This window comes from Mus musculus, chromosome 2, assembly GCF_000001635.26.
Source record: "Mus musculus strain C57BL/6J chromosome 2, GRCm38.p6 C57BL/6J".
Taxonomy (NCBI): Eukaryota; Metazoa; Chordata; class Mammalia; order Rodentia; family Muridae; genus Mus; species Mus musculus.
Window position 1 is genome coordinate 23,294,748 of NC_000068.7, and position 144,179 is coordinate 23,438,926.

Here is a 144,179-nt window from a genome sequence, read left to right on the forward strand (position 1 = left end):
TAAAGACCTCTTTCATCTTCATAAGATTGAATTTAAGGTCATTTCCTCGTGTTTCAATGAGATTATCCACTGCTTGCTACAGTAGGAAAGATGTGCTCTAAAGGTGTTACTGCCCTAGCTTCTGTTGACTGTATTCCTTTTCTTTCATTAATCATTTTATTCCTTTACATTTCAAATGATATAACCCTTCTCTGTGTCCCCTCCATAAAGCCCCATCCCATCCATGCTCTTCCCCCTCCACTTTGCCTCTGCGAGGCTGCTCCTGCACCCATTCACCCACTCCCACCTCACCACTCTAGCATCCCCCTACCCTGGGGCATCAAGATCTCATAGGACCAAGAGCCTCCCCTCCCATTGATGCCAGATAAGTCCATCCTCTGTTACATATGTATCTGGAGCCATGGATCCCTCCATGTATACTCTTTGGTTGGTGTTTTAGTCTCTGGGAGCTCTGGGTGATCCAGTGAGTTGATATTGTTCTTCCAATGGGGATGCAATCCTCTTCAGCTCCTTCACTCCTTCCCCTAGCTCTTCCACTGGGGTCTCTGAGCTCAGTCCAACAGTTGGCTGTGAGTATCTGCATCTGTATTACTCGGGTACTTGTAGAATCTCTCAGCGAACAGCCATATCAAGCCCCTGTCAGCAAGTGCTTATTGACATCAGCAATAGTGTCTGAGTTAGGTGTCTGCAGATGGGATGGATCCCTAAGTGAGCTGTCTCTAGATGGCATTTCCTTCAGACTTTGTTCTTTTTTTTTTTTTGGCCCTGTCTTTGCTTTGGACAGGAACAATTCTGGATTAAAATTTTTGAAGTGGGTGGGTGGCCCCATCCCTCATCTGCTGACTGTGCCTATATACTGGAGGTGGTCTCTATAGGTTCCATCTCCCCTTTGCTGGGTATTTGGGCTAAAGTCATCCCTGTTGGGTCCCTGGAGCCTCTCACTTCCCTGCAGTCTGAGATATTCTAGTAGCTACCCCCCCAGTTCCCCATCCTCAAACCGATTCATATTTCTATTCAACTTTCTAACTTTCTCTACTTCTCTCCTATCCCTTTCCAGACATGAACCTGTCCCCCTTTTTACCTCCCCCTACTCTCTTCCTCATAGGTCCCTTCATCCCTCTACCTCCTGTGTTTATTTGTATTCCTTTATTATAGGATTAAAGAATTGACATGTTGCCTTCCAGTCTGAGCAGCACTGGGGTAGCTAGGGCGCACAGTCGGCTGACTACCGCCAGCTACCCACAACACCCGCCAAGCGATCTTAAGACTTCTGGTGAGTGGAACACAGCATCTGCTCCAATCCAATCGAGTGGGACCTAAGACTGCATTAGTTAGGAAAGCAGAAAACCCAGTCTGAGTAGGGGCACAAGCCCCTTCCGGTCCGAGCAGCACCAGGGTAGCTAGGGCGCAGAGTCGGCTGACTACCGCCAGATACCCACAACACCTGCCAAGCGATCTTAGGACTTCTGGTGAGTGGAACACAGCATCTGCTCCAATCCAATCGAGTGGGACCTAAGACTGCATTAGTTAGGAAAGCAGAAAACCCGGTCTGAGTAGGGGCACAAGCCCCTTCCGGTCTGAGCAGCACCGGGGTAGCTAGGGCGCAGAGTCGGCTTACTACCGCCAGCTACCCACAACACCCACCAAGCGATCTTAAGACTTCTGGTGAGTGGAACACAGCATCTGCTCCAATCCAATCACGCGGGACTTGAGACTGCATTTGTCAGGGAAGCAGAAAACCCGGTCTGAGTAGGGGCACAAGCCCCTTCTGGTCCGAGCAGCACCGGGGTAGCTAGAGCACAGAATCGGCTGACAACCGCCAGCTACCCACAACACCCGCCAAGTGATCTTGAGACTTCTGGTGAGTGGAACACATCATCTGCTCCAATCCAATCGTGCAGGACTTGAGACTGCATTTGTCAGGGAAGCAGAAAACCTGGTCTGAGTAGGGGCACAAGCCCCTTCTGGTCCGAGCAGCACCGGGGTAGCTAGGGTGCAGAGTCAACTGACTACTGCCAGATACCCACAAAACCAGTCACGTGATCTTAAGAATTCTGAGGATTGGGATCTGCCCAGTGCAGGAGCACTTTGCCTGAGCATTGGCAGCAGACATCACTGTTCCAGGACCCTGCCGAGTGTATCCTGCACAGCTCCAGAGAATACCAGATGGCAAAAGGCAAACGTAAGAATCCTACTAACAGAAATCAAGACCACTCACCATCATCAGAACGCAGCACTCCCACCCCACCGAGTCCTGGGCACCCAGAGAACCAAAAAGCTAGACACGGATTTAAAAGCATATCTCATGATGATGGTAGAGGACATCAAGAAGAACTTTAATAACTCACTTAAAGAAATGCAGGAGAACACTGCTAAAGAGTTACAAGTCCTTAAAGAAAAGCAGGAAAACACAACCAAACAGGTAGAAGTCCTTATAGAAAAACAGGAGAACACATCCAAACAGGTGATGGAAATGAACAAAACCATACTAGACCTACAAAGGGAAGTAGACACAATAAAGAAAACCCAAAGTGAGGCAACTCTGGAGATAGAAATCCTAAGAAAGAAATCTGGAACCATAGATGCGAGCATCAGTAACAGAATACAAGAGATGGAAGAGAGAATCTCAGGTGCAGAAGATTCCATAGAGAATATCAGTACAACAATCAAAGATAATACAAAACGCAAAAAGATCCTAACTCAAAACATCCAGGAAATCCAGGACACAATGAGAAGACCAAACCTACGGATAATAAGAGTTGATGAGAATGAAGAATTTCAACTTAAAGGGCCAGCAAATATATTCAACAAAATTATAGAAGAAAACTTCCCAAACCTAAAGAATGACATTCCCATGAACATACAAGAAGCCTACAGAACTCCAAATAGACTGGACCAGAAAAGAAATTCCTCCCAACACATAATAATCAGAACAACAAATGCACTAAATAAAGATTGAATATTAAAAGCAGTAAGGGAGAAAGGTCAAGTAACATATAAAGGAAGGCATATCAGAATTACACCAGACTTTTTACCAGAGACTATGAAAGCCAGAAGAGCCTGGAAAGATGTTATACAGACACTAAGAGAACACAAATGCCAGCCCAGGCTACTATACCCGGCCAAACTCAAATTACCATAGATGGAGAAAACAAAGCATTCCACGACAAAACCAAATTCACACATTATCTTTCCACGAATCCAGCCCTTCAAAGGATAATAACAGAAAAAAAAATACAAAGACGGAAATCACGCCCTAGAACAAGCAAGAAAGTAATCCCTCAACAAACCAAAAAGAAGACAGTCACAAGAAACGAATGCCAACTGTAACAACAAAAATAAAAGGAAGCAACAATTACTTTTCCTTAATATCTCTTAATATCAATGGACTTAATTCCCCAATAAAAAGACATAGACTAACAGACTGGCTACACAAACAGGACCCAACATTCTGCTGCTTACAGGAAACCCATCTCAGGGAAAAAGACAGACACTACCTCAGAGTGAAAGGTTGGAAAACAATTTTCCAAGCAAATGGTCTGAAGAAACAAGCTGGAGTAGCCATTCTAATATCGAATAAAATCGACTTCCAACCCAAAGTTATCAAAAAAGACAAGGAGGGGCACTTCATACTCATCAAAGGTAAAATCCTCCAAGAGGAACTCTCAATTCTGAATATCTATGCCCCAAATGCAAGGGCAGCCACATTCATTAAAGAAACTTTAGTAAAGCTCAAAGCACACATTGCACCTCACACAATAATAGTGGGAGACTTCAACACACCACTTTCATCAATGGACAGATCATGGAAACAGAAACTAAACAGGGACACAGTGAAACTAACAGAAGTTATGAAACAAATGGACTTAACAGATATCTACAGAACATTTTATCCTAAAACACAAGGATATACCTTCTTCTCAGCACCTCACCGGACCTTCTCCAAAATTGACCATATAATTGGTCACAAAACAGGCCTCAACAGATACAAAAATATTGAAATTGTCCCATGTATCCTATCAGACCACCATGGCCTAAGGCTGATCTTCAATAACAACATAAATAATGAAAAGCCAACATTCACGTGGAAACTGAACAACACTCTTCTCAATGATACCTTGGTTAAGGAAGGAATAAAGAAAGAAATTAAGGACTTTTTGGAGTTTAATGAAAATGAAGCCACAACATACCCAAAACTATGGGACACAATGAAAGCATTTCTAAGAGGGAAACTCATAGCTCTGAGTGCCTCCAAGAAGAAACGGGAGAGAGCATATACTAGCAGCTTGACAACACATCTAAAAGCTCTAGAAAAAAAGGAAGCAAATTAACCCAAAGGGGTAGATGGCAGGAAATAATCAAACTCAGGGGTGAAATCAACCAAGTGGAAACAAGAAGAACTATTCAAAGAATTAACCAAATGAGGAGTTGGTTCTTTGAGAAAATCAACAAGATAGATAAACCCTTAGCTAGACTCACTAGAGGGCACAGGGACAACATCCTAATTAACAAAATCAGAAATGAAAAGGGAGACATAACAACAGATCCTGAAGAAATCCAAAACACCATCAGATCCTTCTACAAAAGGCTATACTCAACAAAACTGGAAAACCTGGACGAAATGGACAAATTTCTAGACAGATACCAGATACCAAATTTAAATCAGGATCAAGGTAACTATCTAAACAGTCCCATATCCCGTAAGGAAATAGAAGCAGTCATTAATAGTCTCCCAGCCAAAAAAAGCCCAGGAACAGATGGGTTTAGTGCAGAGTTCTACCAGACCTTCAAAGAAGATCTAATCCCAGTTCTGCACAAATTATTCCACAAAATAGAAGTAGAGGGAACTCTCCCCAACTCATTCTATGAAGCCACAATTACTCTGATACCTAAACCACAGAAAGATCCAACAAAGATAGAGAACTTCAGACCAATTTCCCTTATGAATATCGATGCAAAAATCCTCAATAAAATTCTCGCTAACCGAATCCAAGAACACATTAAAGCAATCATCCATCCTGACCAAGTAGGTTTTATTCCAGGGATGCAGGGATGGTTTAATATATGAAAATCCATCAATGTAATCCATTATTTAAACAAACTCAAAGACAAAAACCACATAATCATCTCGTTAGATGCGGAAAAAGCATTTGACAAGATCCAACACCATTCATGATAAAAGTCTTGGAAAGATCAGGAATTCAAGGCCCATACCTAAACATGATAAAAGCAATCTATAGCAAACCAGTAGCCAATATCAAAGTAAATGGTGAGAAGCTTGAAGCAATCCCACTAAAATCAGGGACTAGACAAGGCTGCCCACTTTCTCCCTACTTCTTCAACATAGTACTTGAAGTCCTAGCCAGAGCAATTTGACAACAAAAGGAGATCAAGGCGATACAAATTGGAAAAGAGGAAGTCAAAATATCACTTTTTGCAGATGATATGATAGTATATATAAGTGACCCTAAAAATTCCACCAGAGAACGCCTAAGCCTGATAAACAGCTTCGGTGAAGTAGCTGGATATAAAATTAACTCAAACAAGTCAATGGCCTTTCTCTACACAAATAATGAACAGGCTGAGAAAGAAATTAGGGAAACAACACCCTTTTCAATAGTCACAAATAATATAAAATATCTTGGCGTGACTCTAAGGAAGTGAAAGATCTGTATGATAAAAACTTCAAGTCCCTGAAGAAAGAGATTATGGAAGATCTCAGAAGATGGAAAGATCTCCCATGCTCATGGATTGGCAGGATCAACATTGTATAAATGGCTACCTTGCCAAAAGCAATCTACAGATTCAATGCAATCCTCATCAAAACTCCAACTCAATTCTTCAACGAATTAGAAAGAGCAATCTGCAAATTCATCTGGAATAACAAAAAACCTAGGATAGCAAAAGCTCTTCTCAAGGATAAAAGTACCCCTGGTGTAATCACCATGCCTGACCTAAAACTGTACTACAGAGGAATTGTGATAAAAACTGCATGGTACTGGTATAGTGACAGACAAGTAGACCAATGGAATAGAATTGAAGACCCAGAAATGAACTCACACACCTATGGCCACTTGATCTTCGACAAGGGAGCTAAAACCACCCAGTGGAAGAAAGACAGCATTTTCAAGAAATGGTGCTGGCACAACTGGTTGTTATCATGTAGAAGAATGCGAATCGACCCATTCCTCTCTCCTTGTACTAAGGTCAAATCTAAGTGGATCAAGGAACTTCACATAAAACCAGAGACACTGAAACTTATAGAGGAGAAAGTGGGGAAAAGTCTTGAAGATATGGGCACAGGGAAAAAATTCCTGAATAGAACAGCAATAGCTTGTGCTGTAAGATCGAGGATTGACAAATGGGACCACATGAAACTGCAAAGCTTCTGCAAGGCTAAAGACACCGTCAATAAGACAAAAAGACCACCAACAGATTGGGAAAGGATCTTTACCTATCCTAAATCAGATAGGGGACTAATATCCAATATATATAAAGAACTCAAGAGGGTGGACTCCAGAAAATCAAATAACCCCCTTAAAAGATGGGGCTCAGAGCTGAACAAAGAATTCTCACCGAGGAATACCAAAAGGCTGAGAAACACCTGAAAAAATGTTCAACATTCTTAATCATCAGAGAAATGCAAATCAAAACAACCCTGAGATTCCATCTCACACCAGTCAGAATGGCTAAGATAAAAAAATTCAGGTAACAGCAGATGCTGGCAAGGATGTGGAGAAAGAGGAACACTCCTCCATTGTTGGTGGGATTGCAGGCTTGTACAACCACTCTGGAAATCAGTCTGGCGGTTCCTCAGAAAATTGGACATAGTACTACCGGAGGATCCCACAATACCTCTCCTGGGCATATATCCAGAAGATGTCCCAACCGGTAAGAAGGACACATGCTCCACTATTTTCATAGCAGCCTTGTTTATAATAGCCAGAAGCTGGAAAGAACCCAGATGCCCCTCAACAGAGGAATGGATACAAAAAATGTGGTACATTTACACAATGGAGTATTACTCAGCTTTAAAAAGAATGAATTTATGAAATTCCTAGGCAAATGGTTGGACCTGGAGGGCATCATCCTGAGTGAGCTAACCCAATAACAAAAGAACTCAAATGAAATGTACTCACTGATAAGTGGATATTAACCCAGAAACTTAGTATAGCGAGATATAAGATACAATATGCAAAATATATGATACTGAAAAGAACGAAGACCAAAGTGTGGACACTTTGCTTCTTTTTAGAATTGGAAACAATCACCCATGGAAGGAGTTACAGAGACAAAGTTTGGAGCTGAGACAAAAGGATGGTCCATCTAGAGACTTCCATATCCAGGGATCCATCCCATAATTAGCCTCCAAACGATGACACCATTGCATACACTAGCAAACCCAAAGTGAGGCAACTCTGGTGATAGAAACCCTAGGAAAGAAATCTGGAACCATAGATGCGAACATCAGCAACAGAATACAAGAGATGGAAGAGAGAATCTCAGGTGCAGAAGATTCCATAGAGAACATCGGCACAACAATCAAAGAAAATGGAAAATGTAAAAAGATCCTAACTCAAAACATTCAGGAAATCCAGGACACAATGAGAAGACCAAACCTACGGATAATAGGAGTGGATGAGATTGAAGATTTTCAACTCAAAGGACCAGCAAACATCTTCAACAAAATTATTGAAGAAAACTTCCCAAATCTAAAGAAAGAGATGCCCATGAACATACAAGAAGCCTACAGAACTCCAAATAGACTGGACCAGAAAAGAAATTCCTCCCGACACATAATAATCAGAACAACAAATGCACTAATTAAAGATAGAATACTAAAAGCAGTAAGGGAAAAAGGTCAAGTAACATATAAAGGCAAGCCTATCAGAATTACACCAGATTTTTCACCAGAGACTATGAAAGCCAGAAGAGCCTGGACAGATGCTATACAGACACAAGAGAACACAAATGCCAGCCCAGGCTACTATACCCAGCCAAACTCTGAATTACCATAGATGGAGAAACCAAAGTATTCCACGAAAAACCTAAATGCACCCATTATCTCTCCACGAATCCAGCCCTTCAAAGGATAATAACAGAAAAAAACCAATACAAGGACGGGAACCACACCCTAGAAAAAACAAGAAGGTAATCCCTCAACAAAACTAAAAGACGACAGCCACAAGAACAGAATGCCAACTGTAACAACAAAAATAACAGGAAGCAACAATTACTTTTCCTTAATATCTCTTAATATCAATGGACTCAACTCCCCATTAAAAAGACATAGACTAAAAAACTGGGTATACAAACAAGACCCAACATTTTGCTGCTTACAGGAAACTCATCTCAGAGAAAAAGATAGACACTACCTCAGAGTGAAAGGCTGGAAAACAATTTTCCAAGCAAATGGTCTGAAGAAACAAGCTGGTGTAGCCATTCTAATATCTAACAAAATCGACTTCCAACCCAAAGTTATCAAAAAAGACAAGGAGGGGTACTTCATACTCATCAAAGGTAAAATTATCCAAGAGGAACTCTCAATTCTGAATATCTATGCTCCAAATGCAAGGGCAGCCACATTCATTAAAGAAACTTTAGTAAAGCTCAAAGCACACATTACACCTCACACAATAATAGTGGGAGACTTCAATACACCACTTTCACCAATGAACAGATCATGGAAACAGAAACTAAACAGGGACACAGTGAAACTAACAGAAGTGATGAAACAAATGGACGTAACAGATATCTACAGAACATTTTATCCTAAAACAAAAGGATATACCTTCTTCTCAGCACCTCATGGTACCTTCTCCAAAATTGACCATATATTTGTTCACAAAACAGGCGTCAACACAAACAAAAATATTGAAATTATCCCATGCATCCTATCAGACCACCATGGCCTAAGGCTGATCTTCAGTAACAACATAAATAACAGAAAGCCAACATTCACGTGGAAACTGAACAACACTCTTCTCAATGATAACTTGGTCAAGGAAGGAATAAAGAAAGAAATTAAGGACTCTTTGGAGTTTAATGAAAATGAAGCCACAACATACCCCAACCTATGGGACACAATGAAAGCATTCCTAAGAGGAAAACTCATAGCTCTGAGTGCCTCCAAAAAGAAAGTAGAGAGAGCACACATTAGCAGCTTGACAACACACCTAAAAGCTCTAGAACAAAAGGAAGCAAATTCACCCAAGAGGAGTAGATGGCAGGAAATAATCAAACTCAGGGGTGAAATCAACCAAGTGGAAACAAGAAGTACTATTCAAAGAATCAACCAAACGAGGAGCTGGTTCTTTGAGAAAATCAACAAGATAGATAAACCCTTAGCCAGACAAACTAGAGGGCACAGGGACAACATCCTAATTAACAAAATCAGAAATGAAAAGGGAGACATAACAACAGATCCTGAAGAAATCCAAAACACCATCAGATCCTTCTACAAAAGGCTATACTCAACAAAATGGGAAAACCTGGATGAAATGGACAAGTTTCTAAACAGATACCAGGTACCAAAGCTAAATCAAGATCAGGTTAATGATCTAAAGAGTCCTATATCCCCTAAAGAAATAGAAGCAGTCATTAATAGTCTCCCAGCCAAAAAAAAGCCCAGGAACAGATGGGTTTAGTGCAGAGTTCTATCAGACCTTCAAAGAAGACCTAATTCCAGTTCTTCAGAAACTATTCCACAAAATAGAAACGGAAGGTACTCTACCCAACTCATTCTATGAAGCCACAATTACTCTGATACCTAAACCACAAAAAAAACCCAACAAAGATAGAGAACTTCAGACCAATTTCCCTTATGAATATCGATGCAAAATTCCTCAATAAAGTTCTTGCTAACCAAATCCAAGAACACATCAAAACAATCATCCATCCTGACCAAGTAGGTTTCATCTCAGGGATGCAGGGATGGTTCAATATATGGAAATTCATCAATGTAATCCAGTATATAAACAAACTCAAAGACAAAAACCACATGATCATCTCGTTAGATGCTGAGAAAGCATTTGACAAAATCCAACACCCATTCATGATAAAAGTCTTGGAAAGATCAGGAATTCAAGGCCCATACCTAAACATGATAAAAGCAATCTACAGCAAGCCAATAGACATCAAAGTAAATGGTGAGTAGCTTGAAGCAATCCCACTAAAATCAGGGACTAGACAATGCTGTCCACTCTTGCCCTACCTATTCAACATTGTACTTGAAGTCCTAGCCAGAGCAATTAGACAACAAAAGGAGATCAAGGTGATACAAAGTGAAAAGGAAGAAGTCAAAATATCACTTTTTGCAGATGATATGATAGTATATATAAGTGACCCTAAAAATTCCACCAGAGAATGCCTAAGCCTGATAAACAGCTTCAATGAAGTAGCTGGATATAAAATTAACTCAAACAAGTCAATGGCCTTTCTGTACACAAAGGATAAACAGGCTGAGAAAGAAATTAGGGAAACAACACCCTTCTCAATAGTCACAAATAATATAAAATACCTTGACGTGACTCTAACTAAGGAAGTGAAAGATATGTATGATAAGAACTTCAAGTCTCTGAAGAAAGAAATTAAAGATCTCAGAAGACGGAAAGATCTCCCATGCTCATGGATTGGCAGAATCAACGTTGTAAAAATGGCTATCTTGCCGAAAGCAATCTACAGATTCAATGTAGTCCCCATCAAAATTCCAACTCAATTCTTCAACGAATTAGAAAGGGCAATCGGCATATTCATCTGGAATAACAAAAAACCGAGGATAGCAAAAACTCTTCTCAAGGATAAAAGAACCTCTGGTGGAATCACCATGCCGGACCTAAAACTGTACTACAGAGCAATTGTGATCAAAACTGCATGGTACTGGTATAGTGACAGACAAGTAGACCAATGGAACAGAATTGAAGTTCCAGAGATGAATCCACACACCTATGGTCACCTGATCTTCGACAAGGGAGCTAAAACCATCCAGTGGAAAAAAGACAGCATTTTCAACAAATGGTGCTGGCACAACTGGCGGTTATCATGTAGAAGAATGCGAATTGATCCATTTCTATCTCCTTGTACTAAGGTCAAATCTAAGTGGATTAAGGAACTCCACATAAAACCAGAGACACTGAAACTTATAGAGGAGAAAGTAGGGAAAAGCCTCGAAGATATGGGTACAAGGGAAAAATTCCTGAATAGAACAGTAATGGCTTGTGCTGTAAGATCAAGAATTGATAAATGGGACCTCATAAAATTGCAAAGCTTCTGCAAAGCAAAAGACACCGTCAATAAGACAAAAAGGCCACCAACAGATTGGGAAAGGATCTTTACCTATCCCAAATCGGAGAGGGGATTAATATCCAATATATATAAAGAACTCAAGAAGGTAGACTCCAGAAAATCAAATAACCCCATTAAAAAATGGGGCTCAGAGCTGAACAAAAAATTCTCACCTGAGGAATACCGAATGGCAGAGAAACACCTGAAAAAATGTTCAACATACTTAATCATCAGGTAGATGCAAATCAAAACAACCCTGAGATTCCACTTTACTCTAGTCAGAATGGCTAAGATCAAAAATTCAGGTGACACCAGATGCTGGCGAGGATGTGGAGAAAGGGGAACACTCCTCCATTGTTGGTGGGATTGCAAGCTTGTACAACCACTCTGGAAATCAGTCTGGTGGTTCCTCAGAAAATTGGACATAGTACTACCAGAGGATCCCACAATACCTCTCCTGGGCATATATCCAGAAGATGTCCCAACCGGTAAGAAGGACACATGCTCCACTATGTTCATAGCAGCCTTGTTTATAATAGCCAGAAGCTGGAAATAACCCAGATGTCCCTCAACAGAGGAATGGATACAGAAAATGTGGTACATTTACACAATGGAATACTACTCAGCTTTTAAAAAATGAATTTATGAAATTCCTAGGCAAATGGATGGACCTGGAGGGTATCATCCTGAGTGAGATAACCCAATCACAAATGAACTTGCACAATATGTACTCACTGATAAGTGGATATTATCCCAGAAACGTAGGATACCCAAGATATAAGATACAACTTGCCAAACGCATGAAATTCAAGAAGAATGAAGACCAAAGTGTGGACACTTTACCCTTTCTTAGAAATGGGAACAAAACACCCATGGAAGGAGTTACAGACACAAAATTTGGAGCTGTGACGAAAGGATGGACCATCTAGTGATTTCTATATGCAGGGATCCATCCCATAATCAGCTTCCAAATGCTGACACCATTGCATACACTAGCAAGATTTTGCAGAAAGGACCCAGATATAGCTCTCTCTTGTGAGACTATGCCGGGGCCTAGCAAACAGAGAAGTGGATGATCACAGTCAGCTATTGGATGGGTCACACGGCCCCCAATGGAGGAGCTAGAGAATTTACCCAAGGAGCTAATGGGAACTGCAACCCTATAGGTGGAACAACAATATGAACTAACCAGTACCCCGGAGCTCTTTTCTCTAGCTGCATATGTATCAAAAGATGGCCTAGTTGGCCATCACTGCAAAGAGAGGCCCATTGGACTTGCAAACTTTATATGCCCCAGTACAGGGGAATGCCAGGGCCAAAAAGGGGGAGTGGGTGGGTAGGGGATTGGGGGTGGGTGGGTATGCGGGACCTTTGGGATAGCATTGAACATGCAAACGAGGAAAATACCTAAATAAAATAAAATAAAATAAAATAAAATAAAATAAAATAAAATAAACTTAAAACAAAGTTCCATATGGTTTGAGTGTTGTATTTGGATATTTTTAGTTTTTTGGGCTAATATACACTTATCAGTGAGTACATACCAGATTGTTCTTTTGTGTCTGGCTTCCTTCACCCAGGATGATATTTTCTAGTTCCATGAACTTGCTTACAAATTTTAAGAAGTAATTTTTAAAAATGTTGACTGAGTCCTTATGCTGTCCTTTACCCATCAGGTTATCCCTGGATATTCCTGATGAAGCAGCTATTGGGATGGGATTTAACCTTTATATTCCTGGTGCATCAGGCCTCTGGTAGGTAGTCTTGAGATTGACAATGGAACTAGGGGAGCAAGGGAAATTTCCCAGCATCAGGGTTTTTGAAGGTGACTCAGCAGGTAGGGGGTTGGGAGGAAATGTCTATATGGAGGTGGTAGGACAACAAAGCTTGAGGGAGTAGACAGCATTCCACTCTGCACAGCTAAGTGTGTCCCAGATGATTCAACCAGCAGGGGAACAGGTACAGGAAAGGGATCTAAATTGTGTGTTTCTGGTTCAATAGTTCAGATTAAGGTGGGCAGGGTGAAGCAGGACTAGGGAGATCCTGCAGCAGTCTCTCAATCTGTAGGGGAATTCAGGGTCCCGGTACTCAGGTGGGCAAGGATTTGGCAGAAAAATGACAAACAGACGCAATCACAGAGAGAGTGCTGTATCTAAATGTAATTTCTCAAAACAAGCATCAGACTTATAATACAGAAGAAAAAAAAAAAGAACGCTAGGCAATACATCAGCCAAGGTACATCAAGATGCATAATGGTGCTTTACACAAAACAGAGAAAATGCATACATAAAAGCTTACAGGAGCCAGGCAGTGTTTACAACTGAGATGAGATCAGCCCTATCTAAAATCAACTATTCACTGGAGCCAGATGAAAGAGCTGACATGACCAGGTACAATACTAGTATATTGTTAACTCCACCACCAAGGGTCCCTTAGTAAACACCCAATTATGCTATTCTTTTGGGCCTAGTGAAAAAAACATGCGCCAGGGGAGTTCCATTCTACTAACCCTTTCATGAATAATACAATACTCTATCTACTTCCTCCTTAAACCACAACGCTCCTTCTTTCTACTATTATGTAATTTAGGTTGCCATTCCTATCTGTAATGAGAATTCTATGTTTACTATTTTGAACTAGTCCTGAGATTTCTAGCTCTTATCCAGCAAACTGTGGGATGCCTGATCACTATCAACACTGGGGGCATTTCCTCTGAATGAGTAACATTCTTATGAAATTCCAAGCCCAGAGTCAGTTCAAGGACTTCCTAGGAAGCAAAATTTAACCTAATTTAGGTATTTGACAAGTCATTCCTTGGAGGCACCTATAATAAAACAATACTGAAAGAAAGCACACAGATCCATTCATCAGCTATTGTAAGGATGAATTTGGAGCATTCATGTTATGGGATGCCAAGGCTCCAAGAAACTAAGTTTCTGTGAAGCATTTTGCCTCAGGACTGCAGCCAAACTTTTGGACTTGCCACACAGACTTTACTGGAGTGGATGTGGCAGGCTCCAGCCAGGGATAGAAGTCTTCTCAGAACATCTGTAAGTGACCCAGAGGACTTCTTTTTTCTTTTTCTTTTTGTTTTAAGATTTTATTTAGTTTTATTTATATGAGTACACTGTAGCTGTCTTCAGACACACAAGAAGAGTGCATCTGATCCCATTACAGATGGTTGTGAGTCACCATGTGGTTTCTGGGAATTGAACTCAGGACTTTTGGAAGAGCAGTCAGTGCTCTTAACTGCTGAGCCATCTCTCCAGTCCTCTTTCCTTTTTTCTATTAATCATTTTATTCATTTACATTTCAAATGATATCCTTGTTTCCAATGCATGACCCCCATTCCATCTGCCTTCCCATTTGCCTCTTTGAGGATGCTCCTTCACCCACTCACCCACTCCCACCTCATTGCTCTAGAATCACCCTACAATGGGACATCAAGCCTCCACAGGACCAAGGGCCCCCCTCCCATTGATTCCAGAAAAGGCCATCCTCTGCTACATATGTATCTGGAGTCAATGATCCCTTCATGTATACTCTTTGGTTGGTGGTTTAGTCTCAGGGATCTCTGGATGATCCAGTGAGTTGATATTGTTCTTCCTATGGGGATGCAGTCCCCTTCAGCTCCTTCACTCCTTCCCCTAGCTCTTCCATTGGGGTCCCTGGGCTCAGTTCAATGGTTGACTGTGCAATGGTTGGCTGTGAGTTTCTGCATCTGTATTAGTCAGGTGCTGGCAGAACCTTTCAGGGAACAGCCATACCAGGCTCCTCTCAGCAAGCACTTCTTATTATCAGCTACAGTGTGGGGATTTGGAGTCTATAGGTGGGATGGATCCCTAGGATAGGCAGTCTCTGTATGGCCTTTTCTTTAGTTTCTGTTCCTTTTTTTTTTTTTTTTTTTTTTTTGTCTCTGTCTTTCCTTTGGACAAGAACTTGTCTGAGTTAACAATTTTGAGATAGGCAGGGGCATTGCCTATCTACTGGAGGTGGACTCTACAGGTTCTATCTCCCTTTTGCTGGGAATTTTGCCTAAAATCATCCCTGTTTGGTCATGGGAGCCTCTAGCTTCTCTGGAGTCTGGGATGTTCTAGTGGCTGCCCCCAGTTCCCCATCCACACTGCTACATATTTCTATTCAATTTCCTGACCCTCTATATTTCTTTCCTGTTCCTTCCAACCCCTCATCCTACCTGCTGTTTTTTTTTTTTTTCACTCCCACACCTCTCTCCCTCCCTGGTCCCTCCCGCCATCTACCTGCTATGATTATTCGGTTCCCCCTTCTATGTAGAATTGAAGGACTTCAAAGACAATAACTAAACCATAGTTGTCCTATTGGTCATGGACTAAATTGTCTATAAGTGGTACTCATATGCAGAAGGAACTTTAAGCCAGGTCTTGGTGATCAGTTAGATAAACCAGTAAAAGATTTGTTTGAATTAAAGTTTGAAAGTTAATATGCTGAATCTAATAGAAGAGAAAGTGGGAAAGAGCCTTGAACACATTGGCACAGGGGAAATTTTCCTGAACAGAACACCAATGGCTCATTCTCTAAGATCAACAACTGACAAATGGGACCTCATAAAATTAAGAAGCTTCTGTAAGGCAAAGGACATTGTCAATGGGACAAAACAGCAACCCACAGATTAGGAAAAGATCTTTACCAACCCTACATCTGATAGAGGGTTAATATACAAAATATAAAAGTAACTCAAGAAGTTAGACTCCAGAGAAACAAATAACCCTAATTTTTAAAAAGGGATACAGAACTAAACAAAAAATTCTCAACAGAGGAATCTGGAATGGCTGAGAAGCACTTAAAAAATGTTCAACATCCTTAGTCATCAGGGTAATGCAAATCAAAACGAACCTGAGATTCTACCTCACAATAATCAGAATGGCTAAGATCAGAAACACAGATGACAGCAGATACTGGAAAGGATGTGAAGAAAGAGGAACACTCCTTCACTGCTAGAGGGACTACAAATTGGTAAAACCACTTTGGAAATCGATCTGCTGGTTCCTCAGAAAATTGGAACTACTTCTACCTGAATACCCAGCTATACCACTATTAGGCATAAACCCAAAAGATGTTCCATCATATAACAAGGACACATGCTCCACTATGTTCATAGATGCCTTATTTATAACAGCCAGAAGATGGAAACAACCTAGATGTCCTTGATCAGAATAATGGATACAGAAAATGTGATACATTTACATAATGGAGTACTACTCAGCTATTAAAAACAATGCCTTCATGGAATTCACAGACAAATGGATCATTTTGCTTTAATGGCTTGATTTTATCTGTTTTTGTTACTTAGCAAAATATAAATTAAATGTAAACTATTATGGTAACCATTTAAAAAGAAGGAAAAATGGACACCTGCCTGCTCATCACATTTCATTTATAACTTGTATGACCCCCGAATCAGAGAACCTATCAGGAGACAACGTATGATCTCCAGAAACAATGTACACAAAAGCATGTTCTTAATGTACTAAAGTATTTAGTACATATTTGTGGGGCATTGGGCTCTGCACAGACAGGCTGGTCTCCAGTTGAGCTGAGGTCTGAAACCCGAGGATAGTGATAATTCACCTTCATGACACTGTAGGTGTTCCCTTATGCTCCTGGAACTCTGGCCCCTGCCTAAGTTACCGGCCCCCACAGCCCCCACAAGAGAAGCATGGTCAGTTGTCACATAGGCAATGGCCCAAGCTTCTGACCTTCAGCTAAACTCCTCCCCAGTTATCTAGCAACAGTAAGACCATAAAAAGGGCTGTCCAGCTCCTGCTTGCTTTCTTACTTGTCTCTCTCACTCCTTTGTTCTCTTATTTCTCACTTCTCTCACTCCTCTCTCCTCTCTGTCTTCTCTCCTCTCTCCTCTCTTACTCTCTTTCTCTCTAGTTTTTCTTCTCTCTCTCTCTCTCTCTCTCTCTCTCTCTCTCTCTCTCTCTCTCTCTCTCTCTCTCTCCCTCTTTTCCCCTGCATTTCTATAATAAAGTTCTAAAACCATAGAGAGTCTCTGCTCATCTAGATCCACTGCTTGATGCACTCTCACAGGTTTTGGGAACCTCTTCCCTCAACCCTCTCTCCTATAATCCTGGTGGCTTTAGCAAAGTAGCTCCAGGGTCCCCAGGTAGGGCCACCCCCTGAAGAGTGGGTCAGAGGCTTGAATGCCCACCCAGGACTGAGTGGAAAGTGTATGGCAGCTCTCCCACGCCTGACAGACCAGAGAATAGGGAAATCTCTGGCGGGGTGTGGGTCTTTCCCCCACTCCCCCCGGGCCCTCCTTTTTTGTTCCCAACACATATTCTGTAACTCCACACAGAAAGAAGCATAGCAATTTATCTGAAAAAAAAAATCAGCCTGTTATGAAAATGGTGGTAATTAACATGGCTGAGAAAGTGTCTGCAGAGTAAGATGTAAATATATCAAAGAATGGAATTTATTTATTTTTCGATTTTTGGGGATACTCAACACTGATTTCTAGAATAGCTATAAATGGAAATAATCTAAATAAGCTCAAACTGAGGAAACAATAACAAAAATATGCTACACATATACTTAGGAATACTATTCAGCTATAAAGAAAAAAATTCAAATTATGACATTTGTAGATCTGATGCATGCCAGACTCAGAAAGACAAATGCCACAGGTTCTCTCTCACCCGTGGTTCCTAGCTACAAATCTTCAGATTTGACAATACAACTGGAATAATAACAGAAACCAGGGAACTAAAATGGTAAACTGAGGGACAGTGGAGATGGCATGAGAGAGTAGGAGATCAGTACACAAGTGATATGAAGGGAAAAATGAGATAATATGGGGTTTAATTGAAGAGTGTGTGTGTAGGTCAATACAGAAGGAGAAAGAGAGGGAAGAGGAAAAACTAGCACTATGGATGTTAAAAGATGTTAAGGGTGTCATAAGGAAAATTTTTTTATTTAACTAAAATGACACATAAGTGTATATGGCTACATACACATATTTGATTTAAATGAAGCTATACCACTTGAGTAAACAATCCTCTTCCCAATAGCTACAGACTATCTAACAAAACCCTAATACTGGGCTTGAGAAATTCCTTTTTGAATAATGGGTCAAGGTCAAGGGAGTCCAAGAGGCTATTTATATTGCCCTTGATTGTCTTCCAGAGTTTGAAGTCAAGTCCCTCTTACTGAAGAAAGTACCCACTTCAGACACGGGTTTCAGAATATGAGCCAGATTTGACTTGAAAGCAACCTTCACATGATTAGCTTTTTAGTACTGAAAAGTACTTTGTAAGTTGCCAAGTAACAGAAGCAACCAATAGTCCTACCCAGCTGTGATGCCTATGAACTATAGCAATGACCAACACAGCAAAATAGTACTAAGGATACAATAGTGACACCCATACTTTAACAGTAATCAATATTTGTCTAGTTGTACTAAAGGCTTTATCAATAGTAGGTAAATCATGCCTGAGACTTGGAAATCTGGCCAACTAACCAGGATTAATGAAGTCATGGATCATAGAAAAGAAATTACTATCCCCACTTTAGTAGATCAACATGATTCTAAACTGTAGTCTAAATAAATATCCTTTTATTACCTCTCATCTCTCGTCAAAGAATCTTTTCTTTGAAACTGAGGAAGAGCATTACCAAAACTTCAAATGGAGAGAACTGCAAAATGCAAAGAAGAACTCATACTGGATTGCCCAGCCCTAACTGATACATCTACAACAAAGCTCCTATACCTAAGCCTTAGGGAACACGACAGAAAAGGTAGAAGAACTCTAAAAGCCATAGGACCAGGAAATGTGCCATGTGATTGTGTTTCCTAGATACAATGGGATAGCTTCATCGATGATACCACAACAACATGGGTACCTAATCAAGACACAAACACTGACATCAAAGAATACGATAATGTGAAAGAGGAACATCTCACATGGGCCCTACCCATACACAGAGAACTCCATGCAACTGTTGACTGCTGAGAGGAGGAAGATCAGTCTTCCTCAGGGATGAGTTTCCTTAAGTTGTCATGCACATACCAATAGCCCTATGTTCAGTAGTTGTATTAAATGTTACATATACACATATAAAATAGATGAATATCAGGGTATGAATGGGGGAGCATATGAGAAATTAGGAGAATGAATGCAGTTGTGCAGTAAATTTTTTTTAGCATGGAATCTTCCATTTTAAATTTAATTTTTTTAAGATGAAGAATGTGACAGCAGGGTAAACAACAGAATATTTTAAGATATAATATTTAAAGGAAGGTGAAACAACGGGGCACTTGTTCTAAAGAGAGACAAAACATTACATCCTACTCCTAAACAACAGGGAAGCTCAGGAGTAACCAAGTCAAATTATCTTCAGGAATTGCCTGAAACTGACCAGATTCAGCAGGTCCCTCCCTCCCTATGGATGTATAGAAACAGTAAAGAGCAAACAAGCCAGACTACCTTGAAGAATCTTAGAAACCCAGTTGCCTGGAACTAGAGACTGTCTGAGCATACGCATGCTTACTATACTATCTACAAAGGATGGACACTGTCATACCTGTTAAGCATCCTGCAAGTTGTATAGTATGTTCATGATTTTCCACCTTTGTTAGCTGTTACCCCAGCTGGGGAAGACTTTAATGATGCAGTTGTCTGTGAGTTATTCCTGCTGCTGTAAGTAATCCCTCACCCATACTCCTTTAAGTAAGCCCACAAAAACTCACTGCTTCAACAAGTTGGTATTTGTACTTAGCTCAGTCATCAATCAGCTCCCTATCTGAAGTGGGTACTCATTTGTTCATATTTTCCCAGGAATAGCGTCACACAACAACAGGGAGGGGAGATGTAATTATACCTTAACAAGCAAACACACAAAATAACAGAAACAACAAAACACCACTCCACCACCACCACCACCACCACCAACAAAACCAAAAACCAAAAACCAACCAACCAACCAACCAAACAACAACAGTAAAACAAACAAGATACTCCCTGTATAAAGCAATGCTTCCAGTGGCCAGTAGATAGCAGTATAGATATTCCAAAAAGTGGAGAAAGGCATTAGTGTGATTACTATGCTGCCAAGGAAACATTAGACAGCTCATTTTTGAGCAGCACACGAGAAAAACAAAGTGAGATTTTAAAATATCAAATCCTAGGTGCCTCTAAATGCAAGCCTGCACATTCAGCCCACTTGTTTCCTAAGAGAGTTTCTATTAGGAAGCAGGAACATGAAAATAGATCTTGACTAATAATGCCACAGTTCAAAAGGATCACAAAGTAGAGCAACGAATGAATGAAGGTGCCAGCAACATTTTAAAGAATGGATGCAAATGTAAACAAAACAACTTATTGTCCTTATTCATAAGACTGTAGGAAACATTTTTAAAATTCACATATGCTACAAAGCACACTTCTTTAATAAATAAAAGCCTAATTGTGGGGAAAAAACCTGCATCCCAATTATCCAAAGATGGTAGACAGCACTTTGATATAGTTAAATGTACTATTTGTGTGTAGCGGCTGCTATGTTCTGACAAGTGATGAGGAGTAATTTCATATTCCTTTCAAGGTAAAACACAATAGCATTTCCATATGATGCTGAACCATCATCCTTCGATGTTGTGCAACTTCAGTTCATCAAAGTATATTATAAAGCTTAATGTGCGTATCTAGGGAGTGTGTCCTCAAAGACCTAGCAAAGAAAAAATTGGGGACACTTGGGCAAAGAAAGTGCATATTAATTGAAAATGGCCTCTTAAAAAGATAAAACTAAAGAGTAGACCTCAAATTTCTTTTGAGTTTTAATTGATGTTAGAATGGAGAAACAGACTCCTGTAAAGATTAAGAATTAGGTTTTCTTCCCAAAACTCCAGGCCCACTTTCAGGTGAATATTTTCTTTTTTTATTACTTTTCTAGGGTCCATGACTTAACACTCATGTACTTATAGCCTCAAACGGCCTAAGATGCCCTTCAGCCTTTGACCTTAATCATGAAATCCTTTATGTTGAAGTTGAGTTACACTTGGGCATTTGCAACAAGAGCACCTTACCAGTATGACACGGGCAATCAAATGCAGGTTGCAAGAGACTGGGCATCTGTGTATATCTGTTCTCTGTTTTCTCTGCACTTAAGAAACACTATCTGAAATGTGTTAAGAAACTACACCAGAAATAATATTCACTATATTTGATGTACAAGAAGATAAGGTTATTAACCCCTTAAGTAATCATCTGTATTTGTGAATGGACAGTACATACAGTAATATATTGTAAGATGGTGTCAAATTTAAAAATAATAAAAACCTACTTGGCTTGATGAAAATGTGCACTAGGTACCACCTCAAGAGGCTTCTGCCCAGTCCCAGCGAGTGCTACCCCGCACAGCCTGCCTGCACATGCCTTCCTTCACCTCTTGCTACCTTCTGGAGGCTAATAATTGACACTTACGGTTAAAGCCATCACACTTTTACCCTAAAATATCTACAAGAACAGATAATGCAGACAGTATGGCTACCAAAGGGGGGACATGTGAATATTTTAGTTTGGTTTGTATGTTGAACACAGACATGCTATGAAACTTGCTAACTTCTCTACTTCTACTTATATCCCAATACGTTCAATAAGTTGCCTAGTTCTCTTCATAACAAGCTCTCCAGATCCAAGCTTATAAGCAGATCCTAATGACATTCTGTTAAAGTGCCAGGTACTAGCTGCACCCTCCACACGATTTGATAGGGAAGAGAAGATGAAGGAAATGAGGGAAGAAGCGGTGGGATTTGATAGGGAAGAGAAGATGAAGGAAATGAGGGAAGAAGCGGTGGGAGGCAAGTAAAGACCAAGTTTCTGATAGATTAAAGCCACTGATGCTTAATCTTAACCTCAGAAACATTTAAAGGCTCCAGGACTCTATTGTGCCATCAGGGTTAACATTTAATACAACACAGTATTATGTTCTATTCAATTGTTAGTAAAGAATATTGGATTCCTCAAGAATAATGGGACTCAAAAGGATTTTAGTTAAAAATGGTACCAAAGAGGCCACCAGGTTTTTATTACCAAACCATAAGAAGCCAAAGGCCTTGAAAATATCTTCGCCCCTAAAATATCTTGAAAATATCTTCACCCTAAAATATCTTGAAAATATCTTCACCCTAAAATATCTTGAAAATATCTTCACCCTAAAATATCCTAGAAAATATCTTCATCCCTCTTCTTAAATCCCAGACTTCACTTCTCTACATCATGTCACTCTCCTGACCTCTAGACTCTTTGAAAATTATTGCCAGATCAATGATTCAGGCTTGGTAAAGTGGAATCTCTTTTTCTTGATAATGATGTAGATTCTATAGCTTTTAGCATCTATAGATAATCCCCACATTTCTAATTAGCTAGAGGCATAATTGGTCACTACATTTATAACTGCCAGAGAATTGAATAATACCTGAGATAGAATGATAAATTGGAAAGAGCCATATGCACTGTGGATCTCACTGACTTCAATCAAGTTGCAGATTTGCTCGTGTCTCATAAGATGACCTAAAGCAAGTTACATAACCTTTACATTCTGATACCTTAAATACAAAATGAAAAAGTTGAATAATATCTAATATCCATCACAACTCTGAAATGCCAGTCTGCAAATTATTTTTCTGTCACTTTCTGGTATCAATATTAATGAAGAGTAAATGATGAGAAAATAAGTACAGAGGAAAAGTATATAAACCAAACCAAACCAAACCAAACCAAACTAAAATCCCTGACCACACAGAAAAGCCTGGGTGGGAAAATCTGATCTCAAAGCTGTGAGATTATCCATTAATATGACATTTTTCAAACCAAAATGAATCATGGAGTGACAAAATGTGTTTGGCTCAACTTCTGCTACTAGTTTATATAAAAAGACTGTTTATATCCCTAAACTGGGACAAACATTCTTAAAATGATAATTCAGTGATATGATACTCAAATTGTTAGATTAATTAAGAGACAAAATGATTAAAAAATCTTTTAATTTGATAGGAAAAATTAAATATCAAAACATTAAGCTTAGTGTACTGTTCCTAGGTACAGTTCTCGAATCCACATTTCTTTGGTACTTGCTTCCGCTTACCATGACCTCATGCCCCTTAATACTGTTTTCAGCCTCACTGCAGATGTTACCTAGCCTGTTTAGCTTGGTCTTCCAGATATCTACCATCTAACCTACAAAACACATCTCTTGCCTTTTCTTGATGCATTTCTTCCACCTGCTCAGCATTTCCTGTTTACTCCTTAACTCAGCACTTTGAGGTCATTTTACTTCTGTTTTGCTTCCCTCCCCTACCTGATCATGGAACTGCCTTCTTCATTTTTCTTAATGTAGAGCTTGATTGTTGTTGGGACACTAACATGTTGTCTCTTTCATGATGCGCTGTTGTCACATTGATCTCTCTTTCCACTGCCTATGCTAAGCAGCTGCACTTCCTTTCTGTATTGACAGCTGTACTTCATTTATTGCATATTTCTTGATAAAGCTACTGTCTTTTGAGGAACAGATGAAGGTGAAGAATTATTCTACCTCTCTATCTCTCTCTGTCTTTTCTTCTTCCTTCTCTCCTTACTTTCCATTCTCACTCCCCACCTCATTCCTTTCTCCCTATTTATTATTTTCTAATACTTTATAAAGTAAATTTGGGAAACCTATGGAATAATAGTCACTTTATAAATAAATACAGAAATATCAGAATCAATAGCATGAACATTCCAGTTGAGAAGACTTGGTTTTCAAACATACATTCAGCTCTAGGTTCTACTTCTAAATTGATTTGGAAGCTTTTCTACAAGAGAGAAGTATTCTAAGAAATATAAATAAATTAAGAGAAGGTACGCTTACTTCTATTGATGGGTATAAGTTTTAAACATTCCTCCTACAAACAGCTTGTGGTACAGGATTACAAGGTAAGTTAAGAAGGGACAGCACGTTTGCTTTGCAGGTGAATCAGCCAGGCTCAAGCAGGTGATGACTTACTCCAAATAAGAGGCTGCATCTGGTCAGTGTTTTGTCCTCCTACCCTTGCAGCTTTATTTCTTCAAGAAGTTTATTTGCTTTGTTCAATCTGTTCCATTAAGTCCTTTACTTTTTATGCAGTTGCCTGTAAATAAAATAAAAATATACCCCCAAATTCAGTGCCAGAGAATTAACCATTAGAAATAGCTTTCAACTTTTAAAATTATTTTATTTATCTTTCTAGGTCAGAATAATTTTCTAGGGCTAGTAATGCAGGATAGAGGTAGGGAGCCTGCCTAGCATATGTCAGGTTCAATTTTTAGCAACACACACACACACACACACACACACACACACACACACACACAGAGAGAGAGAGAGAGAGAGAGAGAGAGAGAGAGAGAGAGAGAGAGAGAATGCTGAAACTCTAGAATCAATAAGCATACTTTTGTTAGGGGTAGCAACAGAATAGTGATACAATCTTTCAAAGGAAATCTAAAGACAAACACAGGTGTATCAGCTCCCACAAAGTGTTTGGAACACCAAAATAAGGCTTGACAAATGTTTAGAAAGGACATGTTCTATGGTTATATACTTGCTTCTGTCTCTCTCCACAAAGGAAAGAAATTGTATGGAGAAACACTCCCTCCATGTGTCGGGAACAGCATGCTTTCAAAATCACAGTAGAATTGTACAACATTATGGAATAATGTCCTTGCTCTTATGCACATTCTTAGCACATCCACTGAGAGTGTGGACAGGACTTTGCCCTCTTCTTATCAATTCCCCTGCTTTAGAGCTCTGGAATCAGGGCTACTTTGCCTCAGGTTTGGGCCCATACTCTAAAAGAATTCTATCTATCTATCTATCTATCTATCTATCTATCTATCTATCTATCTATCTATCTATCTATCTATCTATCTATCTATCTATTTTTGGAGTCCAGGATGCTCGGATAAGGGGAATACAACTTTATTGCTTTCTTTTTTCCTCTCCAAAACTGCAACCCAAACTGCTCTGTTTGTTGTATTTTGGATTTTAGGGCTTGGTTGTCAGTTGCAGCTCTACTTCCTTGCCTCCACTTTCCATTTTTAAGAGTTATTTGTCTCTATACATCTGGACTCCAGTTGTTTAATCTCTCTAAATTTTATACTTGTTCAAAAATGAATTGTATTTAGATGTTCACCCATTGAACACTGTGCCTTTAGTTTTTCCACTCAGTCTTAAAGCTTAAGGAGCCCTCAAAAGGTGACTTTTTAAACACAGAGGTTGTGGCTCACAGTTGAGGTTTTCAGACTTTCCGGGCCTCCAAGATTGCTTTCTTTTCTTTTCTTTTCTTTTCTTTTCTTTTCTTTTCTTTTCTTTTCTTTTCTTTTCTTTTCTTTTTCTTTTTCTTTTTTTTTAATGTATTTTCCTCAATTACATTTCCAATGCTATCCCAAAAGTCCCCCATACCCTCCCCCCCCCACTCCCCTACCCACCCATTCCCATTTTTTGGCCCTGGCGTTTCCCCTGTACTGAAATCCTGACTTCTTGGGATATTAAAAATAGAATAATCCCCCAAGACTGGAAGGATAGGGCAAGAATACTAGAACCTGTTTCAAATTAACAATGGTCAAGATTGCTTTCTACTAGGTTATTTATGGTTTTCCTTTCTTCTGTCTTCTCTCCCTTAGCCCTGGGGTAGGTATTACAGTGTCACAGTTCACAGTTCTGCAGACTTCCTAAACACCTGGTCATTCCCAAGCACCTTCGGTTGTCCTGCCACTGGCACAATTTGATCTCCCCCGAGCTTCCTGCAAGCACCCAACTCCAGAAATCTGGCTAGCCTTCTCAGCAACAGGGGAATTTCTCAATCTCCAGGAAAGCTATGGTTCCCCCTATGAGACTGTGGCTCAGGCCACTTCCCTTTCATAAAATCCCCTTCACTTCTCCCTATGCCTCGACCCTCATGCCTCCCCAGAACTCTGAGTAACCTTCCTTACAAATTTTCTGAGAGCCATCACCGCGCATTCTTTTTGCATTCATCAAGGGAGAACCCTTCTGCCTCCCTAACCAAGTGCCAGACTCTCCGTGCGCCCTGCGCTAGGCACACCTAACAGCGCCTATGCTGGGCGGAGCGCTCTGTCTGTGCAGAACTCTGCGCCCAGCTCCTGAACAAGAGCCTCTAGCTGTCCCGGCAGTCGCGATAGTGTTTCCCAAACCCTCGAATCCTCAGACCTCCAGCTGCTCACGACAGAGTCAAGGCGCAGTTTGAGAGAAGCCCTGCAGCTCTGCGGCTTTCCTACCACTTGAAAGAGGCTCAGGGCACGCAAACCACACCTCCTGCCCGTCCCTCCTTCTAGGCTCTCTGTCCACTGGCCGCTGGGTCCTCAACGTCCTTAGCCTTCTGCACGAAGTGGAGATGCGAGAGATGATGGTGAGGGAGCTCAGCTCCTGAGATCGCGCCAGCTGGCACGATGAGCTTGCGGCCGCTGCCTCTCCTTGTAGTCCCAGGCTTGCTGCAGCTGGTGAGTGCCTGGTCTGCAGTGCTGGGATATCTTTCAGCGGGAAATCTGTAAGGGACTTAGGAACCAAGCTGCTCCTAGTGATCTCAGACTGTGACCAGAGTTCAGATTGCCTTACTGTTGATGGGGAAGAAAGGCACTTTGACAGGGGAGCCTAGAGGCGAGTGGAAGGGCTTAGTGAGGGTTGGGGTGTACTGTTGCGGTAATGTAAGACTGACATCTAAAATTAAGTGTGAATAAAAAGGAAGCTAGGTGCCGGCCAGGGCTAATAGACTCGACTGGAGTGGGTTGAAAGACCTCCCCGCTGCCCAAAGAGGCCTGGTGACTCCTTTTTCCCCAGGTACTGAGAACACTTCTTCCAAAGCATGGTTAAATTTTAGATAAAGACTGATTTTAGAGACAGCTTATATTTCACTGTGTTCCATCTGGAGGTGGGAACTGAAATGGGGTTTCAACCAGCTAGAGACATAAAACAACTTTGATGGCCAGCTCCATGCAGTTAGCTGAATTCAGGGTCCCAGATTTCATGACCTGAACTACTGAGGCTGCAGAACATAATAGAGGATGTTAAAAGATAATTCAGAGTGTTCTAAGGATAGTCAAGCTGCCTTCAGAACTCTCTAGGTTTCGACCGGCTTTATGTTTTCCTAGTTAATTAGATTTAAGGTGGACCTAAAATAAAACCTTTAAAAAGTGACTTGACCACAAGTGTAGAAATGAGTTTAAATGGCTCCAATTGTAATATCCCATAAATAGAATTTTTCTACTTATTTTGTGAGAATTTTTAAAGATAAATAAGCTGAGTTAATAAATGTTGCAGGCAGCTTATGAAAAATGTGTGTATGCTCTTACACCTTTGCACCGCTTCCATGGTCTAGATCTACTCAGTCTTTTAACATGTTATTACACCTAATTAAATGGGATTACTAGGGACATGCACATTTGGGTATTCATTATACATTTATTCTTTTCGTGATGATCTTATTCAGTACATTGTTTTCTGTCACTTCATAAAGAAAATTAGCCTATGGATTTAATAGTATAACAAAATGAGTGTTGTTTCATGACACGACTTCAGCAGATGTCAAATTCTTACAGATTTTAACTTTTATTAAAATGTACAATGGTAAAAATATCACATTTAAATTTTAATAACTTATTAAATCTAGTTTAATGTGAAATCTAGCAATGATTTAAAAATATGTTATTCTGAATCATTTTGTGTTTATTACATTACACTCCTATAAAATCAGAATACTGGAAAGAAAATTTTGTGTTCATCCTCATTATGTAATATCACCTCACTCATATGTGTGTGTGTGTATTTTTCACTTACCTTAATGAACTTGTAATTGTAATGCTTATTTAGTGTGATTGCCTCTTTTGTTTTATCCAGAAGTGATAATTCATCACTGTCTTCCATTTATCAATCACAATTTCCCTCATACAGACTTGATCAATAAACATCAAAACACATTTTCCAGTCTGGGATCAATAGTCATCTTTTGTTCAGATGACTGTGCAGAAGAAAAGAATCATATCAAGCCTGAGATTTAGAGTGAATCTGAACTTTCAGACCAACTCTCCTTATGAATAGCATTAGTGTGACACCTTAAAAAAGGGCACTTGTACCCCAGGAACTGTCCTGTCTCTTGGCCTACTCTGAGACTGTGCTGCCTGTTCACAGTTAAGGGCTTTTTACACACAAAACAGTCTCCTTTGGGGGAATTCAGTATGTTGTCTAATAGATTTTTCAAAGAGAAAAGAAAATATTGCTTAATCTTTGTTTTCTGTGTTCCCTCAATCCTCTCTCTTTCTTTCTTGCTCCCTTTCTTCCTTCCTTCCTTCCTTCCTTCCTTCCTTCCTTCCTTCCTTCCTTCCTTCCTTCCTTCCTTCCTTCCTTCCTTCCTTCCTCCCTCCCTCCCTCCCTCCCTCCCTCCCTCTTTCTTTCTTTCTTTCTTTCTTTCTTTCTTTCTTTCTTTCTTTCTTTCTTTCTTTCTTTCTTTCTTTCTTTCTTATATATGGTGCAGTTACACTGAACCTTGAAATGTGCAATTCTTGCAATCCCATGAATAAAAAAAACACTGGCCTTGTTATACACAATATGATGTGTCAGATTGCATTTGAAAATGCATTGTTCAACATTTATGTATTAGCTAGCTAATTAATACACCATAAATAATCTAGTTATTTATTGGTAACAATGAAAGATGAATATAAGCATGCCACAGATCTTTGAGTCTGAAAGCCACAGAACTGTCTTCAACTATTTATATATTCTGTGAACACCTGTACCTGAGGCATTGCTAGGTAAGATTTGAAAAAAGAATTACGCTGGAATGAAACCCAAGGCTGAGTCAAGGTTTCTGTAAAGAATCTCATTTCTATCTTAGCCATAAGCATTTTTACTAGATAGAAGCTAGTGTTTAATATATTAATTTTGGAGAAGGTTATTTTAAAACTGCTTTAAAAATCATTCTGAATGATTCTCAGCATTCATCCATGTAAGGTTACTTTCTAGGTATTGTTATGACATATTATTCAGCAAACTAATTTCTGGATTGATCTGGTGACTAAATTAATTAATTATAATTAATATTTTATAGTTTTGATTTATACATAGTTACAATTTAAAATGTGATATTTTAAAATTATTTTATTTAATGTACGAGATAATGTTTTCCAAGTAGCATATTTGTTGAACAGATGTATGATTTTATAATACAATTTTTGAATAAGTATTTTCAACTATTTCAAACCAGATATTCTAGCCAATGTTTTAATTTATTAAGTTTCTCTTTAAATATTTTGTTAACTGATACCAATGATGATATGACCAAAATGGCAAGTCTATTTTTTTAAATCTTAAAATCTTGTCAAAGAACAAAGTATTCTATAATAACTTTTCATATTTTCATATTATAGAAAAAGATCTAACATATTATATTATTCATGACAACTTACACTTTATGACATTTTAATTTTTGAACATTTTAATATGGATCCAGAAACAAATTAATATGGATCCAGCTATCTGGTTCTCTAAGATGAGCATCAGTAAGAAATTGTTTCCTTTTAAAATTACAATCTAAAATGAATGTTTACTTATTTTACTGGAAATGCACTAGGGAAAAATGTTTTCTCCTAATCAGTTCATTTAAGAAGTTGAAGTTAGTCTTTCAGATGGCCATTCTTGTCTCTGTTCCTTTTTTAAACATATGTGTTTAAAAGTTAACACATATGTGACCAGTGTTAAAAGAATGGGGAATTTTGTAACTTCAAACCACAATGATGACCCAGCATCAGATTTGTATATGTTCTTCTATATTCAGATTATCTAGCATATCATCACATTTTATTCGGCCAATTAAGACTGTGAGATATAGATACTTTAAATATTTGCATTTCTATTTGTTCCTCAAAGAACAATGAGCACTGTGTCAAAAGACTTGGATTCTCCTTACAAATCAATTAAACATTCTATAAATATTACTACCTATTTTAACCCAGATTTTGTTCCAAGACTATTACAAACATTGTGGAAATAAGATTAAATAATGGTCCCAGATGTAAGAGAATATGTGGCTTGGGTAGCACATTGAACAGCCTCAGACATACATATCCAAAATGACATTATTGTGATAAAGGAAACAAAAAGCTATTTCAAATACTTACTCTTTTTTGTGTTTTTTTTTTTTGGGGGGGGGGGAAGGGGCCAAGATAGGGTTTCTCTGTGTAGTCCTGGCTGTCCTGGAACTCACTCTGTAGACCAGGCTGTCCTTGAACTCAGAAATCTGCCTGCCTCTGCCTCCCAAGTGCTGGGATTAAAGGCGTGTGCCACCACTGCCCGGCTTCAAATATTTACTCTTAAGAACACACTTTAATAGTGATTATCACTTTTCATCTTAGGAATCACATCTTTAGTTTTTTGCTGTACAATTTACACTACTTCTTTGGCATAAACATTAGTATAAATAAAACCTGTACGTAGGGTTTAACCATACTGTAAATGAGACATATGTAGAAGAATATTTGAGAATAATTTGGGGCTGTTGACTCCTATTTCTGCTTATGGAAAAGGAAAACTTAGGCAAACTACTAACATCTACTCATTTCTTTCATTTAAATGAAAAGTGAATTGACACTCAAATGCTGATTACTAAATTAAATAATTTATGGTTTATTAGAGTTTTACAACCAGAAAACTAGCCAGTGTTTTCCGCACGCCTCTCTAGAATACTGCCTATTTTAATTGAAATTATCTTTAACTTCAAAAGACTTCAAAGGTTCAAATACAAATGTCACAAAATTAAAAAGGTAAAGCCAGCAACAATTCTAGCATGAATTATCAAATGTGAAGAAAACCACTACTGGGTTTAACTGTAAAACATAATAAAAGGAAATAAACAATTAGTCTTGGGGTTTGTTCCTTAAATAGCTTCACAGTAAAACTTGACTTTCTAATGGTGGTGAGTTTGGGACAAATATACTGAATTAAAAGGCACAAAACTTTTGTATACATTGTTTTGTAAAGTGTTCACAATTATGATTTTTTAAAATTATGACACATAATGGGCAATTTAAAAATACACCAGTTTAAGCAGTGTAACATGTATAGTTATCCTCTGTAAATAATAATATATTGATATAAGAAATAATGTAGGTTATGTAGGAAAAAATGTGTAATTTCTGCTGGTTTTCATGTGTGTGTTGTCTGTTCCAGAATTCTCCTCCTCATTTTCTTTAATGTTTAATGGTGGAAATGACTGATGAGTGTGAACCTGCACGTTGTGCACAGTTAACAGGTACAATAAGTGAATGCGGAGTGAAGGAACCACTTAATTTTGTAGTGACCGTAGCAAGTATTAATAAAATTTTGCATTTAGGTAATCTAAACCAGGAGTTGATTTGGAGCATTTTAAAGAGAATGGCTATTGAAATAGAAATGGAAGGAGAATTCAAAGGCATGTTGCTCTTGAGACGGTGACTCAGCAGTTTGTTCCTCAGTTTCTACCTGCATTGATCAGCATCGAAGACCATTTGCTATTCACTTTAACTTAGATTTTACTGCTAATTCTTACTCGAATATCTAAAGCCAAGCACATCTCTTTTAAACCACCATTTTGATAGGTGCACTAACATGTAACGTTATAAAGTTAGGACTATAGTTTGAAAAACATCTTCCTGTACTCTACTTCATGGCCATCTTCAGAGTGGTGAATGCTGTGCCTACTTTAGTGGTGAAGAAACAAAAGCAACAAATATTTCTGAGACACAAATTGTCATAAAGAACTTGCTCAACCACTTCAACTCTGGGTTCACGACAGCATCCATTTGTAGCCAATTGTGAGGTCCATGCTGAGTGTCATCTTTATAAAATACTCATAATTGAAACTTGGGAAAACGATATTGAAGGTAATTTCTCAGAAAGTCCCTGTTCTGCCCAAAAACTACACTAAGAGGTTCCTAACTTCTTTGTTTGGTAATAGGTTAGTTAAGCAAGTCTTGCCATAAAGTCAAACAAGTTAAACAAAATTAACAGTTCCTGTTTAAACAAAAGAAAATGTTCCTGAATCTAGAGTTCTATGTTGAGTTTAACTTTACCAAGTTTATTTCCCTTGCTAATGGTTCTCAGTTCATATACATATTTGGTGCTAGTTTTATGGCTGAGTAATGTACTTCCAGTTAGGAGCAGCAGAGGATTTCAGAGTACCTAGCTTTCAGAACTCTTACTTCAACAGCCAAAAGCTTCCATTTGTGGGGCTTTGCCAGTGTCCACATTTCAGTGTCTTTCTCCTATTCTCAAAGACTTCCAGGGAAGCGCTTCCTGGATACATCAGTTGCATTCAGTGCTTACCTCAATGGCATCTACTTCTAGGGACTCCAGCTTAATGGTTTTGTTTTAGTTATAGTAGCCACTAATCTTGTCTTGTTTAAAAAATTCTTAGTGCTATAATGATATTTTTCTAGATATTATTTGTATGCATGCTTTTATCATGATATAAAGTATAATAAAGTTTCCTAACATGCTGGCATAATGCAGTGATATATTTGGATTTTTCTTATATTATGTAGAGCTCTACTGTTGTAAGAATTCATAGTATTCACAGCATCGATATATCAAAATATATAAGCAATACTTAGTTAATACTTAGATTTTTCATGGCTAGAAAACATTTTTAACACTTATTAAAAAATTCCTAAAAGCAAAGGTGCTGGCCTAATCCTAAAAATAAGTAGCTTAAATTTTCTTAAATATGGACTAGAGAGATGGCTCAGAAGTTAAGAGCACTGACTGCTCTTCCAGAGGTCCTGAGTTCAATTCCCAGCAACCACATGGTGGCTCACAACCATCTGTAATGGGATCTGATGCCCTCTTCTGGTGTGTCTGAAGACAGCTACAGTGTAGTCATCTATTATTATATATATATGTGTATATATATATATATATGTATATATATATATATATACACATATATATAATAAATAAAATATTTTTCTTTCTAAATTTAACAATATCTAATACTATTCACAATGCAATCATATGTTGATTTTTTAAAACTCTACTACACTATCACATCTAATTGTTTAAAAATGTTTTTTAATTTTTTATTACAATTATTTGTATGTGTGTGTGTGCATGTGTGTATATGTTGGGGTAACACATTCCACAGTGCACACATAGTCAGAGAATAGCTTGTAAGAGGCAATTCTTCCATCATGTTCATCTTGGTAATAAAATTGAGGTTATTAAGCTTGCCAGCAAGTATAGTTATCTTCTGAGCATTTTACCAGCTCCTAAGTATGCTAGGCACTATGCATTACTATTTCAATATTCTATTTTCAGTTGACTTCTTATAGTCTTTAAACCTGACAATTTCTTTTTAATATTGAAGTAGCATAATTTTGCTTTATTGTTCTTGGATATTTTACACACTTAGGGGGTCATAAATAATATTTTATACTTGATACTTTAAAATTTACACTGAAATATAGATTTTAATATTAATAATTTTATTGTGTATTATGTTTAACCTATTATATATTATGTTATATAATAAAATATATAGTATATAGTAATATTTTAAATTTTTATGTAGTTAAGTTTTTATATATTGCACTTATGATTTACATTATTTTTAATAATATATACTTGACATTACTATATTTTTTCAAAAGGTCACACCATTTGGAAATAATATTTTTATTTGGCTCTTTTTATTGAATTTAGTTTGCTTACTACAACAGGTGGGCCTTAAAAATATTGTTAAGCTGGGCGTGGTGGCGCACGCCTTTAATCCCCACACTCGGGAGGCAGAGGCAGGTGGATTTCTGAGTTCGAGGCCAGCCTGGTCTACACAGTGAGTTCCAGGACAGCCAGGGCTATACAGAGAAACCCTGTCTCAAAAAACAAAAAGAACAACAACAACAAAAAAAAACCAAGAAATATTGTTGAATGAAAGTGAAAATAGGCATTGATCCTGGGTTTCCAAACTTAATAGTTTCTGAGAATCTATCAAGGTAAGCATATAATTTTATAGTTTATATTAAAATGAATTTATGCTATGAATAGAGACTAATTTGAGGTGCTTGTTACATATTTTACAAGACCACATAGTTTTCAAATATAAAATTTTATGTTTAAAAAATTCATAATAGACTTCCTAACATTACTTCTTTTTGAGAAAGCTGAAGTTGCCTACATTTTCATAAGCTATAATCTGTGTATATTAGTATTTCACTGAAAAGTTAGGATTCTGTATTTGTGTGTAAAGTATAGCAATAGTGAAGCACTCAAGAGTCTGCTCCAGGATTGTTCTAGAGCTGTATGTAGTTAAAGAGAAAGTTTTTGCCTAATGGAGACTCATTACGGGGGAGGAGGTAAAACAGTTGAGTATTATTTTCCCCTCAGATGTTTGTCACTGTAACTTACTTGAGCCTTTTGTTTGGAGAGAAGAGACCTTTTATAAGCTTTATATGTATCCTATGGCTACCTATTCAGCTTTATTTTCAACTGTGATTGAAACCTTTCTATTGATTTTCAAGGAGTATTGTGTGCTTTATGATTTTTTGAGGTTTGTTTAGCATAAAACTATGGGTACTGATACTTTGACTTTCAAAGTTGTATTCCATAATTGTGAATTTGCATATCATACTTTCCCATTTATTTTAAATTACCTTTATTTATTCCCTAGGTCTACACTCTAAATACGTTTCCATAGCAAATTCCATAAAACTTCCTAATTGGCCTTGACTGAATGAAGTTCTGTGCAAGAAATGAGTATTCAGAATCACTTTCTGTCCAGGGTGGCCTTGCTCTTGACTGGCAGATGCTATGGTCCTACTACATGTAGGGTTGTGCTAAGGGGAGGTCACCAGTTTTCTTCATGTTGCTTTCTTTCACAATTATTTAGTTACAGGTTGTTCTGCTAATCCAGCTTTTCTATAATTATTATTCACTCTATATTTGTTTGTAAATTTCTTACTTTTACATTTGAGATAATATCCTACTGTTTACTCCAAACTGGCACTGTCTTAGGACTCTCCTACAGGATGCTGGAATAGGAAAATACAATTATATCTGTCTTGGCTCATTCTTCTTTGTCTTCTAAAGCATCTTAAATTTTCTGAATCTACCCTATCTTTAGCACTCATAAGTTTGCATTATTAGATTCTTTCTTTAGAGTTTGGAGAGTGCTTTTGGAAAATTGTCCCTTTCCTGTTGTGATAAAGTGCCCTGACAAAAGCAACTTAAGGAAAGAAATGTTTATTTTTGGCTTATTTTTTCAGAGTCCATACTCATAGGGAAGACAGGCAGAGATGACATGGTATCATGAGAAGGGGACTAGGTGACTGCATTGCATCCAGACTCAGGAAGAAAAGAGTCACAAATGCATGGTACTGTTCAGTCCTCTTTCTCCATTTACATTATGTCCTGGTTGTGTCTTCTCATCTTAAGTAGTAAGAAATGCTGATTCCCTACAGGAATCCCTAAAGCATGATGTCCTTGATAATTCTAGACTTTTTCAAGCTGACAACTAACATTAGCCACCACAATGATATAAATATTTGTCTACTTGACACTGAAACGTAATTCCTTTAAAAATTTTTTTGAAAATAAAATTATTTTAACACAATATATTCTCTTCATTTTTTTCCTTCCTTGTTTCATTTCCTCTCAGTTCCTTTCTGCCAATCTACTATTTCAATCTACTATTTCAATCTACTATTTCATACCTTCTCTCTTTCTCTCTCTCTTAGATAACAAACAGGTAAATAAAAGCAACTAAAAAGTATAAAGTAAAATAAAGAAGCAAAAAGAATGAACACAAGATATATATGCATATCAATACATAAACAAATACATAAACAAACACATATAAACAGGACCAATAAAAGCTTAAAATCTGAAACCATAATATATAAGCAAAGCACAAGGTTTTAAAAAGTGCCCCAAAAAAGATAATATGAGACCAAATTAAAATTCTGCAAAAGTACCTTTTAGATCATTTTGTGTTGGTCATCTACTGCTGGGCATGGGGCCCGCTCTTAACTTTATGGCTTGTATATCCAGTGATGTACTACTTAGAAGAAACCAGTTTTTAATCAGTGAATGGTTGTTAATTGGAGATAGCTTCTTAGTTAGGGATAACAGTTTATGTATATTTCCCCATCTCAGTGTTGTAACTCTGGTTTGGACCTGTGCAAGACACATATATGCTGCCATACTCCTTGAATTCCCACATGTATCAGTCCTGTTGTGTCTGAAAGACTCTCTTTCCTTGGTACCATCCACCCCTTCTGACTCTGACTTTTACAATACATTTTCACTTCCTCTGAATAGTTATCCGAGCCCTGAGATAAGACATTTGATAAAAACATTCCATTTAGGATTGAGCTCTGCACATTCTCCAGTTGTAGGTCTCCGACTTAGTTCCTGTCTACTACAGAAGCAAACTTCTCTGATAAGGTGGGTGCTGAGCTTAGAAAAGCTACAAGACATTGCTCTGTGGAGGGAAAATTCAATCTAAGATGTGGGAAAGCCAAAGCTAATATTCCCTGACTCCAAGTCATCTAGTCACTGCTAAAAAACTGCACAGAGAAGTTGAGAATGAATTGTTGGGAGTGCACGGGCCTGCAATGAGGCCAGGACTAGGGGCTCCTAAACTCCTAGACATTTAGGCCCTGTTGAATCCAGAGGAGTTGAGAGCAGAGTTGGGGGCCCGCTAGCTGAGGACAGCAACTAGCCTAGAGCTGAGGGGAAATGAGAATCTGGTTTAACTCATCAGTGATTGTCTTTAGCTTGGCAGGGGTTGTCTGGGGTTGGAGATAGGCCTCCTACAGGAGATTTAGGCAACAGCTCAGTAGACAAAGGCCTTTTGGGTGCTGCCCATGGCAGTTCTTGATGAAAGAGACAGTCCTTATTTATTGACTATTCATCATGAAAAATTAATGTGTACCCACTTCTCAGGGTGGACCAGAGATTAAATATCTTTTTTAGGAAGGAAAGTCTAGGAAGAGCAGCTTACTGGCTAAACCCTTTCTAGGTACCTCATTAGCATAGAGAACTTTGTCCTGGACCTAGGTGACCATGTGTCACATTTCCTCATGTGGGAAGTGTGGCACATGTTCCAGGCCAGGTATCTGGCAGGTAGCAGGGAGCTGCCTACCGTCCCGGGTATGTATACCAAGTTTCCAGGGACTCAGATGTTACCAAACTTCCTTGCATGGTTTACTGTCCCACATATGGATGCAGCAGAATGTCATTAGGAGTCATTTTATTACTATGTTCCTTTCACAGAACAATATTTGGCTTTCCCTTAGGCCCAAGGTCTATCCTGTTTCAGATTCTTGGCAACAGAGCAGTACTAGGTATGGTTTCTCTGTCATGGAGTCCAGTCATATTGTGTTAGCTTTTTCCCAGAATGTTTGTGCCACTACTGCATCAGAGTACCATGCAGGCAGGCCACCATTGTAGATCAAAGGGTTTTTAGCAGAGTTGGAAGCACATCACTTTCTGTTGCTGTTGTTGTTGTTGTTTGTTTGTTTTTCCAACTAGGTTTCTCTGTGTATTCCCCTCTTGCTAATCTGACACTAATTCTCTAGATCAGAGACATATAGAACTCTTTTAAGTCATTGTCTTCCGTTCCTTATCTCTATATCCTTACAATAATGTTATAATCAAAAAATGCATTCAGTCCCAGCCTTAAAAGTCCCTTAGTAGTTATAATACTTTACAAGTACAGAGTCTCTTAACTATTAGCTACTATGAAGTAAAAACCAAGCTACATATTTCATTCTGTAATTCCAATATACAGTGTACAAAGCACACATTTTTACTTGAAAGTAGGCAGGTCACAGTAAGTTATGATGAAACAAAGCAGAACCAAAGTCCAGTACAGAAAACACTAAATCCTGTAGTTTTATATTCAATATTCGTGAATTATGGTGAAACTCAAAAGGCTTGGGTAGGCCTACTCCCCAGGTTTTGTTGCCTGCAGCACACATAGTCTCTCTTGGGTTAACTACATTTAATGCTTATTATGCTCCTTGCAGCTAATATCCCAGAGTCTCTATTTAAACTTAAACTTCACACACATAGTGTATTCTTAACTGCTCTATTGCTATGAAGAAACACCATGACCAAGGCAACTCTTATAAAAGAAAGTATTTAACTGGGGGCATGCGTACTATTTCAGAGGCTTAGTTTAATGTCATGACTAGGAGCATGACACTGGAGCAGTAGCTTGAGAGCTACATCATGGTCTGAGGGTCAAGAGAAAGTCTGAGCTTTTGAAACCTCAAGGACCAACCCAGTGACAAACTTTATCGAACAAGGACAAACCTAATCAAACAATACCATTCCCCCTAATCATTATAATCCTTTTGAACAGTTCTAGTGCCTGATGAATAAGCATACAAATAAGCGCCTATAGGAGACACTTTTTTTTTTTCTCAAATCACCACACACAGCATCATGTAATGGCCTCCTAAGGTCATGGAAACTCTGACCCATCCACAAGTTGGATCTTGTCAGCTACTACCTGTGATTCCTCCTTCACATAACCAGTATCATGTAGAGAATGCTGCCAATCTTTGTTGCCAGTTCATGATGCAACCTGGCCCTTTTATACTATATCTTCTTTCCTGAGGGAATACTTTTCTAAGTAGTTGATTTAGAAGATCAGAGAACCACCACAGACACATTCTCAGTTCAGTCTTTCTCCTTTCTTATGAATTTATGTCTTTACAAGTTGGAGCCTTAGATGAGTAGGGTTTTTCACTCAAGGCAGTAGCTTGTTCTTTAATGTCACCAATCCATAACAGTGACAGTTGCTTAATTGCCTGCCTTCACGTTGCTCACACATATCTTGCCAAGCAAATTAATCCATCCTTTTTAAGTTCAACTTCTCTCACAACTTTTTTCTCAGAATGTGGGCTGAACAAATTCAGATTCTTGACCAAAATATCATACAAGCATCTTCCTTTTAGTCCAAAACAGAGTAACTTCTACAACTGCAGGAGCAGGACTCTATGGTCTATGTTCTCTTATAATTATTGCTTTTCATTCTCCTACAAGAATGGCTTTATAAGCTCTTCTTACAATATTTAAATAGTGGCTTTTCTTACTCAAAACACTAAACTCTTTCATCTTCCTTCTATTAGCTAGCTTCAAAGGCCAAGAGCCACATGGCTAGCTCTATCAATGCAGCAGTCCCTCTTATCAGGACCAATTTCTGTTTCTTTTCCTGTCTGATAAGGTAAAAAAAATAAGTTTATGGAGGTAACATAAAGGAGAAATGAATTTATTTGGAATCTCAGATCCAGAAGAAAATAGTCCATCATGCTGTGAAATATGTAGCAGCAGGCACAGAAAGCATGGCAATAGGAACAGAATTGTAGGCTATTTGGCGTGATGAATTCTATGGTACTTATTCAGATCCCGTTCTCCACTTATGCAGTTTATGATCCTAGCCAGAAGTAATGCCACCCACCCTGGATGGGTCTTCTCTCTTTAATTAGTATCATAATCTCCATAGGAATGATCCATCCCTGAGGTGATTTTGAATTTTCCCAAATTGAAAGTTAATAAGAGTCATCCTGGAGAGGAAAGCAAAGTGAATATATTTATTCATCTATTTTTATTCAGTTTTTCACTCCTCTGTCCTTATTCCTTGTAATATCCATTTAGACACAGAATATTCTGAAATTTCTTTTCAGTTTCCCCCACAAGCTGCTTTTTTCAACCTAATGCCATTTTTTCACTGCTGTTACTTCTAAGGTGTATCTTACCACAATATGAATATTTGGCCAGCACAGAATCATCTTTGTTAAACTTTCTTTTGACTTACTACGACATTCCACTAATTAAGAATTAGACTGTGATATTTATTTATTTGTTTGTAAGACTTTTTGTTTATTCATTTCATCAATCTAAATGCCTTTACCTGACTTTCCTAGACTTAAAATATTTCAGCCAAGACTCATAGCATAGGCATCCTTAGCTAGGCCTATATACTCAATACTCTATGAATACTTCAAATTGGAGGAAATAACATATTTTGGTGTCATGTTGGCTGAATTTCCTGTTTGTCAAGCTAATGAATCTGACTCTACCAGTAAGAATTAATATATAACGATTTCAAAGGGTTATAATACTTATATGTGAAAGCTTAATATAACTGTCAGATCATTAATTTGACAAATGCCAATACTCTTTTCCACATGTACTAGCTAAATTCTTTTTCAGAAAGGAATAAAAAAAATGATCGTGACTAATGTTAACACAGAAGAAATTCACTGGAGATGGATGGCTCCAAAGGAAATAAACAGGAATGGGGCATGTTTGGAACAGAATACAAGCTCCAGATATATCAGTTAGAAGATAACTAAGTGATGAATAAAGGATATCTCATTAGTTTAATTATATTCACATCTAGGTTGATCAGACATTGTAAGATTAGGCTGTATGTTTGTCTGAGAAGGATAGTAATCTGTGATGAACAGTACTACAATTCCAAGACACTCAGCAATGTGGAGTCCCATTAGAAAACTTGGAATTTTATTCCAACTGAAAAGAACTGTTACAAATACCTTTAGAGAAGAGAGATTCCAGCCTTCCATACAAGTCAGCATGGCCTTCTGCTCAGAAAGGGACATATATAAGAGATATCACCAGAAACTTTAGTAAGATTTCAGGAAAAAAAAAATCAATTCCCAAATAAAGGGAAACGACAGGACAAGGAGAAGTCAGAATAATTAACCCAGGAAGAAACCAATAATTTCAAGGAACTAGTCATACTCCATAAAATCTCAAATATTTTTCTCAGAAAGTTACAAGATATTTGTAGATAGATTACTAAGACTAATAAGAATAGGAATAAAAGACATGCTAGCCAACATGCTGGGAGATTCCCATCACCTGCAGTAAAATATGAAAAAGTGAAAGAGACGTAGCACTGAGGCTACAGCTAGCAAATTCAATGAAGATCTAGGACAAAAAGGACAGTAGAGATGAGGGAATGAAATAATAACTTTTTTGCTGGTACATCCTGCATTCAACCCTAACCAGATCTGTAAAATATCAGACACATAACAAAAGAAGCTCATACAATTAGCTAACCCTTGGCAAAAAACAAACAAAAAACCCCCAACTTATCCTAGTCCCATACAAAGCTGAAGTGTGCTTCTTCTTGTTCTTCTTGTTCTTGTTCTTGTTCTTGTTCTTGTTCTTGTTCTTGTTCTTGTTCTTGTTCTTGTTCTTGTTCTTGTTCTTGTTCTTGTTCTTGTTCTTGTTCTTGTTCTTCTTCTTCTTCTTCTTGTTCTTCTTCTTCTTCTTCTTCTTGTTCTTCTTCTTCTTCTTCTTCTTCTTCTTCTTCTCCTTCTTCTCCTTCTTCTCCTTCTTCTTCTCCTTCTTCTTCTCCTTCTTCTTCTCCTTCTTCTTCTCCTCCTCCTCCTCCTTCTGAATTAATTATTTTATTTATATGGGTACACTGTCACTGTCTTCAGGCACAACAGAAGAGGGCATTGGATCTTCTCAGATGATTGTGAGCCACCGTGTGGTTGCTGAGAATTGAACTCAAGACCTCTAGAAGAAGTCAGTGCTCCTAAGCTCTGAGCCATCTCTCTAGATCCAAGGTTGCTTTTCAAAGAAGTCTCTCTATGCCATGTCTTAATTCCAGATTCACTGTATCATCCTAAAGGTGTATTGCTGTCCTTGTGGCCCAGGTGAAGGCTAGATTCAATTATTTCTAAGGAAAGAAAATGTTTCTAAGAACTTGCCTACACTCCCTTTTGAAATGACCTTGCTTCCACAATTACTTCTCCTATCAGATTATTATTATGAATGTGAGATCCAATATTAGCCATACCTCTGATCCATTCCTCTATTGGTATTAAAATTGACTCTAAAGGTCTAATCACTCTTTGCATTCTGAATTAGAATTTTCAAAAAATAAAACATTCACTCAGTATTTTTCTCACTTCTGAATTTGATACTCTATTTACAGCTGAAGTCAATCTTTGCAAACAATCAAAGAAGGCTTCATTTGGGCTCTGTATAAGTTTAATAAATGTCTATTTCCTGCTTCTTCAACTTTATCTTAGGCATTTGAAGATGGGGGTTACTGGTTAGTTCATATTGTTGTTCCTCCTATAGGGTTGCAGACCCCTTTAGCTCCTTGGATTCTTTCTCTAGTTCCTTTATTGGGGGCCCTGTGTTCTATCCAATAGATGACTGTTAGCATCCACTTTTGTATTGCCAGACATTGGCTTAGCTGCACAAGAGACATCTATATCAGGGTCCTGTCAGCAAAATCTTTCTGGCATATGCAATAGTGTCTGGGTTTGGTGGTTGTTTATGGGATGAATCCCCGGGTGGGGCAATCTCTGTATGGCCCTTCTTTCTGTCTCAACTCCAAACTTTATCTCTGTAACTTCTTCCATGGGTATTTTGTTCCCCATTCTAAGAAGGAACGAAGTATAAACATTTTGGTATTCCTTCTTCTTGAATTTCATGTGTTTTGCAAATTGTATCCTGGGTATTCTAAGTTTCTGGGCTAATATCCACTTATCAGTGAGTGCATATCATTTGTGTTCTTTTTTGGATGGGTTACCTCACTCAGGATGATATCCTCCAGATCCATCCATTTGCCTAAGAATTTCATAAATTCATTGTTTTTAATAGCTGAGTAGTACTCCGTTGCGTAAATGTACCACATTTTGTGTATCCATTCCTTTGATTTTAGTGGGATTGCTTCAAGATTTTCTCCATTTAGTTTGATGGTGGCTACTGTTTTTTTCTATCTTGCTTTTATTATGTTTCGGTATGGGCCTTGAATGCCTGGTCTTTCCAAGAGTTATATCATGAAGGGGTGTTGGATTTTGTCAAATGCTTTCTCAGCATCTAAGGATATGATCATGTGGTTTTTGTCTTTGAGTTTGTTTATATAGTGGATTATGTTGATGGATTTCCATATAGTAAACCATCCCTGAATCCCTGAGATGAAGTCTACTTGATCATGAGTGATGGTCAATTTGATCTGTTCATAGATTCTGTTTCTGAGAATTTTATTGAGCATTATTGTATCAATATTCCAAAGGGAAATTGGTCATAAATTCTCTTTCTCTGTTGGGTCTTTATGTGGTTTAGGGATCATAGTAATTGTGGCTTCATAGAATGAATTGGGTAGAGGACCTTCTGTTTTTAATTTGTTGAATAGTTTGAGGAGAATTGGAAATAGGTCTTCTGTGAAGGTCTGATAGAACTCTGCACTAAACCCTTCTGGTCCTGGGCTTTTCTTTGGTTGGGAGGCTATAAATGACTGCTTCTATTTCTTTAGGGGATATAGGGCTGTTTAGATGACTAGTCTGATCCTGATTTAACTTTGGTACCTGGTATCTGTCTAGAAATTTGTCCATTTCATTCAGGTTTTCCAGTTTGGTTGAGTATAGCCTTTATAGTAGGATCTGATGATATTTTGCATTTCACCAGGTTCTGTTGTTATGTCTCCTGTTTCATTTCTGATTTTGTTAGTTAGGATACTGTCCCTGTGCCCTCTAATTTGTCTGGCTAGGGTTTATATATCTTGTTGGTTTTCTCAAAAAACAAAAAATAAAACAAAATAAAACAACAACAAAAAAACCATATCCTGGTTTGGTTGATTCTTTCTATAGTTCTTTTTGTTTCTACTTGGTTAATTTCAGCCACGAGTTTGGTTATTTCCTGTTGTCTACTCCTCTTGGGTGAATTTGCTTCCTTTTGTTCTAGAGATTTCAGGTGTGCTGTCAAGATGCTAATGTATGCTCTTTCACATTTCCTTTTGGAGGCACTCAGAGCTATGGGTTTTCCTCTTAGGACTGCTTTCATTGTGTCCCATAAGTTTGGGTATGTTGTGGCTTCATTTTCATTAAACTATAAAATGTCTTTAATCTCTTTCTTTATTTGTTCCTTGACCAAGGTATCATTGAGTAGACTATTGTTCAGGTTCCATGTGAATGTTGGCTTTCTATTATTTATGTTGTTATTGAACATCAACCTTAGTCTGTGGTGATCTGATAGGATGCATGGGATAATTTCAATATTTTTGCATCTGTTGAGGCCTGTTTTGTGACCAACTATTTGGTCAATTTTGGAGAAGGTACCATGAGGTGCTGAGAAGAAGGTATATCCTTTGTTTTAGGATAAAATGTTCTGTAGATATCTGTTAAATCCATTTGTTTCATAACATCTGTTAGTTTCAATTCGTCAATGTTTAGTTTTTTTCCAGGATCTGACCATTGGTGAGCATGGGGTGTTGAAGTCTCTCACTATTATTGTGTGAGGTGCAGTGTGTGCTTTGAGCTTTACTATAGTTTCCTTAATGAATGTGGATGCTCTTGCATTTGGAGCATAGATATTCAGAATTGAGAGTTCATCTTCGAAGATTTTACCTTTGATGAGTGTGAAGTTCTTCTTCTTGTCTTTTTTTTTTTTTTTTTTTTTTTGATAACTTTGGCTTGGAAGTCGGTTTTTTTTTTTTCCATTTTTTATTAGGTATTTAGCTCATTTACATTTCCAATGCTATACCAAAAGTCCCCCTTACCCACCCACCCCCACTCCCCTACCCACCCACTCCCCCCCTTTGGCCCTGGTGTTCCCCTGTACCGGGGCACACAAAGTCTGCGTGTCCAATGGGCCTCTCTTTCCAGTGATGGCCGACTAGGCCATCTTTTGATACATATGCAGCTAGAGTCAAGAGCTCAGGGGTACTGGTTAGTTCATAATGTTGTTCCACCTATAGGGTTGAAGATCCCTTTAGCTCCTTGGGTACTTTCTCTAGCTCCTCCATTGGGAGCCCTGTGTTCCATCCATTAGCTGACTGTGAGCATCCACTTCTGTGTTTGCTAGGCCCCGGCATAGTCTCACAAGAGACAGCTACATCTGGGTCCTTTCGATAAAATCTTGCTAGTATATGCAATGGTGTCAGCGTTTGGATGCTGATTATGGGGTGGATCCCTGGATATGGCAGTCTCTACATGGTCCATCCTTTCATCTCAGCTCCAAACTTTGTTTCTGTAACTCCTTCCATGGGTGTTTTGTTCCCACTTCTAAGGAGGGGCATAGTGTCCACACTTCAGTCTTCATTTTTCTTGAGTTTGATGTGTTTAGGAAATTGTATCTTATATCGTGGGTATCCTAGGTTTTGGGCTAGTATCCACTTATCAGTGAGTACATATTGTGTGAGTTCCTTTGTGATTGTGTTACCTCACTCAGGATGATGCTCTCCAGGTCCATCCATTTGGCTAGGAATTTCATAAATTCATTCTTTTTAATAGCTGAGTAGTACTCCATTGTGTAGATGTACCACATTTTCTGTATCCATTCCTCTGTTGAGGGGCATCTGGGTTCTTTCCAGTTTCTGGCTATTATAAATAAGGCTGCTATGAACATAGTGGAGCATGTGTCCTTCTTACCAGTTGGGGCTTCTTCTGGATATATGCCCAGGAGAGGTATTGCTGGATCCTCCGGTAGTACTATGTCCAATTTTCTGAGGAACCGCCAGACTGATTTCCAGAGTGGTTGTACAAGCCTGCAATTCCACCAACAATGGAGGAGTGTTCCTCTTTCTCCACATCCTCGCCAGCATCTGCTGTCACCTGAATTTTTGATCTTAGCCATTCTCACTGGTGTGAGGTGGAATCTCAGGGTTGTTTTGATTTGCATTTCCCTGATGATTAAGGATGTTGAACATTTTTTCAGGTGCTTCTCTGCCATTCGGTATTCCTCAGAAGTCGGTTTTATTTAATATTAGAATGGCTACTCCAGCTTGTTTCTTAAGACTATTTGCTTGGAAAATTGTTTTCCAGCCTTTTACTCTGAGGTAATGTCTGTCTTTGTCCCTGACGTAGGTTTCCTTTATGCAGCAAAATATTGGTTCCTGTTTGTGTAGCCAGTCTGTTACTCTATGTCTCTTTATTGGGGAATTGAGTCCATTGATATTAAGAGAATTTAAGGAAAAGTAATTGTTACTTCCTGTTATTTTTGTTGTTAAATTTGTGATTCTGTTCTTTTGGCTGTCTTTTGTTTAGGTTTGTTGAAGGATTACTTTCTTGCTTTTTCTAGGGTGTCATTTCCCTCCTTGTGTTGGAGTTTTCCTTTTATTATCCTTTGAAGGGTTGTATTCATGGAAAGATATTGTGTGAATGTTTTTATGTCATGGAATACTTTGGTTTCTCCATCTATGGTAATTGAGAATTTGGCTGGGTATAGTAGCCTGGGCTGGCATTTGTGTTCTCTTAGGGTCTGTCTCTTAGGGTCTGATCCTTAACCTCTGTCCATGATCTTCTGGCTTTCATAGTCTCTGGTGAGAAGTCTGGTGTAATTCTAATAGGTGTGCCATTACATGTTACTTAACCTTTTTTCTTTACTTTTTTTTAGTATTCAATCTTTACTTAGTGCATTTGTTGTTTTGATTGTTATGTGTCAGGAGCAATTTCTTTTCTGTTTCAGACTTTTTGGAATTCTGTGGGCTTCTTGTATGTTCATGGGCATCTCTTTCTTTAGGGTAGGGAAGTTTTCCTCTATAATTTTGTTGAAGATATTTACTGGCCTTTAAGTTGAAAATCTTCATTCTCATCTACTCCTATTATCCTTATGCTTGGTCTTCTCATTGTGTCCTTTATTTCCTGCATGTTTTGAGTTAGGATCTCTTTGCATTTTGCATTTTCTTTGATTGTTGTGTCCATGTTTTCTATGGAATCTCTGCACCTGAGATTCTCTCTTCCATCTCTTGTATTCTGTTGCTGATGCTCACATCTATGGTTCCTGATTTCTTTCCTAGGGTTTCTATCTGTAGAGTTGTCTCCCTTTGGGTTTTCTTTATTGTCTCTACTTCCCTTTTTAGATCTTGTCTGGTTTTGTTCAATTCCATCACCTGTTTGGTTTTGTTTTCCCAGAATTCTTTTAGGGACTTTTGTTTCCCCTTTAAGGACTTCTACCTGTTTAGCAGTGTTTTCCTGTAATTCTTTGAGGGATTTTTGTGCTTCCTCTTTAAGGCATTCTACCTGTTTAACAGTGTTCTCCTGTATTTCTTTAAGTGAGTTATTAATGCCTTTCTTAAAATCCTCTACCATAGCCGGTTTTTGTGGCACGTGCCTTTAAACCCAGCACTCAGGATGCAGAGGCAGGCGGATTTCTGAGTTCGAGGCCAGCCTGATCTACAAAGTGAGTTCCAGGACAGCCATGGCTATACTGAGAAACCCTGTCTCGAAAAAAAAAAAAAAGTCCTCTACCACCATCATGAGATATGATTTTAAATCCGAATCTTTTTTTTCGGGTGTGTTGGGGTATCCAGGACTTGCTCTGGTGAGCATACTGGGTTCTGATAATGCAGAGTGGTCTTGGTTTCTGTTAGTAAGATTCTTATGTTTGCTTTTTGCCATCTGATAATCTCTGTGTTATATGTTCTAGTTGTCTCTGGCTGGAGTGTGTTCCTCCTGTGATTTTGTAAGCCTCTGTCAGCACTCCTGGGATTCCAACTCTCTCTTGAGCCCCAGTGTTCAGAAAGAGAGAAAATTATGTGTGATTTAATTAGTTGAGAATGAACAGAACATAAGTTGACATGGCTGGAGTGGGTTGCATAGGTACATATCACAGATGGAGGTGAAACTTGGACCACATATAAGGAATTTAGACAAAGGATTTGAACCATCATAGATCTCTGTCACATACTGATAAGGGATATTGATCAAAAGGATGCTTACATTGGCATAACCAGTTATCATCATATGGCTGCTCTTAATCAGGAACCTTATTCAACCAAAGGAATTTCAAGTGTTTGTCTTGAGCCAAAGAATGAAATTATTGTTCTGCCTTAGAATTCAATCAGAACTAATCTCACTTGCCTCCTGAATGGGGTATATGAATTTAAGAAGGTGTTCTCAAACTTTAGGATGACATTGACCTCAGAAAATTAATAACATTAGAGACAGATCCCAGTGAACTAAAATAGTGAAGCTCAATAATCTTAATTTTTAGGTTCCTTTTAGAAAGATCAGTACAGATTTTAGAGACAATGCTTTCAGAAGTAAGTGTCTTGAAGGAGCATGGTTCTAATTTGTTTTAGGAAATAGTTCTTTAATTGTGCTACACAATCATCTGAGGATATCTTTTCCAAAAAATACTTTCTATGGACCTTATGACATGTAGTTTTCTAAATTCCAGAAGTAATATTTTAGGATATCAAAATTAATGGAAATGCTTCTAATAAAGAGTTCTTTTGTTTTAAAAAATCAGAGTGAGTGATTTTAAAACTTAAGCAGATATTGAGGATAGAAACAGGTTAAGGTGGAATTATGTAGCAAGGAAGAAAGGACATTGATCTGTGGATGAGTTTACTTTTGTTCTTTTTGTGCTGGGAGCCTGCATGTTTTGTGGCTATTTATCTGAGACAGGGATCAAGAGCATTTATGAAATGCTGTAGATGTTGCTATTTTCCAAGTCCTTTGGAACTGAACAAATTGAATTAGTTTTAATGTTTTCACCAAAAAAAAAAGAACAATTTTGGGATTAAGTTTTGTGTTTGAAGTTTTATGTAGAATGATTGTTCTCTAAATATCAGCACAAGTCTGTGTTTGTGTCCTTAATTTTTTAATCACTGTGCTAAGTTTTCTGTTACTTGCAAATTTTCAGTGAAGAGTAGATTGACAAACATTGATTTACCCTATGGCAAACAGAAATTTACTAATGTTTTATGGAAACTTCTACTTGTTTACAATAATGATGAGTGGAGAAGTAAGATGGCTCAGTAGAAGAGAATTTTGTGTACAACTCTGACCACCTGAGTTTAGTCCTTAGCACACTTGTAAATGTAGAAAGAGAGAACCAGCTCCACAAATATGTCCTGATATCTACATATACCCACATACATGCTATAACATTCAAATAACCTATAATAATAATAATAATAATAATAATAATAATAAATAATTTTTAAAATAATAAATTTTGCTGAAATTCTTTTTACCATTTGGAGTTTTGTCCAAGTAACATAAATATCCTACAAAAATGAAAATGGCAGACAAATTTTTCTAATAAATTTATATGCTAAACTTTCAAACTGAATCCAAGAACAGAACAAAAATGTCGTTCACCATGATCACATAAGCTTCACGCTAGAGATGCAAAGTGGTTCATCATATAAGAGCTAATAAAAGTAATCCAGCAAATGAATGAACTGAAAAGCAAAATCAACATTTCATTAGATGCAGAAAAGGCCTTTGACAAAATCCAACACCTCTTCATGATAAAAATTCTAAAGAGATTATTGAGACAAGGGACATATACCAGCACAATAAAGGCAGTTTACAGCAAACATATACCCAAAATCAACTTAAGTGGAGATAAATTCAAAGCAATTCCACTAAAATCAAAGACAAAGTCATCTACTCTTTTCATATCTATCGACATAGTATTTGAAATCTTAGTTAAGGTAATAAGAAAAAAAGGAGATCAAGGGGATACAAATAGGAAAAGAGGAAGACAAAGTACCTTAGTTTAAAGATAATATGGTAGTATGCATAAGTGACCCTAAAAATTCCACCAGGGAACTCCTATACCTGATAAACACTTTCAACAAACCAGCTGCACAAATGACAAACAGACTGTGAAAGAAATCAGGGAAACAACAGCATTTACAATAGCCTCAAACAATATAAATGCCACTTGTCAAACTGGACAGCTATTGTAAAAGAATGCAAGTAGATCCATATTTATCACTCTGCAGAAAACTCAACTCTAAGTAGATCAAAGACCTCAACATAACACCACATATACTGAACTCAGATTAGAAAAGAAAGTGTGCAATAGACATGATCTCATTGAAATAGGACAAGACTTTCTGAACAGTACACAATTAGCACAGGCCCTAAGATCCATAAGTAATCATCAGTTAATAAATGGTAAGTCATGAAACAGAAAAGCTTCTGTGTGACAAAGGACACCATCATCCAAGCAAAGCAGCAGCCAACAGAATGGGAAACGAATTTCATCAATTATATATCAGATAAATCACTAATATTAAAATATATAAAGAACTAAAAAACTGGGCTGGAGAGATGGCTCAGCCATTAAAGGCTAGGCTCACAACCAAAAATATAAGAATGAAAAAAACTATATATCAGGAAAATTAAAAACCCAGTTATAAAATATGGTACAAATTTAAACAGAGAAGTCTATATAGAGGAAACAAAAATGGTCAAGAAACACTTAAAGAAATATGTTATTTCATATTATACCTGTCAGAATGCAAAGATCAACAATACAAATCACTACTCATGTTATGGATATGTTCCAAGACATACAGCAGAAGTCAGAGAAGAACTTGTGTCATTGACTTCCTTCTTATACTATATTTAGTCCAAGGATCTAATTCACTTCATCAGGGTTGGCTCCCAGTACTTTTACCCACTGAGCCAAATCACCAGACTCTTTTTCAACTTTAAGCCATACAGTGTATTTCTTCCTTATTTCTATCATATGTGCCATACATGTATATACCAGTTTCTATTTTTCTTCTTGGTGTACATTTAATTTTTTCTATTTTTATTAGAAAGTACTACATAATTAACTTTCTATATGACTACAAATTTGTAGGATAAATCTGTAATCAACAGGTCAACACATCAAGGTAGAAGACATAAATGGACAAATGCATGAAAATGGCAACTTCAATGCCCAGTGCTATTTAAAGCTAGCTTAACTTCAGAAATGGTTTAATAAAAAAAAATGATTTCATGACTATCCTGGAGAAAACGTACATAAGTGAATATCAATATGTGTGGCTCATAGCTATTTAAATAGGAATAACCAATTTGTAGAGCAGCTTGTTACTGTCCTCTAGAAAACATCTTTTAGTAATTAGTGTAAGACTAGAATCATTCTTCATTAGGGTTTCTTAGTTTATTGGGTGACTTATATACCTAGCTACAGCTTCAACCAAAAGAAGAAAACAAAACAGAATTCTGTTCATCTCTGTAATAGCAAAAACAGAGATTGGTTTATGTTTTTATCACTGTTTCTGCTTTGTCAACTGTTCATTTAATGCTGGGCACTCTGGACTTGAATCTTCCAAGCTGCATATCTATGAGCCTTGAACTCACAGGAACTATGAAACTTTTTGTCCTGACACAAAGAGCATGGGTATAGGAAAAATACTCAGTCCTAGCAGTCTGCAGTCAGGGATCCAGTATGAATGGATAGAGACTCGAAGATGCATGGTAATATTTGCTATTTATAATTCGTGCCCTACCTCTGATGTGATGTTATGTATTGTTTCTAATGTCTGTCTCTAGTCCTCCTAGATGCTATTGGCCTCTGACCTTCAAAAGCAGTTTGATGTTCTTGAATTTTTTGATCTAGAATTTGAGGTGACTAATTTTTTATTATTTGTGATTATCAAGTAAAATTTGTGATGAGCACAATCGGGATATAATGTCTGCTTCCAAGAGATGAATACAGGAAACATTGATTCTCTCTCCTATTAATGCCTTAACCTCCTTTCATATTTACAAGCTTATACAGTAAGTAAAAGGGAATTTAATTAAGGCTGAATACATATGAAATGTATGTTAATTCAAGTTACATAAAGAAAAAGGGAATATATACCCACAGATATATGAAGCTCCACAAAAGGGAGAATTTAGAAAGATTGAATAATAATAATAATAATAATAATAATAATAATAATAATAGATCTTTTAAGCAAGATTTGAAAAGGTCTATCAAGGGCAAATAATTGGGATCTTTGAACATGGTCTACATGGAATTTCTGGGATTTCTTAGTCTGGTATGACAAAAATAGAATCTGGAAATAGAATTATACAATAAGTAGACATAGATAGTAAATAATTGATGCTTTTGATCTTTAAAATTAGGTTAATAAGCAGGGGATAGGGAGCCTAACTTATCTCAGACAGTAGAAACTTAGGCCTTGATCTTACTATTAAAAGTTAATTATGTGAGAAGTTATGGAGTGTTGTTATCCTGATTGGTGGTTGTTTATGGGATGGATCACTAGGTGGAACAGTCTCTGGATGGTCCTTCCTTACGTCTTAACTCTGAACTTTGTCTCTGTAACTCCTTCCATGGGTATTTTGTTCCCCATTCTAAGGAGGGAAAAATTATACACACTTTGGTCTTCCTTATTCTTGAGTTTCATGTTTGTAAATTGTATCTTGGATAGTATAAGTTTCTGGGCTACTATCCACTTATCAGTGAGTGCATATCATGTGTTCTTTTGTGATTGGGTTACCACACTCAGGATGATATCCTCCAGATGCATCCATTTGTCTAAGAATTTCATGAATTCATTGTTTTTAATTGCTGAGTGGTACTCCATTGTGTAAATGTACCATATTTTCTGTATTCATTTCTCTGTTGAGGGACATCTGGGTTCTTTCCAGCTTCTGGCTATTATGAATAAGGCTACTATGAACATAGTGGAGCTTTTGTCCTTATTACAAGTTAGAGCATCTTCTGGGTATATGCCCAGGAGAGGTATTGCTAGATCTTCCAGTAGTACTATGTCCAATTTTCTGAGGAAGTGCCAAAATGATTTCCCTAGTGGTTGTACCAGCTTGCAATCCCACCAGCAGTGGAGGAATGTTCTTCTTTCTCCACATCCTCGCCAGCATCTGCTGTCACCTGAATTTTTGATCTTAGCCATTCTGACTGGTGTGAGGTGGAATCTCAGGGATGTTTTGATTTGCATTTCCCTGATGATTAAGGATGTTGAACATTTTTCAGGTGCTTCTCAGCCCTTTGGTATTCCTCAGTTGGGAATTCTTTGTTTTGCTTTGTACCCCATTTTTAGTAGGGTTATTTGATAATCTGGAGTCCAGCTTCTTCAGTTCCTTATATATATTGGATATTAGTCCCTATCTGATTTAGGATTGGAAAAAATACTTTCCCAATCTGTTGGTGAACTTTTTGTCTTATTGACAGTGTCTTTTGCCTTACAGGAGCTTTGCAATTTTATGAGTTCCCATTTGTCAATTCTTGATCTTATAGCACAAGTTATTGATGTTCTATTTAGGAATTTTTCCCCTGTGCCCATATCTTCGAGGCTTTCCCCCACTTTCTCCTCTATAAGTTTCAGTGTCTCTGGTTTTATGTGGAGTTCTTTGATCCACGTAGATTTGAACTTTGTTCAAGGAGATAAGAATGGATCAATTCCCATTCTTCTACATAATAACCGCCAGTTGTGCCAGCACCATTTGTGGAAAATGCTGTCTTCTTTCCCCTGGATGGTTTTAGCTCCCTTGTCAAAGATCAAGTGACCATAGATGTGTGGATTCATTTCTGGGTCTTCAATTCTATTCCATTGATCTACCTACCTGTCTCTGTACCTGTACCATGCAGTTTTTTATTACAATTGCTCTATAGTACAGCTTGAGGTCAGGCATGGTGATTCCACCAGAGGTTCTTTTATTGTTGAGAATAGTTTTTGCTCTTCTAGGTTTTTTATTATTCCAGATGAATTTGCAAATTGCCCTTTCTAACACATTGAAGAATTGAGTGGGAATTTTGATGGGGATTGCATTGAATCCATAGGTTGCTTTTGGCAAGATAGCCATTTTGACTATATTAATCCTGCCAATTCATGAGCATGGGAGATCTTTCCATCTTCTGAGCTCTTCTTCAATTTCTTTCTTCAGAGACTTGAAACTCTTATCATACAGATCTTTCACTTCCTTAGTTAGAGTCACACCAAGGTATTTTATATTATTTGTGACTATTGTGAAGGGTATTGTTTCCCTAATTTCATTCTCATCTTGTTTATCCTTTGTGTAGAGAAAGGCCACTGATTTGTTTGAGTTAATTTTATATCCACCTACTGCACTGAAGTTGTTTATTAGGTTTAGGACTTCACTGGTAAAATTTTTAGGGTCACTTATATATACTATCATGTCATCTGTAAATAGTGATATTTTTACTTCTTCCTTTCCAATTTGTATCCCCTTGATCTCCTTTTGTTGTCTAATAGCTCTAGCTAGGACTTCGAGTACTATATTGAATAGGTAGAAGAAAGTGGGCAGCCTTGTCTAGTCCCAGATTTTAATGGGATTGCTTCAAGTTTCTCTCCATTTAGTTTGATGTTGGCTACTGGTTTGCTGTATATTGCTTTTATCATGTTTAGGTATGGACCTTGGATTCCTGATCTTTCCAAGACTTTTATTATGAAGGGGTGTTGGAGTTTGTCAAATGCTTTCTCAGCATCTAAGGAGATGGTGATATGTTGTTTGTCTTTGAGTTTGTTTATATATTGGCTTACATTGATTGATTTCCATATATTAAACCAACCTTGCATCCCTGGGGTGAAGCCTACTTGATCATGATAGATGAATGTTTTGATGTGTTTTTGGATTCAGTTTGTGAGAATTTTATTGAGTATTTTTGCATCGATATTCATAAGGAAAAATTGTCCTAAATTCTATTTCTGTGTTGGGTCTTTATGTGTTTTAGGTATCAGAGTAATTGTGGCTACATAGAATCAATTGGGTAGAGTACCTTCTGTTTTTTATTTTGTGGAATAATTTGAAGAGAATTGGAATTAGGTCTTTTTTGAAGGTCTGATAGAACTCTGCACTGAACCCCTCTGGCCCTGGGCTTTTTTGTTGTTGTTATTGTTGTTGTTGATGGGAGACTATTAATGACTATTTCTATTTCTTTAGGGGCTATGGGACTGTTTAGATCATTAATCTGATCCTGATTTAATATTGGTACCTGGTATCTGTCTAGGAAATTTTCCATTTCATCCAGGTTTTCCAAATTTTTTGAGTATAGCCCTTTATTGTAGGATTTGATGTAGTTTTGGATTTACTCGTTTTCTGTTCCTATATCACCATTTTCATTTCTGATTTTGTTAATTAGGATACTGTCTTTGTGCCTTCCAGTTTGTCTGGCTAAGGGTTTATCTGTCTTGTTGATTTTCTCAAAGAACCGGCTCCTGGTTTGTTTGATTCTTTGAATAGTTCTTTTTGTTTCCACTTGGTTGATTTCAGCCCTGAGGTTGATTATTTACTGCTGTCTACTCTTTTTTTTTTTTTAAAAAATTTTTTATTATTACGTATTTTCCTCAATTACATTTAGAATGCTATCCCAAAAGTCCCCCATACCCTCTCCCCCACTTCCCTACCCACCCAGTCCTATTTTTGTTTTTTTGGCCCTGGCATTCCCCTGTACTGGGGCATATAAAGTTTGCGTGTCCAATGGGCCTCTCTTTCCAGTGATGGCCGACTAGGCCATCTTTTGATACATATGCAGCTAGAGTCAAGAGCTCCGGGTACTAATAATGGTTAATAATGTTGTTGCACCTACAGGGTTGCAGATCTCTTTAGCTCCTTGGATACTTTCTCTAGCTCCTCCATTGGGGGCCCTGTGTTCCATCCAATAGCTGACTGTGAGCATCCACAGATGTGTTTGCTAGGTCCCGGCCTAGTCTCACAAGAGACAGCTATACTCTTATTTGGTGAATTTGCTTTCTTTTGTTCTAGAGCTTTTAGGTGTGCTGTCAAGCTGCTAGTGTATGCTCTCTCTAGTTTCTTTTTGGAGACACTCAGAGCTATGAATTTTCCTCTTAGAAATGCTTTCATTATGTCTCATAAGGTTGGGCATGTTGTGGCTTCATTTTCATTATACTCTAAAAAGTCTTTAATTTCTTTCTTTATTTCTTCCTTGACCAAGGTATCATTGAGTAGAGTGTTGTTCAGCTTCCACCTGAATGTTGGCTTTCTATTATTTATGTTGTTATTGAAGATCAGCCATAGTTCATGGTGACCTGACAGGATGCATGGGATAATTTCAGTTTTTTTGTATCTACTGAGGCCTGTTTTGTGACCAATTATATGGTCAATTTTAGAGAAGGTACCATGAGGTGCTGAGAAGAAGGTAGATCCTTTTGTTTTAGGATAAAATGTTCTGTAGTTATCTGTTAAATCCATTTGTTTCATAACTTCTGTTAGTTTCAACGTGTTTCTGTTTAGTTTCTGTTTCCATAATCTGTCCATTAATGAGAGTTGGGTATTGAAGTCTCCCACTATTATTGTGTGATATACAATGTGTGCTTTGAGCTTTACTAAAGTTTCTTTAATGAATGTGGCTGCCCTTGCATTTGGAGCATAGATATTCAGAATTGAGAATTCATCTTGGAAGGTTTTACCTTTGATGAGTATGAAGTGAAGTTTTGATAACTTTGGGTTGGAAGTTGATTTTATTTGATATTAGAATGGCTACTCCAGCTTGTTTCTTCAGACCATTTGCTTGGAAAATTGTTTTCCAGCCTTTCAGTCTGAGGTAGTGTCTGTCTTTTTCCCTGAGATGGGTTTCTGTAAGCAGCAGAATGTTGGGTCCTGTTTGTTTTGCCAGTCTGTTAGTCTATGTCTTTTTATTGGGGAATTGATTCCATTGAGAGATATTAAGGATAAGTAATTCTTGCTTCCTGTTATTTTTGTTGCTAGAGTTTGGATTCTGTTCTTGTGGCTTTCTTCTTTTAGGTTTGTTGACGGATTACTTTCTTGCTTTTTCTAGGGTGTAGTTTATGTCCTTGTGTTGGTGTTTTCCCTTTATTATCCTTTGAAGGGCTGGATTCGTAGAAAGATATTGTTTGAATTTGGTTTTGTCATGGAATACTTTGGTTTCTCCATTTATGGTAATTGAGAGTTTTGCTGGGTATAGTAGCCTAGGCTGGCCTTTGTGTTTTCTTAGGGTCTGTACAACATCTGTCCAGGATCTTCTGGCTTTCATAGGGTCTGGTGATAAGTCTGGTGTAATTCTAATAGGTCTGCTTTTATATGTTACTTGAAGTGTCTGCCGACTCGCATTCTGATAATACCAAATTTGTATAGTATCTTGCTTTCATGTCATTTTTTTTGTTATGTTGACTTTTCTGGTATGAATGTGTTTTTTAGGTAAATTAGGAGTTTTGTATTTATTTTGTATTAATGGTCTTATTCCACAGAAAAATCAACTAAATAAACAAGAGTGCCACCAACTAGTAGAAAATTCTTTTGTAATCATTGAGCATTTGGATTTTAAAAACTTCAGGACTTCTTTAGTAAAAAGTAACATATGTATGTCAGAATTTCTGTTTGCTAGAATTCTCTGAAATAAGACAGTAATAGAATTAGAAATAAGTCAGTTTAGTGTCCAAGGACCATGTCCTAATTGCTGACCTGGGGTGCTGGGGAAGATGGATAACTGTATTGATTGATGGGTAACTGGAGAAAAAATCATCTGTTATTTGTATCAATAATGCCTATACTCTGCCAGCGCTGTTTTATTTAGAGATAGCAACTGCTTCTGGGTGTAATTTTCTGATGGATAATGTCCCTGCACACACCATTTGTTCCCTGCACAGAAAAGCTGAAAATTCTACATCATTCATGGAAAATCAGACCAAGTTGTCAGGCAACAGTGCTTTACTTTGATTTTTTAAGATATATAAAACAGGATATCTTCCCTATAAATTAAGGCATTTTTCCATAAAACTTTTTACCACACTGGGGGTTGAAGCAGGAACATGTGTAGGCATGGCAGTAAGCAAGAGGACTATTCTCACATTACACTAACCATTAAGGATTTACTATGAGGTATATTTTCTCCACGTAGGCTCTATTTATGTTCCTATTTATATTCTTTTTCAAAAATACAAAGAAATTCAGCATATACATTTTCTAAGTTGTGAATTATAACCTTTCTTTCTTCCTCAAGCACCATTGCAAAGAATTCTGTCTTTTAATCTATAAAGTAAAAAACTGTACAATGTAACACAAATCACACTTTGGATAATAAAAGTTATTACACAGGAGTGGTTTTGTGTCTCCAAATCAATGAAAATTATTAGGTTCCCTATTTCGTAACATAAGTTATCTTCAGAATTGCCTTCATATAATTATAACTCTTGATTAAAAAGAATTATGTAAGAATATGTTTGATTCATTTTGATATGACTGCCTTAGTAACTTAATTATGCTAAAACATACTGAAATAAAATATAATTTATTTAGCTAATACATTTCAAGAACAACAGAAATCCCTCAACTCATTTTGATGATCTGCAAAGGTATACATGTAAACAAGCAGAGTTACAGGCTAATTAGATATCTGTGTGCCATGCCAATTAAGAAACGAAGCAGTAAAGACAGTACTATTGTAGAGCACTTCCTATCCTAGAATTAAAAAATAATTCTATCAGATGCTATTTTTTAAAATTACTGTGGCATTTTAGGACTCCTTCCCCACATTATATAATGCCAATTCTTAAATCTCTTCACCTTTTCCTGCCTTATCACTTTATTCATGCTGTCAACTTGCCTGACTATTGGTGATCTCAGGTCCCGAATGTGAAAACTCAACTAGAGCCAAAACCCCAGGATAGGACGGAGTGGTCCGTTGATTATTTTCAGGAGATGCACAAAACACTGTGTAGATGTGTACGCCTGGATTATAGTGAATAGAAATGAAAAGATTAGGTAAAGTGATCAATGCTATTCCAAAAACAACTCAAAAGTCAGTGATCCAAATAATTCAGGGTTAAGAATTCTATTTTCCTGATTGCTTTCTGTCTTTGCTCTCTGTTTTTTTTTATTGTTACTTGTTTGTTTGTTTGTTTTGCCTCTCCTCACTTACAAAGTATTTATTTTGTTTGCTGGCAAATACTTTGGGATTTTAATACATACATACAACCTGATTTATTCCAAAATTCTTTTAAAGGACCAAAGGCAGTTTCACTCCTCTATATTAATCTTTTCTACAACTTTGACCATATGGTATTTCCCTATGGAAAGCAGTTTCTCACTGAAATTACATGTAGAGGAATGCTACACTTGTTCAGTTGGGCCTAGAAGTGCCTCTCCAGGTTCTTGACAATTTCTTTAGTTGGGCCTGGTGGGATAACACAAAACTATTTATCATTTTGTTCCTTGTGCACCTCTCTCCTCTCTCTCTCTCTCTCTCTCTCTCTCTCTCTCTCTCTCTCTCTCTCTCTCTCTCTCTCTTCCTTTCTCCCCTCTCCCCTCTCTCTTTCTCCCTCTCTCTCTTGTGCCCCTCATGCATCCTCTTTCCAAAATGGTACCAGTCTGTGTTTCAGTATTGCTTCCCAGATGAATAACTTTTATTGTTCCAGTGAGTGAGTGCTTCTCTAGTTTTTGGTGTGTGCTTATTTATATAATTTTGGTGTCAGATACTGTTATTATTTATAGGTGCCTAGAGTTGCATTTATTCTGGGCCTGTGACCTTCTTCCCTGCCTCCATCCCACTGCTTCTTCCTACAGTCATCTCATGTGTGACTTGATGATTACTTTTGATTGAATGACAGCATATTGTTATTTTTATTAGTAGAAATGTGGTAGTGGCAGTTGTGGTGATAGTTGTTGTAGTATGAAATATTAATAAAATCTAGCAACAGGGTCTACTACTCACCCCAATGAGAAGTTTATGTTCCCAAATGAAAGGCACATACACACAGTCTTTATATTTCAATAAGTTTTAAACAACACAATAGCTGGTCTACTGCCTAACTTCCATGCTGTTAACATCTATCTTCCACTAATAATCCTGAGTTATTACTTACTAATTTTATGCTATAGCTTGGCAGACTCAGTTGGGCACCCCTCTGGGCTGTGCTCTCTCAACATGGTGGTTATGTCTCTCTGTCCTACTCTATTCTCATGCATGGCATGTCTCCTTTCCTCCACACTCTGCCAATATAGTAGATCTCCTCCTTCTCCCTGCTTCCAGTCCCAAGCCCTGGATATCCTAAAATTCTACCTCTGTCTGTCTTCTCCAACTCCTCGCTGTTGGCATCTTTATTTGCCCATCAGAATCAGCTGAGGCCAGGTTCTTAGAAACTATGTGCAGACACTCCTGTGCAAGCAGTTTTTTGGGGGAACATCATTAGCATTCGTAATACAAACCTACAGTTTTTGGTAGCAATGGAGATTATTTTTTAACTTATCTTGAATTTCTACCTTTCAGGCAATAAAACTTTGCCTATGAAAACCACAATACGCAAACATTCGCTATCCCATCTCCCTTGCAAATTTTAAGATATTACTTTAAGAAATTTTCTCTCTTAGATAAATAGAACCACTTTCCAGGACTTTTCAAATCTTTGAACCAAATATTTCTTTCAGGAATAGTTGACTTCCTCTGGCTACTGAAACTCTGTGTCACAATCAGTTGGGGTTTCTGAAGGTGCTATTATAGGTTTGTCTGTCTGCAAAGAAGCTGATTAGAGACTCTTTGACACTGTCACTCACAGCATGAATGATAGCATAGTACAAATGGAGTAGTGCGAGAGAAGTGACTGAAGTCTTTGTCGTCTTGAAAGAGACGTTTTGTTTCAGTGTAGTACTACCAAATGTTGAACGTGGGCGCTTTTGCTTACTTTGTTATAGGAGCAGAACTGTAAAAATATACCTATAATGAGGATAGAAGTGATCCAGGACATACATATTGGAAAAAGATTCCTTTATCACTGTCATGAAAATCCGCTGAGTAACCATAATTTTTTCTTTTTGTTTTTCTTTTTCTCATAAAGTCTTTTATCCTTATGAACTGTTGTAATAGCAATATCTTTAAAGGATAAAGATTTTTGCACATAGTGAAAGGAGATGAAAATGTTTTCCAAAATAAAAGTGGAAATACCAATAACTCTTTGGAAGCTGTCCATAAATGCCATACACCATTTCAAATTTTTCTTCCCTTATCATTTTATTTAATTATAAGAGTAGGTCTGTAAACTGCAGGTCATTCTCATTTTATAGATAAAACTTTAACATGCAATAGAGTCAGATTTGGAACCAAATTTTTTAGCTAAACTGTGCTATTTTTCTACTATTCTAGAGGATAATTACATACAAAAGTGAAGTCATTTTGTTAAACAAGGTAACAGACGTGCTCTTTTGTGTTAATGATGAATTCTTTGTCAGTATACTTCAATGATACCACACTACAGCATGATTCAATGATATTTTCTGCCTTTCAGCTGTCTAAAATTATGTCTAAAATTAAAGGCACTACTAGTTAAAATGCTAGCAAGTTAGCATAGGGTTAAATACTAACTTGCTGATAGAAACCTCTAATTCTGACGTCTAAATATACTTTGTGTACTCTTTCTTTGAGATAGAAGGTTTCCAGAAATTTGAGACATAACAGAGAAGATAATTTGAAATATGTATTAAAATATGTAGGTAGTTGAAAATTAAGGGCACTATAAAAGAACCTCAACTGTAAAACTTTTTATAAGGACAGGGAAGCAGGAGTGGGTGGATTGGTGGGCAGTGGAGGGGGTGTGGGATAGGGGGATTTTAGAGGGGAAACCAGGGAGGGGAGTAACATTTGAAATGTAGATGAAGAAAATATCTAATAAAAAAAAAGAATTAGTTTCAACTATTATAGTCACATAATCATAGGAGGCTGATGACATTTAAAATTACAAAAACATCCTCTTCAACTTTAGACACCTTTTATTTTTCAAGAGCAGCGCCAGGCCTATACTTATAACCTACATAACCCATTTTCTACTGTGCCTCATGAACTGACTATATAGTATGGTTTTGTTCTTGCCCTTCCTCTTAGTTGGTTGTAACTTCTCTACCATAACCCAAACATTAATTAGAACACTAATTACCACCTATAAGTTGATAAACACTAATTTTGTGTCAATAATCTTGACTGTTTTTCTGTACTGTCACTTTATTCTAAATATTGTAAAGCTCTTTTTGAGCAGCTGAAGGCTTGGAACTCTCAGCACTGACTTATCTGATTTCTTTAACAAATCTGTTAGCCTTACAGACTCTTTTTGTTAATAGTACTATCAGTCATAGTAGTACCTAAGCATAAATCTTGAGAATCACCCTGAATTTTACAGCATCTGCAAAACCACAACTGAGAAAATAAAGTCTCTTTTGTCTTCCAGTTGTGAAACTATTACTGTCATCTCCCTCAGGCTTATTGTTACCCCCGACTTCTTTTTTTAATAACTGGCATTTCCATCTCCAGGATTCTTCTTCTAATATAGATTTTATCCTTCTACAACTAGGTGTTTATTTGTTAAAGATTCTGTTGAAACTTTATAAAGGTTTGCCTGCCTAGACTATTTTTTTTTCTGTTTTACTGTCATACTGAATAGCTAACTTAATGTCATTGTCACCCCTCTGAATTGTATGTCTAACAATAGAAACTCAACCCTATTTGCTTTGCATTCTCAAAACTCTGAACATGGTAGGGAATTAAATATTGACTTACTTGCATACAAACCTGAATTTTCCTCCTCAAAAATTCTTTTACATCCTATAATTACTCTTTACAAATACTTAGAATGGGTTATCTTTCTGCTATATGACATTTCTTTTCATGTTTAAAATAGCATTCATTTTTTTATTTTATATTTTTTATTATTACATATTTTCCTCAATTACATTTAGAATGCTATCCCAAAAGTCCCCCATACCCACCTCCCCACTTCCCTACCCACCCATTCCCATTTTTTGGCCCTGGTATTCCCCTGTACTGGGGCATATAAAGTTTGCGTGTCCAATGGGCCTCTCTTTCCAGTGATGGCTGACTAGGCCATCTTTTGATATATATGCAGCTAGAGTCAAGAGCTCCGGGGTACTGGTTAGTTCATAATGTTGTTGCACCTACAGGGTTGCAGATCTCTTTAGCTTTTTGGATACTTTCTCTAGCTCCTCCACTGGGGGCCCTGTGATCCATCCAATAGCTGACTGTGAGCATCCACTTATGTGTTTGCTAGGCCCCGGCCTAGTCTCACAAGAGACAGCTATATCAGGGTCCTTTCAGCCAACACTTGCTAGTGTATTAAATAGTGTCATGGTTTGGAGGCTAATTATGGGATGGATCCCTGGATATGGCAGTCTGTCTCTGTAACTCCTTCCGTGGGTGATTGTTTCCAATTCTAAGAAGGGGCAAAGTGTCCACACTTTGGTCTTCGTTCTTCTTCAGTTTCATGTGTTTTGCAAATTGTATCTTATATCTTGGGTATACTAAGTTTCTGGGCTAATATCCACTTATCAGTGAGTACATATCATTTGAGTTCTTTTGTGATTGTGTTACCTCACTCAGGATGATGCCCTCCAGTTCCATCCATTTGCCTAGGAATTTCATATTTTTCACATGTCTCCATTGCTCTTCAAATGTAACTAACTTTTTTTTCACAACACTTACAGTTGTTATCAATACCTATTCCAGATCAAGGGTGAATGTCAAGACATATTCTGGGCCATATGAATATAGAAAGTTTCTTTGGCAACTTTGTATGATCTGTTTGCCTATTGCAGCTGAACCTTGTAAGAGCATTCTTGCCATCATATCACCATGTACCTTGGAGACAAACACTCAGCTATTTTTTAAATTAATGACAATTTATATGGTAATTTTTCAAAGACAAAGTAAAAGATAACATTTCTATTAATTTTTAAAACAGCTTTTGATTGAAAATATTTTTTCCTATAATTTGGATTATGTTTTCAATTCCCTTAACTTTTGCTTGTTTATTTTTACCTCTAGTGGTAGATGACAACACAAAACAAACTCAGTAAACCACATTAGAAATCAATCAGGCAGTTTCTTAAAAATTTGAGAATAGTTCTACATGAAGACCAAGGTAAAAACAAAGAAAACATGGTTCCTTTACATGATGGAATACTACTCAACTGTTAAAAACAAGAATATCATGAAATTTGCAGAAAAATGAATGGGATTAGAAATTATTATCCTGAGTGAGGTAAACCACACCAAAAGAGCATGAACAATATGGACTCACTTATAAGTGGATATTAGTCATAAAGTAATGGAAACCCACCCTATAATCCACAGAAGCTAAGTAATACTTCACTTAGAAGAAGAAATAAAATAGTCATCAGAGGTAGATGGAGGGAGCTAACTGAGTGGGAGAGTTGGTGGGTAGGGAAAAGTGAAGGGAAGATCAGGTATAGGCTGAGTTGTGAAGAGCCACAAGGATGAATAGTAATTGGCAAGAGGAAGGCAAATGACATTTCTAGGATGTGCCAGAAACCTGGAATGTGGGAAGATCCAGGGAGACAATGAGGGTGATTTTAACTGAGAATCCTAGCAGTGGGGGACATGGAGCCTGAAGTGACCACCTCCTATAGCCAGTTAGGACACCATGTGGACAGATAAGGGCATTAATCCACCCACAAAATCTTTCACCCAGTATTTGACCTGGAGCAAAGACTGAGGGAAATGTTAACCAACTTGAGACACATACTATGGGCAAGAACCAAACCTTAACATTATTAATGACAGAAGCTGGCATAACATTCCTCTGAGATGTTTCACCCAGCACTTGACATAAGCAGATGCAGAGATCCACAGACAAATATTAGTTGGAGCTCAGGGGGTCCTGTGGAAGAGATGGAAAAAGATTGAGGGACCTGAAGATGATAGGACCTCTACAGGAAGACCAACAAAATGAACTATCCTTGAACAATGGGGCTCCCAAGATACTGAACACCAAACAAAAAGCTAGCATAAGCTCCCTTACACATATGTAGCAGATATGCAGCTTGGTCTTCACATTCATTCCACAACAACTGGAGTAGGGGCTAATCTTGACTCGCTTGAAGTTATTTCCTTCTAACTTTAAATAGAAGTAAAGTTTCCATACATTCATGCAATTTTTGTTTAAAATATGTCAGATATTCTCTTTTAAGACTTAAAACTTCCAATCTTTTAAAAAAGTTAATTCTTGTTAACAAAATGAACTTATGTTTACCTTGATTTATTTAAAGTTAGTAACTATGGAACTGTTTATAATAGAAAAATCTATAGACATGTTTTAATCAATGGTAAAATATCTTTATGAGAATTTATCTTTCAAATGCATCCATTTTAGTCTAATTAAATTACAAAAAACAAAATACCTAAGACATTTCAAAATGTTTGCTTTTCTCAAGTTTTCTCTCTAACAAAGTAAGGAAAGAGGAGGCTAAGAGGGAATTTGGAGAGACAGAAAAAGAGGAGAAAAATAAAAAAAGGAAACGATAAGACAGAATAAATTAGAGAAAAGGGCAAGAAAGAGAAGAAGATGAGTATGAAATGTATTTGAAAGATCTGGGTATGAATAACAGGATAAAAGATGTTCTAAGAGAAAACAGTCAGGCAAGTCACATGTAAACAAAAATATTAAATTGCCTAGAAGTTTGTTTTATATACTATTAAATCATTATGCATTGCTTTAGAATTTTCCTTTTAATCTAGAGGTTTAAGCTTTTAGTTAAGTTGCTGTAACATACATAATCAAGAACAATGGGCAAAGTTATAAAAGCAAAATAGAAAAAATAAGCAGCAAACCAAAAAGAAACATATTATGAAGAATTACAAAGAACCTGTTATTAGAAGTCTGAATATGACATATGAATATGTTATTAGAAGTCAGCAACACATACTGAAATCAGAGAAAGCTAAGAGATGCAGTGTGGCTTCTATAACCAAATGTGCAAATCAATAGAAGAGCACAACTGTCAAGAACAGAAAAGTGAAGAAACACAGAATTCGAGGTGGTGCTATCATGCTGTAAGGAGCTTGATGTCACTATCTTAAATATGGTGGTCATAGCTTTAAATCTGACACTGACAGAAATTCAGAGATTATCTATTAAAGGAATCTTGTCACAGATTCATACCAGGGTTTCTACTTTTTTCTGTATGAAAGAAGTTCCAGTATCAGTTGTGTGGGGGGAAAAAAAAAAAGGTTTTTCTATCTTCTGAGATCTTCTATTTCTTTCTTCAGAGACTTGAAGTTATTGTCATACAGATATTTCACTTGCTCACTTAGAGTCACACCAAGGTATTTTATATTATTTGTGACTATTGTAAAGGGTGTTGTTTCCCCAATTTCTTTCTCAGCCTGTTTATTCTTGTATAGAGAAAGGTTACTGATTTGTTTGAGTTAATTTTATATCCAAGTACTTTGCTGAAGTTGTTTATCAGGTTTAGAAAATTGGACATAGTACTACTGGAGGATCCAACAATACCACACCTGGGCATATACCTAGAAGATGCTCCATCATGTAATAAGGACACATGCTCTACTATGTCCATAGCAACCTTATTTTTAATAGCCAGAAAACTGGAAAGAACCCTCAACAGAGGAATGGATTCAGAAAATGTATACTTACACAATGGGGTACTATGCAGTTATTAAAAACAAGAATTTATGAAATTATCAGCCAAATGGATGCATCTGGAGGATATCCCCTGAGTGAGGTAACCCAGTCACAAAAGAACACACATGATATGCACTCACTGATAAGTGAATATAAGCTCAGAAGCTCAGAATACCCAAGATACAATTCACAAAACACATGAAACTCAAGAAGAAGGAAGACCAAAGTGTAGATATTTCAATCCTTCTTAGAAGCGGGTACAAAATACCCATGGAAGGAGTTACAGAGACAAAGTGTGGAGCATAGACTAAAGGCATGACCATCCAGAGACTGCCCCACCTGGGGATCCATCCCATATACAACCACCAAACCCAGACACTATTATGGATGCCAACAAGTACTTGCTGACAGGAACCTGATATAGCTGTCTCCTGAGAGGCTCTGCCAGTGCCTGTCAAATACAGAAGTGGATGCTCACAGCCATCCATTGGATGGAGCACAGGGTCCCCAATGAAGGAGCTAGAGAAAGGACCTAAGGAGCTGAAGGTGTTTGCAGCCCCATAGGAGGAACATTTATATGAAGTAACTGAAGTAACCAATACCCCCAGAGCTCCCTGGGACTAAACCACCAACCAAAGATAACACATGGTGGGACTCATGGCTCTAGCTGCAAATGTAGCAGAGGATGGCCTAGTCGATCATCAATGGGAGGAGAGGTCCTTGGTCCTGTGATGGTTCTATGCCCCTGTATAGGGAATGCCAGGGCAGGGTAGCTGGATTGGGTGGGTTGGTGAGCAGGGGAAAGGGGGAAGGGATGGGAGGATTTTCAGAGGGGGAACCAGGAAAGGGGATAGCATTTAAACTGTAAATGAAGAAAATATCTAATAAAAAATTAAAAAAGAAAAAAGAAATAAGTCACCAGACATCTCCTTGCTATGACTTTTTGGGGGGCCAAATTTTATACAGGATAGTAGAAAAAGTTTAGTTGCTTAAGTTGATTACGTTTTTGTTTCTTCTCAATTTATCTATCCATTTATTAAAGTTTGTTTATAGGTGTTTACAAAGACATTTCCAGATGTGGGCATATGTTGATAATTCACAGGATACGATAAAGCCTCTACCCTACACAAAGAGCCACAGGTAAGTGAGGGATGTTGAGATGCAGATATTGTGCTACACAGAAAGAACACAGCAGTATGTTATCAAATATCAAGACATCAGCCCTAAGACCCGACACACATTATATAAACGGAACATATTGCCTTTGTGAATAAATATGTATACATAAATGCAAGTAACAGCAATTAATGAAACATAAATGCTGTGAATTAGAAGGAGAGCAAAGAGAGGTGTATGGGTGGGATTAGAGGGAGAAAGGAGAAGGAAGAAATGATGTAATTATAATTTCATAAAATGAAGAAATAATTTTTAAAAATAAGTAAATTATTCAGAAAAATAATAAAACATTAGGGCAAAATGAAGGGTTCTTTAAAAAGAAAGACTTTCAGTATCTTTTAAAAACTTTAGAAGCATTATATTCAGCATTTGTGATATAGCTATGAGTTTCCATTATACTAAACAAAATAAAAAAGTCCTAGTGGAATAAACTAAGCTCTTTTTTCTGGTGCAAGAAATTGTATAGATGAATTACAGGATAGAATATATACAAGTTTTTAATCTATCTCTTAAGTAATATTTCACAAACACACTTAAAAGATTTACTGACAAATACAAAGTCTTGAGAAAGAAATATTTTCAGATTACAATGCTGTGTTGGCTTCAAGTTTAAGATAGTCTTGATCTTGGCAATGGCCCTAGTAACTCCTGATGGCCTTACTTGAGAGTATTGATTCTGAGTTCTAAGTCACCAGTCCTGACCTTGAGCAGTGTTCTTTGTTACCCTTTTGGATATCAGCAGACCTAATTATAAATTTAATGAAATTTATAATTTTGTCTGACCATAAACTTGAAGCTCAACATGGTATGTGAAGAACTTGGAAACTTGCTTCCAGGCACCCAGTGCACATGAGATTAGTGTCTCTAGCTAAGAGTTTCATTAATCTTCAATCTTAACTTAGTTTGCCAAAACACTGGGGAGACTATATGTAACAGTAGATCATTTGTGAGTTACCACAATGTTGTTGTTAGTATGAGATAACCACACATTTGTGTTTCCTTGGCTGTCATTACACCATCAGCTCGTAGATTAGACCTGGTGAGAGTAGGTATTACATTTGCCATCCTAAAATTTAATAGAATTTCTTTCCACACCAAATAAGATTCCTTTAAATGACCTTTTCCCAAACAAAAACAGCTTAATACTGGACCCATAGTCATTGATTTCATTTTTTTCAACAAATTTCCAGTTTCTTACTATGAGCATGTTAAGCATATGTTCTTAAATATCAGTAGTACCACGAAGAGGCCAGAAATAAAAAGTAACTAAATAAAAACAAACTAGTATATCAATCAGTAAGTTAATACAAGTAATAATAACAAATATTTGAGATGAGTTTCTAAAGATGATGGTAAAGAGCAGAGATGAACAACCTGTATGGAATATGAGCCTAACTGACCAGGTTATGGGAAAACCTGTAGACCTAGATGAACATAATGCTGGTGAAGACAAGAATCATGGGTTAGACTTAAAATACCACTATCCAAAGGAGGAACTCTGAATACCAGGCAAACTATCCCTGTGAAGGATCACCCAAGTCTTTTGTCTTGAGAGATCTGATTATGAGGTAGGAAGAACATGAAAATCAACTGGAAGGGGAAGAGGAGAGCAGATCAAAGCTGTAATGTGGACAGATGAAACATATTCAGAGCTTTTCTCAGATGGGATTACACATGTCTCTAATAAGATAGTACTTGTGCAGTAACATTTATTAAGAAGACTGAAAATAAATTATCAGCACCTCTCAAAGACAAGCATCCCAAAATTTAAAGGTAGGAATATTAATATGCAATATATACTTTTCAGATTTCACAATACTTTCAATTTAAAAACTGATGTTTTTTAAAATTATTATTGCCATTTAGTAAAATCATAGATATCTGTTCTTTTAAGGAATAAATAATTCAATATGAGAGCAAATAAATGGAAGGTGTTAGAACTTTGTATACACCCTAAATATAGAATTATAAGCACAACATGTTAATTTTTTCTTTAAAGTAGGAAATATAACTTCTGACAATAAGTTAATCTTTTCTGTTGTGAAAAAAAATTGGTTAAACATAAGGAGAATTCAAAATACCTTGAGAGAAGATGGAGCCATTTAGAAATACATGGCTGTCTCCAACAAACAAATTTGTCTAAGAATTGATCCATTCTGTAGAAGGAGAAATGCCAGTAAAATTCTGATCTTTTTAATTCTGAAACATTAAAATCAAAACATAATAGAATAAAGTAAGAATCCATGTGTTAGGAAGAAACATAAACTCCTAACAAGACTTTAACTGTGTCAACACATTCCCATCACTAAAACTTAAGAACAATTAAAATGTCTTGTAAAGCCACATTTGGGAATTTAAAAATGTCTTAATTTAATTTATAATTTTCCTTGCTTATTATACAAAGTTTGTTGCTAGGTGATGGCAACTTTCATCCTAAAAGTTAAGTGCTTTGTATTTATGAGACTATTTTCATGTAGGGTTTCGTTTATTTACACCTAGTATACATAAACTTGTTTATATCCTAAAGGAAGCTTAAAATAATGTTCTCTTGAATGTCTATATATAAAGTATCATATTATTTTTAAATTAATTAATTGAAACATCTTTTCAATTAATTTTTACTCCTTACATCCCTATCACAATTTACCCTACCTCTACTCCTCTCAGTATGCCCCACAACCTCCTTGTCCACAAGGTCCACTCCTTGATTTCCCTTCAAAAAATAAAAGGAGCAGGTTTCCCAAGGATATCAACAGATAAAAATTATAATAAGGCTAGGAATAATCCTTTATTTTAGACTGGGCAATAGGACCCAGTAGGAGGAAAAGGATTACAAGTGCAGACAAAAGTGTCAAAAATACCACCTTCTCTCACTTTTATGAGTCCCACAAGACCATCAAGCTATACAACCATAATGTATATGTAGAGGATCTAGCTCAGACCCATAAAGCTCCATGACTGTCTTTCAGTCTCTGTAGTCCTATAGGAGCCCTCTTTATTTGATTCAGTGAGTTATGTTCTTCTGTTGTCCTTCTGGTTCGTATATCTTCCCTCCTTCTCTTCTTCAGGGTTTCCCCCTCATTTTACCTAGTGTTTGGCTGTGGCAGGATGGTGTTGCTGTGATGACAACTGGGTTAAGCACTGATGTGTAGGAAAAGCAGAAATATCTTTAGGAATAATTTTATTGAAATTTTTGTTTTGGTGGTTGTTGCAGGAAATATTGAAAAATGAACCTGCCAACTCTCCATGGGGCCAGGCCATGGTCCCGTGCTTCTGATGCTAACAACTCTCCGGAGCTAGTCCCCTCAGCATCTGGCTCGATTTTCTTACAAGCCACTCTCTACTATAATCCGCTGTAATTGTCTGTTCCACACTCCAGTAACCAAATAGACCTGTCATCCTTGCGGTTTGATAACACAATACTCAGTACCCTGGTAAAATCAAGAATCTTAAGCTTATAGTTAACCAATTAGATTTATGTATCAATAAAATCATAATTTACAAGATGCCAATAAATAATTTCAGAGTCAATTGATAATGATAAAACTTTAACCCAATTATTCTAACTTTTTGATAACACCATGTTAGACTCCATTCTCCTTCCCTCTCCTTCTGAGATCTCCCTGTCTCCTCCCCTCTTAGCTCTGCCTCCATTTTCTGTCCAACCATGGGTTGCACTAATGTAACTGGACAGGGAAAATCCTGGGACAGATGGTTTGTTTGTTTGTTTGTTTGTTTTTGCCAGTCATGTTTGGTTCAGTCCTGGGTCTCTGGTTAGCCCAGTGTCTGCCTCTTGGCCGTTCCCACAGTGTAAGACATGGGCTTTCTCTAATAATGTGGGCCTCAAGTATTACCAGTCATTGCTTTTTCACTTCTATAAATTTTGCAACATTGCCCCAGTGCATCTTGCAGTCAGTATACATTATAGGTTAAAGGTTTTGTAACTGGGATGATATTTCAGTTCCACTTCTGGGAGCCCTGCCTGGTTCTAGAAGATGGATAGGTATGGGTCTATATTCTGTTGGGAGCCCTACCTGGTTATAGAAAATGGCCAGTTCTGGCTCTGGATCCTACATCAGCAGGAGAATTCACTTGAGTCACTCAGATTTCAAGGAGGTAACAATGCACTGGGTTTCTAAATCCTCTCTCAAATACTCCCCAATTCTAGTCCTCTCTCCCAGTATTCTCTCTCCACAATCCTCACCCCATACCTGTCAGGAGCCATAATGGGACCAGCTAATAACTAGCAGGTGATCATCCTGAAGTGGCCTGCCTTGGATTATTATATAATCTGCAGCAGGTGAGCCCTCATTAAGCAAGGCTGTGAAAGACTCATTTTAAGAAAGATTCCCGCTATGAATATGCTTTTCCTGTTATTATTAAACATATATAACAATTACTAAGTAAGAGCACATCACCTTTGAAGCAGATCTCTGCAGATCCATGAAGATGTACTTATCTTGTAGTTAAACTATATAGACAAATAGATGACTTAAGTCTTAATGATGATCCTATAAGAATTCTTAAAATTATATCTGTGATTATTAAGCTTTTTTATAATGGGACTGTGTGGGGAATTACAGGCTGGTCTCTAGTTGAGCTGAGGTCTGACCCACCCCCCCACCCCACGCCCACCCCCCCACCCCACGCCCACCCCCCAGCGGTGATAATTCACCTTCATGACACAGTAGGTGTTCCCTCATGCTCCTGGAACTCTGGCCCCTGCCTAAGTTACCGCCCCCCACAGCCCCCACAAGAGAAGCACGGCAGTAGTCACATAGGCAGTAGTCACATAGGCAGTAGTCACATAGGCAGTAGTCACATAGGCAATGGCCAAAGCCTCTGACCTTCAGGCTAAACTCCTCCCCAGTTACCTAGCAACAGTAAAGACCATAAAAGGGGCTGTTAGGCCCCCACCTCACTCTCTCACTCCTTTGTTCTCTTACTTCTCACTTCTCTCTCACTCCTCCCTTCCCTCTCCCCTCTCTTGGTCTTCTCCCCTCTCCTTTCTCTTTGTCCTCTCCTCTCCTCTCTCCTCTCTCTTACTCTCTTTCTTTCTAGTTCTCTCTCTCTCTCTCCTTCTACCTTCTATCTTTCTCCCTGCATTTCTATAATAAAGCTCTTAAACCATATAGAGTCTCTGCTCCATCAAGATCTGCTGGGCACTCTGGTCAGTGTTGGGAACCTCTTCCCTTATCCCTCTCTCCTATAACCCTGGGGCTACAGGGTGAGGCCCTGGGGCCCCCAGGTCGGGGGCTGCCCCTTCTTCACCCCCAACCCCTCCACCCCCGTTGAGTGGGTCAGAGGCTTGGATGCCCACTTGGGGCTGAGTCAAAAGCATCCAAGCATCCGACAGCCCTCCCATGTCCACCTGCCCAGACCATAGGAGGAACTCTGGCCACACGTAGGCTATTTCTCACCACCCCATTTCTTACCCTGGGCCCCCCCTTTTTGTTCCCGACAGGACTGCTATTAGGTTCTTTTCTGATAGTCAAAGCTGCAGTGAAAACTCTGTCAGTCTCCCTAGTGTCACCAGTTAATTGCTCTTAGATGGTAACCAGACTTTCTCCTACCCAGAGCACATTCCAAGAGGTTGTAAACAATTAACCAAAGGTCATTAAAAGGGAACTAATGATTTATTATAGGTATTAGGATAGAAGATAAAGTATCCACTGGGTTTATCTATACAAAACTTCACTAATAACTTACTTATGGTTTTAAACCTTCAGTGAACCTGTGGAGCTGAGACAGGTGATGGATGTTTAGCCAGATAATTACTCCTAATAGATACTCATGTAAACAGTCACCGTTGTCAACTTTTATTTCAATTGATGATTTAATTTTTTGTGTGTACTTGTGATGAATTTTGTAACATGTGGTCATATATTCTGAAAGATATATAAGTACTGAAGACAAAGAGAAGCATGAGAGTCATCAATAGAGAGTCACCAATAGAGGAGACCTTTTTTGCCTTTCCCCACTTAGAGAATATGCCACCACCACCCCTTAGTAACTTTCCGCTTTTTCCTCTTAGATAGCTTTCATAGGAAACTTTTTATAATAATAAACTTTATAATCACTTCTCTAAGTGTCTTCCTGTGACTTCAGACTAGCAGGCTGAAAGTTACAGCCCAGCAGTTCCTGCTGAGATAGAACAAAGGTTATTTACTTAATCCTTTGTGGCTTGAAGAAGAGGTGCTAGGTGCCAGAAACTGCAGTTTCTGGCCTCAGAGGATCACAGAAGGCAGGTCAGCTACAATAGCATAGTAACTTAGGCTTAGATAAGTAAACTTTTTATTATACAGCAACCCTAAATATCTTGACAAAGTCCTACCCTCCACCTAAGCTCTTCCCAACCGCTGCCTCAAGAAGAACCCACAAGAAAAAAGAACATCCCACTTTGGGGCTGGCCCCTGGCATGCACCTGCCTGGATTCTTTTGTTCTCATCCCCACCTGCCCCTGAGAAATCTGTCCTATTTTCCCTTTTCAGGGAGATCCATGAATCCCCCACATGAATCCTTCTTGATACTTTGTTTCTCTGAGCCTGTGAACTATAGCATGATTATGCTTTTCTTAACAACTGATATTCACTAATAAGTGAGTATATATCATGTTTGTATTTCTGGGCCTGAGGTTATGTCACTCAGGATGATTTTTTTTTCTAGTTCTACCCATTTGTCCTCCAACTTAATAACGTTATTGTTTTTAACATTTGAATGATACTGCATTGTATAAATGTACCGTATTTTATTTATCCATTCTTTACTTAAAGACCATCTAGGTTCTTTCCAGTTTCTGGATCTTATGAATAAAGCTGCCATGAACATAGTTAAGCAAGTGTCCTTGTGGTATGTTGTGGTGTTTTTGTGTATGTCTAAGAGTTGTATAGTTGTATCTTGAGTGTGATCAATTTCCAGTTTTCTGAGGAACCTTGATAATGATTTCCAAAAGTTTTCTCTCCCACCAGGAATGGAGGAGTGTCCCCCTTGTTCCACATCATTAACAGCATGGATTGTCACCTGTATTTTTGATTGTAGTAATTCTGACTGTGTAAGATAGAATCTCAAAGTAGTTTTGATTTGCATTTCCCAGATGGTTAAGGATGTTGAACGTTTCTTGAAGTGATTCTTGGGCCATTCAAGATTCCTCTGTTGAGAATTCTCTGCTTAGATTTGTACCCCACTTTTAAATTGGACTATTTGATTTCTTGGTGTCTAGTTTCTAGAGTTCTTTATACATTTTTTGATATTATTCTTCTATCAGATATGGAATTGGTGAAGATCTTTTCCCATTCTGTAGGCTTCCACTATGTTCCTCCAAGGATGTCCTTTTCCTTATTGAAGTCTTTCAGTTTCAAGAAGTCACATTTATGGATTGTTAATCTTATTGCCTGAATTCTTGGAGCTCTGTCCAGGAAGTTGAATCCTGTGCTTTCAAGGGTATTCCCTACTTTCTCTTGTCTTAGGTTCAGTGTATCTGGTTTTATATTGAGGTCTTTGATCCACATGAACCTGATGTTTGTGCAGGCTCATAAGGATAAATTTATTTCCATTCTTCTATATGCTGACCTACAGTTAGATGAGCACCATTTGCTGAAGATGCTTATTTATGTTCATTGTGTATTTCTGGGCTCTTTATGAAAAATTAGATAGCTATAGCAGTGTGGAGTGACATCTAGTTCTTTGGTTTAGTTCCGTTGATCAACCTATCTGTATTACAGTCAATATCATGTAGAATTTATTACTATAGCTCTGTAGAAGACCTTGAAATGGGGGATTCTGATACCCATAAATATTCTTTTTTATTGGATATTTTATTTATTTACATTTCAAATGCTATCCCTTTCCCAGTTTCCCCTCTGAGAACCCCCTATACTATCTCCCTTCCCCTGCTTCTATGGGGTGCTCCATCACCCATTCACCCACACCCACTTCACTGTCCTAGCATTCCCTTACACTGTGGCGTCAAGCCTTCATAGGACCAATGGTCTCTCCTCCCATTGATGCCAGTTAAGTCCATCCTCTGCTACATATGCAGCTGGAGCTATGGGTCCCTCCATGTGCACTCTTTGGTTGGTGGTATAGTCCCTGGGAGCTCTGGGGAGTCTGGCTGTTTGATATTCTTTTTCTTCCTATGGGGTTGCAAATCACTTCAGCTCCTTCAGTCCTTTCCCTAACTCCTCCATTGGGGTATCCATGCTCAATCCAATGGTTGGCTGTGAGCATCCACATCTGTATTTGTCAGGCTCTGGCAAAGCCTCTCAGGAGACAGTTATATCAGGTTCCTGTCAGCAAGTACTTCTTGGCATCAGCAATAGTGCCTGGGTTTGATGTCTGTATAAGGGTTGGTGCCCCAGGAAGGGCAGTCTCTGGATGGCCTTTTCTTTAGTCTCTGCTGTACACTTTGTCTCCATATTTTCTTTAGATAGGAACAATTCTGAGTTAAAATTTTGGAGATGAGTGGGTGTCCCCATCCTCCAACCAGGGACCTTGCCTAACTTCTGGATATAGTCTCTACAGGTTCTCCCTCCCCTTCCTTGGTCATTTTATCTAATCACATCTGTGATGTGCCTTGGGAGCCTCTTGCTTTCCTGGTGTCTGGGACCTTCTGGTGGCTATCCCTCGTTCCCCATCCTCCATTTCTGCACACCTCTGTTCAATTTCTCGACCCTCTGTATATCACCCCAATCTCCTCCCATACCTAATCCTGCCCTCCCTTTTTCCTCTTTCTCCTCTCTTCCTCCCAAGTCCCTCTGACCCTATACCTCCTGTGAATATTTTGTTCCCTACGTCTAAGAAGGACTGAAACATCCACACTTTGTTCTTCCTTCTTGAGCTTCATATGGTCTGTGCATTGTAACGTGGGTATTCTTAGCTTTGGGGCTAATAGCTACTTATCAGTGAGTACATACCATGTGTGTTCTTTTGTGACTGGGTTCCATTCATTTCATGAAGTCATTGTTTTTAATAGTTGAGTAGTACTCCACTGTGTAAATATACCTCATTTTCTGTATCCATTCCTCTGTTGAGAGACATCTGGGTTGTTTCCAGCTTTTGGCTATTATCAATAAGGCTGCTATGAGCATAGTGGAGTATGTGTCCTACATTATATAGTGGAGAATCTTTTGGGTATATGCCTTGGTGTAGCAGGGTCCTCAGGTAGTACTGTTTTCTGAGGAACGGCCAGACTGATTTCCAGAGTGATTGTAGCATTTTTGCAATCCCACCAACAATGGAGGAGTGTTCTTCTTTCTTGACATCCTTGCCAATGACTGCTGTCACATGAGTTTTTGATCTTAGCCATTCTGACTGGTGTAAGGTGGAATCCCAGGGTTATTTTGATTTGCATTTCCCTGATGACTATGGCTGTTGAACATTTCTTTAAGTGCTTTTCAGCCATTCAATATTCCTCAGTTGAGAATTCTTTGTTTAGTTCTGTACCCCATTTTTTAATTCTTTTTTTTTATTGGATATTTTCTTTATTACATTTCAAATGTTATCTCCTTTCCAGGTTTCCCCTCTGGAAAGCCCCTATCCCATCTCTCCTCCCTCTGCTTTTCTGAGGGTGCTCCCCCACAACCACCCACTCCAGCCTTCCCACCCAGACATTACCCTACACTGGGGCATCGAAACTCCAAGGGCCTCTTCTTGCACTGATGTCCAACAAGGCCATCCTCTGCCACATATGAGGCCAGAACCATGGGTCCCTCCATGTGTACTCTTTGGCTGATGGTCCAGTCCCAGGGAGCTCCAGGGGGTCTGGCCTGTTGACACTCTTGCTCCCCCCATGGGGATGCAAACCTCTTCAGCCCCTTCAGTCCCTTCTTTAGCACCTTCATCGAGGGACACTGCTCTCGGTCCAATGGTTGGCTTCGAGCATCTGTCTCTGTATTTGTCATGCTCCTAGTGAGTCTCTCAGGAGACACCTTATCAGGCTCCTGTCAACAAACAATTCCTGGCATTTGCAATACAGTCCTGGTTTGTCAAATGTATGTGGGATAGATCCCCAGGTGGGGCAGTCTCTGGATGACATTTTCTTCAGTCTCTGTACTTTATTTTTAATAGGGTTATTTGATCTCTGAAGTCTAGCTTCTTGAGTTCTTTGTATGTACTGGATATTAGCCCTCTATCAGATGTAAGATTAGTAAAGATCTTTTCCCAATCTGTTGATTGCCATTTTATCCTATTGACAATGTCCTTTGCATTACAGAAGCTTTTCAATTTTATGAGATCTCATGTGTCCATTGTTGAACTCAGAGCATAAGCCATTGGTGTTCTGTTCAGGAAATTTTCCCATGTGCCCACGTATTTGAGGCTCTTCCTGATTTTCTCTTTTATTAGATTCAGTGTATCTAGTTCTATGTGGAGGTCCTTGATTCACATGGACTTAACCTTTGTAAAAGGAGAAACAAATGGATCAATTTGCATTCTTCTACATGCTGACCACTGATTGAATCAGTACCATTTGTTGAAAATGTGGTCTTTTTTCCATTGAATTGGTTTTACAATCTTTGTCAAACATGAAGCGACCATATGTGTGTAGGTTCATTTCTGGGTCTACAATTCTATTCCATTGAGCCATGTGCCTGTATCAATACCAATACCATACACTTTTTATCCCTATTGCTCTGTAATACAGCTTGAGATCAGGGATGGTGATTCACCAGCAGTTTTTTTTATTGTTGAGTATAGTTTTTGCTAACTTGGGTTTTATTTTTATTCCAGATGAATTTGCAAATTGGTCTTTTTAACTTTATGAAGAATTTATTTGGAATTTTGATGGGGATTGCACTGTATCTGTAGATTGATTTTTGAAATATGACCATTTTTATTAATCCTGCCAATCCATGAGCATGGGAGATCTTTCCATCTTCTGAGATCTTCTTTGATTTCTTTCTTCAGAGACTTGAAGTTCTTGTCATACAGATCTTTTACTTCCTTGATTAGAATCATACCTAGGTATTTTAGGCTGTTAGTGACTATTATGAAAGGTGTCATCTTCCTAATTTGTTTCTCAGAACATTTATCCTTTGAGTAGAGGAAGGCTACTGATTTATTTAAGTTAAATTTATATCCAGCTACTTTGCTGAAGTTATTTATCAGGTGTAGGAATTCTCTGGTAGAATTTTGGGGTCAGTTAAGTATATTATTACATCATATGCAAAGAGTGATATTTTGACTTCTTCCTTTCCAATTTGCATCCCTTTGACTTCCTTTTGTTGTCTAATTGCTCTGGCTGGGACTTCAAGTACTATATTCAATAGATAGGGAGAGATTGGGCAGCCTCTCCTGTGGGGCATCTATGCACAGACAGTCTGCAATACAGTTGAGTTGAGATCTGAACTCTAGTAGAACCCAATGGATGGTAATTCCCACCTACATGGGACAGAAGGCGTTCTCTCATGTCTCCTGGATCCCTGGCTCCTGTTGAAGTTACAGCTCCCACAGGAGAGGCTCATGGCTTTCAGTAAAGTACACAATGTCCCAAGTTTCTGGCCTTTAGGATAGACTCCTCACCAGTTACCTAGCAACAACAAGATAACAAGCCCACTATAAGAGGGGTTAGTTGGCCCCTCCTCGCTCTCTTACTCTCCTTGCTCTCTCTCTCTCTCTCTCTCTCTCTCTCTCTCTCTCTCTCTCTCTCCTCGCTCCCTTACTCTCTAACCTCTTACGTTCTAATCTCTTACTCTCTCTAACCCCTTACTCTCTAGACTTTCCTCTCTCTTTCTTTTCCCCTCCCCTCCTCTTGGCCATGGCTGTTCTCTCTCTCTCTCTCTCTCTCTCTCTCTCTCTCTCTCTCTCTCTCTCTCTGCCTCCTCTCTTTCCCTCTGCCTTTCTATAATAAAGCTTTAAAACCATAGACTGTCTCTGTTCATCAAGAACCGGACTAAAGACACTCACCAGCATGGGAATCTCTCTCCCTCTGCCCTCTTCACATATCTCTGGGGCCAAGAGTGTTACCCTATGGCCCCTATTTTGTTCTCTGCTTCTCTTCCCTATCCAGTATGGGATGCCAGAGACTGAGAACCTGGTACCAGGGGTTGCTCCTTGTCCACCCCTGCCTTGTGGGGTCAGTGGCTTCACACAGCCAGATTCCCACCTGGGGCAATGTGGAAAGCGTCTGTCAGTCCTCCTGCGTCTGCCTGCCCAGAGCACAGGAGTGCTGGTGGGACGTGGGCACTCTCTCCTATTCCCTTCTTCCCATACACCCACAGCTCCGTACTTGCCTAGTCCCTTTTGATGGGAACCCTTCAACTTTCTCTTTAGTTTGATGTTGGCTACTGGTTTGCTGTATATTGCTTTTACTGTGTTTAGGTATGGACATCGAATTCCTGATCTTTTCAAGACTTTTATTATGAAGGGGTGTTAAGTTTTGTCAAAGGCCTTTTCAACATCTAATGATATAATTATGTGTTTCTTTTTCTTTGAGTTTGTTTATACAGTTGATCACTTTGATGGATTTCTGTATATTGAACCATCCCTGCTTCCATAGGATAAAGCCTACTTGATCATGGTGAATGATCATTTTGATGTGTTCTTGGATTCTGTTTGGGAGAATTTTGTTGACTATTTTTGCATCAATATTATAAGGGAAACTGGTCTAAAGTTCTCTTTCTTTGTTGTGTCATTGTGTGGTTTAGGTATCAGTGTAATTGTGACTTCATAGACCAAATTAAGTAGTGTTTCTTCTGTCTCTATTTTGTGGAATAGTTTGAAGAGTATTGGTATTAGGTCTTATTTGAAGTTCTGATAGAATTCTGCACTAAAACCATGTGGCCCTGAGCTTTTTTTAGTTGAAAGACTTTTAATGACTGTTCATATTATTTTAGGAGGTATGGGACTGTATAGATAGTTTATCTGATCTTGATTTAACTTTGGTACCTGGTATCTGTCTAGAAAATCATCCATTTCATCTAGATTTTCCAGTTTTGTTGAGTATAGGCTTTTGTAGTAGGATCTCATGAGTTCTTGAATTTCTTCAGTTTCTGTTGTTTTGTCTCCCTTTTCATTCCTGATTTTGATAATATGAATACTGTTTCTGTGCCCTATGGCAAATCTGGCTAAGGAGTTATCTATCTTGTTGATATTTTTCTAAGAACCAGCTCTAGGTTTTGTTGATTCTTTGCATAGTTCTTTTTGTTTCTACTTGGTTGAATTCAGTAATGAATTTGATTAATAATTGTTGTCTACTCCTCATGGGTTTATTTGCTTCTTTTTGTTCTAAAGCTTTCAGATGTGCTGTTAGACTGCTGATATATGTTTTCTCCAGGTTCTTTTTTGAGGTCCTCAGAGCTATGAGTTTTTCCCTCAGCACTGCTTTCATTGTATTGTATAATTTTGGATATGTCATGCCATCATATTCAATAAATTCTAAAAAGTCTTTAATTGCTTTATTTCTTCGAAGTTCTCATTTATTAGAGAGTTGTTCAGTTTCTATGTGTATGTGCACTTTCTGTTGTTTTGTTATTATTGAAGACCAATCTTAGTACGTCATGATCTGATAGGATGCATGGGATTTTTTCAATCTGCTTGTTTTGTAACCAATTATATGGTCAGTTTTGGAGAAGATACCACGAGGTACTGAGAAGAATGTATGTTCTTATGTTTTAGGATGAAATGTTCTATAGATATACATTAAATCCATGTGCTTCATAGCTTTTGTTAGTTTCACTGTGTGTCTGTATACATTCTGTTTCCATGATCTTTCCATTGATGAGATTGGGGTGTTGAAGTCTCCCACGGTGTGAATTGCAATGTGTGCTTTGAGCATTAGTAAAGTTTCCCTTATGAATGTGGGTGCTATTGCATTTGGAACATAGATGTTTAGAACTGAGAGTTCATCTTGGGAGATTTTTCCAATGTTGAGTATGAAGTGTCCTTCCTTGTCTTTTTTGATAACTTTTGGTTGAAAGTCAATTGTATTCAATATTAGAATGGCTACTCCAGCTTTTTTCTTAGGACCTTTTGCTTGGAAAATTGTTTTCCAGCCTTTTACTATGAGGTAACCTCGGTCTTTGTCACTGAGGTGGGTTTCCTGTATGCAGCAAAATGCTGAATCCTATTTACATATCCACTCTGTTACTCTATTTTTTTTTTTTTTTGGCGAATTGAGCCCATTGATGTTAAGAGATGTCAGTGATTGTTGCTTCCTATTATTTTTGTTGTTAGAGGTGGAATTATGTTTGTGTGGCTATCTTCTTTTGGGGTTGTTGAAAGATGATTGATTACTTTCTTGCTGTTTCTAGGGTATAATTTCCCTCCTTGTGTTGGCATTTCACATCTATTATCCTTTGAAGAGCTGGATTTGTGGAAAGATATTGTGTAAATTTGGTTTTGTCGTGCAATATTTTGGTTTCTCAATGTATGGTAATTGAGAGTTTTGCTGCGTATAGTAGCCTGGGCTGGCATTTTTGTTCTCTTAGCGTCTGTATGACATCTGCCAAGGATCTTCTGGCTTTTATAGCCTCTGTTGAGAAGTCTGATGTAATTCTCATAGGTTTGCCTTTGTACATTACTTGACCTTTTTCCCTTACTGCTTTTAATATTTTTTTATGCATTTGGTGTTTTGATTATTATGTGACAAGAAGAATTTCTTTTTTATTCCAAACTACTTGGTTCTGTAGGCTTCTAGCATGTTTATGGGCATCACTTTCTTTAGACTTTTTTAAAAAAGACTTTTCCTCTATAATTTTGTTGAATACATTACTGGACCTTTGAGTTGGGAATCTTAGCTCTCTTTTATAGCTATTATCTTTAGGTTTGGTCTTCTCATTATGTCCTGGATTTCCTGGATAATTTGGGTTAGAAGTATTTTGCATTTTGCATTTTCTTTAACTATTGTGTCATTGTTTTCTATGGTATCATTTACACCTGAGATTCTCTCTTCTATCTCTTATATTCTGTTGGTGGTGCTTGCATTTATGACTCCTGATCTCGTTCTTAGGTTTTCTATTCCCAGAGTTGCTTCCCTTTGTGATTTATTTATTGTTTCTATTTCCATTTTTAGATCCTGGATGGCTTTGTTCAATTCCTTCACCTGTTTGGTTGTGCTTGCCTTTATTTCTTTAAGGGATTTAAGTGTTTCCTCTTTAAGGGCTTCTGCCTGTTTATTTGTATTCTCCTGTATGTCTTTAATGAAGATATTTTTTCTCTTCTTAAAGTTCTCTATCATCATCATGAGATTTGATTTTAAATCATAACTTGCTTTTCCTGTGTTTTAGAGTTCCCTGGGCTTGCTGTGGAGGGAGAACTGGGTTCTAAAGATGCCATGGAGCCTTGATTTCTGTTTCTTATGTTCTTGCTTCTGTCTCTCACCATCTGGTTATCTCTGGTGTTAGCTAGTGTTACTGTCTCTAACTGGAGCTTTTCCCTTCTGTGAGCCTGTGAGCCTGTGTGCCTGTGATATTAGGTGTGTCAGCACTCTTGGGAGAAGGGCTCTCTCCAGGCAACATTTGGGTACGGAAAACTGTGGCACAGTGTTTGCTCTGGGGCACACATGGTAACCAGAAGTATCCTGTCCCTGACTGCTCCACAGTTTCTTTGCCCTGTGGGCTCCTGGCAGGTCCCTCTTGGACCAGATATTGGAGCAATAGTGGTGGTCTCACCTGTGAGCTTGGATGTGACAGTACTACAAGGAGACCAGCTCTCTCCAGGCAAGATTTGGGTATGGAGAGCTGTGGCAGACCATTAGTTCCAGGGTGCAGATGGAATACCCTGATTGTTCTTTTATTATATGGGATTGTTTTAGCTCTCCTAGGGTTTTGTTTTGGCATATGATGTTGCGTATTACCCATTCAAGGTCTGGAAAGAATTGTGTTGCAATGTTGATGGAGATTGCATCAAATCTACTGATTGCTTTTGGTAGCAAGACAATTTTTAAAGACTTAAAAGTCTTTTACTTGCTTGGTTAGAGTTATCCCAAAATATTTTATATTATTTGTGTCTCATATGAAGTGTGTTTCTGCCTGGTTTCTTTCTCAGCCAGTTTGTCATTTATATATAGGAGGCCAACTGATTTTTTTAAAAAGTTAATTCTGTATATGGCACATGGAAGCTATTTATCAGCTATTAGAATTCTTGGAGGAACTTATATATACTACCATGCCTTCTGCAAATAATGATACTTTAACATCTTCCTTTCCTTGTATCACCATTATTTCCTTCAGCTATCTTACTTCTCCAGCTAAAACTTCAGTAACTCTATTGGCTAGATAAGGAGAGAGTGGACTTGTCTTGCTCTTGATTTTAGTGGAATTGCTTTGAATTTCTCTCCATTTAATTTTTGTTAGCTATTGGCTTGCTGGAAATTGACTTTATTGTGTTCAGGTATGTTCCTTTTGTACATAATCTCTCCAAAACTTTTATCATGAAGGGGAGTTGGAAGTTGTCAGCATCTAACAAGATAAACATGTTTTATTTTTTCCTTGCAGTATGTTTACATTTTTATTACATTGACAGATTTTTATATTCTCCATCATCCCTGCATCTCTAGGATGAAACCTACTTGATTGTGGTTAATCAGTGATATTTACATGTTCATGGATTTGGTTTTCTCCACATCCTTGCCCACAACTGCTGTTACATGAGGGTTTTTTTTTTTTTTTTTTTTTTTTATCTTAGCCATTCTGACTGGTGTGAGGTGGAATCTCAGGGTTGTTTGATTTGCATTTTCTTGATGACTAAAGATGTTAAACATTTCTTTAGGTGCTTCTCAGTCTTTTGATATTCCTCAGTTGAGAATTCTTTGTTTAGCTCTCTACCCCATTTTTAATAGGGTTATTTGATTCTCTGGAGTATAACTTCTTGAGTTCTTTGTGTATATTGGATATTAGCCCTCTATTGGATGTAGGACTGGTAAAGATCTTTTCCCAATCTGTTGGTTGCCATTTTGTTCTATTGACTGTCATTTGCCTTACAGAAGCTTTGCAATTTTATGAGGTTCCATTTGGCAATTCTTAACAATGCTGTGGCCCACTTCAGACTCATTTACCTAAGTCAGGACAGGATCCCCACCACTACCACCACCACCACCATGCTTAAACAAAAAAATACCTTAGGCTCTTTCAGAAGTTAGAAGCTTGGATCAGTCCCTGCACCCAGTGCAGAAAAAAGGATCTCTTCTCAAGGGGCAGTGGTGGATGGGGGAATTGTATTTCTTTCAGGACCTGTCCTATCTGCCACATTAACTTTCCTATTGCTCTCTCTCTCTTCAATCTCTTCATTGAAATTTTCCTACTGCTCTACTCATTCTTTTACATTGTAGACTCGTATCAGAGTCACTGATAAGAGAAGGCTCTGACCCCGGCATTCAGGTGTGAGAGCCAACTTTTATCCTGGGCATCTCAGAGACTAGTCCAAACAGGAGAGCACACAGGCCACAGAAGTAACAAGAGTTTCTTGGACAAGGTTCCTTTGGGCCTTTGTGCTCAGCCAGGAGGCAGAGCTGAGACCCAGAACTTGGTAAATCTTCCCTGCCGGAGGAGAGTCAGCTTTCAGAGAGGGTTCTGACCCTGGCACTCAGGTGAGAGCGTCATCTTGTATCCCAAGTCTCTCACAGACGAGAACCACGACCATGCAGGAGAGCACTCAGGCTGCAGAAGAAATAGAGCTTCTTGGACAGGGTCCCTTTGGGCCTTCATCTTCATTCAAGAGGCAGAGATGAGCACCAGACTTCTGTGCACCTTTCCTGCAAGAGGAGACCTTGCCCTCAGAGAGTGTTCTGACCACTGGGACTCAGGAAAGGGTTGGACACCAGGATTGTTGACAGAAACTAACAGAATCACAGGAGGAACAAGCTCTATCCAGAGACAGCCAGAACATCTAACACCAGAGATTATCACATGTCAAAAGGCAAATGTAAGAATATTACTAACAGAAACAAAGACCACTCAGCAGCATCAGAACCCAGTACTCCTACCACAGCAAGTCCTGAATACCCCAACACACCCAAAAAGCAAGATTCGGGTTTAAAATCATATCTCATGATGCTGGTAGAGGATTTTAAGAAGGGCATTAATAACTCACTTAAAGAAATATAGGAGAACACAGCTAAGCATGTAGAAGCCCTAAAAGAGGAAGCACAAAATCCCTCAAAGAATTACAGGAAAACACTGCTAAACATGTAGAAGTCCTTAAAGAGGAAACACAAAAATACCTTGAAGAATTACAGGAAAATATAACCAAACAGGTTATGGAATTGAACAAAACCATCCAAGATCTAAAAATGGAGGTAGAAACAATAAAGAAAACACAGAGGGAGACAACTCTGAAGATAGAAACTCTAGGAAAGAAATCAGAAATCATAGATGTGAGCATCAGCAACAGAATACAAGAGATGGAAGAGAGAATCTCAGGTGCAGAAGATTCCATAGAGAACATGGACACAACAATCAAAGAAATATTCTCCCCACCTGGTACTTAGCAATGGTTGTCACATTGTGAAAAGAGTAATAATTTTTTTCTGCAGTGTCCAAAAAGACCCATACATCTGCCTCCAAAAATTATTTGTCCAGATCTTTGTCAATGTATTTGTAGTATATGCTAGATCTCTTCGTTCTTGAAAAGTGAATATCCAATTTGTTACAAATCCATACATACGTGGGAACATTAGTTCATTGCTGTTTTTTCTGGAATGTCTTGATTTTCTTCTTTTTTTTTTATTAATCATTCCATTCAAATGATATACCCCTTCCTGGTTACCCCTCCACAAACACCACATCCCACATCTGCCCTCTACCACCCAACCTTTGCCTCTATGAGGGTGCTCCCCCACCAACCTATCCTCCCCTTCCTCACTGCTCCAGCATTCCCCTACACTGGGGCATCCAACCTCCACAGGACCAAGGGCCTCCCGAGCTCTCATCACTGTCAGGCAAGGCCATCCTCTTCTACATATGTATCTGGAGCTATGGATCCCTCCCTGTACACTGCTTGTTGGTCTAGTCTCTGGGAGCACTGGGTAGTCTGGCCAGCAGGTATTGTTCTTTCTGTGGGGTTGCAATCCCCTCCTTTCCTCCTGCCAGTTCCCCCACCAGGCTCCCTGAGCTCAGCCTGAAGGTTGGCTCCAAGCATGAACATCTGTCTTGGTCAGTTGCTGGCCAGACCTCCCAAGGAACAGTCACACCAGGTTCCTCTCAGCAAGTGCCTCTTGACCACAACAACTGCTTTGGAGTTGGTGGACAGGATGGATCCCCAGGTGGGGCAGTCCCCAGCTGGCCCTTCCTTCAGTCTCCGCTCCCTTTTTTGGTCCCTGTTCATCCTTTGGACAGAAACATTTCTGAGTTAAAGACTTGGAGATGGCTGAGTGCCCCCATGTCACAAACAGGGGCCACATCCATCTGCTGGAGGTGGTCTCTGAAAGTTCTATCTCCCCCTTCTCTGTGCATTTCAGCTAAAGTAATCCCTGATGGGTCCTTCTTTTCCATGGTGCCTGGGACTCTCCAGTGGCTATCCCCAGTTCTTCATCCCCCCACCCCTGCTACATATTTTTATTCTATTTCCTGACCTCTCTCCCATCCCCTCTAGTACCTGATATGGCCCCCCTCATTTCATCCCCCTCCTCTCTCCTTCCCAGGTCCCTTTCTCCATCCACCTCCCATGATGATCCTGTTCACCCCTCAATTAGGGACTGAAGCATCCACATACCGGTCTTCCTTCCTTCTAAGCTCCATATGGTTTGTGGGTTGAATCATGAGAATTGTGAGCTTTTGAGCTAATGTCCACTTATCAGTGAGTACATGTCATGTATGTTCTTTTGTGTCTGGGTTACCTCACTCAGGATATTTTCTAGTTCCATCCATTTGTCTACGAATTTCATGAAATTATTGAGTTTTTTATTAGATATTTTCTTTATTCATATTTCAAATGTTATCCCCTTTCCTAGTTTCCCCTCTGAAAATCCCCTATCCTCTCCCCCATCCTTCTGCTCCCCGACCCACCCACTCCCACTTCATAGCTCAGACATTCCCCTATACTGGGGCATAGAAACTTCACAGGACCAAGGGCCTCTCCTCCCACTGATGACTGACTAGGCCATCCTCTGCTACATATGCAGCTGGAGCCATGAGTCTCTCTGTGTGTTTTCTTTGATTGGTGGTTTAGTCCCAGGGAGCTCTGGAGTTACTGGTTACTTCAGCTCCTTGGGTACTTTCTCTAGATCCTTCATTGGGGACCCTGTGCTCCATCCAATGGATAGCTGTGAGCATCCACTTCTGTATTAGTCAGGCACTGGCAGAGCCTCTCAGGAGACAGCTATATCAGTCTCCTGCCAACAAGTTCTTGTTGGCATCTGCAATAATGTCTGGGTTTGGTGGTTGTGGGATGAATTCCCAGGTGAGGCAGTCCCTGTATGGCCATGCCTTCAATCTCTCCTCCAAACTTTGTCTCTGTAACTCTTTCCATGGATATTTTGTTCCCCCTTCTAACAAGGTTCGAAGTGTCCACGCTTTAGTCTTCCTTCTTCTTGAGTTTCATGTGTTTTGCAACTTGTATCTTGGGTATTCTAAGTTTCTGGGCTAATATCCACTTATCAGTGAGCGCATATCACGTGTGTTCTTTTGGGATTGGGTTACCACACTTAGGATGATATCCTCCAGATCCATCCATTTGTTTAAGAATTCCATGAATTCATTTTTTTTTAAGCTGAGTAGTACTCCATTGTGTAAATGTACCACATTTTCTGTATCCATTCCTCTGTTGAGGAACATGTGGGTTCTTTCCAGCTTCTTGCTATTATAAATAAGACTGCTATGAACATAAAGTCATTTTTTAATAGCTGAGTAGTACTCCATTTTGTAAATGTACCACATTTTCTGAATCTATTCTTTTGTTGAGGGACATCTGGGTTGTTTCCAGCTTCTGGCTATAATAAATAAGACTGCTATGAACATAGTGGAGAATGTGTTCTTGTTATATGTTGGAACATCTTTTGGGTATATGGCCAGTACTGGTATAGCTGGGTCCCCAGGTCGAACTCTTTCCAATTTTCTCAGGAACTTCCAGATTGATTTCCAAAGTGCTTGTACCAGTTTGCAGTCCCACCAGCAGTGAAGGAGTGTTTGTCTTTCTCCATATCCTCGACAATATCTGCTGTCACTGGCATATTTATCTTAGCAATTCTGATTGCTATGAGGTGGAATATCTGGGTCATTTTAATTTGCATTTTCCTAGTGACTATGAATGTTGAACATTTCTTTAAGTTCTTCTCAGCCATTTGAGATTCCTCAGTTCAGAATTCTCTGTCTAGCTCTGTACTCCATGTTTTAATAGGATTATTTGGTTCTGTGGAGTCTAATTTCCTGAGTTCTTGGTATATTTTGGATATTAACCCTCTATTGGATATCGTATTGTTAAAGATCTTTTCCTAATCTGTAGTTTGCCATTTTGTTTTGTTGCTAGTGTCTTTTTGCCTTAAAGAGGCTTTTCAATTTTATGAGGTCCAATTTGTCGATTGTTGATTGTAAAGCATAAACCACTGGTGTTCTGTTCAGGAAGTTTTCCTCTATGCCCAAGTATTAGAGGGTCTTCCCCACTTTCTCTTCAATTAGATTCAGTGAATTTGGTTTTATGTGGAGGTCCTTGATCCACTTGGACTTGAGGTTTATACAAGGATCAATTTGCATTTTTCTACATGCAGACCACCGGTTGAACCACTACATGGTTTTGGCTTCTTTATCAAAGATCAAGTGACTGTAGATGCATAAGATTATTCTGGGTCAACTCTAGTCCATTGATCTACCTGCCTGTCTCTGTACCAATACCATGTGCCTTTTTTTTTTTAAATCACTTATTGCTCTGTAGTACAGCTTGAGATCAAGGTTGGTGGTTCCCCCAAGTTCTCTTATTGAGAATAGTTTTCACTATCTTGGATTTTTTTTGTTGTTGTTATTTCAGAAGAAGTTGATAACTGCTCTATCACTGTGAAGAACTGAGTTGGAATTTTGATGGGAATTGCATTAAATATGTAGATTGCTTTAAGTAAGATGGCCATTTTTACTATGTTAATCCTGCCAATCCATGAGCATGGGAAATCTTTCCATATTCTGAGCTCTTCATCGATTTCTTTCTTCAGTTCTTGTACAGATCTTTCACTTGCTTGGTTAGAGTCATACTATGATATTTTATATTATTTGTGACTATTGTGAATGATGTCATTTCCCTAATTTCTTTCTCAGCCCATTTTTCCTTTGAGTATAGGAAGGCTACTGATTTGTTTGAGTTAATTTTATATTCAGCCACTTTGATGAAGCTGTTTATCAGCTGATGGAGTTCTCTACTGGAATTTTTGGGGTCACTTAAGTACACCTGTCAGCAAATAGTGATATCTTGACTTCTTCCTTTCCTATTTGTATCCCTTTGACCTTCTTTTGTTGTCTAATTGTTTTGGCTAGGACTTCAAGTACTATATTGAGTAGATAGGGAGATAGTGGGCAACCTTGTCTAGTCCCCGATTTTAGTGGGATTGTTTCAAGTTTCTCTCTATTTATTTTGATGTTGGCTATTGGTTTGCTGTATATTGCTTTTATTATATTCAGGTGTGAACCTTGATTTCCTGATCTCTCCAATACTTTTAACATGAATGGATGTTGTATTTTGTGAAAGGCTCTTTCAACATGTAGTGAGATAATCATATGGTTTTTTTTTCTTTGACTTTGCTTATATAGTAGATTACACTGATGGATAATCGTATATCGACCCATCTCTGCATTCCTGAGATGATGCCTACTTGATTGTGGTGGATGATCATTTTGATGTGTTCTTGGATTCAGTTCTCAAGAGTTTTATTCAGTATTTTTGCACCAATATTCATAAGGGAAATTGGTCTGAAGTTCTCTTTATTTGTTGGGTCTTTGTGTGTTTTAGGTTTTAGTATAACTGTGGCTTCATAGAAAGAATTGGGTAATGTTCCTTCTGTTTCTATTTTATGGAATAATTTGAGAAGTATTGGTATTTGGTCTTCTTGTATTGATACGGGAATACAAATAGTCGGTGTGCTATATATAATTATATGTCATACAGCTTCCTTGTTAATGTGAAGTTATCTATGAAATACATTGTGTCTTGTATATATTACAGAAAGTACTTGCACTAAACTAGTGTGAACTGTAAATATATTTCTTCAGTGCATATATAGAAATATGAAAAGTTTGGAGCACCAAAATGATATGCTGTGTCATGTGGCACAAGCCTGTCAATCAGAATTTGATCCTTGCAACTTCTTTTTGCAAATTCATCAGTTCACTCTAACCATTAAAAAGTCAGACAGGCCCATGTTGAGGAGCATTCTAAAAATTATCTGTCCAATATTGCTCAAAATATTCAAAGTAATGACAAACCAAAAAACACAACAACAACAACAACAACAACAACAACAAAAACCAAACAAACAAATCAGCAACTCTCATATGAGACAATGACAGAGTGAGATTCTTGAATACACAATGAATGACTATCCAAGCCTTATAATGATGTGTATCAATGTTAGTACCTAACTGATTATGGCTGGTACACTTAAATGTTAAAAGTTAACAATAAAGGAAACTGATCATAGCACATTGAAAAAATCATACTCTGTAATTTCTGTGTTAATTAATATTATTCCAAAATAAAATGCTTATTAAAATATGTTCCTAATACAGTTGGAAAATTAGAGAAGGTTTTCAGAGAAATATGCTATTTAGTTTGTAAATTATTTCTATAATTGTGACAGTTCTTAATCTGCTTCTATAAAATTCATGGCAGTTTTTTCCTGCCTGTAAGATAAATGCACTTAATTATTAGTGGAACTCAATAGTAGCTTGTTAAGATTAATGATTTGAGCCTGTCAGCTACTCTTTATACCACCACAACAAAATGTACTGAAATGAAATTGCCTTATTACCATACCTGCTTTTCTCCATCTGCTTCATTTAAGCTTCAGGTTGAACTTTCATTGATTTTTTTTTTTTTTGTACTCTTCTGTAAGAAGCATAAAAGCCTAGTATGAAAGCATGTTTGCTAACTAAAATGTGACTTGTGGGACTGATACATCAACCAAAATGTAAATTACTTAAGCTTTTATGAATGTGTTGAAAACCAAAAACGTTGAAGGAGATAAGGCTCAGCACTTGTTCCTTTTTCCTCTTTACAGAAGTACACTTTGTGCTTATAGGTAAGTGTTTTTGTATTGTAAGATGATAGGCCAAAAAATAGAAATTATATTGAAATTAGCATTAGAGCTCCAGCTCTAATACAGAAGTAACCAAGGGGACATAGCCTAGAGTTGTAGGTAACAAGGAACAACTTTGTTTTTCTGGAAAATTTTTTCCAAGTTAAGAGAAACAGACAGTCTTCTCTTAGAATATATTCTCACAGAAACTGCTCAGAATTGAGTGTTCCCACCCTGATGGTAGATCTCTTTCAGACTCATTTGATTAGTATCAAACAGAACAGGCTATAAAGCCAATTGTTCTTCAAGTCCTAATTCTGTCATAGACTTGTATTTCACGGTGGATGAATACATAAAAGATATTCATTCTTGAAAGTGTAAAAAATATAATGAAAAGCTCCACAGCTTTGATTTTTTTTTCAGAACACCTATTCAAACCAGATAGAAGTAGATCAAGCTATAATAATGTTTGTATACAGTTAATTTTGGTGTGTGGTACTTTAATTTCTTTGAACATTTTATAATAATTTTATACAAATTCTTAAAATTCATAAACATTTTTAATCATGAAAGAGAGTTTTAGGAAGCTCTGATCTAGATTTTGACTCCACTGCCAGTAAGATTACAAATATGAGGAAATTGTTGATCTCTTGGATTGAAAAGGTGGATTTCTAATTTGCTGCTAATTTATCATGTGTCACAGAACACTGTGTTCAATTATTGATCAATCAGTTTTTTGGAGACTTATTAACTTGCATAATCCCTTAAAGATAGTGTTTATTAGGAGGCATGAGGTTCTTTATTGGACATGGAAGAAACATTGCTTATTGAAGGCTTTTGCTAAGCATTAGTTTCTAAGCATTCTTTTCTTTGTCTTTAAAACTAGCAAAGCAATGATATATGAATGATAAAATTTGAGTTTCAGATCATAAGCTTATGGAAGGGGAATACTGATGACCACTAAATGGTTGCTTTACCAAAATATCATGTTGCTTCTCTGTGTTATGTGTATACAATGGGGTGAGAGTGGTGGTTTGTTTATCCATTCTGACTCCCCTCACTTGTATTTCTTATGGAAGTCACATATGTTTGAATGAAATTCTGTTTTATCTTTATAAATTTGTTTTGGAAAATATATTTTACAGAAGTCAGTGAATGGCCATTTATGTTTATTAGTGATTGTGGTTGTTTAAATATGAATGGTCCCTATAAGCTCAGGCTCATTATAATCTCTGGCTCATATATTTGAATATTATATCATTAGGGAGTGCCACTATTAGAATGTCTTGGTTGGCATATGAGTGTCACTTAGTTGGGCTTTGCGATTTAAAAGACCTACCCCTTCTCCTTGCTTTCACTCTTCTTTCTGCCTGTCAATCTAAATGTAGAGCTCTTGGCTCCTTCTCCAGTCACATGTCTGCCTGCATGCCTTTATGCTTCCTACCATAACCATAATGAACTAAACCTCTGATCCTGTAGGACAGCCTCAGTTAAATGTTTTCCATTATAAGAGTTGCCTTGGTTATGGGGACTCTTTTCTGCAATAGAACACCGAGAAAGTGAGCAGCTGCAGAACTGAGTAGCCACATCAACTGTCTTAGTAGTAAGGGGACGGTCTCAAAAGTTACTGAGTTCTACTGCATGTTCTAAAATTATCAGAATTAGATAATATTGGAAAATACTTCCCATTGAATTGGGCTAGATTTTTATAGGTTTGCAAGAATACTCAAACAACAAAACCTAGCAGTTAGATTGAACAAATCACGGAATCAACAGACATATTCTTAGCAGAAATTTTTCAAGAATATATGTAATATACAACATGCACTTAAAAGAAAAAAAAGGCATACCATCTCTGATAGCAAAGACTGCTTTTCCATACTTGTGTTTAAAAGTAATTTTTAATAAAAATTATATCTTATTTCTATTAATAAAGTCTAAATTGTTAGAAGATTATAAAAATATAAATTTTGGGAATGGTGAGATTCGTCTTTGAGTAAAGATGCTTGCTACCAATCCTGATTCAATACTTGAATTCAGTTCCCTAAGAACTACATGGTAGACTGAGATAGCCAGCTCCTCCAAACTGCCCTCGGACATCCAAGTGCATTTGTGCATACACACATGCGCGCGCACACACACACACATTTAAAGTTTAAGCAGTTTAATATGGTAGCTATCTAATACAGTTTAAAATTTTTTCCAAGTGGGCTAACAACATTCTCCTAAGAGTTGAAGCCATCTAATAAAATGACAATACCAAGCATGTGAAAAGCTCTTAGGCTATTGAAGAAACTCCCAAAATATTACAGATTATTGCTGTAATAATAAACTTTGGTTGGTCCTACAGAGATAAAAGGTAAGGCCCTAGGCTAAAAAATACCATGCACTTCAGACAGAAGTCTCAGAGGCCTCTGAGCTGGAACTAACCCAGATAAAAGTTAATCCTCAGGGCTAACTTTCATGGTACCAAAAGGTACCATGAAAACTTCCAAAGGAAGGAGACAAACAAGAGTCTTCAAGAGTCTTATGAAGTCTATGAAACGTAGCAGCACACAGCATAGCATGATAACCTTCAGGCTGCAGCAGTGACACACATATCTTGATAGTAACCAAAAGAAATATAATTGACCTTAAGAAGGGAACAAAAGGGGAAAAAATGTGATACTGGAAACCTAGCCACCTATCCAGGGCTAGTGAATTCAGGGATCTTGGAAGAGATCCTACAATGACTATTTTAACAAAACAGCATAAACCATTACTGCATTCTAAATATGTGTCCTTATAATCAACAATAAACATACCCCTTATCCAAGAAATTTCTTTTTGCAACAGATAGAGACCAGTATATAAAATGGCAACCAATCAAAGTACAGAATTGTGAAGTCCAGGCCCAGTGGATACCTCTGCAAAAATAACTCCTGCATCTAAGGCTCAGGAATAATAGTAGGAGAAGAAATAATGTAAGAGCCAAAGAATCAGAGTGTTTTCTATGAGATATATCTCCTAGTAATATAAGAAGGTATCTCCACAAAATCTCACAAATATGACTTCCTAAACTGAGCTGAGCATGACCTGAACAAGGAGAATAACAGTAGATATATAATGGGTGAAGAAGAGCTCACAAGGCCTCATTCCCACTCAAGAAACTATAAGAAAGCAAGGAATGGTGAAAGTGAGAAAACTGGTCTTCCCAAATTAGTACTAGTTATCTAATACCATATGGTAAGCCCTGAAAACATACAAATGACTAACATTACAGATTGAGGAGGTTCACTTTATGTAGTTATAGATGTGTGTGTGTGTGTGTGTGTGTGTGTGTGTGTGTGTGTGTGTGTGTGTGTAACAACAGTTAATGAAAATGGGCAATAAATTATAAGGAGAGAAAGGAGCGGTATATGAGAAGGTATGTAGGTAGGAACTGGGAAAGGGAAATGTAATTATATTACTGTCTCAAAGGAAAAAGGAGATATGAATCAATAAAATCTTTTCAAAATTATTGACATATATGTGTATGTGTGAAAATGTGCATGTGTTTTCAGGAAGCCAGAAGATAGCATTAGAGTCTTGGGGTTGGAGATAATGGCATTTAAAAGAGATCTGACAGGTTCTGGAAGCTGAGCTCAGAGCCTCTGCTATAGCAGCAAATAATTTTAAGCACTGAGCTCTTTCTCTGGACCTATTCCTTTAAAAAAATAACAATATAAGTTCAAAAACCATCTTAAAAAGGGGTCAGAAGGAATTTGGTACATGGACGAGAGGAAGGCAGGCAAGTATGAGTTTTGAAGTTGTGGCAATTGAGTTAGATCAGATAGTAAAGGAACAGATCATGTACATGGGATGCTTGCAAACAGCAGGTGTATTTGCAGTTTTTAAGTAAGGCAAAACTCACAATGTACTGGACACAAGTGAAAGTAGGCAACAAGATTTGCAGTCATGTAGAGAAACTGGGATTTTAAAAAACTTTTTATTAGATATATTCTTTATCTAAATTTGAAATGTTATCACCTTTCCTGATTTCCCCTCCAAAAATCCCCTATCCCCTCCCTCCTCCCCCTGTTCTCCAACCCAACCACTCCCATTCCTGGTCCTGGTATTCCCCTATACTGGGGCATAGAGCATTCACAGGACCTAGGGCCTCTCCTCCCACTGATGACCAACTAGGCCATCCTCTGCTACATATACAGCTAGAGCCACAAGTTCCACAATGTGTTTTCTTTGATTGGTGGTATAGTTCCAAGGAGCTCTGGGGATACTGGTTAGTTCATATTGATGTTCCTCCTATGGGGCTTCAGTCCCCTTCAGCTCCCTGGGTATTTCTCTGGCTCCTTCATTGGGGACTTTGCGCTCTATCCAATGGGTGACTGAGCATCCACTTCTGTATTTTCCAGGCACTGGCAGAGCATCACAGGAGACAGTTATATCAGGCTCCTGTTATCAGGCTCTTATGGGCATCTGCCTAGTGTCTGGATTTGGTGGCTGTTTATGGTGTGGATAGCCAAGTGGGATAGTCTCTGGATGGTCATTCCTTCAGGCTCTACTCTGAACTTTGTCTCTGCAACTCCTTCCATAGGTATTTTGTTCCACATTCTAAAAAGGAACGAATTATCCACACATTGGTCATCCTTCTTGAGTTTCACGTGCTTTGCAAATTATATCTTGGGTATTCTAAGTTTCTAGGCTAATATCCACTTATCGGTGAGTACATATCATGTGAGTTCTTTTGAGACTGGGTTACCTCACTCAGGATGATATCCTCCAGATACATTCATTTGCCTAAGAATTTCATAAATTCATTGTTTTTAATAGCTGAGCAGTACTGCATTGTGTAAATGTACCATATTTCTGTATCCATTCTTCTGTTGAGGGACATTTGGGTTATTTACAGCTTTTGGCTATTATAAATAAGGCTGCTATGAACATAGTGGACCATGTGTGCTTATTATAAGTTGGAACATTTTCTGGGTATATGCTCAGGGCTGGATCTTCCGGTGGTACTATGTCCAATTTTCTGAGAATTGCCAAAATGATTTCCAGAATGGTTGTACCAGCTTGCAATCCCACCAGCAATGGAAGAGTGCTACTCTTTCTCCACATCCTCACCAGCATCTGCTGTCACCTGAATTTTTGATGTTAGCCATTCTGACTGGTATGAAGTGGAATCTCAGGGTTGTTTTGATTTGCATTTCCCTGATAATTAAGAATGTTGAAAAATTTTCAGGTATTTCTCAGCCATTCTGTATTCATCACCTGAGAATTCTTTGTTAGCTTTGTACCTCATTTTTTAATAGGGTTATTTGATTTTCTGGAGTCCAGCTTCTTGAGTTCCTTATATATATTAGATATGAGTCCCCTATCAGATGGAGGATTGGTAAAGATCCTTTCCCAATCTGTTGGTGGCCTTTTTGTCTTATTGACAGTGTTTTTTTGCCTTAAAAAGCTTTGCAATTTTATGAGGTCCAATTTGTTGATTCTGGATCTTACAGCACAAGCCATTGCTGTTCTGTTCAGACTTTTTTTCCCCAGTGCCCATATCTTTGAGGCTTTTCCGCACTTTCTCCTCTATAAACTTCAGTGTCTCTGGTTTGATGTGGAGTCCCTTAGTCCACTTAGACTTGAGCTTTGTACAAGGAGGAAAGAATGAATAAATTCGCATTCTTCTACAATGTAACCGCCAGTGGTGCCAGCACCATTTGTTGAAAATTCTGTCTTTTTTTTACTGCACGATTTTAGTTCCCTTGTCAAAGATCAAGTGACCATAGGTGTGTGGGTTCATTCCTGGGTCTTCAATTCTATTCCATTGATCTACATATCTGTCACTGTACCAGTACCATGTAGTTTTTTAATCACAATTTCTCTGTAGTACAGCTTGACGTCAGGCATGGGGATTCCACCAGAGGTGTTTTTTTTTTTTTTTATTGCTGAGAATAGTTTTTGCTATCCTAGGTTTATTGTTATTCCAGATGAATTTGTAAATTGCCCTTTCTAACTTTGGGAATACTTGATTTGGAATTTTGATGGGGATTGCATTGAATCTGTAGATTGCTTTCAGCAAGATAGCCACTTTTACTATATTAATCCTGCCAATCCATGAGCATGGGAGATCTTTCCATCTTTTGAGATCTTCTTCAATTTCTTTCTTCAGAGACTTGAGGTTCTTATCATACAGATCTTTCACTTCCTTAGTTAGACTCATACCAAGGTATATTATATTATTTGTGACTATTGTGAAGGGTGTTGTTTCCCTAATTTGTTTCTCACCCTGTTTATCCTTTGTGTAGAGAAAGGTCATTGACTTGTTTGAGTTAATTTTATATCCAGCTACTTCACTGAAGTTTTTTATCAGGTTTAGGAGTTCTCTGGTGGAATTTTGGGGGCCACTTATATATACTATCATATCATCTGCAAATAGTGATATTTTGACTTCTTCCTTTCAAATTTGTATCCCCTTGATGTCCTTTGGTTGTCGAATTGCTCTGGTTAGAACTTCAAGTACTATATTGAATAGGTAGGGAAAAAGTGGGCAGCCTAGTCTAGTCCCTGATTTTAGTGGGATTGATTCCAGCTTTTCACCATTTAGTTTGATGTTGGCTACTGGTTTGCTGTATATTGCTTTTATCATGTTTAGGTATGGGCCTTGAATTCCTGATCTTTCCAAGACTTTTATCATGAATGGATGTTGGATTTTGTCAAATGCTTTCTCAGCATCTAACGAGATGATGATATGGTGTTTGTCTTTGAGTTTGTTTATATAGTGGATTATGTTGATTGATTTCCATATATTAAACCATCCCTGCATCCCTGGGATGAAGCCTACTTGATCATGATGGATGATCGTTTTAATGTGTTCTTGGATTTGTTTTTCGAGAATTTTATTGAGTATTTTTGCATCGATATTCATAAGGGAAATTGGTCTGAAGTTCTCTTTGTTTGTTGGGTCTTTGTGTGGCTTAGGTATGAGAGTAATTGTGGCTTCATAGGATGAATTGGGTAGAGTACTTTCTGTTTCTATTTTGAGAAATAGTTTGAGGAGAATTGGAATTAGGTCTTTTTTAAAGGTGTGATAGAAATTGGCACTAACCCCATCTGGTCCTGGGCTTCTTTTGGTTGGGAGACTATTAATGACTGCTTCTATTTCTTTAGGGTATATGGGGTTTTTAGATCGTTAATCTGATCCTGATTTAACTTTGGTACCTGGTATCTGTCTAGAAATTTGTCCATTTCATCCAGGTTTTCCAATTTGTTGAGTATAGCCTTATTTAGTAGGAACTGATAGTGCTTTGGATTTCCTCATGTTCTCTTTTTATGTCTCCCTTTTCATTTCTGACTTAGTTAGGATACTATCCCTGTGCCCTCTAGTTAGCCTGGGTAAGGGTTTTTCTATTCTGTTGATTTTCTCAAAGAACCAGCTCCTGGTTTGGTTGATTCTTTATATAGTTCTTTTTGTTTATACTTGGTTGATTTCAGCCCTGAGTTTGATTATTTCCTGCCATCTACTCCCCTTGGGTAAATTTGCTTACATTTGTTCCAGAGCTTTTATGTGGGCTGTCAAGCTGCTAGTGTGTGCTCTCTCTAGTTTCTTTTGGCAGCACTCAAAGCTATGAGCTTTCCTGTTAGGACTGCTTTCATTGTGTCCCATAAGTTTGGGTATGTTGTGACTTTATTTTCATTAAACTCTATAAAGTGTTTAATTTCTTTATTTCTTCCTTAACTAAATTATTATTGAGTAGAGTGTTGTTCAGCTTCCATGTCAACATTCGCTTTCCGTTATTTATTTTGTTTTTGAAGACCAGCCTTAGTTTATGGAGATCTGATCGGATGCCTGGGATAATTTCAATATTTTTAAATCTGTTGAGGCCTGAATTATGAACAACTATATGGTCAATTTTGGAGAAAGTACCATGAGGTGCTGAGAAGAAGGCATATCCTTTTGTTTTAGGGTAAAATGTTTTGTAGATATCTGTTAAATTCATTTGTTTCATAACTTATGTTAGTTTCACTGTGTGTTTGCTTAGTTTCTGCTTCCAGGATCTGTTCATTGATGAGAGTGGGGTATTAAAGTTTCCCAATATTATTGTGTGAGGTGCAATGTGTGCTTTGAGCTTTACTAAAGTTTCTTTAATGAATATGGATGGCCTCGCATTTGGAGCATAGATATTCAGGATTGAGAGTTCATCTTGGAAGTGTTTACCTTTGATGAGTATCAAGTGTCCCTCCTTGTCTTTTTGATAACTTTGTGTTGGAAGTTGATTTTATTCGATATTAGAATGGCTACTCCAAGCTTTTTTCTTTGTACCATTTGCTTGGAAACTTGTTTTCCAGCCTTTTACACTGAGGTAGTGTCTGTCTTTGTCCCTGAGGTGGGTTTCCTGTATGCAGCAAAATGTTTGGTCCTATTTATGTAGCCAGTCTATTAGTCTGTGTCTTTTAATTGAGGAATTGAGTCCATTGATATTAAGAGATATTAAGGAAAATAATTGTTTCTTCCTTTTATTTTTGTTGTTAGAGTTGCGATTCTATTCTTGTGGCTGTCTTCTTTTAGGTTTGTTGAAGGACTACTTTCTTGCTTTTTTCTAGGGTTTCATTTCCCTCCTTGTGTTGGAGTTTTCCCTTTATTATCCTTTGAAGGGCTGGATTCGTGGAAAGATATTTTGTGAATTTGGTTTTGTCATAGAAGACTTTGGTTTCCTCCATGTATGGTAATTGAGGGTTTTGCTGGGTATAGTAGCCTGGGCTGGCATTTGTGTTCTCTTAGAGTCTGTATAATCCATCCACAATCTTCTGGCTTTCAGAGTCTCTGGTTAGAAGTCTGGTGTAATTTTGATAGGTCTGCCTTTATATGTTACTTGACCTTTTCCCCTTACTGCTTTTAATATTCTATCCTTTTTTAGTGCATTTGTGGTTCTGATTATTTTGTGTCAGGAGCAATTTCTTTTCTGGTCCATTCTACTTTGTGTTTTGTAGGCTTCTTGCATGTTCATGGGCATCTCTTTCTTTAGGTTAGGGAAGTTTTCTTCTATAGTTTTGTTGAAGATATTTACTGGCCCTTTACATTGGCAATCTTCACTCTCTTCTATACCTATTATTCTTATGTTTGGTCTTCTCATTGTGTCCTGGATTTCTTGGATGTTTTGAGTTAGGATCTTTTTTCATTTTTCATTTTCTTTGATTGTTGTGTCCATGTTTTCTGTAGAATCTTGTGCACCTGAGATTCTCTCTTCCATCTCTTGTATTCTGTTGCTGATGCTCACATCTATGGTTCCTGATTTCTTTCCTAGGATTTCTATCTCCATAGCTCTCTCCCTTTGTGATTTCTTTATTGTTTCTACTTCCATTTTTAGGTCCTGTATGGTTTTGTTCAATTCTTTCACCTGTTTGGCAGTGTTTTCCTATAACTTTTAAGGGATTTTTGTGTTTCCTCTTTAAGGACTTCTAGATGTTTACCTGTGTTTTTCTGTATTTCTTTAAGGGTCTTATTAATTTCCTTCTTAAAGTCCTCGATCATCATCATTAGAAGTGATTTTAGATCCACATCTTGCTTTTCTGGTGTGATGGTGTATCCAGGACTTACTATGGTGGGAGAATTTGGTTCTGATGATGCAAGTAACCTTGGTTTCTGTTGCTTCTGTTCTTATGCTTGTCTCCTGCCATCTGATTATCTCAGGTGCTTGCTTCCCTCAATATATCTGATTGGAGGTTATCCTTCTTATAGTCCAGGTTGATTCAGGATTTCTCAGAGTCCAGCTTTGTCTGTGATCCTATGAATCCAGGCTCCTGTGAACCTGGGATTATGAGTGTGTCTGAGTTCTTGGCAGTCAAGCTTCCTCTGAGACCCTGAGATCCTGATGTGACCAAGCTCCTGTTTCCCTGGGATCCTGGAATCCTAAGATCCTGGGCACATTACAGCTCCTGGAATGGTGTCTCCTCTCAGGACCATCGACTGTCTGGTGTGTTTGAGACCAAGGTATACCAGAACTGATCAGAAGGAACCCGAACTGCTGGTAAGGCAGGGTTCCCATGTCCTTCCTCCTGATGGCACAGACCTGGCATGATTGGTTTGGAACCAATGTTGTGTTTCACTCACCAGTGATCCTAAGATCACATGCAGAGTCCTCTGGGGACCATGGGGGTGTCCGCTGAGTTCGTGCCCAAGGTGACCTGGAACTGGTGCTGGCCTAAAAGGATTTGAGCCCCTGGCCAATCGGGTTTTTGGCCTCCCTCTGCTGGCACAGCCCCGTTGCAATTGGCTTGGAACCGATGTTGTGTTCCACTCACTAGTGATCCTATGTTTGTGTGGAGAGTCCTCTGGGGACTGTGGAACTGTCTGCCGAGTTCCTGTCCAAGGTGACCTGGTGCTGGTGCCTGAAACTGGGCTTTTTATCAGCTTATGTAATCTTGGTCTTTCTGGAGACTGTGGAGTCTGACACTTGACACAGGTTTTCAGTTCTCAGGAAACTAAATCAACACTGGAGCCAGCATAGTAATGCCCTTGGCTATAACTATTGATTTGTGTATATTATAACCAAGAGTATTCAAAATAATTTAATTCAAAAATTCAAAACCTATAATTAAAATATCAGATATATTTTGACTCCCAAATCCTAAATCTTTCTTTTGGGAACATGTTATCTTTAATACAGCAGGGATAGAAGGAATGAAATCATATGTGATGGGACATACCTGTAATAGCAACAATGAAGGCATAGAGCTCTGGGAGTACTAGTTAGTTTATATTGTTGTTCCACCCATAGCGTTGCAGACCCCTTCAGCTACTTCGGTACTTTCTCTAGCTCCTCCACTGGGGGCCCTGTGTTCGATTCAATAGATGACTATGAGCATCCACTTCTGTATTTGCCAGGCACAGGCATAGCCTCACAAGAGACAGCTATATCAGGGTCCTGTCAGCCAAATCTTTCTGACATATGCAATAGTGTCTGGGTTTGCCAGTCAGAATGGCTAAGATCAAAAATTGAGGTGACAGCAGATGCTGATGAGGATGTGGAAAAAGGGGGACACCCCTCCATTGTTGGTGGGATTGCAAGCTGGTACAACCATTCTTGAAATCAGTCTGGCGGTTCCTCAGAAAATTGGACACAGTACTACTGGAAGATCCAGCAATTCCTCTCCTGGGCATATACCCAGGAGATGTTCCAACTTGTAATAAGGACACATACTCCACTATGTTCATAGCAGCCTTATTTATAATAGCCAGAAGCTGGAAAAGACCCAGATGTCCCTCAACAGAGGAATGGATACAGAAAATGTGGTATGTTTACACAGTGGAGTACTACTCAGCAATTAAAAATAATGAATTCATGAAATTCTTAGGCAAATGGATGCATCTGGAGGATATCATCCTGAGTGAGGTAACCCAATCACAAAAGAACACACATGGTATGCACTCACTGATAAGCGGATATTATCCCAGAAAATTAGAATATCCAAGATACAATTAGCAAAACACATTAAACTCAAGAAGAATGAAGACCAAAGTGTGGATACTTTGGTCCTCCTTAGAATGGGGAACAAAATACTCATGGAAGGAGTTACAGCGACAAAGTTTAGAGTTAAGATGTAAGGAAGGACCATCCAGAGACTGCTCCACCCGGGAAAATATCACCTTTCAAAGTAGACTATGTGATAATTTCAGCTCATGCTGTATTTATTCACTTCTGAAATTTTATTAAAAATAATAGTATTACGGATAATCTGGTTTTTCTCTTCTCTTCTCTTCTCTTCTCTTCTCTTCTCTTCTCTTCTCTTCTCTTCTCTTCTCTTCTCTTCTCTTCTCTTCTCTTCTCTCTTCTCTTCTCTTCTCTTCTCTTCTCTTCTCTTCTCTTCTCTTCTTTTCTGTTCTTTTCTTTTCTTTTCTTTGGTTTTTCGAGACAGGGTTTCTCTGTGTAGCCCTGGCTGTTCTGGAACTCACTCTGTAGACCAGGCTGGCCTCGAACTCAGAAATCCACCCACCTCTGCCTCCCAATCTGAAGCTAGTTTTGACAAATGATTTAGAAGTTTGAACAGGCTGGAAAAACAATGTATGTTTCCAGTCTCACTTTATGCCTACTCCTCTTCATCATGCTGATAGTTTTATGCAGAATCACTATAATCGTCATTTTATACCATTAAGATAAGAGATTATATTTCACCCGGGAACTTCTGTTTTCCAGACTCTATAACTAATTCATAAATATTCATTTAAAGTAACAGTTTTATATAAGTAATAATCTTTCCCCTTGAAATCCACATTGACATAACCAAATGACTTGCGGCAATCGTGAGGACTTCTCCTACTAAACCAATAAAAAGGGAAAACTAATCTAAATAAATGTGCTGTCTCAGAGGCAAGAGTTTGAACCAAAAGACTTGAAACCCATGAAATAGATATATAGGTGTTTCTTAGTAATTCTGTATTGCTAATAAAATATAATATATTTTGCATATTTATGTGTGGACAATTAAAATATATTATGCTATATAGTCTTTTAATCAATTTATAATTTTTCATATTATTTTTCTCTTAATGTAAGGCAAATAAATATATAATTATATGTTTTCATCTAAATTTATCATGAAAAATCAAATAATAATCATTTTTGTTATAGATTTTGAGATAGAATTGCAATGAAAACTGAAGTTTTATATATTGCCTCAATAGGTCCTAATCTTTTGAAATATATTTGAAAGATTTATCAATATCTTATATTTAGATATAAAATATTGATAAATATCTTATATACTTATAAATTATAAATATCTTAGATCCTTATTAGAAAAATCCTTTGGTATTTATATATTTATCCTTCTAAAAGAACTAATACTCACAAATACAATGGTTTAGAATGAAAGCAAAAAAAAAATTCACTACTTGATCCAATCTGCAAAATAAAAAAGTGAGGATAAGAAGAATAAGTTGATGTGCCTCATTTTAACCTTTTGCATTCTTTCACATTTAGCAGTTGAATGTTCTTGTCATTATATTATTGATTATACCTGTGTATTAACTAATTTTTGGAATCTAATCATCTCATTTCCTTTTGCCTTATTAACCTATGTTTGTATTCAAACCCTGTCCCAATGTGTGTGTGTGTGTATGTGATATGTACACATACTACACACATACTCTCTTTCTTCTTCTCCTACAGCTATTTTGTGACAGTGAAGAAGTGATACACAACACAGAGAGTGTGGACTGGGAAGACAGAACTGTTCCTGAAACATTGGTTGGAAATCTGTTCCATTCAAGGATTACCAGTCCTCTGCGTCTGTTTGTTAAACAGCCTCCAGATCCAAAGCCATCATATGCAGACAACACGAAAAACTTTTGGGATTGGCTGGCAAACATAACAGAAATTCAGGAGCAACTAGCAAGAACTAAAAGACGGCCAATAGTGAAGACAGGAAAATTTAAAAAAATGTTTGGGTGGGGTGATTTCCACTCTAACATTAAAACTGTCAAACTTAACTTGCTCATCACAGGAAAAATTGTTGATCATGGAAACGGAACATTCAGTGTTTATTTCCGACACAATTCAACAGGTCTGGGCAATGTTTCAGTGAGCTTGGTACCTCCCTCTAAAGTAGTAGAATTTGAAATATCCCCCCAGTCTACCTTGGAGACTAAGGAATCCAAATCTTTTAACTGCCATATTGAGTATGAAAAAACAGATCGGGCAAAGAAGACCGCTTTGTGCAATTTCGACCCATCCAAAATCTGCTACCAGGAGCAGACTCAGAGTCATGTGTCCTGGTTATGTTCCAAACCATTTAAGGTCATCTGCATTCACATTATCTTTTACAGTGTTGATTATAAACTTGTACAAAAGGTTTGTCCTGACTACAATTACCATAGTGAGACACCATACTTATCTTTTGGATAAATCTTTTCTCCAATAGTAATAGAAATGAAATATTCATGTCACTTTACCTAGAATGCTCATAAAACAGTGCCAGATTTCCATGGCAAAAAAATCCTTCTATTTCTGGCAGTGGACTGCAATTCCTTGTCCAGATTTCAAATTTTAAAAATATATTCAAATGTGAAGTGCATCTGTTTTGGTGAGAGTAACCTGATCTAAAACGTTAAACTGACTGAAACCAGCATTTTCATGTAAGATGGTAACATTCTGGAAATATTGCTTCTCTGTAAGAATCATGAGCAGTGACCATGTGTAAAGGGAGAAACCAAATTGTGTATGCAATAAGCACTGCTCTTCAAATGAGCCTGCCTTTGAAATGCTTTGTAAGGTTTCCTTAGAAAGAGTAGGTTCAGTAAAGTAACTGAAGAAATGGTATTTAAGAGATGGGTTGTGTTTTTCTGGTGTTGAAACCTTTTTAAAAATTACTATCTCTTGTTGCCAATTTTAATAGCTACAGTGTCTCAAGAGAATCAAATACAATACCATCTGAGCAGTCTGAGTAGAAAGTGCTTGAAGCACTTTACTATTATGACTCTCATTTGAGTGGTATTGGAACATACCATTTAGGTATTAGATATGCAAATGTGGATTTAAGTCAACTCAACAATCACGAAGATGATATTTTTCAATGTTGTGGGATTATTTTTTAAATTCTTATTCATATGAAAGTTTGGGACTTCATTCCATTATTTAATAGTCCAATTTTATATATACATTTGTGGAACAACTCTGAAATTGAAAGAAAGTATTTCTGGGCAGAAAATTCCACAGTCATGGGTTCATTATATGTAAGGCCTCAGATTAGGTTTTCCTTGTGTTTGAGTAATCACCAGAATGAGACTAAGAATTCTGTGTGGAAATAATGAGTTATATTTCAGTATTTCTAAATATTAAGTGATTATATTTATAATGTCTGTATTACTGAGCTTTTGAGATTACTTTACTCTCAGTGTACTCATCTTCGAGAAAAGTTGAATGGCCATCTTTATGATGTACCCTGGCACTGTATGAGAACAGATAAAAGGAAAAAGACTGATAGGACTTGAGACTTGTGGTTATTCTCCTCTAGTAGATATTAACTTCTATCTGACTTCTCATCTGTACAATGTTAAACAAGTAAAGTATTCAAATAGGACTCATAGAAGGTAAGTCCTAACAAACAAATGCGCTCTTGTCACATTGTTCAGAAAGTCTACAGCTCTGTTCTCTATTTTACATTCCTATTCTGTTCTTTTCTTGGAAATAACTATAGTGTCTTATTTTGTCTTTTGTACAGGTTGTGTTAGGCTTGTATATGGTAGTCCGTCCATGCTTGGTATTTCTCCTTTAAGATCATTTGGTGCTTGATTTTGTTGTTGGTAAATAATATTTTGAGACATCTTACGTTCATCTAGAAACATGAATACAAACTAATTATTGTAAAATATATGTGAACATATATACTTAGGATTTTCGGTATACAAATGAAGTATGTGTGCATTTTTATGTAAATAAAATAATTTACAAACTCTGCACATAACTTTTGGTAGTTGTTTTTTAAAGAGTTTTTTCCTTGCTTTTTTTTTTCAGAGTTCCCCCCCTTTCCCCCCTCTGTGTGTGTGTGTGTGTGTGTGTGTGTGTGTGTGTATGAGTAAGTGTGTGATTATCAATAAAATACAAAGAATATCTTTGTATACACATTAAGTAGGACAGGAGGCTATGAAGATTGTAGAAGAAAGGTAATTCATGAAAAGCAGATAGCAAATGGTCTGATATCAAGTATCAAAAAACCTATAGGTGCAGCTGATGTTCTGATTGTGTTATTCAAAACATAAGATTAGATTTTAAATTATCTGAGGTCCAAATGCTAAGAGGTATAAATATTTCTATGCAAATATATAAATTGAAAATCAATTTTTACAATTTTTTAATTCAAGCAGGATTTGTGATTTTTATCAAGTTTCCCACAGGTATATTTTTAAAGTGTTGTAAACTATATGCTACATCAATTTCTAAGTCATAACTTCATTTCAAATTATATGATCATCAGTGATGGCACCTGGTATATTATCAGTCACACTCCATTTCAATATGCAAATGCATATATTCCTATAAAAATCATTGTTGGAGATACAATTTGCAAAACACAAGACAATCAAGAAGAGGGAAGACCAACGGGTGGACACTTCATTCCTCCTTAGAATAGGGAACAAAATACCCATGAACGGAGTTGCAGAGACAAAGTTTGGAGGTAAGACGAAAGGATGGACTACCCAGAGACTAACCCACCTGGGAATCCATCCCATAATCAGCCACCAAACCCAGACACTATTGCATATACTATCAAGATTTTGCTGACATGACCCTGACATAGCTGTAACTTGTGAGCCTATGCCAGTGCACGGTAAATACACAAGTGGATACTCATAGTCATCTGTAAGATGGAACACAGGGCCCCTAATGGAGAAGCTAGAGAAAGCACCCAAGGAGCTGAAGGGGTCTGCAACCCTATAGGTGGAACAACAAATGAACTAACCAGTACCCCCAGAGCTCGTGTCTCTTGCTGCATATGTAGCAGAAGATGGCCTAGTCGGCCATCACTGGGAAGAGAGGCCCTTGGTATTGCAAACTTTATATGCCCCAGTACAGGGAAATGCCAGGGCCAAGAAGTGGGAGTGGGTGGGTAGGGGAGCAGGGTGGGGGAAGGGTATAGGTAACTTTCGGGATAGCATTTGAAATGTATATAAAGAAAATATCTAATACAAATCATTGTTGGTTTTTAGCAGAGTTTAGTAAATGGACATTAATATAAGCAAGTAGCTGATGAACTACAAACTGTATAAAAATAAAGAAATAAACGCTTTTAAAATTTAGTATTAAACTAGAAGACAAGCTAATAACCAAATATGAAGTGTGTAGGCCAGCATTAGCATAAGAAGAGTACTTCAAAAAGGGCACTGTTAGCTGCCATCTCTATGTGTTGAAAGACAGTAATACTACATCTCCAAAAGAGCAAATGAAGCAACAAGTCTAGCTAAAAGGCCTTTCTACTGATTCCTAAGTAGACAGTTAATTCAACAAATAACTACAATAGATGTATCAAAGTCATGACCCAAAAGATTGAAATTATCATAAACTGACATTCAAAATATTTTCTCTATACTAACTTTAGGATTAGCATTTCCTTATGAATTCAGAATTTTTAAAAACTGAAAATATAGAAAAAGTCAAAATGGAACCATTTTATCCAATGATACACTTGAATAGCAATTAGTATCAATAGAACATTTCATGTGAAAAAGGTTTGAAATGTACCAGAAATATTTTGTAAAAATGGTTAAATTTTCTGCAATAATATTATTGCAAAAAGCTCTGGCTTTTCCTCATAAAGAACATCAAATTAATTCTCAAACCTATAAACAGAGGACAAATTCATGCATTTTACTTAGACTAAAATAGGAATTAACTGAAAATTAGTTAAGCAAACCATCAATGGATAAAATGGCCAAATAAAAAAACAGAGGCCACAGGAAGTTTTTTCTTCAAAACTTATAGGAAGTATTTATGAATCATTTTATACTCTGTGTTGAAGTCTGCAGTTCTGGGAACACATCCCGTCCTGCTTCATTTTAATCTTTTTCTGCCTTCATTTAACTCAGCTTCCCCTTAAAGCATATGTAATCTGTCATCTGAGAGAATAAGTTAAGTCTGGGTGTCTGGTACAACACCTGGCTGACTACCTGTAGTGCTATAATAGTCAAATTTCTACAGAGAAACAAAGCCAATAAGATGTGTATAGTGTGGGAACTGGATCACACGATTTTGGAAGCCAGGAAGTCCAAAACCTGACAGTCACAGCCTACAGAGGACCTGGGCTTGTTTGTTTGTTTGTTTTGTTTTGTTTTGTTTTAGACATTTTCTTTATTTACATTTCAAATGTTAGCCCCTTTCCTAGTTTCCCCTCTGAAAATCCTCTATTCCCTCCCCCTGCTCCCAAACCCACTAACTCCCTCTTCCTGGCCTTGGCATTCCCCCTGTACTGGGGCATAGAACCTTCACAGGACCAAGGACCTGTCCTCCCATTGATGACCAACTGGGCCATCCTCTGCTACATATGCACCTAGAGCCATGAGTCCCACCAGGTGTTTCCTTCAGCTCCTTGGGTACTTTCTCTATCCCCTTCATTGGGGACCCTTGGCTCTCATCCAATGGATGTGTGCATCCACTTCTGTGTTTGTCAGAGTCTCTCAGGAGACAGCTTTATCAGGCTCCTGGAGCACTTGTGTTTTAATGGCCAAAGAGAAGAGAGTGAACATCTCAGGTAAAAGGAGAACAAGTAAGAGAGTTTCCTTCCTCTGTGCATAGAACCTTGTGCTGTATCCAGACACAAATGGAATGGATATCAGTGGAAGTATATCTTTAATCTTCCCACTTCCACATTTAATCTTTTCCTGAAGGAGCCTCACAGATGCATCCAGAAATGTTTTAGCAGCCATTCTGTCAAGATAAAGATAACATTAAACAACAAATAGATACTTGATAAGCATTTGTTACTTTACTTTTTCAATCTCCAATGCACTATAGTGATTTTTCAGAGCCTACTATTACCAAATAAGGATATTCAGCACCATTTCCAATATGCACACATGGCTCCAGCTGAGCTCAATGTTCAGAAAGTATTAGCAACAAGAGACTTGAAAACTGAAAAGCTAGACATTTAACAAACAAGTCAGATTTTAGAATTAATCTAACCTGGATTTATGTTTTGAATATGTCATTTAATAAAAATGGGACCTTTAGCCTGCTACACAACTTGTCTCATCTTCAACATGGAGTTATAATTTCTGTCTCATATCATTGATGAAGAAGCAAAAACCACATAGATTGTGAACAGTGATATATAACAATAATTTTAAAATATAATACTTATTTATATGATGCCGCTACTTATAGACAGTGTAGATATATAAAGGCTAGTATAAATAAACTTCATTGTTTTGATTCAATATCTTGCTCCAAGATTTTGTCAATATTAGTCAATGAAATATTTTTGTTTGTATATTCGAAACTGTCTGTGTAAGGAAACAGTCATGTTGATGTCTTGCCTGTCATTGGAATGACATCTGTTTATGATACTTTTTTATTTATGTATTAGAGAGAAATTGAAAACTTGGGGATAGCATCTTGCAAGAAGAAAGTCATATATTTTCAAAGGAGGAACAAGAACACTTCATATTATAAAGCCCAGGTTTCTTTTAATAAGAAACAGAAATTGTAGTCATTTTATTTAAATGTTTAATAAAGGAGTGATTCCTAAAGAGCAACCTATGGCCAAAAAGAAATCTAGGTAATGATGGTATTAACTTTTCTTAATTTTACTTCAACACAATCACCATAGCTATGTTGCTGGATCCTATCAGTTACTTTGCTCAGTATGACCTTGCTTGCTGTGTTCTGTCTACACTACTACAAATGACAACCTCATTCACACTCACCCATTTTCAGTCTTATATGAGAGCACTGAATTAAAATTAAGAAGCAGTTCTCCTTGGATTCTGACACTTGTGGTATGTTACTCTGTTGTATTCTCTCATGAAAGCAAATAAACTTTTTAGCTAGAAGGGAAAGAAAATGAAGCACACATCAAAAGAGAGCATGCATGGGAAAGGTACGTCTTCACAGTATAAGAATTTCTCATTCTGAGTCTTGAAAGTCATGTTATATGCTTTGGTCACTTGAATCTGAACAATTTGCACAGTAGTGTTCTTAGAAAAGTAAATTCTCTCTCTCTCTCTCTCTCTCTCTCTCTCTCTCTCTCTCTGAGTGTGTGTGTGTGTGTGTGTGTGTGTGTGTGTGTGTGTGTGTGTGTGTGTGTGTGTGAGAGAGACTTTTCCAGGGAAGACCACAACACATATGTCATTTCACCACAGAAAAGGAGTGAACCACAGTAACGATTGCATTAATATCCAGTTTAGGGAATTAGTAAGTTTTTATTAGTATTACTAACAGGATTATGAGTGTGCAGTTACTTATGAGGATTAGAAATAACTCAAATGTAGCTGATTTTCCAGAAAGGCCATCCTACATGGGTAAAGACTCCAGAAATCTACACCCTGGATCTCTCTTTACAGCATGCAGACATTTTCACACTCTGACATTTCTTTCTGAAGTTTGATTTCTCAGTCTCCACTCCTAGAAACTTTTTACAAAATTCTTGCAAGTTTCTGGTTTCTTGGATATGTGACCTCTTGTTTACTTTCTGAGACTCACTAGACTCCCTGTGCTTCCTGGACCAGAAGTTTCAATTCGTGGGTAATGTTGCAAATTATAGAAAATGCCATACAACAACATAGAATTATGGAATTTAAGTTAGACTCTGTATTGTATTTCTGCCCTTCTTATGATAATATTCTTTTATCCTGAGATCCAATATAAGAAGGCACTTTGTATCTGGGCAATAACAAACCCATATAGCCTTTCTTTCATAGTAAAACACAGCATCTGTTGCCTTAATCTACTAGTCACTAAAACAAAAATGGCAGAGAACAGATAAGAAACAGGTTAAGGCAAATATCAAGACCCAGAATGGAACAAACATATTTATATAGTACCAATATTAGTATTTAAACTATTTATATTAATATAATATTATTAAACTATATTATTCTCAACATAAAAGTGTTGAGAACTTTTTACTAAAGGATAAATTTAAGTAACAAAAATAAATGGTAAGAAAAATACAATCAGTGGGGGGAAATTAGTAAGTAATAATATAACATAGAGATCATGTATCAGTAGCAGACTATAAGCTCCTTTACTTTAAAGAAAATAGTGGTAGCACAAGAATCACATTTTAGTACATAGACTGTGTGTGATGACTCACATTATCCCAAATGATTTGATGTTATATTTAATAATTAATTGACGCAAGTATCAGTTTGGATAGTTATACCTTCAATTTCCCAAATTATATTATTTTTAAAATAGTTGTTGTGCTATAGTTACTAGAAAATTTAAATACAGGAAAGCTAGTGTTATTTTGCTAAGGACAAACCTGACTGTTGAATTCTGCAAGTGACCTATTCTTTTACATCATGTGAAAACAAATGCACCTTCCAACTGACTGAGACTCTTCTCATTTGTCAACTATTGATCTCCTCCCACAGCCTCTCTTGTTACACACTCATGATTCTTCCCGAGGTTAAACCAATGAAGTCAAACCCCATTTATTCTTCCTGCTTTGTCTTATGGTATCACAATCCATAATAACAGAGTAGCCAGCCACTTACTCACCTTTGTTAGTAGCAAGGTGGCAGACACTACCTAAAGGGATCAGTAATAAAAATTACAACTTGAATGCATCTATTGAATGCATTTTTTAAGAATTATTCCCTTTGGACCACCTCACCTGGAAATCGATCCAGTCTGCAGACACCACACCTTGACACTGTTGCCATTGCCAAGAGGCACTTGCTGACTGGAATCTGGTGTGGCTGTTCCTTGGGAGGTTCTGCCAGCAACTGACCATGCAGATGTGGATGCTTGGAGCCAACCATTAGACTGATCTCAGGGACACAGGTAGGGAAGCTGGCAGAAGGACTGGAGTAGCAGGAGATTACAACCCCAAAGGAAGAACAATGTCAGCTGGCCAGATCACCCAGTGGTCCCAGGGACTAGACCACCAACCAAGAAGTGTACAGGGAGGAATCCATGGCTCCAGATGCAGAGGAGATGTAGCAGAGGATGACCCTGTCTGACATCAATGGGAGGAGAGGCTCTTGGTCCTGTGGAGGTTTGATGCCCCAGCATAGGGGGATGCTGTAGTGGTGGGGTGAGAGAGGGTAGGTAGGTGGGGGACCACCCTTATAAAGGCAAAAGGGAGGAAGGAGAGGGCAGATGTGGGATGGGAGATTGTGGATGGGTAAGCAGGAAGTGCGATATCATTTGATATGTAAACAAATGGAATGATTAATAAAAAAGAAAGCAAAAAAGAATTATTCCCTTTTAATTTAGTATGCAACCATACCAGCAATGTTCCTTGTTTTCCATGATAAGCAAAGAGTAAGAAAGAATCCCAATTGCCATCATTGTATATTGTTATACATCAAACAGCTAGCAAGTAGGTTACAAGATAAAAAATAAAGACTGGGGAATGAAAGAGTGGACAAGGATGAAAGTCAAAAAAAAAAAATGCTACCACACCCAAAGACCATGCTTATTCCTAAAGTTCATTATCAGTGTTGTTGGGAGAGACCCTGTTTGAATGTTAACTGCCTTGTCAGCCATAAGTGCTTACTTACAAAGCCTTGGCCTTAGTGGAAAAGTATTAGCTTAGTTGAGATTTCTGTGGGAAAAAGGTGAGGCGTCTATGGGAAAGTACTACCCCCAGTTAAGAACAAATAGCTATAGATCTTGTGGACAGGTACCTAGCCACCCATTCTGTTCTGTTCCTCCTGCTTAACTTTTTACCTAGCCAATATCCTGCTTTTGGGAACAGCTGCATTCTTCCAGAAACAAAGCGATTCTGCATCATCCCCCTCCCCATACCCTGCTTCTGTAGGCATAAAACCTGCCTTGGAATAATACAAATTTGACAGCTTGATCATTCAGACTTGCTGTCATTCCTTGTGTTTCTCACCTCTCATTCTCTCCACAGGTGGTTCCTCAGACCCTCTTTGACTGTCCCATGGGCCGGGACACAATATGTCCCCCCCTTTTTATTATATTGTTTACTTTTGAGATTCTAATAGCATTTCATCATTTTCCAATTCCCTTATATCCACTCAAACCCTCCCATATATACTCCTTGTTCTCTTTAAGATACATGTGTTTGCATACTACTTAATGTAACCTGCTCAGTCTATATGTTACTTGTATGTGTGTTTTCAGGACTGACCACTTGGTTTTGGGTAACTGATATTCTGTTCCCTAGGAAAGAATATTTCCCCTACTCTGGCCATTTCCTAGTTACCAATAGTTCTTTGGGTAGGGTTGAAATTTCATGGTTTCCTCCATTTGGCTTATCTATTTTTGTTGTCCTTGTTCAGTTCAAGTTTAGACAATCATATTTGTGAGACTTCACAGGAATAGCTTCCGACACTACATTCTGCAAATGATTTATTTCCCTATGTCATGAAAAAACAAATGGCCCTGTTTGCTAGGAGACAGTCTCATAGCAAAATACTGATCATCTTTCTCTTACAATAATTCTTTCATTCCTGCAGTGTTCCCTGAACTTTAAGTGCTGGAGTGCTTTGTAGATGTTTCTATTGTGACTAACCTACAAACTGCATTTTAAATGAGTGTAGTATTCAGCAATGGTCTGTCTCTGTTTCAGTGAGAAATTTCCTTGATGAGGGGTGAGGACTATCATTATCTGGGGATGTGAAGACAAATATTTGGAATGTAATTAGGGAATATATAGTTTTGTTAAAGTGGTAGTTGTTGGTTCTCCTCCTGGATTCATGAATTCTCTACCCATGGGTAGTTGGCTAGATTTCCAAAATGATTTCTCTTTTGTTGAGTGTGTCATAAGTCCAATTAAGGTATTTGCTAGCTACCTTCATAGTTTGCATACCTGTACTTCACCTTTAGGGTTTTCATGGCATGCTGATCATTGTATTTCAAAGTTACCATGGCTGGATAGCACTGTTAGTTACTTCCCTGCTTTCCTCCTTTAAAAGCCTGCATAGGTGGCTTCTAGTACCTTAAAAGCTAGTTCTCAGGGAGTGCCTCCATTTCAGATTCCTCAAATCCTCCTGAAGAACGTTTGATTCCATAAAGATTTTGAACTTATTGTTCACAAACAAATAACCACTTCTGATGCCTTTTCTGCAGATATCCAAACATCATGTTGTACATTTAAAATAAAGCATATGCATCCATCTCAGTAACTTTTGGGTCATCAACAATATTGTCATTTCAGGGATAGCATCATTTGTTGCATCCAACTCAACCAGCAAGGAAAATGCAACCACGGGTTCTTCTTAAAGCAGTTTACTCAGGCAGCTTCTCTCTTCAAATCCCCTGCGCCTCTGGGTACAAGCTTTTTTTTCCACTCAAGCCACAACCACGCCTCAACCAATCACCACAGGTCACATCACGTCACCAGGCAGGCTTGCTCCGCCAATCAGGGATTAAGGGCAAGCCATCCACCAAATATGGGCTTGTTTACTGCCTGGAATAGATTTCCGTCCGGCTGGCCAGGGAGTCTGGAATGGCTTCCCAAAATCATTTACATTTTCTTTAGACTAGAAATACACTATTTTTCATATTCTCTTGTTGAAAATAGATTATTTTCTCATATAATATGTCCCAATTAAATTTTCTTCTCCCTCTATTATTCCAGTTTCTTCCACACCTCACCTTCCCTAAAGATTCACTCCTTTTTCATCTCCCGTCTGTTATAAGAACAGGGTGCTAATAGATAACAATCAAACATGACAAAATAAAATATGATAAGATAAAACAAGAACCCATCACACTGAGACTTCAAAAGGCAACCCCAAAAAAGGGCAAAGATCCTAAAAAGCAGGCATAAGAATCAGAGACACACTTAAACACAATAAGAATTGTTCACACACTCGGGAGTTCCACAAAAATAATAAGCTGAAAGATATAAAATATACACAGAGGACTTGATGTACACCCATGTAAACCTTGTGCTTGCCACTTCGGTCTCTGTGACCTAATACGCACCTTGTTTAATTAATCAATGTCTTGTTCTCCATACCCTCCAGCTCATGTATTCTTTCTGTTTCCCTTTTCTTGAGGTTTACTGAGTTCTGAGAGGATTGATGAAGACATCCTATTTAGAACTATGTGTTACAAGATATATCTCTGTCTCTGTCTGCCCCCCCACTCTCTCTCTCTCTCTCTCTCCATAATAGCTGACTGTGAGTCTCTATATTTATTACCATCTTCAGGAAGAATCCTCTCTGCTGATGGATGGATAGAACACAAAGCTATGAATAAACCAGTGTGGCATTTGTGTTGTCGATCCTAGCCATTCTGAACTGTAATATGGAACCCCAGAAATAGTTTTGATTTGCATTTCCTTGAAGGATAATGATATTGAACATGTCTAGTGTTTCTCAGCCATTTAAATTTTCTCTATCGAGAATTCTTTTTTCTTAAATCTGTACCTCATTTTTACTTAGGTTACCAGATTTTTGATAGCTAGTATCTTGAGTTCTTTATATATTTTATATATTAGCCTTCTACTAGATATGTGGTGTTGGTAAAAATCTTGTCCCATTCTGTAGGCTGCCACTTTGTCCAAATGAAGATGTTCTTTTCCTTACACAGATTTTCAGTTTCAGAAGTTTCCATTTCTTAATTGTTGATTTTAGTCTCTACTACCAGTGTTCTTTCCAGGAAGTGTTCTTCTGTGCCAATGAGTTCAAGGCCATTCTCCACCTTATATTCTATAACACTCAATGTATCTGGATTTATGTTTAGGTCTTTGATACATTTGGAATTGGGTTCTGTGCATGGTCATAAGGATACAACTCTTTGTGTTCTTCTACATGCAGACATCCATATAACCAGTATCATTTAGTGAAGATGCTGTCTTTTTTCCAGTGTATATTTCTTGTTTCTTTATAAAAATCGGGTGTCCGTATGTGGGTGGAGTTATGTCTAAGTCTTCAATGTGATTACATAGATCAACATTTCTGTTTTATGCCAATACCATGCAGTTTTTACTGTGGTAGTTCCATGGTACAACTTAAATTTGGCAATGGTGAGATCTCTAACAGTACTTTTATTGTTCAAATTTTGTTTTTTGTTTTGTTTGCATTGTTTTGTTTTTTTATATAAAGTTGAAAATTGTCATTTGGAGGTCTGTAAACAATGGTGTCATAATTTGATAGGTATTATATTGAATTTGTAGAATTTAACTCTACAGATCCTTGAGTATAAGAGATCTTTCCATCTTCTGATATTCTTCAATTTTTGCCTCAAAGATTTGAAATTTCTAAAAAAGATTTAAGTTTCTAATAATAAGTCTTTTACTTGCATGAGAACAGTTAACCCAAGATTCTTTATATTACTGAAGGCTATCCAAAAATCACTGATTTTTTTCTCAATTTGTTTTACATTTGTATATCTGCTGTAGGAGGTCCCTGATGGTACTCTAATATATATATTATTATATTTGCAGATATATATAATATCATCTGCAAATAAAGAAACTCTGAATTATTCATTTCCAATTTGATACATTTACTCTCCTTTGTGTTGCTCTAGTCTTGAAGTACAATATTGAATATATATAGACAGAGTTGACAATTTAGTCTTATTTCTGATTTTAGTAGAATTCCTTTGTTTCCCTACATTTAATTCGGCTCACTGCCTTTATTATGCTGTGTTCCTTTTATCTCTAGTCTCTTTTGCCATAAGGAAATGCTGGATTTTGTCAAATGCATCTAGTAAGATGATTGTGTGGTTTATTTTTTTTTTGTTTGTTTATGGTGGATTAAATTTCTTGTTTTTCATATATTGAATCATCCCTGTATCTTTGGGTGGAACCATACTTGATAATCTTTTTGAAATGTTTGTGGATTTATTTGCAAATATTTGGATTATTTTGTGTCTTTGTTCATAAGGGAAATTAGTTTGTAATTCTCTTCATTTTTTGGATATTTATGAGGTTAGAGTAATTGTATGGCCTCATAAAATGAATTGACAATGTTACTTCTGCTTTTATTTTATGAAGTATTGACATTAACTCCTTTTGAAAGACTGGTAGAACTTTATGCTAAAACTATCTGGCCCTGCTGTTGTTGTTGTTGTTGATGATGATGATGTAAGACTTTTATCGACTGCTTCTATTTCACTATGGGTCACAGGTTTATTCAAGTTGTTTGTTTGGTCTCAACTTTGGTAATGGCAGCTATCAAAAAATTTATTCATTTATTTTAGAGTTTCTATTTTAGTAGAGTACAGATTTTTAAAATATGTTTTAAAATTTCTCTGGCATTCCTTAGTATCTATTGCTGTGTCCCCAATTTCATTTCTGATTTTGTTAATTTGGATAATTTCTCTATGCCTTTTAGTTAGTTTTAATTAGGGTTTGTCTATTTTGTTGATTTTCTCAAGGAACAAATCTTTGTTTTATTGATTGTTTGAATTATTCTCTTTGGTTCTTTATTGATTTCAGCCACAAGTTTGATTATTTTCATCTACTCATCTTGGGTATAATTATTTCTTTTTGTTTTGAAAAGGTTTTGAGTATGTAAGTTGCTAATATGAGATCTCTCCACTTTTTTATGCTATGTACTTTTCATTTAGCACAATTTTATTGTGTGCCATAGTTTGAGGTATACTGTGTATTCAGAAAGTCTTTCATTTCTTTGTTTCTGCCTTGACATATGTTTCATTCAATAACCTGTTAAGTTTCAATGCACTTGTAGACTTTTTTTTTCTGTTTTTGACATCCAGTTTTAATCTATGATGGTCTGATAGGATAAAGGAAGTTATTGAAATTTTCTTCTATCTTTTGACATTTACTTTGTGTCCAAGTATGTGGTCAGTTTTAGAGAAAGTTCCATGAAATGTTAAGAACAAGGTATACTTTTTTGTATTTGTGTGAAATGTTCTACAAATATTTGTTAACAGTATTTGACTTATACCAGTTTTTAGCTCTAGTATGTCTGTGTTTAGTTTTTGTCTGCATGACCTGCCCATTTATGAAAATAGGGTATTCAAGTTTCCCACTATTAATACTGATGCTTAATTCATGACTTAATCTGTACTACTGTTTCTTTAATAAACTTGGGTACCCTTTTGTTTTGGACATAGATGTTATATTAAATGCCATCTTGCCAGCTTGACAGATTTTTTTTTTGATGAGTATTTCCTGTTCTTCCCTATCCTGTTTTATTAGTTTTGATTTAAAGTCTATTTGGGGCTCTGATCCCAGGACCAGGTGAGAATACAATCTTGTATCCCGGTTCTCTCAGAGACCAGTCTGCTCAGGAGAGCTCACGGGCTGCAGTAGCAATATAGCTTCTTGGACAGAGTCCCTGCGGGCCTTCATCTTCATCCAGGAGGCAGAACTGAGACCCATACCTCTGGGCATGTTCCCTGCCAGAGGAGAGATTGCCTGCAGAGACAGCTCTGACCACTGACCCAGGAGAGAGTTGGACTCTCAGAAATGCCATCAGAGACTAACAGAATCACAGGAGGAACAAGCTCCCACCAGAGAGAGCTATAACATGTAACAATAGAGATTACCAGATGGAGAAAGGCAAACATAAGAATCTTACTAACAGAAACCAAGACCACTCAGCATCATCAGAACACACATCGAGTCCTGGATACCCCAACACACCCAAAAAGCAAGATTCAGATTTAGAATCATATCTCATGATGCAGGTAGAGGATTTTAAGAAGAGCATTAATAACTCACTGAAAGAAATACAGGAGAATACTGCTACATAGGTAGAAGTCCTTAAAGAGGAAGCAGAAAAATCACTTTAAGAATTACAGAAAAACAGTGCTAAAAAGGTAGAAGTCCTTAAAGAAGAAACACAAAAATCCCTTAAAGAATTACAGGAAAACTCTATGAAAAAGGTGATGGAATTGAACAAAGCCATCCAAGATCTAAAAATGGAAGTAGAAACAATAAAGAAAACCCAAAGGGAGAAAAGTCTGGAGATAGAAACTCTAGGAAAGAAATCAGGAACCATAGATGCGAGCATCAGCAACAGGATACAAGAGATGGAAGAGAGAATCTCAGGTGCAGAAGATTCCATAGAGAACCCATCACAACAATCAGAGAAAATGCAAAATGAGAAAAGATCCTAACTCAAAACATCCAGGAAATCCAGGACACAATGAGAACACCAAACCTAAGGAAAATAGGTATAGATGAGAATGAAGATTTTCAACTTAAAGGGCCAGTAAATATCTTCAGCAAAATTATGGAAGAAAACTTCCCTAACCTAAACAAAGAGATGCCCATGAATATACAAGAAGCCTATAGAATTCCAATGAACTGGACCAGAAAAGAAATGCCTCCCAACACATAATAATCAGGACAACAGATGCACTAAATAAAGATAGAATATTAAAAGCAGTAAGAGAAAAAAGTCAAGTAACATAAAGGCAGACCTATTAGAATTACACCAGACTTTTCACCAGAGACTATGAAAGCCAGAAGATCCTGGACAGATGTTATACAGACCCTAAGAGAACACAAATGCCAGCCCAAGCTACTATACCCAACAAAACTATCTATTACCATAGATGGAGAAACCAAAGTATTCCATGACAAAACCAAATTCACACAATATCTTTCCATTAATCCAGTCCTTCAAAGGATAATAAAGGGAAAACAACATACAAGGACAGAAATGACACCCTAGAAAAAGCAAGAAAGTAATCCTTCAACAAACTAAAAGAAGACAGCCACAAGAACAGAATCCCAACTCTAACAACAACAACAACAACAACAACAACAACAAAATAACAGGAAGTAACAATTACTTTTCCTTAATATCAATGGACTCAATTGACCAATAAAAAGACATAGACTAAAACACTGGATACATAAAGAGTACGCAACATTTTGCTGCTTACAGGAAACCCACCTTAGGGACAAAGCCAGACTCTACCTCAGAGTAAAAGGCTAGAAAACAATTTTCCAAGCAAATGGCCCCAAGAAACAAGCTGGAGTAGTTATTCTAATATCGAATAAAATCAACTTTCAACCCAAAGTTATCAAAAAAGTCAAGGTGGGTCACTTCTTATTCATCAAAGGTAAAATCTTCCAAGATGAACTCTCAATTCTGAATACATATGCTCCAAATGCAAGGGCATCCACATTCATTAAAAAACTATAGTAAACCTCAAAGCACACATTGCATCTCACACAATAATAATGGGAGATTTCAACACTCCACTCTCATCAATGGACAGATCCAGGAAACAGAAACTGAACAGAGACAGATAGAAACTAACAGAAGTTATGAAATAAATGGATTTAACAGATATCTACAGAACATTTTATCCTAAAACAAAAGGATATACCTTCTTCTCAGCACCTCATGGTACCTTCTCCAAAATTGACCATATACGTGGTCAGAAAACAGGCCTCAACTGATACAAAACTATTGAGCTTATCCCATGCATCCTCTCAGATCACCATGGACTAAGGCTGATTTTCAATAACAACATAAATAAGAGAAAGCAAATATTCACGTGGAAGTGGAAGTTGAACAACAATCTACTCAATGATACCTTGGTCAAGGAAAAAATGAAAAAAAGAAATTAACGTTTTTTTTTAGATTTTAATGAAAGTGAAGCCACAACATACCTAAATTTATGGGAGACAATGAAAACAGTCCTAAGAGAAAAACACATAGCTTTGAGTGCTGCCAAAAAGAAAATAGAGAGGGGGTACACTAGTAGCTTGACAGCACACCTAGAAGCTCTAGAACAAAAGGAAGCAAATTCACCCAAGAGGAGTAGACAGCAGGAAATAATCAAAGTCAGGGCTGAAATCAACCAAGTGGAAACAAAAAGAACTATTCAAAGAATCAACCAAGCCAGGAGCTGATTCTTTGATAAAATCAATAAGATAGATAAACCCTTAGCCAGAGTCACTAGAGGACACAGGAACAGCATCCTAATTAAGAAATCAGAAACTAAAAAGGAGACATAACAACAAAACCTGAGGAAATCCAAAGCATCATCAGATCCTACTACAAAAGGCTACACTCAACAAAACTGGAAAACATGGATGAAATGGACAAATTTCTAGACAGATACAAGGTACCAAAGTTAAAACAGGATCAGATTAATGATATAAACAGTCCCATATCCCCTAAAGAAATAGAAGCAGTCTTTAATAGTCTCCCAACCAAAAAAAGCACAGGACCAGATATGTTTAGTGCAGAGTTCTATCAGACTTTCAAAGAAGATATAATTCCAGTTCTTCACAAACTCTTCCACAAAATAGAAGCAGAAGGTACTCTACCCAATTCATTTTATGAAGCCACAATTACTCTAATACCTACACCACATAAAGACCCAATAAAGAAAGAGAACTTCAGACCAATTTCCCTTATGAATATCAATGCAGAAATACTCAATTAAATTCTTGCTAACAGAATGGAAGAACACATCAAAACGATCATCCATCATGATCAAGTAGGCTTCATCCTAGCAATGATGCAGTGATGGTTTAATATACAGGAATCCATCAATGCAATCCACTATATAAACAAACTCAAAGATAAAAAACATCTGATCATCTCGTTAGATGCTGAGAAAGCATTTGACAAAATCCAACACCTATTCATAATAAAAGTCTTGGAAAGATCAGAAATTCAAGGCCCATACCTAAACATAATAAAAGCAATCTACAGCAAACCAGTAGCCAACATCAATCTAAATGGAGAGAAACTTGAAGCAATCCCACTAAAATCTGTGACTAGACAAGGATGCCCACTTTCTCCCTACCTATTCAATATAGTACTTGAAGTTCTAGCCAGAGCAATTTGACAACAAAAGGACATCAAGGGGATACAAACTGGAAAGGAAGAAGTCAAAATATCACCATTTGCAGATGATATGAGAGTATATATAAGTGACCCTATAAATTCGATCAGAGAACTCCTAAACCTGATAAAAAGCTTCGGTGAAGTACCTGGATATAAAATTAATATATATCCAAACTCAACAAATCAGTGGTCTTTCTCCACACAAAGGATAAACAAGCTGAGAAAGAAATTAGGAAACAACACCTTTCACAATAGTCACAAATAATATAAAATACCTTGGTCTGACTCTAACTAAGGAAGTGAATGATCTGTAAGAACTTCAAGTCTCTGAAGAAAGAAATTGAAGAAGATCTCAGAAGATGGAAAGATCTCCCATGCTCATAGATTGGCAGGATTAAAATAGTAAAAATGGCTATCTTGTTGAAAGCAATCTACAGATTCAATGCAATCCCCAATAAAATTCCAACTCAATTCTTCACAGAGTTAGAAAGGGCGATTTGCAAATTCATTTGGAATAACAAAAAAATCTCAGGAAAAGGAAAACTATTCTCAACAATAAACAAACTTCTCCGGGAATCACCACCCCTGATCTCAAGCTGTACTACAGAGCAATTGTGAAAAAAACAAAAAACCACCAACAACAAAAAACCAACAACCTGATACAGCGACAGACAGGTAGAGCAAGGGAATAGAATTGAAGACCCAGAAATGATCCCACACACCTACGGTCACTTGATCTTTGACAAGGGAGCTAAAAAGACAGCATTTTCGACAAATGGTGCTGGCCCAATTGGTGGTTAGCATGTAGAAGAATGCATGTAGAAGAACCTTCACAGGACCAAGGGCCTCTCTTCCCACTGATGACTTACTATGCCATACTTTGTTTCATATGCAACTAGAGCCATGAGCCCCATCATGTGTTCTTCTTAGCTGGTGGTTTAGTCCCAGGGATCTATGGGGGTACCAGTTATTTCATATTGTTTTTCCTCCTATTGAGCCACAAACTCCTCCATCTCCTTAGGTACTTTCTCTAGTTTCTTCATTGGGAACCCTGTGATCCATCCAATGGATCGCTGTGAGCATCCACTTCTGTGTTTGTCAGGCACTGACAGAGCCTCTCAGGAGACAGCTATATCAGGCTCCTGTCAGCAAGCTCTTGTTGGCATCCACAATAGTGTCTGGGTTTGGTGATTGTATATGGGATAAATCCCCAGGTGAGGCAGTTTCTGCATGGTCATTCTTTCAGTCTCTACTTCACACTTTGTATCTGTAACTCCTTCCATGAGTATTTTGTTCCCCCTTCTAAGAAGGAATGAAGTATCCACACTTTGGTCTTCCTTCTTTTTGAGTTTCTTGTGTTTTGAGAATTGTATATTGTGTATTCCGTACTTCTGAGCTAATATCCACTTATCAGTGGATATTCAGTGTGTGTTCTCTTGTGATTGGGTTACCTCACTCAAGATGATACCCTCCAGATCTATCCATTTGCCTAAGAATTTCATAAATTCATTGTTTTTAATTGCTGAGTCATACTCCATTATGTGAATGTACCACATTTTCTGTTTCCATTCATCTGTTGAAGGATATCTGGGTTCTTTCCAGCTTCTAGCTATTATAAATAAAGCTGCTATGAACATAGTGGAGCATATATTCTTGTCATATGTTGGAGCATCTTTGGGTATATGCCAGTACTGGTATAACTAGGTCCTCAGGTGGTACTATGTCCAATTTCCTGAGGAACCTCCAGACTGATTTCCAGAGTGATTGTACCAGCTTTTAGTCCCATCAACAATGGTGGAGTGTTCCTCTTTCTCTACATCCTTGCCAGCACCTGAGTATTTGATCTTAGCTATTCTGACTCATGTGAGGTGGAATTGCAAGGTAGTTTTGATTTGCATTTCCCTAATGACTAAGGATGTTGAACATTTCTTCAGGTACCTCTCATCCATTTGGATTTCCTTAGTTGGGAATTCTTTGTTTAGCTTTGTACTCCATTTTTAATAGGATTATTTGAATGTCTGGAGTCTATTTTCTTTCTCTTTGTGTTTATTGGACATTAGCCCTCTATTGGATATAGATCTTTTCCCAATCTGTTGGCTGCCGTTTTTTCCTATTCATAGTGTTGTTTGCCTTACAGAAGCTTTGCCTTTTTATGAGGTCCTATTTGTCAATTCTTGATCTTATAGCATAAGCCATTGGTGTTCTGTTCAGGAACTTTTCCTCTGGTTAACAGCACAGACTACTCTTCCAAAGGTCCCAACTTCCATTCCCATTCTCCTGTATTTCTTTAAGGGAGTTATTTATCTCCTTCTTAAAGTCCTCTATCATCATCATTAGATGTGATTTTAAATCAGAATCTTGCTTTTCTGGTGTGTTGGGGTATCCAGGGCTTGCTGTGTTGGGGGAACTGGGTTCTGATGATGCCAAGTAGCCTTGGTTTCTGCTGCTTAGTTTCTTGCCCTTGCCTCTCACCATCTAGTTATATCTGCTGTTAGCTGGTCTTGCTGTCTCTCACTGTGGCTTGTCCCTCCTGTAAGCCTATTTGTCAGAACTCCTAGGAGGCCAGTTTTCTCCAGGAGGAATTTATGTATAGGGAGCTGTGGCACAGGGTCAGCTCTGGTGTGCAGACAGAAACCTGAAGGATCCTGTCCCTGGCTGTTCCTTGGTTCCTGTGTCCTGATGGCTCTGGATGAGTCCCTCTTGGGCCAGGAATTTGAGTATAAGTGGTGCTTACCTGTGCTCACAGGTATGTCAACACTCCTAAGAGGCCAGCTTTCTCCCAGAGGTATTTGGGTATGGAGCACAGGATCAGCTCCAGGCATGGTGGCACAGAATCAGCTCCCGGTATAGATGGAAACCAGAAGCCAATGAAGAATTTTTTTTTTTTTTTTGTAGTTTTTCCCTTTATTTTTATTTTTATTTTTTTTTCCCATTTTTTATTAGGTATTTAGCTCATTTACATTTCCAATGCTATACCAAAAGTCCCCTTTACCCACCCACCCCCACTCCCCTACCCACCCACTCCCCCCCCTTTGGCCCTGGCGTTCCCCTGTACCGGGGCACACAAAATCTGCGTGTCCAATGGGCCTCTCTTTCCAGTGATGGCCGAATAGGCCATCTTTTGATACATATGCAGCTAGAGTCAAGAGCTCAGGGGTACTGGTTAGTTCATAATGTTGTTCCACCTATAGGGTTGAAGATCCCTTTAGCTCCTTGGGTACTTTCTCTAGCTCCTCCATTGGGAGCCCTGTGATCCATCCATTAGCTGACTGTGAGCATCCACTTCTGTGTTTGCTAGGCCCCGGCATAGTCTCACAAGAGACAGCTACATCTGGGTCCTTTCGATAAAATCTTGCTAGTATATGCAATGGTGTCAGCGTTTGGATGCTGATTAAGGGGTGGATCCCTGGATATGGCAGTCTCTACATGGTCCATCCTTTCATCTCAGCTCCAAACTTTGTTTCTGTAACTCCTTCCATGGGTGTTTTGTTCCCACTTCTAAGGAGGGGCATAGTGTCCACACTTCAGTCTTCATTTTTCTTGAGTTTCATGTGTTTAGGAAATTGTATCTTATATCGTGGGTATCCTAGGTTTTGGGCTAGTATCCACTTATCAGTGAGTACATATTGTGTGAGTTCCTTTGTGATTGTGTTACCTCACTCAGGATGATGCTCTCCAGGTCCATCCATTTGGCTAGGAATTTCATAAATTCATTCTTTTTAATAGCTGAGTAGTACTCCATTGTGTAGATGTACCACATTTTCTGTATCCATTCCTCTGTTGAGGGGCATCTGGGTTCTTTCCAGTTTCTGGCTATTATAAATAAGGCTGCTATGAACATAGTGGAGCATGTGTCCTTCTTACCAGTTGGGGCTTCTTCTGGATATATGCCCAGGAGAGGTATTGCTGGATCCTCCGGTAGTACTATGTCCAATTTTCTGAGGAACCGCCAGACTGATTTCCAGAGTGGTTGTACAAGCCTGCAATTCCACCAACAATGGAGGAGTGTTCCTCTTTCTCCACATCCTCGCCAGCATCTGCTGTCACCTGAATTTTTGATCTTAGCCATTCTCACTGGTGTGAGGTGGAATCTCAGGGTTGTTTTGATTTGCATTTCCCTGATGATTAAGGATGTTGAACATTTTTTCAGGTGCTTCTCTGCCATTCGGTATTCCTCAGGTGAGAATTCTTTGTTCAGTTCTGAGCCCCATTTTTTAAGGGGGTTATTTGATTTTCTGAGGTCCACCTTCTTGAGTTCTTTATATATGTTGGATATTAGTCCCCTATCTGATTTAGGATAGGTAAAGATCCTTTCCCAGTCTGTTGGTGGTCTTTTTGTCTTATAGACAGTGTCTTTTGCCTTGCAGAAACTTTGGAGTTTCATTAGGTCCCATTTGTCAATTCTCGATCTTACAGCACAAGCCATTGCTGTTCTGTTCAGGAATTTTTCCCCTGTGCCCATATCTTCAAGGCTTTTCCCCACTTTCTCCTCTATAAGTTTCAGTGTCTCTGGTTTTATGTGAAGTTCCTTGATCCACTTAGATTTGACCTTAGTACAAGGAGATAAGTATGGATCGATTCGCATTCTTCTACATGATAACAACCAGTTGTGCCAGCACCAATTGTTGAAAATGCTGTCTTTCTTCCACTGGATGGTTTTGGCTCCCTTGTCAAAGATCAAGTGACCATAGGTGTGTGGGTTCATTTCTGGGTCTTCAATTCTATTCCATTGGTCCACTTGTCTGTCTCTATACCAGTACCATGCAGTTTTTATCACAATTGCTCTGTAGTAAAGCTTTAGGTCAGGCATGGTGATTCCACCAGAGGTTCTTTTATCCTTGAGAAGAGTTTTTGCTATCCTCGGTTTTTTGTTATTCCAGATGAATTTGCAAATTGCTCCTTCTAATTCGTTGAAGAATTGAGTTGGAATTTTAATGGGGATTGGCATTGAATCTGTAGATTGCTTTTGGCAAGATAGCCATTTTTACAATGTTGGTCCTGCCAATCCATGAGCATGGGAGATCTTTCCATCTTCTGAGATCTTCTTTAATTTCTTTCTTCAGGGACTTGAAGTTTTTATCATACAGATCTTTCACTTCCTTCGTTAGAGTCACGCCGAGATATTTTATATTATTTGTGGCTATTGAGAAGGGTGTTGTTTCCCTAATTTCTTTCTCAGCCTGTTTATTCTTTGTGTAGAGAAAGGCCATTGACTTGTTTGAGTTAATTTTATATCCAGCTATTTCACCGAAGCTGTTTATCAGGTTTAGGAGTTCTCTGTTGGAATTTTTAGGGTCACTTATATATACTATCATATCATCTGCAAAAAGTGATATTTTGACTTCCTCTTTTCCAATTTGTATCCCCTTGATCTCCTTTTGTTGTCGAATTGCTCTGGCTAATACTTCAAGTACTATGTTGAAAAGGTAGGGAGAAAGTGGGCAGCCTTGTCTAGTCCCTGATTTTAGTGGGATTGCTTCCAGCTTCTCTCCATTTACTTTGATGTTGGCTACTGGTTTGCTGTAGATTGCTTTTATCATGTTTAGGTATTGGCCTTGAATTCCTGATCTTTCCAGAACTTTTATCATGAATGGGTGTTGGATCTTGTCAAATGCTTTTTCTGCATCTAACGAGATGATCATGTGGTTTTTGTCTTTGAGTTTGTTTATATAATGGATTACATTGATGGATTTTCGTATATTAAACCATCCCTGCATCCCTGGAATAAAACCTACTTGGTCAGGATGGATGATTGCTTTAATGTGTTCTTGGATTCGGTTAGCGAGAATTTTATTAAGGATTTTCGCATCGATGTTCATAAGAGAAATTGGTCTGAAGTTCTCTATCTTTGTTGGATCTTTCTGTGGTTTAGGTATCAGAGTAATAGTGGCTTCATAAAATGAGTTGGGTAGAATACCTTCTACTTCTATCTTGTGAAAAAGTTTGTGCAGAACTGGAGTTAGATCTTCTTTGAAGGTCTGATAGAACTCTGCACTAAACCCGTCTGGTCCTGGGCTTTTTTTGGCTGGGAGACTATTAATAACTGCTTCTATTTCTTTAGGGGATATGGGACTGTTTAGAAGGTCAACTTGATCCTGATTCAACTTTGGTACCTGGTATCTGTCCAGAAATTTGTCCATTTCGTCCAGGTTTTCCAGTTTTGTTGAGTATAGCCTTTTGTAGAAGGATCTGATGGTGTTTTGGATTTCTTCAGGATCTGTTGTTATGTCTCCCTTTTCATTTCTGATTTTGTTAATTAGGATTTTGTCCCTGTGCCCTTTAGTGAGTCTAGCTAAGGGTTTATCTATCTTGTTGATTTTCTCAAAGAACCAACTCCTCGTTTGGTTAATTCTTTGAATAGTTCTTCTTGTTTCCACTTGGTTGATTTCACCCCTGAGTTTGATTATTTCCTGCCGTCTACTCCTCTTGGGTGAATTTGCTTCCTTTTTTTCTAGAGCTTTTAGATGTGTTGTCAAGCTGCTAGTATGTGCTCTCTCCCGTTTTTTCTTGAAGGCACTCATAGCTATGAGTTTCCCTCTTAGAAATGCTTTCATTGTGTCCCAAAGGTTTGGGTACGTTGTGGCTTCATTTTCATTAAACTCTAAAAAGTCTTTAATTTCTTTCTTTATTCCTTCCTTGACCAAGGTATCATTGAGAAGAGTGTTGTTCAGTTTCCATGTGAATGTTGGCTTTCTGTTATTTATTTTGTTATTGAAGATCAGCCTTAGTGCATGGTGATCTGATAGGATACATGGGACAATTTCAATATTTTTGAATCTGTTGAGGCCTGATTTGTGACCTATTATGTGGTCAATTTTGGATAAGGTACCATGAGGTGCTGAGAAGAAGGTATATCCTTTTGTTTTAGGGAAAAATGTTCTGTAGATATCTGTCAGATCCATTTGTTTCATCACTTCTGTTAGTTTCAGTGTGTCCCTGTTTAGTTTCTGTTTCCATGATCTGTCCATTGGTGAAAGTGGTGTGTTGAAGTCTCCCACTATTATTGTGTGAGGCGCAATGTGTGCTTTGAGCTTTACTAAAGTTTCTTTAGTGAATGTGGCTGCTCTTGTATTTGGAGCATAGATATTCAGAATTGAGAGTTCCTCTTGGAGGATTTTACCTTTGATGAGAATGAAGTGTCCCTCCTTGTCTTTTTTGATGACTTTGGGTTGGAAGTCAATCTTATCAGATATTAGGATGGCTACTCCTGCTTGTTTCTTCATACCATTTGCTTGGAAAATTGTTTTCCAGCCTTTCATTCTGAGGTAGTGTCTATCTTTTTCTCTGAGATGAGTTTCCTGTAAGCAGCAAAATGTTGGGTCTTGTTTGTGTAGCCAGTTTGTTAATCTATGTCTTTTTATTGGCGAGTTGAGACCATTGATGTTAAGAGATATTAAGGAAAAGTAATTGTTGCTTCCTGTTATTTTAGTTGTTAAAGGTGGCATTCTGTTCTTGTGGCTGTCTTCTTTTAGGTTTGTTGAGGGATTACCTTCTTGTTTTTTCTAGGGCGTTGTTCCCGTTCTTGTATTGGTTTTTTTCTGTTATTATCCTTTGAAGGGCTGGATTCGTGGAGAGATAATGCGTGAATTTGGTTTTGTCGTGGAATACTTTGGTTTCTCCCTCTATGATAATTGAGAGTTTGGCTGGGTATAGTAGCCTGGGCTGCAGTTTGTGTTCTCTTAGTGTCTGTATAACATCTGTCCAGGCTCTTCTGGCTTTCATAGTCTCTGGTGAAAAATCTGGTGTAATTCTGATAGGCTTGCCTTTATATGTTACTTGACCTTTTTCCCTTACTGCTTTTAGTATTCTATCTTTATTTAGTGCATTTGATGTTCTGATTATTATGTGTCGGGAGGAATTTCTTTTCTGGTCCAGTCTATTTGGAGTTCTGTAGGCTTCTTGTATGTTCATATGCATCTCATTCTTTAGATTTGGGAAGTTTTCTTCAATAATTTTGTTGAAGATGTTTGCTGGACCTTTGAGTTGAAAATCTTCATTCTCATCCACTCCTATTATCCGTACGTTTGGTCTTCTTATTGTGTCCTGGATTTCCTGGATATTTTGAGTTAGGATCTTTTTGCATTTTCCATTTTCTTTGATTGTTGTGCCGATGTTCTCTATGGAATCTTCTGCACCTGAGATTCTCTCTTCCATCTCTTGTATTCTGTTGCTGATGCTCAAATCTATGGTTCCAGATTTCTTTCCTAGGGTTTCTATCTCTAGTGTTGCCTCGCTTTGAGTTTTCTTTATTGTGTCTACTTCCCTTTTTAGGTCTAGTATGGTTTTGTTCATTTCCATCACCTGTTTGTATGTTTTTTCCTCTTTTTCTGTAAGGACTTCTACCTGTTTGATTGTGTTTTCCTGTTTTTCTTTAAGGACTTGTAACTCTTTAGCAGTGTTCTCCTGTATTTCTTTAAGTGATTTATTAAAGTCCTTCTTGATGTCCTCTACCATCATCATGAGATATGCTTTTAAATCTAGGTCTAGGTTCTCAGGTGTGTTGGGGTTCCCTGGACTGGGCGAAGTGGGTGTGCTGGGTTCTGGTGATGGTGAGTGGTCTTGGTTCCTGTTAGTAAGATTCCTCCGTTTACCTTTCGCCATCTGGTAATCTCTGGAGTTAGTAGTTATAGTTGACTCTGTTTAGAGATTGTTCTTCTGGTGATTCTGTTACTGTCTATCAGCAGACCTGGGAGACAGATTCTCTCCTCTGAGTTTCAGTGCTCAGAGCACTCTCTGCTGGCAAGCTCTCTTACAGGGAAGGTGCGCAGATATCTTGTATTTGGACCTCCTCCTGGCCGAAGAAGAAGGCCCAAAACAGGACCTTTCTCAGACACTGTGTTGCTTTGGCAGTTCCCAGGTGGTACAGACTCTCACCTAAGCAGACTAAATTCCTAAGTTCCTTGGAGTCCCGGGACCAAGATGGCGACCGCTGCTGCTGTGGCTTAGGCCGCCTCCCCAGCCGGGTGGGCACCTGTCCTCTGGTCCGGAAGGTGGCCGGCTGTCCAAGAATTTTTAAACAATGAAAAAACAAACAGTATAAAGCATTACCATACTCAGTATTAATCTTATAAAACTACCTGCTCAATTAATGAAACACCTAAGTTCAAGAATATCCAAAACAACCTTGAACAAAGAAGCTAGTGCTGATATCACCAAGGTACACATTGATATATAGAATAGAATTTTCAGAGTCTGAGACATGCATCTACAGCTATCTGGTTGGTTTGTTTGTTTGTTTTCAGGGGGGTGTTGTTTCATTTTGTTTTACAAAGTGGCAAAAAATAGACAATTTTGAGAACACAACAAAATGCAATCAGAAGAGAAATAGTCACAGGTACTATGGTAGCAGAGCTGGAAGACCCCAGTCTTTTGAAACTAAGATGATTCCAGAATAAGCTTCAGATATAAGATAAGCTGTATAGTTTTGTTTTTGTCTTTTTGTGTCTTTCTCCTTCCTTGTTCTCGTCATTTTTTTGTCTTCTCTTTATACTTCTTTGTAAAACAGCAGTGTTGGTTCTATATATTTTATAGCAATGTTTATATTGTTATATAATATAACAATATATATATATTGTTACTATATATATATAGTTATACTATATATATATTGTATACTATATATACAATATATAAATATATTGTTACTATGTATCTTGTTTAATTTGAAAAAAAAAAGCTCACAGTTAAGAAATTGCCCAGCCCTTCAGAAGAGACCTTGGATTTTCGACAATGTTATAAATACAAATAACTATAGGAACTTTTGAAGTTGTAATGAATGACATTTGCTTTATGAGATGACCATTCTTCCAGGGGCAGAAGTTTGTGGTTTGTATGTGAAATATCTACTATAGCTGATAGAAATCTCTTGGAAGGTTGTAAAATTATTAGAAATAGAGCCACATTATTGAATTGTAATATAGGTCGGATGGGATCATGACTTGAGATTTTATAGCCCAATCACATTTTCTGTTTTCTGTGCTTCCTGATTTGGGCATAGTGTGACCACTTGACTCATCACGTGCTTCATTGCCTTTCCCAATACATTGGAATCTACTCCTTAAATTATGAATCAAAATAAACCCTTATGTTTCTTTGGGGAGGGTATTATCTCAAGTAAATGGTAAAAGTAACTAATTAGAGTTTAATACAAGAAGAAAGCCATAAGTTGTGGTGGCCTAAACTAATAAGGAGTATTTATAACTAAGATATAAGGCCAGTGTGATCAGTATATAGTGGACAGAATGGAAATAATAGCAAGAAAATGAATATGCTGAACATGGTAGGTCAAATTCAGGATCTTAATGATATGCTAAGAACAATGACAAATTATAGAAATCCTAAGGCAAGAATTAAGGGCAGAATATAATCATTTCTATTTTGCAATGACTTCTGAAGTTTCTGTGAAAAGAATGACCTGTTAAAGGGGTAATCACATAAAAAGCAAGTCAATTAGAAAGCTATTTCAAAATACAAGTAGGAAATAATGGCTAGCAATAAATATAGAAAGAAGCAAATGGACCTGAGAGATATTTGGGAGGAACAATCAATAAAGGTCCATGATGGGTTAGACACAGGCATTGAGGAAGGAAAGATTCTCTGGTTTTTAGCATGAGCAAGTCATTAGCTGAAGATACCATTCACTCAGCCAAGGTACTCCAGAAGACTCTAGTAGTTATCTTTTAGTTGTGACAAAATTCCTCATGAAAGAAATTTTAAAAAGGGAGAGGAGGATATTTTGGCTTATATTTTAAGAAGTGATACAGTTCTTGGTGGCAGAAAAGGTGGCTAGTCACAGTGCATCCAAAGTCATCAAGCAGAAAGTAAATATGAAGTGGGGCCAGACAGTAAAATGTCAAGATCCACACACAGTGACCCACATCCTCCAGTGAGACTCTACTCTTAAAAAAAGTTATGTTGTATCAAAGTTTATTTCTTAAGCCAGTGGTCACTTGTACAAACTAAATATTCCAATATTTATTTTTTAATTTTTATTAGTTATTTATTTACATTTCAAATGTTATCCCTCCTTCCAAGTTTCTCCTCTGCAAACCCTCTATCCCATTGCTCCCCATCACTGCTCCTATGAGTGTGCTCCCCCACGTACCTACCCACTCCTTCATTACCACCCTAGCATTTTCCAATATGCTGGGGAATCAAGCCTTCACAGGACTAAGGGCCTCTCCTCCCATTGATGGTAGATACGGCCATCCATCTTCTGCTACATATGCAACAGGAGCCATGGGTCCCCCATGTGTATTCTTTGGTTGATGGTTTAGTGTCTGCATATGGGCAAGTCTCTGTGAGGTAGAGCATGCGAGGGACTTGGGAGGAAGATAGGAGGGGGAGGAGAAAATGTGGCAGGATCAGGTATGGGAAGAAATTGGGGGTCAGGAAATTGAGCAGAGGCATGTAGCAATGTGGCGTGAGGAACTAGGGGTAGCCACCAAAATGTCCCAGATGCCAGGAAAGCAAGGGTCTCCCAGGACTCAATGGAGATGGCATTAGTTGAAATACCCAACAAAGGGGAGAGAGAACCTATAAAGACTATATCCAGAAGTTAGGTATTACCTTCAGTTGAGGGACAAGGACACCCACCCAGCTCAAAACTTTTAACTGAGATTTGTTCCCGTTTAAAGGAAATGCAGGGACAAAGAGTGGAGCAGAGACTTGAAGCAAATATTCAAATCTTAAGAAGACAGGCCATTTCCATACCATTAGGGAGAATGGAAGAGACAGAAAATCAGAGATAATCAGTTATTCTACATGTCGTGATCAAGGAAAGCCATTTTGATATCCAATTTGTAAATATTGAATCAAGATGAAAAACCTACAGTAAGTGTGATATTGACTTCATTCTTGATCATCAATTACCCTTGATTACAAGATCCATACTATTTATTATCTCCATACCAAGTCTGTAAATGAATCTGATTTTCCTACTTTTTCTCTTGTGTAAGAAGATATATTGACCTATCTTAAAATAATAAACCTTAGTAGTAGGACCTTATGACATGGGCCATCAATCTCAGCCACTGGAAGGGTTGAGCCAAGAAGATTACAATTTCAAGACCAATTTGTACAACTCACTGAGGCCCTTTCTCAAAATTCAACTTGAAAAGAGAGCTAGATGGGTAGTACAATAATAAAGTGGTTTTTTTTTAGCCATTCCACCATAACTGTCAAAAATAGAGAAAATGAAAAGTTAAATAAACAGAAATAAACATTAATAACCAAAAGATACAGGGTATTAGCAATTAATTCTATTTATATGGTAGCTTACAACCATCTGTAACTTCACTTCCAAGTATTTCAATGTCCCCTTCTTGCTTGTTCAGGCACTGCACACACACACACACACACACACACACACACACACACATCACATCACATCACATCACATCACATCACATCACACAAGAATGCAAGCAGTCAAAACACTCATACACATAAGATAAAAACAAGCACATTAAAAATAAATGAAAGAAAAATATTTGAAAGATGACTTACATAATAGGAATATACATGGGAAGAAGATATTTGTAGTTAGAAGCATCTTTGGACATCCTTTGAAATGCATCATACGGTGAATTAGTCAAACTTTCTTCCTTGGCAAACAAACAAAACAAAAGAAGTAGCAATAGGAATGAACAGAATATTGATGAAAAGCCTGATTCAGCTATATGCAAGTCCACACCAACCACAAGAGATTTGTTTCCTGAGATTATTTATACAATGTGGCTAATAATACCTCCTCTGCAGAATTATTATAAAATAAAATAATTTACTTATTGCTGAGTCCCTATGTAATAATGTCTATTATAAACACAGTTAAATGCTATGGAAAAACAGAAAGACCAGAATATCAGGGCTGCAATTTCCAGTCAAAGCAGGGCCATCTAAGTAAATGACATGTGATTTGCGTTCTGGAGGAGAAGCAATGTGTCCTCCAGATCTCAGAGAAAGAATCTTCTAAGCAGAGTTTCCCATCCTGTTTTTGATATTTCCCCCATTTTATATTACACATAACATAAAATTAAGTATCAATCATCTCACCTGGGCAATTTTGTCACATTAAAATCAATTGTAATATTTCATGACCATCACTACTGTCATACATAAGCTGTTATTTGTAAAACTGAACTCTAATCCCACTAAATATTAACTCTCTATGTTTCTACCTTCACCCATCTACAAACTCACCCAGTGCCTTGTGTATAATCATTCTACTTTATGGTTCTATGATTACATAATTAAAATCACTCATATGACTGTATTCATGCAATATGCACAGGTTATGACTAGCTTATTTTCCTTACCATAATATGTTCTAGTTTCTCTTTATTGTAGCATTATAGTATAATTTCTTTGCTTTTTAAGATTGATTTATGCTCTGCAACACACCAATAAACAGCTTTTAGCAATTCCTCAATTGTTGGGAACTAAAGGGTGTTGGGGAAGGAGGGGGGAGGGATGATAGCCCAAGTCCAGCCAGAGTTCCTCTTGTGCTCTGGGCAGGCAGTCGTGGGAGGGCTGCCAGATGCTTTCCACTCTGCTCCAGGTGGGCATCTAAGCCACTGACCCCACTCGGTGTGGGGTGGACAAGGGGCAGCCCCCGATACTATGGGCCCTGGGGCAACACCTTCGGCCCCAGGGTTACAGGAGAGAGGGCTGAGGGAGAGAGGTCCCCACGCAGATGAGAGTCCTTAGTCCAGGCCTTGACTGGACCACAAGAAGGCCTTCCATCGGAGATTAGAAACAGCTCATTAGGAGAAAGCCTATCCCATCGTCCAAGCACAGCAGGCCTTGATGAACAGAGACAGTTTATGGTTTTAGAGCTTTATTATAGAAAGGCAGGGGAAAAGAGAGAAGGTAAAAGAGAGAGAGACCAGCCATGGCCAAGAGGAGAGAAGGGGGGAAAGGAGAGAGAGAAGAAAGGCTAGAGTAAGAGGTTAGAGAGAGTGAGGAGAGCATGAGGAGAGAGTGAGGAGGGTCCAAACAGCCCCTCTTATGGTGGGTTGTTATCTTATTGTTGCTAGGTAACTGGGGAGGAGTGTAGCCTGAAGGTCAGAAGCTTGGGACATTGTCTACATGACTACTAGCCACACTTCTTCTGTGGGGGTTGTGGGGGCAGTAACTTCAAAAGGAGCCTAGAGTCCAGGAGAGATGAGGGAACACCTACCATTCCATGTAGATGAATTATCACTACTGTGTTTCTCCAGGGTTCAAACCTCAGCTTGACTGGAGACCAGACTGTCTGTGTAAGTCCATTGCCCCACACTCAATCATAGTATATTTTGGAAGACCTCATGTTAAATCTAATACACAATTAGGATTCAAATTTCTGTATTAAATATTGGTTGTAAACCTGAACTGTCTATACCCTGACCTCTTCTGTACATGTTGACTTGCCGATAACAGAATGTCCTTGAATCTTCAGGGTAAATGAGCCAAGTTATTTTAATATTGATGGCAACAGAATCACACTGAGTCTTCCTGATCAAAATCTTTTTTTTTCCTGACCCAAGGTAGTGAGGTGATATCTTTGTCATCCATGTGTGCCAATGGCTAAAATGCTTACAGAAGAAGGATGCATCCCCTTATAGGGGTAGAAATGCCTTCCAGAATCCACAAGGGAAGCTGAAAAGTGTAAGCCACCAGCAGGAAACTATTCTTCCTAACTCTAAGAGGATATAACAATGCAGAGCAGGAACAGTATAGCTGTTTTCTGCTAAGTATGGTATTCATTGGAGGGGATAGTTCTGGCTTCATTGAACCCAAGTGGGGCAGATCTCTGGTCATATAGTAGGTAGAGAATCTTTTTTTTTTCAAGATTTGGTATTTTATTAAATATATATTGAGCTTAGGAAAAGAAAATAGTTCAGTGTACAAAATTATGTCATGCAAAAATTTTGTTAATAGAAGTTAGAAATTAAGTTTCAAATTACTTAAATGCCTCTTTTTATTTCCTACATGGAATTCAATAAAACATAATAATACAAGAATTGTGCCCCATTGAGACTTTTATACCATATTTATCAAAAATTTTTTTCCTTAATTTCATCTCATGAATTCTATGACTATTTGAACGAGCAGTTCTCAAATCCAGTAGTGCCACTTAGGTAGAGAATCTTAATTTGATTAGCTGTGATAGATTAGGTCATTGTTGTCCTGCATTCCTGAAGAGACATTCAAATAATTATTGGAGAGCTGTCAGCAGATGATCTGATTATGGAGTATAACAGAGCTTTTCTGGAAAGAATAAAGGATATGGAGAAATGGAGGTGGGATAAATACAAGTAGGCCAGTAAGAGGAGGTGGGCATAAAGTTGATTCAATATGACAATGACTATTCCCATTGCAAGGTCTGTTGTACCAAAATGAGCTAGAAGAAGTAACAAGGAGCTACAGATCATCAAATGAAGGGGACAGGAGAAAATAGAGAATGTGAAGAACTGCATCTGGTCCATAGTAAAAGAGATAAATGTCCATTTGCAACTTTTCTACTTCATCTCAAGGGACTTTTTCAACTATATCAGACACAGAACTGTCAAAGAGTAAGAGCTATTAGGAGAGATTGCATGGAACATTTTATTTGTGTGTAGAGTGAGGTTTTATAAGATAAGCATTTAAAAGATAGAAACATGGGTATAAGGCTAATAAAGAGGAAAGATTGATCAAGGCAAGAAACCAGAGTAGGAGGGAACCAGAATGAATGTTTTGTTTCTTCTCTGTGTCTTTAGGCCCCATTTCAAACCAATTAAGGTTTGCTGAGGTAAAGCAGTATTGTTCGAGGGGGACAAAATGCTATTTTTAGCAGCAGTCAGATCCAGTTCTTTTTTTTTAAAATTGGATATTTTACTTAATTACATTTCAAATGCAGATCCAGCTCTTTTAAATCTTGGAGTATTGCAGCAGTCAAGGGGTTGAGCTGGTCCTGAAGGATGTTAGGTTTATCTGACCTAGTGAGACAAAGGTCAATTGATGCAAAAATGGTTCAGTTCAGCTCTTTTAGTTCTGAGTTCCAAAAGCAATGTTTGCAATGGCAAGAAAAGGGGTGAGATGAATGGGCTATGGGTTATTAGTCCCCTTTTAGAGGTCGCCTAAACTTCTTTTAGAAGTTTTGGGTATTGATCTCTTAATAAATGCTTCAAGGCTGATGGAAGTGCGATGAGGGAAGCAGCAGTTAGAGTGCTTCAAAAGAGGTTTTATTCAAGGGGCCATGATAAACCTAACAGTTGGGAGATACAAAGCATAAGACAGAAAATAATAACTACAATTTTGTGGGGAGCATTAAGGGACAAAGTTTTATGAAGATAACTAAGACTAACACGAGTTACTGTAACATGAGGTTTAAAGTTAACATAAAGTTAAATGTAATTGTACAACTGGCTGAAACATGCACCAGAGTTCTACAGAAAGATAAGATGACTATAATTAGCTGTTTGTTCACACAAGACTCCTGCATAAGGAAGGAGCACCTGGGAAGTTTTGTAAAAAGAAGTCAGTTAAAATCAGCATCTAAGAAATGAATTTGAACAGTTAGTATCTATGTGATTTTTTTTTTACTTTCATATATAAAGAACTTTATTTGTTTAAAATATTAACAATACCAACTATTAATGAACAAAACCAACACTTCTCAAGTAAAATGTGATTTTTGCTTAGAAACAATTTGCTAAGAAAAAAATTAAAATTGGGACTATTAAGTGGCCAAATATAGTATTTGAAAATATCATAATGCATATTTTATTATAAGTTTAAAATAAATATACAAAGTTTATCATACACTCAACCAACAGGGGAAAGATGAGAGAAGAGTTAGTGATGTCAAAACTGTCATACACAGCTTACATATGACAGGACTGAATTAACAAAAAACAAAAGAGAAAAGAAAAGGGAGAAGAGGAGAGGAGAGGAGAGGAGAGGAGAGGAGAGGAGAGGAGAGGGAGAGGGAGAGGGAGAGGGAGAGGGAGAGGGAGAGGGAGAGGGAGAGGGAGAGGGAGAGGGAGAGGGAGAGGGAGAGGGAGAGGGAGAGGGAGAGGGAGAGGGAGAGGGGGAGGGAGAGGGATAGGGGAAGGGACAGGGGGAGGGGGAGGGGAGGGGGAGGGAAAGGGAGGGGGAGGGGGAGAGGGAGAGGGGGAGGGAGAGAAGAGGAGAGGGAGAGAGGGAGAGGAGAGGAGAGGAGAGAAAGGGAAGGGGAGGGGAGAGGAGAGGAGAGAAAGGGAAGGGGAAGGGAAGGGAAGGGAAGGGAAGGGAAGGGAAGGGAAGGGAAAAGGAAAAGACAGATCTCTAGATCACCACATACAGAGAACAGTAAGGTTGTTTCCAACAGTCAAAGACACCAACAACATCAATTAGAGAGTATGAATAATGTTTTAAAGCTGTGACTTTGGTAACAGAGTATCTGACATCCTTCTTTTATCAGGAGACAAGGTGGTTAGAGTGTGGATCTTGAAATTAGCTTTTGCTAAGAGAAAGAATTGAATGCAAGGGTAAAAGGGCATGATCAACTGAACTGCCATGGAGGTCAGGTGATAAGTTTAGGTACAAGTTTCTACTGTTTATAGTCAGTTCAGAAGAAAATGTCGGGCAGTGGTGGTGCATGCCTTTAATCCCAGCACTTGTGAGGCAAAAACAGGTGGATTTCTGAGTTAGAGGCCAGCCTCATCTACAGAGTGAGTTCCAGGACAGCAAGGGCTACACAGAGAAACCCTATCTGGGGGAAAAAGAAAGAAAGAAAGAAAGAAAGAAAGAAAGAAAGAAAGAAAGAAAGAAAGAAAGAAAGAAAGAAAGTGAGGACAGAGAAATTGTTATTTGCCTCTCTCTTATGTTTGAGGCATTTAGGATATGGGTGTGAACTTTGAGATGGTCAAGAGAATCCATCTCCCTATCATGTGAGACATAACTCATTTTTAGATAAGGAGCAAACATTTGATTTTTATTTCTACATGGATGGAGCAGGTCAAACCTACATAGCCAAAGGTGGCCAGGCCTATGCATATGGAAACAGAGCCAGCAAATTTCTGGCAGGTGTTATTTTATTTTATTTTATTTTATTTTATTTTATTTTATTTTATTTCTTTGGATATTTTCTTTATTTCAAAAGTTTCCTCCTTTCCATGTCTCCCCTTCAGAAACCCCCCATCCCATCCCCCACCCCCTGCCTCTATGAGGGTTCTCACCCACCCACCCACTCCCAACCTCCCCCACTGGCATTCCCCTACACTGGAGCATTGAACACCCTCAAGCCCTTGGGTCGGTCCTCCCACTTATATTCAACAAGGCCATCTTCTGCCACACATGTGGCCAGTGTCATGGGCCACTTCATGTGTATTCTTTCACTGGTGCTCCTGTCCCCAGGAGCTCCAGGGGTTCTGGCCTGTTAATACTGTTGCTCCTGCCATGGTACTGAAAACCCTCTCAGCTCCTTCAGTCTCTTCTCCAGCTCCTCCATGAGGGACCCTTGAGCCCAGTCCAATGATTGGCTATGAACTTCCTCTTCTGTATTTGCCAGGCTCTGGAAGAACCTCTTAGGAGACAGCCATATCAGACTTCAATCAGCAAACACTTCCTGGCATCCACAATAACATCTGGGATTGGTGGCTGTATATGGGATGGATCCCCAGGTGGGGCAGTCTCTTTCTTATTAAGTTACATAAATATTTTAGATATTAAAATCAAAAGTCCCAAATTTGGGTCAGTAATGAACATTTGTCTACAGAAAATTTGGAGTGGATGAGTGACAGAAGCAAGAACAGGATTAAATATCCAGTTGCTTAGAGCATCTTCTAATTCTTGAAATGACCAAATGCACCTGGAACTTTCTGGAAAGAAAGGGACTATCCCCAGCTTTTACAATCCAATCCTGGACAGAACATGTCTCACAAAAATACAAAAACAAACAAACAAACAAAAAAAATTCCAGTGAGTTCTCAGACCTAGCTAGAACACCTCTAAATTAGGTCCAGTAGTCCAGTGGATTACTTTGTCCCTGCACTTTACTATGTGGCATGTGTGTTCTAGTGGAATGCAGTTTAGCTTCCTACCTGGGTCAAATTGTGCCATGGAGAGACATTAAAGTAAGAAAGGGTGGAGACAGAAAAGGAAAAGGAAAGGCTCCCAGGAAGAAATGCGTGGCCCCGCCTGGCTCTCTAAACAGAGCTAGGGAGAATAGGAGACTCAAGGAGGTTTGTTTATGGCTGGCTTGAGCCTTTAGCAGGATCAGATTTCCCTTCCCAGATCTTTAACACCATATGTTAGATTATTTAAGGGGAGTTGTAGAAAGACTGGAGACAGAAAGAAAGAGGGTTTGTCTGACCACAGGCAGGATCATGTTCATTCATGGTGAAGGGGCATCCTTGTCACTTATGTGTGTGAAGATCCTACCTGTTGATCAAATTCTATGGGTAACAATAATAATACTATATGCCTGTGCCAAATGTTTGACTCACAGACAAATAAAAGCAAAAGGGAATATACATTTAACAAGATGTTAAAAATTAGAGTGAAGGATGGAGATATGGTTTAACAATTAAGAGCACTGGCTACTCTTTTAGAGGACTTGGATTCAATTCCAATCCCCTAAATAGTATCTATATTTCCAGTTTCAGTTCATATAATTCTCCCACTGGCCTCTATAGGCCCTGTGAGCTTGTAATGCACAGGCCTTCATGCAAGCAAAGCATCCATAAACATAAAATAAGAAATATATTTTTTGAAAAATATAAACACAAAGCTAGCTACATAAGTAGTTTGATAGATGACAGAAAGATGATAGATTACTCAGATCTCATGAACATTAGTGGCTTTCTTTCTTCTACTCAACATACACTAAAAATAAATAGAGGTATGCAAGTGAATGTATATATCCATACCATAAATAAATGAAGAACTATGTTACTGGAAAATAAATAGATAGACAGATAGACAGATAGACAGACAGACAGACAGACAGATAGATAGATAGATAGATAGATAGATAGATAGATAGATAGATAGATAGATAGATAGATGGATGGAGGGAGGATTAAAGTGACATCAGGCACAGACTGGTAGGCCAAGGGTGATCATGGGACCCCCTCCCCCCAATCACCAGTTGTGTCCCTGAGTGGAATAGTCTAGATGAGAACTAAATTAGGAAAGAGCAGAGGGTTGTATAACTTAGTGCTCTTTCAGCACAAGGAACACAAAGGCTTGATTTGACTGGTGTACGACATCTACCTTGTTTCTCTCTGACTTGAGCAAACTAATATAAAGGGAAACTTTAGAAATGGGAGAAACTAAAAGCATCACAGAGTGAAAGAAAGCAGGTCTGAATTCCACTGAAATAAGTCAAATAAAGGCTCTCTAGAGAGCTTTGCCAGTAGAATGGATTGTGTGGAGAACAGAACATAGGGGCTGAAGAATTGGACCATCCACTGAAGTTCAAGAATATTTTTAAAAAATCATGTGAAGGGGCCATGCAGAAACTTTGGAACATGAGGGAAAAACTAAGTATAAGAATTATGAGCATAGATGAAGGAAATGGAATTCATGACAAAGGCACCAAATAATTTTCAATAATGTCATAGAAAAACATTTTTTTTTAAATCAAAGGGAAGAGGTTCCAAGTCAGATAGAAAAGGCTTTTGAACATTCTATCAAAATGATAAGGAGACCTGTTGTTAGAATTAATACAGTAAAAATACAAATAAATGAATGAATAAATAATAATAAAGAGGAAAAATAAAGTACTAAAAGTAGCCAGAAGAAAAACCCAATGCAAATAAAAATGCAGGCCAATCAAAATACTAGCTGATTACTCAATAGAGGTATTTTGTTTCTTTCTTTGTTTTTGTTTTTTATCATGCTGACTTTCAAGAATCCATTATATTCCCTCCAAATAGGAAAATAAAAAAAAATCAGACTTCTGTCTCCAAAAATCAACTGTCATACTTGAAGGAGAAACAAACATTTCTTATGATAAAATCAGGCTG

At 37.9% G+C, this 144,179-nt stretch overlaps 1 protein-coding gene and 1 long non-coding RNA gene across 3 annotated transcripts; one reads left to right on the plus strand and one right to left on the minus strand.

Annotated features, from left to right (window-relative positions):
• The first annotated feature begins 26,498 nt into the window (after nucleotides 1-26,498).
• Nxph2 (neurexophilin 2) lies at nucleotides 26,499-107,239 on the plus strand. Of its 2 annotated transcripts, XM_011239035.3 has the most exons (3): nucleotides 26,617-26,792; nucleotides 35,580-35,687; nucleotides 104,942-107,239. In XM_011239035.3, exons 2-3 carry the CDS (start codon nucleotides 35,685-35,687, stop codon nucleotides 105,674-105,676), a joined length of 738 nt encoding a protein of 245 aa, XP_011237337.1. In that variant the 5' UTR covers nucleotides 26,617-26,792; nucleotides 35,580-35,684; the 3' UTR covers nucleotides 105,677-107,239. The 2 variants fall into 2 exon arrangements, with proteins under 2 accessions (NP_032778.1, XP_011237337.1); NM_008752.2 differs by lacking the exon at nucleotides 35,580-35,687 and having other exon boundaries at nucleotides 26,499-26,792; nucleotides 104,942-107,226.
• Nucleotides 58,551-72,355, minus strand: Gm34769. The gene is made up of 3 exons (XR_374147.2): nucleotides 72,330-72,355; nucleotides 69,736-69,810; nucleotides 58,551-58,766 (listed from the first exon to the last, which is right to left on the minus strand). It is a non-coding gene; the product is annotated as a predicted gene, 34769 (long non-coding RNA).
• Nucleotides 107,240-144,179: the final 36,940 nt, after the last annotated feature.

Excerpts from the sequence above, each read along its gene's own strand:
- Nxph2 (NM_008752.2), top strand. The coding sequence starts at position 26,742 with ATGAGCTTGCGGCCGCTGCCTCTCCTTGTAGTCCCAGGCTTGCTGCAG. Across the intron at positions 26,793-104,941 it reads TCCCAGGCTTGCTGCAGCTG|CTATTTTGTGACAGTGAAGA; the intron begins GTGAGTGCCTGG and ends CTTCTCCTACAG.